This window comes from Tamandua tetradactyla, chromosome 14 (genome assembly GCF_023851605.1).
Source record: "Tamandua tetradactyla isolate mTamTet1 chromosome 14, mTamTet1.pri, whole genome shotgun sequence".
In the NCBI taxonomy this organism is placed as follows: Eukaryota; Metazoa; Chordata; class Mammalia; order Pilosa; family Myrmecophagidae; genus Tamandua; species Tamandua tetradactyla.
In genome coordinates this window covers 51629841-51774019 of record NC_135340.1, presented here as the reverse complement: position 1 = coordinate 51774019, position 144179 = coordinate 51629841, and the positions used below count along the sequence as shown (strand labels likewise).

Sequence of the window (144179 nt, the reverse complement as noted above, 5' to 3'; positions counted from 1 at the left end):
TAGTGAAAAGGAAGAGCAGAAAGGACAACTACAGGCTTAGACCATCTTAAAGGGAATCCCAGTCAAGAGACTGTTGTAAGCAACATACTTCAGGGTGAAAAACTAGAAGAGTTCCCTCTTGAGTCAGTAGTAAGACAAGTGTCACCATAATCACAACTTCTATTCATTGTAAATCAGGGGCCCCAGTCAGGATTATAAAACAAGGAAAAGATATAAGAAGTACATGAATTTGAATGAAAAGAACAAATTTTACCTGATTTGCCAAAGATATAAGTTCCTAAATAGAAAATCTAAGAGAATCTTTAGACAAAAATATTAACTTGAATATAGAGCAAATTTGCAAGGTAAGACTCATTATACAAAGAAAAAAATATTAGTAGCATGCCTCTATCTCTGCAACACAAATTACAAAGTGTACTCTTAGAGAAAGACTCTATTCACAATAGCAATAAGAACTGTAAGGTTGCCAGGAAAATATGGAACAAAAGACAGGTAAATTTTTTATGGAAAATGTTATAAAACATTTTGAAATATAAGAAAGAAGATCTAAGTAGTAGAAATAGTATCAATAGATAGTAGGGAAAATTTAACATCACTATAATAACAATTTTGCTCAAACTAAACTATAAATTCAATATCATTCTAAAAATTATCTTTTTTTTTATTAATTAAAAAAATTAACTAACACAACAATAGAAATCAATCCATTCTACATATGCAATCAGTAATTCTTAATATCATCACATAGGTGTATGGTCATCATTTCTCAGTACATATGCATCGATTTAGAGAAAGAAATAGCACTACAACAGAAAAAGAAATAAAGTGATAACACAGAGAGAAAACACAAATAAAAATAAAAAGTACAAAAATATATAAGAGAAAAAAAAAACAAAACAAACAAAAAAAAAAACTATAGATCAGATGCAGCTTCATTCAGCGTTCCAAGATAATTACATTACAATTAGGCAGTATTGTGCTGACCATTTTTTTTTTTTTTAGATGTCATACCATTCTACATATGCATTCAGTAATTCTTAACATCATCACATAGATGCATGATCATCGTTTCTTAGTACATTTGCATCGGTTTAGAAGAACTAGCATTATAACAGAAAAAGATATAGAATGTTAATATAGAGAAAAAAATAAAAGTAATAATAATAAGAACAAAACAAACAAAACAAAACAAAACAAAAACCTATAGCTCGGATGCAGCTTCGTTCAGTATTTTAACATGATTACTTTACAATTAGGTATTATTGTACTGTCCATTTTTGAGTTTTTGTATCTAGTCCTATTGCACCGTCTGTATTCCATCAGCTCCGATTACCCATTATCTTACCCTGTTTCTAACTCCTGCTGAACTCTGTTACCAATGACATATTCCAAGTTTATTCTCGAGTGTCGATTCACATCATTGGGACCATACAGTATTTGTCTTTTAGCTTTTGGCTAGACTCACTCAGCATAATGTTTTCTAGGTCCATCCATGTTATTACATGCTTCATAAGTTTATCCTGTCTTAACGCTGCATAATATTCCATCGTACGTATATACCAGTTTGTTTAGCCACTCGTCTGTTGATGGACATTTTGGCTGTTTCCATCTCTTTGCAATTGTAAATAACGCTGCTATAAACATTGGTGTGCAAATGTCTGTTTGAGTTTTTGCCCTTAATTCCTTTGAGTAGATTCCCAGCAATGGTATTGCTGGATCGTATGGCAATTCTATATTCAGCTTTTTGAGGAACCGCCAAACTGCTTTCCACAGTGGTTGCACCATTTGACATTCCCACCAACAGTGGATAAGTGTGCCTCTTTCTCCGCATCCTCTCCAGCACTTGTCATTTTCTGTTTTGTTGATAATGGCCATTCTGGTGGGTGTGAGATGATATCTCATTGTGGTTTGATTTGCATTTCTCTAATGGCCAGGGACATTGAGCATCTCTTCATGTGTCTTTTGGCCATTTGTATTTCCTCCTCTGAGAGGTGTCTATTCAAGTCTTTTTCCCATTTTGTAATTGGGTTGGCTATCTTTTTGTTGTTGAGTTGAACAATCTCATTATAAATTCTGGATACTAGACCTTTATCTGATATGTCGTTTCCAAATATTGATTCCCATTGTGTAGGCTGTCTTTCTACTTTCTTGATGAAGTTCTTTGATGCACAAAAGTGTTTAATTTTGAGGAGTTCCCATTTATTTATTTCCTTCTTCAGTGCTCTTGCTTTAGGTGTAAGGTCCATAAAACCGCCTCCAATTGTAAGATTCATAAGATATCTCCCTACATTTTCCTCTAACTGTTCTATGGTCTTAGACCTAATGTTTAGATCTTTGATCCATTTTGAGTTAACTTTTGTATAGGGTGTGAGATATGGGTCTTCTTTCATTCTTTTGCATATGGATATCCAGTTCTCTAGGCACCATTTATTGAAGAGACTGTTCTGTCCCAGGTGAGTTGGCTTGACTCCCTTATCAAAGATCAAATGACCATAGATGAGAGGGTCTATATCTGAGCACTCTATTCGATTCCATTGGTCGATATATCTATCTTTATGCCAATACCATGCTGTTTTGACCACTGTGGCTTCATAATATGCCTTAAAGTCTGGCAGCGCAAGACCTCCAGCTTCGTTTTTTTTTCCTCAAGATGTTTTTAGCAATTCGGGGCACCCTGCCTTTCCAGATAAATTTGCTTATTGGTTTTTCTATTTCTGAAAAATAAGTTGTTGGGATTTTGATTGGTATTGCATTGAATCTGTAAATCAATTTAGGTAGGATTGACATCTTAACTATATTTAGTCTTCCAATCCATGAACACGGTATGCCCTTCCATCTGTTTAGGTCTTCTGTGATTTCTTTTAGCAGTTTTTTGTAGTTTTCTTTGTATAGGTCTTTTGTCTCATTAGTTAAATTTATTCCTAGGTATTTTATTCTTTTAGTTGCAATTGTAAATGGGATTCGTTTCTTGATTTCCCCCTCAGCTTGTTCATTGCTAGTGTATAGAAATGCTACAGATTTTTGAATGTTGATCTTGTAACCTGCTACTTTGCTGTACTCATTTATTAGTTCTAGTAGTTTTGTTGTGGATTTTTCCGGGTTTTCAACGTATAGTATCATATCGTCTGCAAACAGTGATAGTTTTACTTCTTCCTTTCCAATTTTGATGCCTTGTATTTCTTTTTCTTGTCTAATTGCTCTGGCTAGAACCTCCAACACAATGTTGAATAATAGTGGTGATAGTGGACATCCTTGTCTTGTTCCTGATCTTAGGGGGAAAGTTTTCCATTTTTCCCCATTAAGGATGATATTAGCTGTGGGTTTTTCATATATTCCCTCTATCATTTTAAGGAAGTTCCCTTGTATTCCTATCCTTTGAAGTGTTTTCAACAGGAAAGGATGTTGAATCTTGTCAAATGCCTTCTCTGCATCAATTGAGATGATCATGTGATTTTTCTGCTTTGATTTGTTGATATGGTGTATTACATTAATTGATTTTCTTATGTTGAACCATCCTTGCATACCTGGGATGAATCCTACTTGGTCATGATGAATAATTCTTTTAATGTGTTGTTGGATACGATTTGCTAGAATTTTATTGAGGATTTTTGCATCAATATTCATTAGAGAGATCGGCCTGTAGTTTTCTTTTCTTGTAATATCTTTGCCTGGTTTTGGTATGAGGGTAATGTTGGCTTCATAGAATGAGTTAGGTAGTTTTCCCTCCAGTTCGATTTTTTTGAAGAGTTTGAGGAGAGTTGGTACTAATTCTTTCTGGAATGTTTGATAGAATTCACATGTGAAGCCGTCTGGTCCTGGACTTTTCTTTTTAGGAAGCTTTTGAATGACTGCTTCGATTTCTTTACTTGTGATTGGTTTGTTGAGATCATCTATCTCTTCTTGAGTCAAAGTTGGTTGTTCATGTCTTTCCAGGAACCCGTCCATTTCCTCTAAATTGTTGTATTTATTAGCGTAAAGTTGTTCATAGTATCCTGTTATTACCTCCTTTATTTCTGTGAGGTCAGTAGTTATGTCTCCTCTTCCATTTCTGATCTTATTTATTTGCATCCTCTCTCTTCTTCTTTTTGTCAATCTTGCTAAGGGCCCATCAATCTTATTGATTTTCTCATAGAACCAACTTCTGGCCTTATTGATTTTCTCTATTGTTTTCATGTTTTCAATTTCATTTATTTCTGCTCTAATCTTTGTTATTTCTTTCCTTTTGCTTGCTTTGGGGTTAGCTTGCTGTTCTTTCTCCAGTTCTTCCAAATGGATAGTTAATTCCTGAATTTTTGCCTTTTCTTCTTTTCTGATATAGGCATTTAGAGCAATAAATTTCCCTCTTAGCACTGCCTTTGCTGCGTCCCATAAGTTTTGATATGTTGTGTTTTCATTTTCATTCGCCTCGAGGTATTTGCTAATTTCTCTAGCAATTTCTTCTTTGACCCACTCGTTGTTTAGGAGTGTGTTGTTGAGCCTCCACGTATCTGTGAATTTTCTGGCACTCTGCCTATTATTGATTTCCAACATCATTCCTTTATGGTCCGAGAAAGTGTTGTGTAAGATTTCAATCTTTTTAAATTTGTTAAGACTTGCTTTGTGACCCAGCATATGGTCTATTTTTGAGAATGATCCATGAGCACTTGAGAAAAAGGTGTATCCTGCTGTTGTGGGATGTAATGTCCTATAAATGTCTATTAAGTCTAGTTCATTTATAGTAATATTCAGATTCTCTATTTCTTTGTTGATCTTCTGTCTAGATGTTCTGTCCCTTGATGAGAGTGGTGAGTTGAAGTCTCCAACTATTATAGTATATGAGTCTATTTCCCTTTTCAGTGTTTGCAGTGTATTCCTCACGTATTTTGGGGCATTCTGGTTCGGTGCGTAAATATTTATGATTGTTATGTCTTCTTGTTTAATTGTTCCTTTTATTAGTATATAGTGTCCTTCTTTGTCTCTTTTAACTGCTTTACATTTGAAGTCTAATTTGTTGGATATTAGTATAGCCACTCCTGCTCTTTTCTGGTTGTTATTTGCATGAAATATCTTTTCCCAACCTTTCACTTTCAACCTATGTTTATCTTTCGGTCTAAGATGTGTTTCCTGTAGACAGCATATAGAAGGATCCTGTTTTTTAATCCATTCTGCCAATCTATGTCTTTTGATTGGGGAATTCAGTCCATTGACATTTAGTGTTATTACTGTTTGGATAATATTTTCCTCTAACATTTTGCCTTTTGTGTTATATATATCATATCTGATTTTCCTTCTTTCTACACTCTTTTCCATATCTCTCTCTTCTGTCTTTTTGTATCTGACTCTAATGCTCCCTTTAGTATTTCTTGCAGAGCTGGTCTCTTGGTCACGAATTCGTTCAGTGACTTTTTGTCTGAGAATGTTTTAATTTCTCCCTCATTTTTGAAGGATAATTTTGCTGGATATAGGAGTCTTGGTTGGCAGTTTTTCTCTTTTAGTATTTTAAATATATCATCCCACTGTCTTCTAGCTTCCATGGTTTCTGCTGAGAAATCTACACATAGTCTTATTGGGTTTCCCTTGTATGTGATGGATTGTTTTTCTCTTGCTGCTTTCAAGATCCTCTCTTTCTCATTGACCTCTGACATTCTAACTAGTAAGTGTCTTGGAGAACGCCTATTTGGGTCTAATCTCTTTGGGGTGCGCTGCACTTCTTGGATCTGTAATTTTAGGTCTTTCATAAGAGTTGGGAAATTTTCAGTGAAAATTTCTTCCATTAGTTTTTCTCCTCCTTTTCCCTTCTCTTCTCCTTCTGGGACACCCACAACACGTATATTTGTGCGGTTCATATTGTCCTTGAGTTCCCTGATACCCTGTTCAAATTTCTCCATTCTTTTCCCTATAGTTTCTGTTTCTTTTTGGAATTCAGATGTTCCATCCTCCAAATCACTAATTCTATCTTCTGTCTCTTTAAATCTATCATTGTAACTATCCATTATTTTTTCTATGTTTGCTACTTTATCCTTCACTTCCATAAGTTCTGCGATTTGTTTTTTCAGTTTTTCTATTTCTTCTTTATGTTCAGCCCATGTCCTCTTCATGTCCTCCCTCAATTTATCAATTTCATTTTTGAAGAGGTTTTCCATTTCTGTTCGTATATTCAGGATTAGTTGTCTCAGCTCTTGTGTCTCATTTGAGCTATTGGTTTGTTCCTTTGACTGGGCCATATTCTCAATCTTTTGAGCGTGGACAGTTATCTTCTGCTGCTGGCGTCTGGGCATTTATTCAGATTTCTCTGGGTGTTGGACCCAGCAAGGTTGTAAGATTTTTCTGTGAAATCTCTGGGATCTATTTTTCTTATCTTGCCCAGTACGTGGCGCACGTGGCACATGTTTGTCTCAAGTGTTTGGAATGGGTCTCCCCCAGTCACCGATCTCCGTGGCCTGGGGCTTTCGGATCCAAATCTCTCCGTTGGTTCAGGGGCCGCGCGTGGTGGGGGCGTCAGCTGCCGCGGCTTGAGGGGACCCTGTGGCTGGTTGTGGGCCGCAGCGGGCCTGGGCGATTCCCCACCGGACCAGGAAGCCTCCCGTGGGGGGGGGCTTCCGCGGCTTGGATAGCCCTCCTATTTGAGACTCGTATCCGCGGACTCGAAGCAGAGACTCGAAGCCGCCCGCAAAAGAGGGGTGCCACCTGCCTCGGCTTGGGAAACTTGCTTCTCCAATACTCTCAGCCGGCCCGGAAAGGGGGGAGGGAGTAGCTCGGACCACCGCAGCTGCCGCTGATCGGGAGATCGCACGCCGCTCGGGGGTCTCACTGCAGCCGAGTCTCGCAGTCAGTCTAGCCAGCCCAGACTTTGGATAGCCCTCTGATCCGGGACTCGTAGCCGCGGACTTAAAGCCGAGACTCGAAGCCGCCCGCAAAAGAAGGGCGCCGCCTGCCTCGGCTTGGGGAACTTACTTCTCCGATACTCTCAGCCGGCCCGGGAAGGAGGGAGGGATTAGCTCGGACCGCCGCAGCTGCGGCCGCTCGGGGGTCTCGCCGCAGCCAAGTCTCGCAATCAGACTTGCCAGCCCAGACTTTGGATAGCCCTCTGATCCGAGACTTGTAGTCGCGGACTCGAAGCCGCCCGCAAAAGTGTGGCGCCGGCCGCCTTGGCTGGGAAGCTTGTCTCTCCGAGTCTCTCAGCCAGCCCCGGAAGGAGGGAGGGGTTAGCTCGGACCGCCGCAGCTGCGGCCGCTCGGGGGTCTCGCCGCAGCCAAGACTCGGAATCAGACTTGCCAGCCCAGACTTTGGATAGCCCTCTGATCCGAGACTTGTAGTCGCGGACTCGAAGCCGCCCGCAAAAGTGTGGCGCCGGCCGCCTTGGCTGGGAAGCTTGTCTCTCCGAGTCTCTCAGCCAGCCCCGGAAGGAGGGAGGGATTAGCTCGGACCGCCGCAGCTGCGGCTACTCGGGAAATCGCCCACCGCTCGGGGATCTCACTCACCGCAGCTGAGTTTCGCAGTCAGACTAGCCAGCCCAGACTTGGTTACGCTGTGTGTCCATTCCCTGCTGTAGCCCCGGGAGTTGTTTTGTACTGTTTCTGTTCACCTATTAGTTGATTTGGAGTCGGAGGAACTAAGACGCATGTACCTTACTAAGACGCCATCTTGGATCCTCCCTCTAAAAATTATCTTGACACTCTTTTGGTGGAACTTTTAAAACTGACTGTAAAATGTATGTATGTGAATGAGTGAAGCTTCATAAATAGTCAAAACAATTTTAAGAAAAGGAATAAAAAACAACTGTCACTGCACTAGTTGTCAATAATTGTTCTAAAGCTATAATTAAACAGGGTTAGCATAGCATGTTAATGGAGTAGACCCATGATATATATAGAAATTTTGTAAAGGACAGAGGTGGCAATACCAGTCAATAGAGAAATGATAAGCTGTTTAATAAATTATGCCAATACGATTGACAAACATAGCAAAGCAGCAACATCTGATAAATAAGGATGGTAGATGCATGAATATGTGCCTCCTCATTCTGGGAAAATAATGCAAAAGAAATAGAGACAATCTTCCATCATTGCTCTGTGGTCTTTGGTTCAGCTGTCACTGAAGGCACAGTGTCTAGGGAGTGAGTCAGACAAGAATGACAATACTGTCCAGGCTTGAGAGCCTATGCCCATGGGGGTGGCAGCAGAGGGACTGTCCATCCAGCCTTATGGTGATTTTACATTTCTAAGGGCTATCTTGCTCACCACTATTTCCCCAGTATATAATAAAGGATCTGACACATTTAGTAAATAGTTATTAAATAAATCAAACTGACAGAATGATGTGACCTAAAAGAAAGGAACATGCTGGTACTGCTGAAAGTTAAGGAAGGGTGGCAATCTCCAAAAACATTTGTGTGTTCATATGAGTCTGTGTTTGTAGGAATTGAGGCTGAACCCTGAGTGGTCTTTCTGATCCATCCAAAAGGAGAGTATCAGTAGCCATTTCTGAGATTTTCCTTGGTGGAATTTAAGTCTAGCATTTACTGGGAAAGGCCAATTAAGTCTCTGTTCAGAATATCAACTGTTTGACCATTATGTTATATCGTGGCCCATGACACCTTGAGAATTTCAGTGGGCCCCATGACACTTTTGCCTTTCAACCCCAATGAGTTGTTCTTAAAAGTCACATGGACCTATTACAACAAATATTAAAAGTCAGGTTTTAGAATGAGCCAGGAGCAAGTGATAGCTGCATGCATATCCCTGACTTGATTGATACTTAAGCCTTCTTTGCCATACCCAGAACTTTTATAGTTTGTTTATTTGTGCTTTATAGAGAGTTTATGCCTCAAGAACTCCCAAGGATTTCCTGAGACCCTCTTTTACACAAATGTCTTTGACACTCACAGAAGGCATGTATCCTAAAGCTGGCTAGTGATCTCAGCAGCCAGGTCCCTCAGGAAATTCCAGGTTACCCACAAGCATTTCAGGAGTCCTGGAAATTCTCTAATAGACTAACACAAACATGCAAGGGCATGGTTTTAACAGGGCCAAATTGGCCTAAAGGGTGCAGAGGTATTTGCTCTGTTGGGTCCCTGTGTTGGCTAAGGGACCACAGGGGACACAGTCTGGCATCCTTTCTCTGGTGTCAGCAACTCTCTCTGAGGAAGAGCTGTGTTTGTTTGGTGTTCTCACACACTTCCAGAGGCTCCAACAAGCCCTTCTGATATGCATCAGAAACACAGCAGGCACCAAGAATCAACAAGAGCGTCTTGGATCATCTTCTCACCACATGTCCTCTCCACCCCCAGCCCAAACTCATACCTGGAGAAGAGCGTGTCTGGAGGGGAGGAGAAAAAGACAAGCTTCTCTCCCTGTTGGCTTCACCTTTAACCACAAAAAATTTTTTCCACCGTTTCTATTATTTCTGGCATGGAGCCATGCTGTAGGAAGACAGACTTTCTGTTCAGGGAAGAGGAGAGATGGAGTCTGGTGAGGGAGCAAGTGAGGTAGGATGGAGTGAAGCAAAGTGGAAGAGCAAGAAGAGAGAAATGAAGGCAAGCAGAGAGAAAAGTAATAAATGCTGCCTGCTAACCTGCAGGACCAAACTGTCTTGGGCAGGCCTGTGAACAGCAAAGCCTGTATGGTGGAGATTGGTTTGTCTATCAAATTATGAATCTTGTTCAGGTAATACATACTGACTTAAAGACTATAGCTGAGCTTCCTTTTAAATCTATGTCACTCAAAGTGATTGTAACATTCATGAAGGTAAAGGGTTGTGGACCTTAAATTTGCTTAATTCATTATTAACTAAAATCCGGTGGTTTTTCCAAATAGTTCCATAATGCAGTTCATACTTTCTACCTCCTAAAAATAATAAATAAACACACATTGTCTTACAGGTACCCAGATAAACTGTCGGATATGTTCATTTCTGGATTCACTGATGCAACTTCACAGTTTTCTCTCCTACTGCAGATAGCATTGGAATGTGAAAGAGTGAGGGTGACTGATTTATAAGGCTAATTTTCAATCCTTTCCGATTTTTTTTTATTTTTCAAAAGTAGCCATTTATACAGTTCAGTGTTGAAATTAATAATTGAAAATTATTTGCAAATTTAGTCACAGCACTGTGACTTGAGATCTGCAGCATCCGGAACTGATCTTTCCAGACGCTCCAAGAATAAATGTTACTAGGGCTAGACATGGAAAGCACAGTGAGATACTTTCTGCTACTCCTAACAGGTAATACAAAATAAAAGAGTAATACCACCCTTGATTTAAAATAAAATCACAGTGAATCAAAGCAGATGTAAGCAACATTCTGGGGCATGTTGTTCCCTGAAAAGAAAAGTGAGAAGAGGATAGAGAGAAATACAGGTGAAGGGTAGAGGGAGATGACAGTGTACCAGACATTTCCAGACAACCAGGGAAGATAATAGGGAGATAAAATTACAGAGGAAAGACAAGAAGGAAAACTTGGCAAAGCAAATTAGAATATGGAGAATAACTCTCTCCTGCCCTTAATGAAAATAAAATTTTCTTCCAATCATGAGTCACTGCAGTCTTTCGAAGGGTGAACTTCTATGGGTGTTTTCAATATACATCCTACCTACAGAGTTCCGGACAGTCCGAAAGAACACCCTCACTTTTGACATGAAATGCAACTTCAGAGGTTCCCAAAACTAACCTCAGTTTCAATAACTCACTGGAAGAACCCTCAGAACTCATTGAAAGTTGTTAACCTCATGGTTATGGTTTATTCCAGCAAAAGGATCCAAATTAAAATCAGTTAAGAGAAGACATTCATGGGGCAAAGTCTAAGAGAGTTTCACGTGAAAAGCTTCCAGTTCATCTCCCAGTGAAATTGTGGACAGTGCTAGATTCTATTGGAAATTATGTGTGACAGTACACACAAAGTATTGTCAACCAGGGAAGCTTACCCAAACCGCAGTGTGCTGGGCTTTTACTGGGGCTTGGTCACATCAATGTGGCTGACCACCTATGCAGCTAATCTCAGCCTTCAGCTACTCCAGGGATTGAGTTTAAACCACGTGTCCCGAAGGCCCCACTGTAAATCGCATTGTTACTATCCAGCATGACTCAGAGCCCCTCAGGTAAACAAAGGTACCCTCATCAGGGACTTTCCAAGGACTTAGAGAAGACTTAGCAAGGGCAAAAGCCAGACCCCTTTCTTGACAGGGTCAACTCAACCACACAGGCCACCCTCTAGCCATTGGCCAGTGCACTTTTACAACAAAACAATCATATCTGTCTGAACATCTACATTTAGTAAAGCATTTATATAAGAGAAATAAGAATAGTATCAGTATGAGCATACCTAATAGATAGAAAACCCAATATCGGGTGGAACAGTTTAAAAAAAATAAATAAACCATTCTATAAAGCAGTGACATGCATTTTCATAATTTTATAATAATTTGATTACTCACTTCCCTTCTTAATCTACTCTTATTTGTACCTTATGATAATCTTGTAGAGAACTATTTAGCATAGAAATTAGCTGATGGTAGGCTAAATCCAGGCCAGTCACTTTCCACTGGGATCATATCCTGCAGAGACTTTCGCTCAATCTTCTAATACATTTGGCTGTCAATAATAGTATTATAGTCTTACAAACAATTCCACTGTTATATCTTATGACAGGATGGTGCTAGATGTAATGTGAAAAACAAGGGTCAAAAGATACTGGCATATTACTAGAGTCCCATTCCGTCAATAACAATTAGTGAAGTTCATCATCATGTCATATGACCAAAATATCTCCCAGAGCAATGTCACTCAGGTTTGCAGGCTTCCGTTTGACCTTGTCAGTTTCAAAAAGGAGAAATGGTCTTAGTAGCCAGTGGCTTCATCTTTTCAGGCATCTAGTATAACTGAGCTAAGAGACAATACCATCCCTTGCTCTGAGATTCTCTTAAGACACCAATGTAATATTGGCTTTCCCTCATTGCATAACCCACTTATGCATCCCTTTACCCTCAGATACTATTTCTCTCCATTTATCATTTATTTTTACCCAAACTTTTCCATCTTTAAAAGGGATACTATGGACTTCCAGGAAGATGGAGGCATAGGATAGGCTGAGTTCACGTCTGCTCCAAGGAACAACCAGACAAGTGTCAGGGTACAAGTGACCTGAGAGGGTCTCCTACCCTACATAGGGAGGTCCTGGATAAAAAAGCTGAGGAACTGAAACACAGAGAATGGGGTGAGTGGATTCAGTTGTGATTCCACCGACCTAGCTTGGGAGATCAGCCCCCTCAGCTCTGCAACCTAGAGCTCCTCTGGGGAACCTGGAAGCCAGTAAAATTGCTTTCCCTGCTCATAGAAACCATCCAGCTAGTACACAGAGCTTACTATTCCCCTTTCCATAGAGAGGCCCAGAACCCTCAGGAGTGCACAGATGATGAGGCAGGGACAAAGTAGCAAGCCATGCAGTGATCCATGTGCCCCAACCCCCACCCAGTACCCCCATACCCCTGCATACCACACCCCACACCCCCCCATGTCCCTCACCCTCATGCCTTGCATCTCACTCTGCACCCCACCTGCACTGCTGGCCCTGTACCCCTCACACCATGCCCCACACCCCTGAACCCCCACAGTCCAGCACCCATGTTCCCGTGCCACACCACGCACCCCCATGCCATGGCCCACCCCATGTCCCATGGCCCCCACCCCATTTATACCCCATGTCCCCGTACCTGTACCATCCCTGCACCACACTCCACACCCCATGCCCCACTCTGCACCCTGCCTGACACCTCACACCCCTGCATCATGTCCCACGCCCCATGTCCCACACCCCTGCAACACACCCCATGCCACACCATGCCTAGCTGGCAGGCATTGTCGGGAGCAGCTGATATACCCAGTCCCACAGCCCAAGGTCATTCCAAGTGGGAGTCTGAGGGCCGTGAGACCATCAGGCCCATAAGCAGAATCTCCTCTGAGGTGCACACTGCCCACCCTCCAGACCTAGGGTTGGTAGCATTCAGCACACACCTGGACCAGCAGACCTGGCTGGAATTGCACTGGGTCTCCATCTGGCTCAGCTGACTGCCTCGGTCAGGGAGAGGCAGGCCCAGGGGGAAGAGGAGGCCCAAGACCACCATCTGCTGGGAAGAAACAGAAAGTGCAACCTAGCAACTTGCCCATGTGTCTTTACCTTTAAACAAATCCTCAAGTAGAGTTGCATCCTCTACATGAGGTGTGGGCCTTTGTTTGGAGGGGAATTACTGATGAACCAAGTGCAAAAGGAGACCTTCAATGCAAACCCAGGCAAATATAAAACCCTAGGTGACTGAGGAGATCAACTTTCAAAATAACCCTAGCAAGATAATCAAATGCCTCAAAGCCAACAGAAACATCACAAACCACATGAAGATGCAGGCAGCTATGGCCCAGCCAAATGACCCAATTAAGACACCAAAGGAAACAAAAACTTTGGAACAACTACTCGAAAATGTTCATACAAATCTCCTAAATAAATTCAATGGGTTGGCTAATGACATAAAGGATATCAAAAAAGAGAGACTAGAACAGCATAAACAGGAATTTGAAAGAATAAGTAGAAAAACAGCAGACATTACAGAGATGAAAGATATTGTAGAGCAACTTAACAATATACTAGAGACACACAACAGCAGATTTGAAGAGGTAGAAGAAAGATAAGCAAACCAGAGGACAGGACAATTGAATTTAAATGCACAAAAGAATGAATGGCAAAAAAAAAAAGATGGAAATTTTTTTATTGGAAATCAGGGAAATGATGGACAAAGCAAAACACACAAATATAAGAAGCATCAGAGGCAGTGCAATGGGGGCTCTGTGGCAGAATTCTTGCCTGCCATGCCGAAGACCCAGGTTCAATTCCCAGAGCCTGCCCATGCCAAAAAAAAAAAGAAAGAAAGAAAAGAACCATTGGTATCCCAGAAGGAGATGAGAAGAGTAAAGAGCTAGGGAGAGTAGTTGAGGAGATAGTGGTGGAAAACTTCCCAAACCTTACAAAAGGCATAAATATACAAATCAAAGAATCTCAACAAACCCCAAACAGAGTAGATCCAAATACACCTTCTCCAGCACTCATACTAATCATTCTGTCAAATCTTGAAGAGAAGCAAAAAGTCCTGAAAAGCAAAGTGACTAGGCTAGCTCGAAACTGTCATGTACCCCAGAAAAAACATGTTCTTTAATCCTCATTCAATATTGCTGGGTGGGACCATTTTTATTGTTTCCATGGAGATGTGACCCACCCAATTATGGGTGGTAACTTTTGATTAGGTGGTTTACGTGGTGCTCCACCCATTCAAAGTGTGATTGCTTACTGGAATCCTTTAAGAGGGAACCATTTCAGAAAAAGCATTAGTGCCCACAGAACCCACACAGCCATGGAACTTTGAAGATGCAGAGAGAATACACCCCGGGGGGAATTCTTACGAAATGAGGAGAGAAAGCTAGCAGAGGTCACTGCATGCCTTCCAGCTGAGAAAGGAGTCCAGAAACCAGAGACCCCAGGAAACACTAGCCACATAACTTACCAGCTGACAGAATTGTTCCAGAGAGTACCAACCCTATTTGAATGAAGGTAACCTCTTGCTGGTGCCTTAATTTAGTCATTTTCATGTCATAGAGCTGTAAACTTGCAATTTAATAAATTTCCATTTTAAAAACCACTCCATTTCTGATATATTGCATTCTAGCAGCATTAACAAATTAAAACAGTGACTCACCACACACAAGGAAAACCAAATAAGAGTGAGTTCAGCTGCCATGTACCCCAGAAAAACCTTGCTTTTTAATCCTTATTCAATTTTATTGGGTGGAGTGATTTTTATTGTTTCCATAGAAATGTGACCCACCCAATTGCGGGTAGTAATTTCTGATTAAGTTTCCATGGAGATGTGTCTCCACTCATTCAAGATGGGCTTACTTACTGGAGCCCTTTAAGAGGAAACCATTTTGGAAAAATTTGAGTGCTGACAGAGCCAGAGACCTTTGGAGATGCTGAAGGAAAATGCCCCCAGGGAAGCTTTATGAAATGAAGAGAGAAAGCTAGCTAGCAGATGTCACCATGTGCCCTTTCAGCTGAGAGAGAAACCCCAAACTTTATCAGCCTTTTTTTTTTTTTGGAGTTAAGGTATCTTCCTCCGGATGCCTTAATTTGGACATTTTCACATCCTTAGAACTGTAAACCTGCAACTTAATAAATTCTCTTTTAAAAGCCAAAAAAAAAACAAAAACACAAAAGAGAGAGCGTGAGTTTGGACAGCTCAACAGGCACCATGGAGGGAAGAAGACAGTGGTATGATATATTTAAGATCCTGAAAGAGAAAGACTTCCAACCAAGAATTCTTTATGCAGCCAAACTGTCCTTCAAAAGTGAGGGGGAGATTAAAATTTTCGCAGACAGACAAAGCCTGCGAGAACTTGTCAACAAGAGACTGGCCCTACAAGAAGTTCTGTCTGCTGAAAAAAAAAGTCAGGGATTTCTGGAGGAGGGCACAGAATTAAAGAGTATTAGTAAGGATGACTTAAAGGATAAAAAGCGAAATAGGGAAAAAAAATACGTAGATCTGACAAATAAAAACCAAAGGATAAGATAGTAGATTCAAGAATGCCTTTACAGTAGTGACTTTGAATGTTAACAAACTCACCAATTAAAAGAGACAGATTAGCAGAATGGCTTAAGAAAATGATCCATCTATAAGCTGCTTATAAGAGACTCATCTTAGATCAAAAGATACAAATAGATTTAAAGTGATGGAAAAAGATGTTCCATGCAAGCTGTAACCAAAAGAAAGCAGAGCTAGTTATACTAATGTCAGATAAGACAGACTTTAAACGTAAAAATGTCATAAGAGACAAGGAAGGACACTGCATATTGAAAAAGGGGACAATTCACCAAGAGAAAATACAATCATAAATGCAATCAAGGAGCTCCAAAACATATGAGGCAAATATTGGCGAAACTGAAGGTAGCACATTTCAGCAATAGTAGTGGAAGATTTCAATATACCAATCTCCTCTACAGATAGCACAGAGAATTAACAAGGAAATAGAGAACTTAAACAACTTGATAAATGAATTAGACCTAACAGACATATATAGATCATTATACCCCCTCAAAAAACAAGATATACATTCTTCTCTAGTGCTCATGGAACATCCTTCAGGATAGATCATATGCTGGGGAACAAAACAGGTCTTCATAAATTTTAAAATATTGATATTATTCAAAGCAATTTCTCTGATCACAACGGAATAAAGTTGGAAATCAATAACTACCAAAGAACTAGAATTTTCACAAATATATGAAGATTAAGTAACACAATCTTAAACAATCATGGATCAAACAATGAATTGCTAGAGAAGTTAGTAAATGTTTGGAGACGAAGAAAATGAGAATATAGCATATCAGAACTATGGAATGTGGCAAAGGTGGTGCTGAAAGAAAAATTTATTGCCCTAAATGCCAATATTAAAAAAGAAGAAAGAGCAAAACTCAAGAACTTAACTGCTCACATGGAGGAACTAAAGAAAGAACAGCAAACTAACCCCAAAGCAAAGAGAAGAAGAGGAAAAAACAAAGATGAAAGCAGAAATAAATGAATTGTGCAACAACAACAACAAAAAAAAACAATATAAAGAGTCAACAAAAGTTGGTTCTTCAAGAAAATCAATAAAATCAATGGACCCCTAGTTAGGCTGACAAAGGAAAAAAGAGAGAGGATACAAATAAACAAAACCAGAAATGACAGGGCAGTCATTACTCTGGACCCTGAAAAACAAAAAAGAGGCTACCAAGAACAACTATATGCCAACAAACTAAACAACTTAGATAAAATGGATAAATTTCTAGAAACACACGAGCAACCTACCCTGACTTGAGAAGAAAAAAGACGTCAACAACCCAAACACAAGTAAAGATATTCAATCAGTCATCAAAAAATCCTTCTACAAATAAAAGTTCAGGCCCAGATTGCTTCACAGGGGAATTTTATCAAACATTCCAAAAGAACTAACACCAATCCTGCTCAGACTCTTCCAAAAAATTAAAGAAAAGGGAACACCACCTAATTCATTTTATGAAGTTAACTTCACTATAATATCTAAGCCAGGTAAAGATGTTACAAGAAAGGAAAACTACTAGGTGCAATCTCCCTAATGAATATGGGAGATTTTTGCAAAAATCCTCAACAAAACACTAGAATCTAATCCAATGACACATTAAAAGAATTATACACCACGACCAAGTGAAGTTTATACCAGTAATGCAAGGGTGGTTGAACACAAGAAAATCAATCAATGTAATACAGCATGTTAACAAATCAAAAGGGAAAAATCACACGATTGATGCTGAAAAACCTTTCCACAAAATTCAGCATACTTTTGTCATAAAAACACTTCAAAAGGTAGAAATTGAAGGAAACTTCCTCAATATGATAAAGGGCATATATGAAAAAACCCATATTCAGTATTGCACTCAATGGTGAGAGACTGAAAGTCTTCCCCCTAAGATTGGGAATAAAATAAGAATGTCCTCTGTCACCACTAACATTCAACATTGTACTAGAAATTCTAGCTAGAGAAATCAGGCAGGAAAAAGAAAAGGCATCCAAATCAAAAAGGAAGAAATAAAACATTCATTATTTGCAGATGACATGGTACCTTACTTGAAAAATCATGAGCAATGTATAACAAAGTTTCTTGAGCTAATAAACAAATCCACCAAAGTGGTGGGATATGAGATTACTGGGCAAAAATAAGTAATATTTTTATATACACACACCAAAAAATGACCTAATTGAGGAGACAATTAAGGAAAAACTTTCATTCAAAAAAGCAATTAAAAGAATCACATATCTAGGACTTAACCAGAGATGTAAAGGACCTGTACACAGAAAACTATAAAACATTGCAGATAGAAATCAAACAAGATCTAAATAAGTGTAAAGACATTCCCAGCTCATACATAGGAAGGTTAAGTGTGGTGAAGATGTCAATTCTACCCAAATTGATCTAGAGATTCGGTGCAAAACCAGTCAAAATTCTAACAACATTCTTTGAGGACTTGGAAAAGCTAGTTATCAAATTCATTTGGAAGAAAAAGAGACCTCAAATAGCTAAAAATATCCTTTAAAAGAAGAACAAAGTGGGAAGACTAACACTTCCTGATTTTAAAGCTTATTACAAAGCCACAGTGGTCAAAACAGCACAGTACTGGCACAAAGATGGAGGTATTGACCAATGGAATCAAATTGAGAGTGTGGAGACAGACCACCAAATCCACGGTCAATTGATCTTCAACAATGTTCCCAGATCCACTGAACTGGGACAAAATAGTATTTAAAAAATGGGCATGGGAGAACTGAGTATCAACAGCCAAAAGAATGAAAGGGGACCCTTAACTTAGACCCTATACAAGCATTAACTCAAAGTGGATCAAAGGCCTAAATGTAAGAGCCAGCACCATAAACCTTCTAGAAGAAAATATAGGGAGATAGATGTCTTTTCAAGACCTAGTAATAAAAAAAAAAAAAGACCTAGTAATCAGAGGTATCTTCCTAAACTTTATACCCAAAGCACAAACAACAAAAGAAAAAACAGATGAATGGAAACTCCTCAAAATCAAACATTTCTATGCTTCCAAAGACTTTGTCAAAAAGGTAATGAGACAGCCAACTCCACGGGAGAAAATATTTGGAAATCACTTATTGGATAAAGGTTTGATATCCTGAATGCATAAATACATCATACAACTCAACAACAAAAGAACAAACAACCCAATTATAAAATGGGCTAAAGTGGTTCAGTGGTAGAATGCTCGTCTTTCATGCGGGAGACCCAGGTTCGATTCCTAGACCATGCACCCCCCCCCAAAAAAAAATTTTTATTAAAAGGCTGAAGATATCTAAACCGATGCAAATGTACTAAGAAACGATGATCATGCATCTATGTGATGATGTTAAGAATTACTGATTGCATATGTAGAATGGTATGATTTCTAAAAAAAAAAATACTGCCTAATTGTAATGTAATTATGTTGGAACGCTGAATGAAGCAGCATCTGAGCTATTTTTTTTTCTTATATATTTTTGTACTTTTTATTTTTATTTTTGTTTTCTCTCTGTGTTATCATTTTATTTCTTTTTCTGTTGTCTTGCTATTTCTTTCTCTAAATCGATGCATATGTACTGAGAAATGATGACCATACACCTATGTGATGATATTAAGAATTACTGATTGCATATGTAGAATGGAATGATTTCTAAATGTTGTGTTAGTTAATTTTTTTTTAATTAATAAAAAAAAAATCCAAAAAAAAAAAAAAGTGAGGGGTAAGGGGTATGGTATGTATAATCTTTTTTTTTCTATTATTGTTTTACTTCTTTTTCTGTTGTCTTTTTATTTCTTTTTCTGAATTGATGAAAATGTTCTAAGAAATGATGAATATGCAACTATGTGATGATATTGAGAATTGCTGATTATATATGTAGAACAGAATGATATATTAATGTTTGTTCTTAATTTTTTAATGAATAAATAAATTTAAAAAAAAAAGGCTGAAGATATGAATAGACATTTTTCCAAAGAGCAAATACAGATGATCAAAAAGTACATGAAGAGATGCTCATTCTCATTAGCTATAAGGGAAATGCAAATCAATGGCTGCTATTAAACAAACAGGAAACTACAAATGTTGGAGAGGATGTGGAGAAATTGGGACCCTTATGTACTGCTGGTGGGAATGTATAATGGCACAGCCACTATGGAAAACAGTTCAGCAGTTTCTTAGGAAACTAAATATCGAGTTGCCCTACAACCCGGCAGTACCACTACTCGGTGTATACCCAGAAGAGCTGAAAGCAGTGACACAGACGTTTGCACACCACAATGTCCATAGCAACATTATTCACAATTGCCAAAAGATGGAAACGATCCAAGTGCCCATCAACAGATGAATGGGTAAACAAACCATATATGTATGTGATGGAATATTACACAGCAGTAGGACCAAAAGAAGTCCTGCAACATATGACAATATGGATGAAACTTGAGGACATAATGCTGTGTGTAATAAGCCAGACGCAAAAGGATAGATGCTATTTGATTTCGCTATTATGACCTTGATAAAGGTAAACTCAGAGGCTTATAGTATAGAATATAGGGAACCTAGAGATTCACAGTAGCTAGAGATGGGTGAACAGTTAGCTAATGAGGGTGAACTTAAATGTAAGGGAATGGATGATGTGATGGCAGTTCATTAGTGTTTCTATAGCAATATTGCCATATTGAAGGTGAACGTGATTGAAAGGGGTTGTATAAGACCCATGTATCCCATCAATTAACATAACAAATATAAATAAGTGCTTGCGTGAACTACTTCAAAGGTATGAATCTTGTACAAATTGTAAATACTATCAGGTTATAGAGGGAAAGGCACTATTGCATGCTGTGGGCTATGTTTGACAAGAAGACATCAACAGTACCACAGCAATACCAGGAGTAAATAATGGGGGAGGTGAGGATAAGACTTAAGGGGAGTTTGGGATTTTCTGTTGGTGAGGTTATGTCTATTGTTTGTTTGTTTGTTTTTCTCTTGGGAGCAATGAAAATTGTCTAAAATTGAGAGTGTTAATAATTATACAACTAAGTGAGAATAACGTGAGACATGGACTGTTGACTTTGGACATTATACATGATGCCTAACAGATGGAGGCGGCTAAAGGATGCAGTGACTGAGAAGTAGAATGCTGTACTGCGGTGTATACATGCAATCAAATATTAGGCAGTAGAGAAAGGAGTGAAGTCGTGAGGCATGCAATGAGGTAATAAACCTGAGGGACAATGTGATGCAAAATAAACCAGAAACAAAAGAGCAAATACTGTATGGTCTCTTACAAAATATTTATAAGACACTTGGGGCCTAGATTGTAAACTTTTATAGCAGTCACACTTGGTCCAGAGCTGTAACTATTATTTCCAGATTTTGAAAGTCTGTGCTATATATATTTCACCAGTATTTCCCCAGAACTTTGGGTACCTGTGTGACCTAAGACTCAGAGTTGGAGTTCTGCAGATCTGAAAGTCAGCATTGCTACATACAACAACTGTTAAAACTGAAAGAAAGATTAGGCTTCAATTAGAGGTAAGAACAAAGCCGATCGGTCAGGACGAAGGTAAATCAGAATACAAGGGTAAGGAGTATATTATCTGTATTTGAGAACTTCACCTACTCTATGAGACCAAAGTAAGAGATGTATGTTTTGTCCAAAACCTAAATTTTCTGTATACATAATCTACCACAACCTGTCTGGACAGATCGTTTAAACAACCCAAACACATGGAGTACAGAATTGGAGTGAGGACTTGTAACTCTGCGTAGCTTAATGTAATGCCCAATACATACCAGAGTATGTTGATCAGATAATTTAAAAGTATTGGGAAAACCCCTTGAGGGATGGAAGAAAAAATATGGAACTATTAAGCTTTATCACTGGGGAAACCCCTGACACTGTCTCAGACATCAGGGACTTTCAAGTCAATAGGCCAAGACTTTGATCTTGAGGCTTACTCTTTTTTCCCCCTTCACTTTTTTTTATTGCGAAATATGACATATATACAAAAAAGCAATAAATTTTAAGAGGTAGTTATAGAACAGATTTCAAAGTTTGGCATGGGTTACAGATCTACAATTTTTTCATTTTTTCTTCTAGCTACTCCCAAACACTGGAAACGAAAAAAATATCAATATAATGATTGAGCAGTCATACTCATTTGTTAAATCCTATCTTCTCTGTTATACTCTTCCTTCTCTTTTTTTTCTTTTTTTTTGTGAAAAATAACATATATACAAAAAAGCAATAAGTTTCAAAGTGCATCACAACAATTAGTTGTAAGGCAGACTTCAGAGTTTGGTATGGGTTACAATTCCACAATTTTATGCTTTTACTTTTAGCTGCTCTAAGATACTGGAGACTAAAAGGAATATCAATATAGTGATTCAGCAATCACACTCATTTGTTAAACGAGTGGCCTCTGTATAACGCCACTACCACCTTTGATCTTTCTTCCACTCTTTAGGGGTATTTGGGTTATGGCCATTCTAAATTTCTCATGTTGGAAGGGGCTGTTGATGATATGAGATAGGGGGGTGGAACTATTTGATGTTCTGGAGAGGTTGGCCCTTCTGCATTTCAGGGTTTATCTGGTCCAGGGAACCATTTGGACGTTGTAGGTTTCTGAAAAGTTACCCTCATGCATGGAACCTTTGTAGAAGCTTACATATTGTCCTTTATTGGTATTCTCTAAGCTGGAATGGTTTTGGTTGGAGTTTGCAAGTTATGATAGGTAGCAATGTCTAACTGAAGCTTGTGTAAGAGTGATCTCCAGAGCAGCCTCTCGACTCTACTTGAACTCTCTCAGCCACTGATACCTTATTTGTTACACTTCTTTTTCCCCTTTTGGTCAGAATGGAATTGTTGATCCCACAGTGTCAGGGCCAGGCTCATTCCTGTTGAGTCCTCTCCCATGCCGCAAAGGAGACTTTCACCCCTGGATGTCATGTCCCACATAGGGGGGAGAGCAATGGTTTCATTTGATGTTGAGGCTTAGTCTTGTGAAGCTTGTTTATGAAGTGGAGAAGCTAAGCCTACCTACAGTTATGCCTAAGTGTTACTTCCCAAGGACCTCTTTTGTTGCTCAGATGTGGCCTCTATCTCTCTAACCCCAACTCTGCAAGTAAAAGCATTACCCTCTCCCTGACATGGGGCATGACATCCAAGAATAAAAGTCTCCCTAGCAACGTGGGATATGACCCCCAAGGATGAGCCTGGCCACCCTGGGATGGACAATGCCTTCCTGACCAAAACGGGAAATGAATTATAACAAAATAAAGTATCAGTGGCTGAGAGAGCTCAAGTAGAGTCGAGAGGCTATTCTGGAGGCTACTCTAATGCAAGCTTCAGCTAGATAATGTTATTTACCAAAGTTTTCCAAATCCAACCAAAACCATTTCTGCCAATTCTGAAGAATACCTAGGTCTATATCTGAGAGTCTATAAAAGTTCCATGCACTTTGATTGCTTCCCAGAAACCTACAACCTCCGAATGGGTCCCTGGACCAGATAAGCCCGAAAATGCAAAGCAGCCAGCCTCTTAAGAACATCAACTAGTTCCATCCCCCTATCCCCTATTATCAACAGCCCCTTTCAACATGAAACAGTTGGAATGGACATAGTCCAAAAACCCCTAAAGATTTTGAGAAACATCAAAGGAGAAGGATGAGTTATCACAGAGAAGATAAGATTTAACAAATAAGTATGACTACTGAATCATTATACTGATACATTTTTTTGTCTCCAGTGTCTTGGAGCAGCTAGCAGGAAAACCCTAAATTTGTGGAACTGTAACCCATACCAAACTCTGAAATCTGTTGTATAATGGCTTGTTATACTATACTCTGAAATTTATTATTTTTTGCATATATGTTATATTTTTAATAAGAACATGTTTTAAAAAAAAGAAAGAAGAAGAAGAAGGGATACTATGTTCAGCCACTGTGGCGGTCCAGATTGCTGGCACCAATACTAGTCTAGAACCAATATTAGTCTAGAACCAATATTAGTCTAGAACATGTCCTCTCTGATTCATACAGGGCAGGGTTACATAGTTACAGAATTACTGGGCTGTCTCAACCACTAGGCAACATATACACATTCACACTACACTCCAATTTTGCCAAAATGAGTGAAGGTCTATCCACCCCATCAGGCCCTTAGAAATTCCAACAAAAAGAGTTAAAAATTCAGTTACAGTTTCTTGCTTAAGGATCGTCCCTGCTTCTGGCACCCAAAGCTGCATCCTTGGTCCTAGGACTTATGCATCAGGTAGGAAAAAGGGAAGTTGAGCTGATATGAAGAACTGTGTCATACCAGCATCCTCCTCACCCTCTCTTCCACAGATTGCCCAGAGAAATGGAGGAATTTATCCAATGGGGACTCTTCCTTGCCCTGAGCCCGACATCGGGTATAAGCCAGCCCTTCATTCCTTTACCTCCCCATTTTAGACAAGAAATATTTCCATTGCCTGTTTCATTCCTCTATCAAACCATTACTCTGAAGATGGCATACAACATGATATGTCCCCTTGATGTGATGTCTTTGCCCATTGCTGGACACTCTGGACTGTCCAGCGTGTTCCTTGGTCTGAAGAAATGTAACTTGGTGATCCAAATTGATAAAGTACCTTCTCTTCCAGTCCTTTGATGGTATTTGGAATATCTGCTTCTATCGCTGGTATGCAAGTCCATCCCAGAGGGTGTGTCTATTACCGCCAGGGATCATTCATTGCCTCCCAGAACCACCAGCATCAGTCTGCTTTGCCTTTCCGCTGGGGAAGCTGCCCCATAGCCATCTTCAGCCTCTGACTGTTGGCAGACAGAACAGCTCTTATTAGCATTTTGTGTCTCAGAGGGTGGAAGTGGAATGTGTCCAGATTCAGCCCACCTCTGCATTGCTGCAGCACTCCCAAGTCTACTCATTCGGTGGACCCAAGTGGCCACCTCAGATGACAGGTTTCTGGAAAAGAGCGTTAAGAACTTCTGCAGTCATTTAAGGCTATTTCTCTAGGTTATTTTAGGTGTAGATTTACTTTTTTCCATTAGTCTTTTTGTTATTGCTGTTCTGTGTAGATTTACTTTTAGCAATTGATCTTTTACCTTTAATATCAATATTGTGATTGTTTCTGTAATTTTTTAGAAATCATAAATCTAATAAAATAATTAATGTAATTGTATAAAAATAAAGTATTAAATAAGGCTTTGAAAATGTAAATTGATGCTAGCATCAGTACTCATTATCATTCAATAAGATTTTTTCATTTAACTTCAGAGAGCTATTCCTTTTGGTACTTAATCAGCAGTTTGTGGGGTGTTCTCAGGTCTGTCCGTTTTATACTTTTCAGTCCTTTTAAGATCTCATTGGTCAGAATTTCCTGATCTACCCAAAGCCAGTCTAAGTTGTATTAAAACCAGGGAGTAAAAAAAAAGAGAAAGGGTTTAACATTCAATGCCATCTTACTGAGCAAGTGCCATGAAGAATCCCAGCAAATTAAACCAACCAAAGGTGCCGGTGCTGGCTCAGTGGGCCAAGGGAATGTTTTCAATATAATTGGAACCTGCCACCTTTTATCTTGGGTCAGTGAACACATTCACCCCATGGACAGCCAGTTTAATCATTCACTCTATTCACTTGAATGTCAGCAAATTTCCTGGTGGGGGTGACTTCAACAAGTTGACCTAAATCAAAAGGAATGAGAGGGAAAATTGTTTAAAAACTCTCAGGATAACTTATTTAAAACTCAAAACCTGATCACAATTTAGCAATGCTCCCCCCACCTTCGGGTCCTCAGGCTGTGTTCTCAGCTCTCTGCCATGGGTTCTGCATGCACTGCCCGAGCAAGGTCACACACCAGCACCACAGCTGCTGAAGCCTTCAGGAGCCAGAACTATGAGACTTGCCTCTCCCTTAGGCCTGTTCCTCAGCAGGAAACACCAGGTTGAAAGCTCCAGGAAGTCACAGTCCAAGCATATCTGTCTTGCTTCTCAATGAATCCCCAGCATCTAGCACAGTAGCACTAGCAAATGGTAGACATTCAATAAATAGACGCTGAATGAATGAGTGAGTATTTCCAGTCACCTGTGACCAAGTCCGTTCACCGTACATTTCTAGATTCAAACTGAAAAACTCCCTCTTTGCCCCTCAAATCAACTGCCCCTCTTGACACTGTTCTACAACCCATCAAATATGGAACGTGCAGTCAACTTATGCTCCTTGTATCTGGGCCCTATATTAGATCTTACCAAGTTCTCCTCCAATGGATCTGAGCTACGATACTCACCTCAAGCTTTTGCCATCGTAATAGATCTCCTTCTGATTTTCTGTTTTCTCTCTATTCAATACACCCAGCAAATTGGGACCATATCTAAAATATTGGGTTTGTGACAGAGCTTCTTCACTTCCTAGCCTACGATGGCTTCATGTCCCTGCTCAAGCCAAGCACAGAGGCAGGAATGTAAAGTCAGCAAAGGCTGAAGGACTCTCTTGCCACTGAAAGCCCCTTGAGAGCCTAGGAAAGTTGCTTCACCACTCTGACTCACTACTGTCTCCTCTATAAAGTGTGAAGCTTGGAAAAGATATTTCCCATGGATGTGTCCTCACTGACTCCCCACCAACTCTACAAAATCTTCCCTTAATTTCACATTCCTGGTCCTTTCAAGCTGTGTCCCCCACACCCCACACAGGCAAGTGAGCTCCTGCACCAATCTGACTTCCATCCCATACCCAACAGACTGGACTGCAGCATGCAGTCTTGGCTGGTCCTCCCTTTTCTTCCACATGATGTGCTCTACCCTACTCCTTAGTCCAAATTATGTACTTCCTCCAAGGTCCAACATCAAGTGCAACCTCTATGAATCCTTCCCTAATTTTCCTGCCTACAGTGACATCCCCTTTATCTAAGTCCCTTAACAAAGTGCCACATTGTCTTTCCAGCAGCACCTCTAGAGAAGAAAACTTTCACAGGGAAATAATAATCAAGTTCCAAAAGAAGGGAGAAGCAGTAGATACTAAGCCTTTAAAATTTTCTAACCAGATTAAGCATTTAAACCAGTTATTTATCTAAGTTCTGCTCTAAGATTAAATGTATAAATGATATGGCGAAAAATTTATGGCAATTAACGTGGAAGAATTCCCCTCCACAACACTAGTTCATGGATTGCAAGGGACACTTTGCTAAGCCACTTACATGGAGGATAATATTGTAAATGAAAGGACTCCCCAGAGAACATGTTCCAGTAATAATAGATGGATCCCCAAATGCCCCATAAGGAAGGTAATTCCTACTATTTACTGGACTTGAATTTTGCTGAGCACTAAGATAAGCAGAGAATTCAACTGTGACAGGAAACTGAATGGGAATTTTCCTGTTTTTTAGAATTTTTTACATAGTTCCAGCTGAGAACAATAAAGAATAAGTAGCCTCACACGCCAAGGAGAGATGTTAAATACATAAACCCAGAACTTATTGAAAAACAGCAAAAGGGCCCTGTGACTCTCACCCCCATTATAATACTAGAGTCCATAAGAGAAATTTAGAGGCAGATGTGAACATAGAAATTGGGCCTACTTCCCATGCGCAGAATTTCAAGTATGTCTTTCCTGTCTGGGGGGGAGAAAAAGGAATCAGATTGAAAGAGGCTGCCGCTGAAAAGCAATCGGCTAAATAGAATAGGATGTTGTGTGAGAACACGGCGTTGGAATCGTGTGTACTGAGTTCAACTTACGACTGTGCAATCTACTGGATAGGGAATCTCAGGGAAGCTACTTCACCTTTGTGAGCTTATTTGTACATCCTTCAAATGCAAATAATAACAGGACCTAGTTCACCAGGTTATTGCAAGGATTTAAAAAGTGGTGCTTATAATGTATTTAGCACAGAACTTGTCTCTTGGTCAATGAATGAGAGCTATTATTATGTATCAGACACTCAGCCAGCCAATAGCAAAAACGCAACCCAGGAAGACACTTTCATCTAGAACACAAATATTTACCCTTACATGAAAAATCCCTTTCCTGTTTCATATGAGATTTTGCTTCCCAAGTAAACAGCTAGAAATCTCAAATACACATCTGGATCCCAATGGCTAACAGAGAGTCTAGTAGAAAGCATGCAAGAATGATGAAAAACCTTTTTTTGCACAATTCTCCTAAAAAATTCACAGCTGGTGGGAGTTCTCCCGGCAGGAAATTCACACATTGTGCCCTGGTTCTGCCAGCAAGCGTTCCAATTCTTCATAATTATTGTCTGTGATGGTCAAAAACTTAAGAGACGCAGGTAGCCATGTAAAGACTAACAAAAGTAAAACCCTGCATAGGGGAATCATAGGTCCATACAGCAGCATTCTTAGAAAGGTGGTTGACCTCTATGGACAGAAACGAAACAGCTTTGCCATTGTTGACGGCATCCTCGAGTGCCCTCTCTGTTAAGCATCCAAGGGTAGTAGGCCATGCACATTGTATTTCCCGGTTACGAATAACTCCCCTTAGCCTGGGCGAGAGCACATTCCTCTGGGCGCCTGGGATACACAGGCTCTTTCTTTTCTAACTTGACTCATCTTGCCACAGAGTTACTGTGACCTTGGATGTCTTTGAGCCACGCTCAAACCAACGGAGCCAATTGGCTTTAGGCATGATGCAGCCCCTTCACCCCCTCCACGGGTATAACAACCCCCTATTTCTAAAACAGCCTGTGGGAAATTTACACGGTCACGGTCACGGTATTTACATGCAAATAGGAAAAGAAAATCCGTTCCAGCAGGCCACATTCTAACGACTAAAACCAGAAAGGTTATAAATACACAAGAGGAAAACCAAACGGTCTGTTAGCATTATCTCAGGATGCCTAGGAAAGGGAGCCAATTGCATCAGCAGTTACAAAAGGCTTGAGCAAAACCCTATGGCCCTCGGCATCAGATGTTTTCCTGAAGCTAATTTTATAAATAGCAAATTTTATCTAACATTTTCTTGCTTAAACCTGGAACAGCTTCCAAAATAAATGTATGGATATGCATTTTTAATCAATCTACATTTTAATCTCTTCTCTGTGCTGCCTTCCGGGCGACAGGAAGCCCCCGCAGGCTTCCTCAAAAGCCTTCTCGGACCTCTTTACAGGAAGTTACCAGTAAACACTCAACCCACCACCTCTTTCAAGTTCAATTGCAGGGTGAACTCAGTTTCAATGACTTTAGATCAGGGCCCAAAATCTCTCCATCATCATAGTTCATCCCTACTTAAGTGTTAGTTTTTAAATTTTAAGCATTTTATTTAACTTGCAGATTTGTGCAGTTTATTGGCCTCAACAGGAAAGAAAGAAAAGCTTTATTTCTTGACATTTCTCTGAAAACCAATTGCATGGCGGAATGTTGGGGGGAAAAGTTGGCCCACAGCGCCATCTCCTGTTTCTATTGGGATACTGCACTGAGAAACTCAAAAGTACCAGGGAACACAACACTTAGAGCCACACCCAGTCATTAAGGTATGCCGATGTCAGTGAACTATCCCTAAAAAGCCAAAGTGTGCATGTGGCCTTCCCAGTAACCCTAGGTACACTGATTTATGCCAAGTATTAAAATCAACCAGTGTTGTGCAAACCCAGGAACACAGAAAGCAGGCAAAAATATGGAAGCATTAAAAGGGAAAAAACAAAACAAAAAACTTCTGTAACCATGTAAGAAAACTTACAGTAGAACACTAATAGGAAGATAACGGTAGAGGATTAATTATGATAAGTATACAAAAAGAACTGGAAGGAAATATGGACACGTGAAAACAGATATAAAGGCAGCAACCAAGGTGGCTGATTTCTTGTTCTAATGTCACTTGATATAACCTCTGGTTTATATATAATAGAAAGTGACACATAGGCTATCAATAATTATTGCTTGCATGAAATGCTGATAGACCTACAAAAGGTATTCCTCCAAATCTCCCTGCATGATGGTGTATCATGCCTACAGAAAATATTCTTCCAAGGTGAGACAAGCTAAGTGAACTAACTGACATGGTGACCACTATCAAAGCTGCCCAACAAGCTATTCTTTTTCTCCCCTAGATCAGCCGTGAATCACTGGGGCAAGGGCACCCCTGAAACTGAGGTCATGTAAGAGTTCTCACGTCCTCATCGTCAACCTCCAGGAGGCTTTCCTGCCAATCACAGTCCCCACAACCGTGGCCTCCACACCTGGCTGGCCCGGTACCCCTTGGAGAACTTTCTGAAAGCAGATTCCCAGGCCCTTTTCCCAAATTGACTGCCATAGAATCTCCAGGGCAGGAACCCCGTAAATTGCAGGTTGGAGATGCTCCACGTGTTGCTCAATAGAGCCAGGCTGCGAACTCACGATGGGGACGCACTGGGCGATCACAGCTGCATCCCACTGAAACAGGGACCCCGGCTCAACAGGGTTCTTGTCGGGCCTGCACTGCCGGGGAGAGATGTGGCCTCAGCTCCAACTCATCGAAGGCAAACACTCTTCACTACTAAAGTTTGCCTACCTTTGGGTATGTCATCCTGAAATGAGGAAATAACCCTCGTCATACAGTGCCACAGGTCACTTTTCACCAAATGAATAGGAGACTCGGGGTCATTTTAATCTTGACCAGAGTCTGGAACCAGGGAAAAAACGGTCCTAGGTAAGGGGAGTGGCGTGCATACCGTCACCCAGAGGAGAAACCCCTTCCAGGCTGAGCGCACTCGGTGTCTCCAGAACACGAATTGTGGTGGTGGGGTGGGGGGTGGGGGGTAGAGGGCTGAGCAAGACTGGAGGCAGGATGTTCATTAAATGCAATTCCAGCAAATCTGTAGTGAATTATAAATTCCAAAATTAAGGTAGGAACTGAAAGGAGGCATATTTTCTTCAAGGTGATGCATGAATCCCACTTTCAAGAAAGAGCCCCCCTAAAAGCCCAGAGTCGCAGTTAATCTATCCTCTCCCTCCACCCCTCGCTGTTTTCGCTGCCTCTCATGGGAATGCCCACATCCCTTATTAGCACCGACTGTGTGAGCGGATCCCAACGCCCTGACCCACAGCTTCCCATACCCGGGACAGCGGCTCGGCACCTTCACCTTGGCACCTCCTAAGGCACCCAGAATAGGGTTTTGCCAAGAACGGAAGCTCACAAATGTCTGTTAAATTCTTGCAAGAAGTTCAGTGACTTTTTGGTGAAGGGGCAAGAATGTACTGTTACTAAAGGTGATTAAAACCAGCACATTGTTTTAAACAGCAGGAAATGCAATCCTAATGATAGAGATGCCAGGCAAGATGACAGATGGCCTTGGCCAAGCTGCTTTCAGTGCTTTCATGAATCCTTTTGGCCCTAAATCCTGAGCCATAACTGATGGAGTGATTGTTTATACATATATCTATATAATATACCGCCTCTCCCCAGAAAAAAACCTTCTCCCCTGGGCAAAAGGCGTGGCAGTGAATACGGGACTCAAGGAAACCTGTGGATTTCTCACCATCTGTTTGAAATCCTCACAAGTCAACCTTCTGATAACCCAAAAGGAAGTGTGTACCTAGGAGATAGGAGCCCTGTGGGTTGCCAAAGAGGCAAAATGTGAGCAGAGACCTAGAAACGGAGAGCGGAAATCACGGCCTCTTGAAAGCCAAATTGTTCTGTCAACCACAGAGCTCGGCGGGGTCTGTGGGCTGATATGCTAACACTTTCTATGATTCTGCTTTTCTTTCTGCAGTAAGGGAGGTCAAGAGAGGAAAAGGAAGACAGCTACAAGGAACTTTAGAAGAGGGCAAAATGGAAGACCTTTGATAGTAAGAAATACTACTGTTGTTTTCCTGACAATGAAAATGTTTGAGTAACTTAACATTTGCACCACTAGTCAATTTCACAGAACACTATTTTCATTTATTTTATAGCTTTTCTTCCTAGAACCTCTGCAAAGCTGTAAAATATGTACTGTAGTCCTATTAAGCATCCAATAAGCTGCTACTTTGAGCACCTACTGTCTTAGCATTCAGGCAAAGAACCACAGCTCTATGAAAGAGGATGAGTTGATTCCCCTACAACTAATGAAACAGATTTATGAAGCTATCAGTGAGTAAACAGCATCATACAGACTTACTCTGCGATGCAGTCAAAATGGGGCAATATAAAATCAGGTATGCGTTTGAAGTTCTTACCTTTAAAAGGTAACCTTTGTTCAATACTTTCAGAATGGTCTCATTTTTTATAAATGTATATAATAGATGGCCCCTTCCCTTGTCAAGCAAACCTAGGCATATAAAGATTTAGATTTATACCAGCGATAAATTAGGCAGCGGTAGCTCTATTTAAAAACCCAACCTTTACTTTAAAAGATGATTTGTCACAGATCCTTTGAAATTGTGAGCTCATCGTATGAATGATTTGAAAGCAAGATTTCCTGATTAAGAGCCCGCTCCAGAGTCCAGCCGCAGGTGTAGTTAAAGTTCTTGGCACCCTGCCTTGGCACCCTGCCACCACTGCAGAAAGTAAGGAGGGCACCATCCGGCCAAGGGAATCGGAAGTTTTCCGGACTAGGTAGAAAATCCCGTACTTGATAGAAATGGGTTTCCTCCAGAGAGATCATAATATGAATGTTTGTATATCTATTTTGGAAAGCAAACAGAAATTATCCTTTTAGGAGGTATGGGGAGAAATTAGAAGTGCTGCTATTTAGATACATGGTTTCCCCTTTTATCTCGATCTTATAACAGAGGTACTTTCTGACATCGGATTGGTGAAAGCATCTTCCCGCTCACTTCAGTTGTAACCAGCCAGAGAGACACGGACATTTCCAGAGCAGGGAAGTGATGGAGATCTCAGAGGCTGGGCTTCTTCCCACGAGGGATGAAGATGACACATGGATAGGTAGGTAGGTAGGTAGGTAGTAGATGATAGATAGATAGATAGATAGATAGATAGATAGATAGATAGATAAACTGCCCCTCAAACAATTGAAGTCAAATGATAATTATGTCTACCCTGTGTTAATAGAAATGCTGCGCCTTCTGAATTTTTACATATTATCAGTAAATATATGGTCGTAAAAAGTAATGAGCATCATGATAATCATTCTTATTGTTGAAATTAGAACAAGTTTAAACCAAATGTTAAAGAATGAATTTAGCAAAAATTCAAATCAAATTAAATAAATACCACTTCAGAGGATATTCTTATGTTGTGATTTTGTCTGGGCCTAACCAAGTGAAACAAAAAATGATAGAAATAATACCAGCTGTTTTCTTACAAATAATAGTGAGTAAAGTCCAAAATAAATATTTTCACAGATTTCCTAAATACTGGTTTAAACTCCATGAATCTGGGTTTTTCTTTTAGGCCGTGGTGCTTTGTACCTTTTCTTTGGTGAATCCTATCCCAGCTAAGTTGTCCTTGAAAATGGGTAGAAGCCATGTCTCCTATCACTTTAAACTTTTCTATTCAAATATAATGAAAATGTACAGCTGAATGAATTTCCAAAAACTGAACACAACACCAGACCAAGAAATGGAGATTACCAGCATGTCAAAAGCCCACTTCAAACCTCCTTCAAAATCATTACTCACCTCCCAAGGGGAACCTCTCTCCTGACGTTATCTATAGTGTATCTATTGGCTATTGCTGCATAACAAACAACCACCGAACACCAGTGGCATACAAAGTCAAGAGTTTATGATGCACTCATGTGCTGTGGTTGAGTAGGCAACCTGGCTTATCTTGGCTGGGTCTGCTCACATGGCTAGAGATGGATGGCCGTTCTCCTCCAGCAGGCTAGCCAGGGCATAGCCATGGTGATGGCAGAGGATAAGAGAGCACACAAAAACACCCAAGACCTTCTGTCCATGAAAGAGAGGGTTCAACAGACCCAGATTAGGGTGACGCTAGTAAAGCAAGTAGTGCAAGCACAGGCTCGAATCCTGTCTCTCTTGCATTTTTTGAAACTTCGTTCACTGTGGATTGGTTGGTGTTCATTTTTACTTTTTAAACATTTCATTAAAATCTTATTTATCCTGATTGCTGAGATTTTTTATGTCCGCTTACATTTTGGGCACAAGGCAAATGAAGCACTAGTCCTGGCCCCAAGGGGGAAATGCTCTCCATCTCTTTAGTGAGAGAAACTGTAGTCACATGGCAAAGACATGCTTGTGAGGAGAGATAAAGAATAGAAGCTATTGATGCAGTCAACCCACCACAGCTTTGGTCATTTTGTTCCTTATATAGATGGAATCATCGGTATGTATTCCTTAAGTCTGGCCCTTTCCTTCAATATTGCATTGTGAAATGCATCCATATTGTTATGTGTAATTGCGAAACATTCCTTCTAATTGCTATGTAGAATCCCATTGTGCAAAGAGAAGACAGCGTTGATGGGTATTTGGACAGTCCCTGTTTAAAGATATTATGAATAGGACTAATTTGAACAATCTAGTATAAATTCTGGTGAATATTTTGTTGGACATATATCTAGGAGTGCATTTGCTGGATCAGAGGGCATTCATATATTCCGTTTTAGTAGATGCTGGCAGTTTTCCAATATTAATTCCTTTAGTTCTATTGAACATCTTGCTATCTGGAAGTATAAGTCATCCATCTTTGCTCTTTTCTCAAGATTATCTTGGCTAATCTTGGCACTTGGCATTTCTAAATGAACTTTAGAAGAAGCTTACTAATTTCCACAATTAAAAAAAAAGCCTACTAGGATTTTTATTGTGGTAACTTTGAGCCTACAGACTAATTTGGAAGAATCCACATCTTCACAACATCTCTTCATATCATCTTGAATTTTTCTCAGTGCCTCGTAACTTTTTCTATCTACTTTGCATAAAGTAAGTGATCAATAAATGCATAAAATAGGTAGTCAATGCATGCATTATTATTACAAAGTTTTAGACTGACTTCTATTTTTCTGCCATACTAAACCTTCTCACAAACACAAAGCTCCTCTCTCTCTTCCACTCTTCTGAGTCCTTGCATACGTTTTTCCTTCAGCCAGGAGGAATTCCTTTGCTACCTTCTATCCTTCCCTCGGGATAAATTCTAATCTCCCTTGAGGACCCAACTCAAATTTTCTTGTGGACTTCCCACTGCCTTCCCTTTCACTTGATTTGAAATCACCGCATCCTATTGTGGTATTGTGCTCCCTGTCTGCGTTTTCCATTGAAGTAAGGAAGGACCAGAGCTCCCCAATACTCTGCAGATATTTGTTGGATAAATGCGAAACAATCATTCCATTTTGGGGGGGCGGGGGTGGGTATTTAGATTAGGTGGCTTATTGGTTGGTTTGACAGTTTTGTTTTTTGAGGGGACTTTCTTGATTTACTTTCAGTAAAAGGAAAAAAAAATAGTGTTGTAAATTTTGGCAAACCGATGCATGCCAATCCTGTTTTTATTTCACTATTCGGTTTTACTTTAAAATATTCTTTTACACTAAGTATCTTTCCAATAAGGATTTGAAACAGGTGCATTGTGCGACCCGACTTGAGTCACAGTTTCTAAGTTAGTTAAAAAGAAAGCTATTGCTCCAAAATGTTTTCAGTTCTCAGAAAGAGCTCATGAAGAGTCAATTTCACCTCATAACCACTAGGTGGCAGTTTCACTCTCACTATGATTAGTGTGGCAACGGCGGGCGCTGTCATTCAAAGACCTGGGGTAGGCAAGATGGACGTGTAGATTGAAACTTAACTAAGCCTGTTGGCAGAAAAATGAAGACCAACAATCAGCCCTGAGGAAAACGGAGTTATGGGGAGAGCAGCACAAGGAAAATGGAAAGGGATACCATTAAACATTATTTCACTGAGAGGTTAGCAAAAAACTAAATTAACCACATCCTCAAAATCAATGAAAAAAGACGAGCAGGACTGGAGATTGGTCGGCCGTGCAGAAGGGGAAAGCAGTCTCCCGTCAGCCTTTGCACCTGCAGCTGGAGCCCAGCCCGTTGGTAAGAGCATGCCATCTGTCGCTGCTAGGAGAACCAAGCTCCTGGCAATGCTCATGAATTCTCCCTTGAGGAAGGATGCTTTGAGGCAATGTCGGATGGGGCTCCACCCAAGTGTTTCTAGTTGAAACTGCTATCAAGCCAAAATTATAATAGGATCTTGCCAAAGCTGTGCTCTGTGTCTCAGGGAATGGGGCAGAGGACATTTATTAACTGCCCATTCTGTGTAAGGAACTTAATGGATTTCATTACATTAAATAAAATTAGGTAATGGTATTCCCATCTTACAGATAAGAAACCTGAGGCTCAGAGTGATTATTTATGTCACCCAAGACCATGAAATAAGAGATTGGAGGTCAAAACCAAACCACTCAGATTGTTGCCATGATCCCAAAATGATTCTCAAGGAATCCTACCTTCCTTCCCTAAGAATAATGACAGCCTCTCCCTCCTAGGGATGATATGGAATGAAAGGCAATGATGCTCCTGGAGAACCTAGCAGTGTCTGGCACAGTCAGCTCTTAGCAGATGGGAAAGCTCGTTTTCGGTGATGCAAGACCCTTTCTCGCCAAGGTCCTCCTCCATGGAAACCCTAGCCCTTTATTTTAGATCCTCAGAAAAGACACAGACACCTGAGGACAGGCCCATGGTTGCCTAAAGGTAACCTCCCCATCACCTGAAGGAGAACCTCTTAGAGGTCCTGGTAAAGAGGAACCAACTATAACCCATCCCCCATTGAGTTCCAAAATAACCCCTCCCCCACTGCTAATACCTTGCATTAGTGTGATAACTTTGCTGCAATTGATGAACCATGATATTATAATTGTACTATTAACCGTAGTCCATAGTTTCATTAGAATTCACTGTCTGTGTTGTACAGTCCTTTGGGTTTGTTTTTCTAGTAACAAAATATACACCCTAAACTTTCAAATTCAAATATATGACTCAGTGCTGTTCAATAGATTCACAATCTTGTGCTGCCATCACCGCTGTCCATCACCAAAACTTTTCCACTTCCCAAATAGTTCTGTACCAATTAAGCATTAACTCCCCATTCCCGACCCCCACCGTAGACCCTGGAAGCCTGCATTCTAATTTTTGACTCGATAAGTTTGTTTTGTATAATTCTTTTATATCAGTGAGGTCATATAATATTTGTCCTTTTGAGTCTTGCTTATTTCTCTCAACATGATGCCTTCAAGGTTCATCCATGCTGTAGTCTGCATCAGAACTTCATATTCCATTGTGTGTAGACATGTATTTGTTTATCCATTCATCTTTTGAGAGACACTGAAGTTGCTTCTATCTTTTGGCAATTGGGAATTATGCCACTATGAACATTGGTGTGCATACATTTGTTTGAGTTCCTGTTTTCAATTATTTTGTATATATGCCTAGAAGTGACATTGCCAAGTCATGTGGCAATTCTATACTTAACTTTCTGAGGCAACCCAAACTGTTTCTCACAGTGGCTGCATCATTTTACTTTCCTACCATAAAGATCAAGTGTTCCTGTGTCTCCACACTCTCTCCAGCACTTGCTATTTTTCATTTTGTTAATAGCAGCCGCTCTAGTGGATGTGAAATGGTATCTCACTGTAGCTTTGAGTTGCATTTCCCTAAAGGCTAATGATATTAAGCATCACTTACAGAATGTGTTTTTTCACTATTTGTATACCTTCTTTGGATATATATCTATTTAAGATTTTGCTCATTTTAAAAATAGTTTGTAGGGTTTTTTACTGGATTTTTTTAATGCCACAAACCCTTTTAATGCCACAAATTCCCTTCCTTTCTTAGAATAGAGATAGTGGGGCCCAGAGGAAGCAAAGGGCAAAGAAAATCCAACCTGTGTGACTAAGGAGAGCTTGGAGCCCTTGGATGTACTTAGGAAACAGAAGCCCTTATCCTGCCAATGTCCTGGTTGTTAAAACACAATGTCCTTTCACTGGCTTCTGGTAGTGTTTCAATTTCTGTACACAAAAACTGCAGTACTCAAATTACCTGTTCTTTTCTTCATTTTCTACTACCAATCCCACAAAGACTGCTGAGAAAAAGAAACGCGAATCTAGGCTGAGCTGCCAGGTTCAGAGGACACCGGGAGAGAATAGCCACCAGGACCACAGCACATGGCAACAGAAAAGCCCCCGTGCCGCTGCTGGAGAGGGAAGTGTAAAGCAAACTAAAGAAGAACTAGGAGAGCAAAAGAGGAGCCTGCAGTTTCTCCTCTGCCATCCATCCTCGGGTCTGGTCCTGAGTCAGGTAGGAGGGGTGGAAAGGAAGGAAATAAGAGTGGGACTCGTCACAGAGGACCAGCAGAGGAGGCACCGGCGTGCTCCTCCCCAGCCGCAGTTTCACACGGCAGCCACCTCTGGGTCCTGGGGCGAAAAGGTGTCGCGAGCCCTCAAGGCGGAGTCAGGTGGGAGGGCCAGAAGCGGCTTCTGGCCGGTGGCTGAGAGACCAGTGTTGTGACGCAGGAGATCCGCGAGTTTCCTTGGCCCCAGCGGGGCCTTAAGACGTTAACTGGAACGTGCGGCTACTTAAGAGCCCGGGAGGACGCTTGGAGGAGTGGAGGGGAGCGTCAGAGGGGCGGCCACCGGCCGGGGAGCGGGCCCGGGGCCTGGTCCCTGGGGCGCCCTCGTGCTTCCTGAAGAGGCGCCCTGGGGCAGCACGTCCCGCGACCGGGCTGCCCACGGCAGAGGGGTCAGCGCACGTGGGTCCCCAAGCACGCGGGGACGGAGGGAAGCACAGTCCCCACCCTCAGCGCACAGCCCCTCAGGAGGGAGGGCTCACCGCTGGCGGCTGCTGCGGGAAGTGGAAGGTCCAGACGCAAGAAAGTGATGTTCAGTTATAAAATATATTCCTTCGTCGTAGCCATTTGTGTTAGTTTTCGACTATTGCTGTAACAGGTCACCACGACTTTAGCTTAGAACACAAATGTATTGTTTTACGGGAAGAGGTGTGCCAGGGGACTCACCGGCCTCTAGGCCGTGTGGGCAGGGTTGCCCTGCAGTGCCTTTGGTGGAGTCTCCAGGGGACAGTCCATTTCTTTGCTGGTTCAGGTTTGGCAGGTTCAGTTCCTTTTGACTGTAGGACTGAGGTCTCCACTTCCTTGCTGGCTGTCATCAGGAGCCACCCTGAGCTCCGGGAGACCTCTCTCCTGTCCCTGCCTCATGCAGAGGCCCCCTCTGGCTGCTGTCTCTCCTACCTTTCTTCTGCTGAGAAAGGTTGTCCACTTTTAAGGTTTCACGTTCAGAGTGGGCCCATCTGGATTATAGGATAATCTCCTTCTCTCAAATTTCAGAGGCTTGCCAGGCACGGTGCTAGGTGCTGATTTAGGGCACCAGGGTAAGTAGCGTCCAGCTGCGAGTGGGACCAGGGGTGCAGCAGACAGAGAATCTGACTTAGGATAATGCTCCAGGAGGTGCTGCCTATACAAAATGCATGGTCGACTGCACCCTCCCCTTCCTCTCCCCACCTCTGAATTGTACAGGCAGCAGCCCTGCTCTCATTGCTGCTAGACGTCTCTGAAGAAGGTCGATCCAGTTCTCTGAGAAACAAGAGCTCAGCTCCCCAAAGGACTGAGACTGGGAACCTGCTGGACCCAGATTTAGCCCAGCAGAAAGACCACCAGGAGCATCCCAGAGAGGCCCCCGGCTGTAAATGCTGCTCCTGGCTTCATCTTGTTTGCTGCTGTGGTTTCACCATCCCCCAGGGGACTAGAGACGGGAAATGCCCAGGGTCCTCCTCAGCTCCCTGTAACTCTACATCATAAAGGAGATGTGGGAGGAGGGTAGAAAAGTTTATAACTGAAACCCCTTCCGGCTCAGGCTCCCTGGCCTTTATTTTGCAGCCCCAGGGCTGATGGGAGCCACGAGCTTGCTGGTTTTTTCTCAGCCACAGTCATGATGAGTCAGTGCAGTGGTGAGCTCTCAGCTGGGAGACCGCAGCCCCCAGTAGAGCCCCAGTCCCCGTGGTCCCGTCCTGTGGTCCTTGCAGTGCTGGTACCTTGATTGCACACCCCAGCAGCTAGTCACATAGCTGAGTGCAGAGCTTCTGAAGACCTTGGCATGAGAGGCGAAGGTGACAGAAAAACCAGGAAAGAAGTCATCGGCCCCAATCTGACAAGCACAGGCTAGCATTTCTCCATCTCAGGCGTCTCAAGCTCTTTGCTCCAGGCCAAACTTGAGGTGTGAAAGAGTTGGTAGGACAATGTCTTCCCCTTCCTGGACACCCCATATCTGAAAGCCAGGCCCCATGAACCGGTGTTCAGGTACAGTCCATATCACAGCACAGCGTCCTGGCAAACCAGACTTCTAAGAGGCAGGAACAGCTACCAGGAAGGGGTGTTCAGTACCCACCCAATTAAGAGGCTCTTTACTCTTCACACCTTGAAACCCAAAATGCTAGCTCTGTTTGTCATTTCTGCCTCTACCACTTAAAATTTGCTGGCAGAAGAAACCTTTAGAGGGTGCTGCCCTCACAGACTTAGCATTTCTCTTGTTATCTTTCCTGTACCCATCTTCAATGTTAAGTCACTGACAATAGCCCCAAGTGACACAAAATGAATTGATGGCAAGGAGGGTAACTGGACCCCTGGGGAAAAACCTTTGAATGAGCAAGACTCTGGCTGAAAGGGTGGGACCAGGCAGCTGAGCTCTGACGTCATATGGAACGGCTGTTTGAGGTTAAGAATAAGGCTGCATTATTTCACTCCCAGCCCATCCACTCCCACCCCAGGGAAGAAGAGTGCTGAGGTGTGAATGTTAAAGGTCCTCCAAGCCTATAATGGAAACCTCTTAGGAATATCTTATTCAGGAGACCTTCTATAAAGACCTCCAGGTACAAAGCCGTCAGATGCTGGACTTCTACACACACAAAGAACACTTCTGAAGAGTGAGAAGTAACTATTAAGGAGTGTGGTCTGAGTGAATGAGAAAATCTGATTTCTCTCCCCCTGCTGACTAAAGCTGGCTAGAAAGGAGGAGGATAGAAAGAGCTTTAGGAGAACAATGAAGAGTCATGGACAACTTTGCCCCCTGCCACCACCTACCTCTGAAGATTTGTACTGAGTTGGGGACAGGGGAGCCCCAGGAATGGAAGGAAAAACAGAATGGTGTCTCTGTAAGGTTTGGGGATCTGAGAAATAGGTAAGATTGGAATTCTTCCCTTCTGCTCCATCTCAGCTTTCTGAGCTGCATTCCCTGCAGGCATGTCCAACAAGACACTTATTGTGATTCTCATTTCCAGGCAAAATCTTGAAAACTCACAGACTGATTGATTTATGGCAGATAATGTGTTTGTTCGCCTGCCAAATAGCCAACCCAACTCTACCTTCTCCCTGGATCAGAATGCTGATTTCTAGCCATATCAGGTGATCAGTACTCAGGGGCAGCTGAGCTTTTTCTTTCTCATGTTCAGACAAGGGAATCTTGATCAGACCAAGCCAGTGGTCTCAATCCTGGCTGCATATTAGAACATGCCAGTGTAATTAAATTAGCATCTCTGGAGGTGAGCCTAGACCATGACAGTTTTGCAGAGCTCTTTAGATGATTCTCATGTGCAGCCAGGGATGGGGATGACTAATCATGGTCATTTCCATTCTCACCAGCATGGAGGAAGAGTGTTCTGGGGTGGGGGGTGGGGGGGAGCCTTTTGGAAAAGCAAGGGTTCCTTAAAAATAGGCTTATTGGGCGGGCCATGGTGGCTCAGCGGCAAGAACACTTGCCTGCCATGCCAGAGGACCCGGGTTCGATTCCCGGTGCCTGCCCATGTGGAAAAAAAACAAAAAAATAGGCTTATCTGTATTGATGTAACAGACTTTCTTCCCTGGATGTGATGCTAGGACTACGGACACCATCTTGAGAGCAAAAGCCAGGGTGCTAAGGCTGGCAGATGAGAAAGAGGGAAAGAGCCTGGAGAGCTGAGATGTCACTGAGCAAATGAATCATCCAACCCTTGAACTTTCCTCCCTCTGGGCTTTCAGTTAAGTGAGTTAATAAAGGTGAATTCCACTTGGGTTTTTCAGTCTTTGAAGCTGAAAACATCCTAAGTGATATGGTCACACACTCCTGGCAGAGGTGAAAGTCAAGCCAGGTCTGATTCTGAGGCAGCCAACAGAAGTTAAAAGTGTTAAAAGGCCATGGACAAGTGAGAGGTAATTTGAATCACATGACCAGATTTCTAGACAGTTTTCAATTAAGAAGAGGTGGGTTTGTTAAGGTTAAGATCTTTATAAGGTTAAGGTCTTGGTCTTTTGCCTTCCTTTTTTCTTACTCATCAAAATCCCAACTTGAAAATGAAGGACATTATTTAGATAGCTACTTACCAGCTGTTGGTTTAAAAGAGAAAAGTTGGCAGGGGAAGGCCAGATTCAAAGTTTGGAAGGTTATTGAAACTAAATAGCTGAAATGAGAAATCTGAACTGCTTTGAATTTCAGTAAAGCATCTGTAATGAATTGATTGTATACCCAAGTTTGAACATGTTCTTGGTCATTGTAAATGGGATCTCTTCAAGATTTTACTTCAGTTGAAATGGGGCCCAAGATGTAAACCAAATATCCCTAAAGAGTGGGAGAAGGATCACAGGAGAAGGAGGAGTTATAACAGAGAAGTTAGGATTTAACCAATGAGTATGACTGCTGAATCATTACACTGATATTACTTTTTAGTCTCCAGTGTTTTGGAGCAGCTAGAAGGAAAACTCGGAATTGTGGAACTGTAACCCATATCGAACGTTGAAATCTCTTCTATAACGAATTGTTAAAATGTACTTTGAAATTTCTTGCTTTTTTGTATATATGTTACATTTCACGATAAAAAATGTTAAAAAAGAAAGTGGAGCCCCTGTGAATCAGGTTGGATTTTAATCTGGATTGGTGGAGTCCTTTATAAGTACAGTGACAGTCAGACATAGAGAAAGCCACAGGAAGTCAACAAAGCAAGCAAAAGGAAAAGATACTGCTGTATGCATTGCCATGTGACAGAAAAGCCAAGGAACCTCAGATATTGCCAATCAGCCAGAAGATACCCTGCGAGGAAGCATATTTCCTAGCTTCTGAAAGGATGAGCCAATAAATTCCTGATGTTAAGCCATCCTGTTATATAGTGTTTGTTTTAGCAGCCGGGAAACTAAAAGAGCATCTGAAAAATATATTCATTTAGCCCATAAACACAATGACTAATGAGTCAAACCAGTTGTTTCAACGGAATTGAGTCTTCAAGCCAGTTAACTTTCCATGTGGAGTCCCCAAGTGAAGCATTAGAAAGGTGCCTTTACTAATTTATTATAAATAATCAAATCTGACCCAGGGAAATCTGATCAAATGCCCAGACACCAGCAGAAAATAATGGATGACGCTCGGAAAATTGAAGATATGGCCCAGTCAAAGGAACAAACCAATAGTTCAAATGAGATACAGGAGCTGAGACAACTAATGCTGAATATACGAACAGAAATGGAAAACCTCTTCAAAAACCAAATCAATAAATTGAGGGAGGACATGAAGAAGACATGCGCTGAACAAAAAGAAGAAATAGAAAATCTGAAAAAACAAATCACAGAACTTATGGGAGTGAAGGACAAAGAAGAAAAAATGGAAAAAACAATGGATACCTACAATGGTAGATCTAAAGAGACAGAAGCTACAATTAGTGAACTGGAGGATGGAACATCTGAATTCCAAAAAGAAACAGAAACTATAGGGAAAAGAATGGAAAAACTTGAGCAGGGAATCAGGGAACTGAATGACAATATGAAGCGCACAAATATACGTGTTGTGGGTGTCCCAGAAGGAGAAGAGAAGGGAAAAGGAGGAGAAAAACTAATGGAAGAAATTATCACTGAAAATTTCCCAACTCTTATGAAAGACCTAAAATTACAGATCCAAGAAGTGCAGCGCACCCCAAAGAGAATAGACCCAAATAGGCGTTCTCCAAGACATTTACTAGTTAGAATGTCAGAGGTCAAAGAGAAAGAGGGGATCTTGGAAGCAGCAAGAGAAAAACAATCTGTCACATACAAGGGAAACCCAATAAGACTATGTGTAGATTTCTCAGCAGAAACCATGGAAGCTAGAAGACAGTGGGATGATATATTTAAATTACTAAAAGAGAAAAACTGCCAACCAAGACTCCTATATCCAGCAAAATTGTCCCTCAAAAATGAAGGAGAAATTAAAACATTTATAGACAAAGTCACTGAGAGAATTTGTGACCAAGAGACCAGCTCTGCAAGAAATACTAAAGGGAGCACTAGAGTCAGATACGAAAAGACAGAAGAGAGAGGTATGGAGTAAAGTGTAGAAAGAAGGAAAATCAGATATGATATATATAATACAAAAGGCAAAATGGTAGAGGAAAATATTATCCTAACAGTAATAACACTAAAAGTTAATGGACTGAATTTCCCAATCAAAAGACATAGAATGGCAGAATGGATTACGACCCAGCAATACCACTGCTAGGTATCTACTCAAAGGACTTAAGGGCAAAGACACAGACGGACATTTGCACACCAGTGTTTATAGCAGCATTATCTACAATTGCAAAGAGATGGAAACAGCCAAAATGTCCATCAACAGACGAGTGGCTAAACAAACTGTGGCGTATACCTACAATGGAATATTATGCAGCTTTAAGACAGACTAAACTTATGAAGCATGTAACAACATGGATGGACCTAGAGAACATTATGCTGAGTGAGTCTAGCCCAAAACTAAAGGACAAATACTGTATGGTCCCACTGATGTGAACCGACATTCGAGAATCAGCTTGGAATATATCATTGGTAACAGAGACCAGCAGGAGTTAGAAACAGGGTAAGATAATGGGTAATTGGAGCTGAAGGGATACAGACTGTGCAACAGGACTAGATACAAAAACTCAAAAATGGACAGCACAATAATACCTAAGTGTAATGTAACTAGGTTGGAACACTGAATGAAGCTGCACCTGAAATATGGTTTTTTGTTTGTTTGTGTGTTTGTATCTTTTGTTTTTATTTTTTTTCTTTTTCCTTTTTATATATATATTTTTATTAGTATTATTATTTTAATTCTCTTCTCTGTATTAACATTCTATATCTTTTTCTGTTGTCTTGCTATTTCTTTTCCTAAATCGATGCAAATGTACTAAGAAATGATGATCATACATCTATGTGATGATACTAAGAATGACTGAGTGCATGTGTAGAATGGAATGATTTCTAAATGTTGTGTTAATTTCTTTCCTTTTTTTTGATTAATAAAAAAATTAAAAAAAAAAAAAAAGAAATAATCAAATCTCCAGTGAAAGTACTTCCTAGAAGATTCTTATACTTGTGCCATATTCCTATCAGCCACTCAAGGAGAGGCTGTGGTACCTTTCCCTTCAGGCATGAAGTTGAAACACTAGATATCTCAGCAACAGTACTAGGAGCTGCCTGAAGATGGCGCCTGAGCGTGAAACTAATAGAGCATCTGATTCGGCAGTTTCTGCATCTGCAAAGAAAAAAGTCAAGTCCAGTCTTTCTTTTCTTCGTGATAAAGTTAATTGCCTTAAGTTAGCTCACAGCATAAAACTTCGTGGCACAAAAATAATAGCAAAATTATAAAAGGTATAATTTGGAGGCTTTGTCAAGAGCTATGATGATCACACTCTAATAGGTATAAATGCTTTGAAGCACTAATGGTTCTGTGACGAGAGTCTGAAGGAGGAACAACGCCTGCATTAGTGTTCAGACGGAAGAGGAAAGCTTTTGGGTCTGCAATTACTTGTCTGCTATTCTTTACTTTAGAGCACATCTACTTGATGCTTGCTAGTTTTTTTCAGGCACACTTTTCCCTTCTAGTTTCACGTGTACATTCACATGAGTAAAATATGCTCTTCACACTTTGCTGGGTACTGAAGCCACTGACACTTGGAGAGTCCTGGATCGCCTCACAGTGGCTTTTCTTAACACTGGGTTTGTGAAGCTCCAAACAGTGAAATAGTCTTAGGTAGACAATACTGGCAAGGTCACCAAGTTTGCCCCTCTCTGTCCTACTTCCCAAACCTTCATCCTCATGTGTGTCCCATTTAACCTCAGAGGACTGTCCCACTCGTGATCTTCTCTTTGAAATCCTATAAAAGTGTGTCCTTGCTTCCCTGGAGGGTAAGCTGCTTTTAGAATAGGAAGTGCTAACACTTTCCCTTCTATTGCCTTACCAGTACCACGCTGCCTACCTCCCTTTTTGGTTCCATACTACCACAACTCCATGCCCCAGTGTTTTCCTATTTTGGGATGAGACCAACTGGGAACGGCTCTCCCGTGGTGTGTCCCCCTGCTTTTAGAAAGTCCCAGGCATTGAATGAAGATTGCACTCCTTCTTGTCTCATTCCCTTGAAGATCAGGTCAAATCCGACTGAGGAGAACTCTTTTGAGGAAGAACTTTGAATTTACCTTACATACAGAGAGCACCCCATCCCAGATCTGACAAGAAAATTGCTTTCTGCTCCTTTATACCTTTAGAGGCCTGAACTGGCCCGGATTGCAAACACAGAAAGGTGGCCAAGAGGGAGAGGGAGAGAAATGGATTGCCAGTGAGTATGGATCTAGCCTCACACATTCCATGGCTTCTAAAGCTAAAGCTTCCTGCAAGAAGAAGGAAAATCTTCCCTTTATCTTCTTTCCACCTCTACAGCTTGGCCTGACTTTCTCCCACTTGCTGCCCTTGAGTCTCTTTCTTTCAGAGTCAGCGATCCCCTCAGGGTTACACCCAAAGGGAAATAGTTCTGAAAGAGGGAAATCAAAAAGCAGACTTGTGATGAGCCACAAAGGGGGCCTGAGAAATCAGTGGTCCTGGTGGAGGAGCTCCCCACTGCCCACCCCCAGCCCTCTCCCTTAATCCACGGGTATGTTTGGAGTAAGATGGGCATCAGCGCGGTCCCCAAGGTCTCTTCTTTCTGACTAATACTTGTTGTCAAGGCTAACTTCCAGTTATTGAAGGGGTTCAATTGGATACAGTGGTCTACATCTTTAATTTGTTTGGATGTCCTTTGGAAAAGACCAGTCCGCAGTCTCCCATTCATGATCGATTTCTCAGCAAGAGGGAAGGCAAGCACAACCTCACACCTGCTGCTAGAACAAGTAACATGAGATATATTTTTCATTATTTTTGTTTTGGCAACCTCCTGTTTCTCCCAGAAACCTCCCAGTTAAACCAGCAGGTAAGCAAGGTACAGAAGACCCACAACCAAAAGGACCCATGCAGCTGTACCCTAAATCAGCAATTCGGTAGACACCCAAGAATGAGCAGCAGCAATCATTAGCCACAGTTCTTCAGATTTTCACTAGAGGGAGACTTAATGCATTTGTTCTTTCCAAATGCATTTAATTTACTTAATGTTTATTAAGCCCAATCTCTCAAAAGGTGTTGCTTGACTCCCTCACAACAAATCACTCTTAATAGCCAATACCTTTGGAGTGTCTACTGCTCAGAGAGCTTTATATATTCAAGCAGCTAATCTTGGCAACACCACCAGAGATTGGAACTATTGCTAATTCCATTTTAAAGATGAGGTTACTGAGGTGCAAGGGGGGCAAGCAACTTCCCAAGTAAATAAGTGACATCGTAAGAAGTTATGCATAAATTGCCATGAGAACACTGATGAGAGAACAATTTAATTTAAAAATAGCAGTAGTTAATGTTCATAGAGCTCTACGTATCAAGCACTGCGCCAAACGCTGCATGACTTTTCTCTCCTTTAATCTTCAAATCAGCTTGATGTGGAAATCATATCAGAAGTAGGGGCAGGTTCTAACATAAGAGAGTGCGTACATTTAAAAGGCCCTAACTTTTGACCACCCCCTCTATTGTCTTCTGCTCTGACCACAGAATATGCATATGAAGCAGACTCAGCTTCCCCACAGTTTCCTCTAACTTCCTTCCATCAATAATAGTCTTAATGATTGTCCTTTTACAGCTGTTCTCCCTCTTTCTTCCCCTCTACCCCTCCCTCTCTCTTCCTCCCTACCCCCAAAACCACCAGCTCTGCCTCTGAGAAGTATTTTTATTCCCAATTTAGAGATGAGGAAACTGAAGATCAGGAAAGCTAAATAACTTGTGCAAATTCATTCAACTTATAAGGGAAGAAGTCTGGGGTGGGGAGAGGGGGTATAAACCCCACGTTGGGCTCCAGAACAAACCAGGAAGATTAGGGACGCCAGGCAAAGCAAGCAGCGCTGACCAAGGGGGGCTGACCGAGAACTCCGCATAGATGCATGCGGCGTGAGTATAGGGCATATGGTGGGCAGCGGAGGGACATGAACTTGCTGCCAGGTCATGGGGGCGGCGCCTGTATGCCATGCTAAAATAGGGCACTTTATCCTATGAGCCAAAATTGTGTAATCAAAGTTTTGATGTGACCAAATCTACTTATACTTAAAGCCCCTTGCTCAGAATATTTCCTAATCATTTGCTCCTTTTGATTCATTGATTCAATTAACAAAACCCATAAGAAACAGGTAACAGTGACCATCACCCCATTGTATGGATAAGGAAACTGAGGCAGAGATGTGCTTAGGATCATCGACACTTAGTGACAAAGCAGAAACTTGAGCCCTATCTTCCAACTCTTGTCCCTACAGCCATCCTAACAGTTTGACTTAACCAGCCAGGGCACACTTATCCTGTGCGAAAACACAAAAAGACCTCTGAGCATCACCCACCTCACCCTTATCACATCCAGGGTCTTCTGGAGCTGCATTGCCTCTGAGCACACGCTTCCACAATTCAGTAGTGAAGCTTCTGCCATGCTAAGTCTTTTCTGTGTTTGCAGGTGCAGCTATTTATTTCCATGGCAAGAAAGAAAATTCAGAACCCAAATGACGTTTGCATTCTAGAGTCCTCTGCATTTCTTCCTCTGCTCTCCCTCTTCAATCCAGAGTGAAAAATAATCTTCAGCAAACCGAGTATCTGAGTCTCAAAAAATTTAAGGCATTGCCCTGACAAGGATACTCTTTAATTTGGTGTTTGAGCTCCTCAGAGATACCCTCTAAGTCTGAAAAGCTAGTAAATCTTTGGAAGAATTCTAGGAACTTTCTCACAGGAGCCTCTGTCTGTTCTCTGTGGGCTCTTTCGGCCTCAGGGGTTTTCATGTCTGAATCGAGGATGAGACGGTCGATAATCAAGTGACAGAAGAACCAGTCACGTAAAACCTTGGGTAGCCAAAGATGCCACTTATGGGGACAGTGGTCTCTCCATTGTACCTGTCCACATCTCCAGCCCCCAGCACCGGGGCCAATAAATACATTTTGATGGTGTTGATCATAACTTAAACACATCACTAACTAGGCAAAAGAGAAGCGGGGGAGGAAGCAATGAGAGCCAGAATGAATCACTAGGAACATGGGTGAGGCTAGGATCTAGGAAGCAGGATGCAGGGTGCAGGAAAGAGCACAGCAGCAGCCACAGAAAGCTGTTGTGACTCTGGAGACAGCAGGCCTAGGATGGCTTGGTTCCACCCTTCCTAGCTTTATGACCTTGGGCAAGTTACAGAACCTTCTCGGTAAATGAGGATCACGGCAATACATACCACGGCTAAGAACTGAGGGATAAGCTATTTAGAAGCACTTCGTCAGGTGCCTGGCACCTACTGAATGCCCAATAAATGTTAGTTCTTATTAACTAAAAATTCAAGATTATCCTCCCTCATTCCAAAAAGTTTGTCACCTCAATGAACGATCTCTCACAGTTTTTCTTTATTATTCCTAGAAATATATAATGCAAAGTATATAAATATACACCCACACATGTATATATTTATAATTCTTTATTTACTACCAAACAAACCAAAACCTTTTCCACAATTAGCTCATCCGTTCCTCATAAACAAACCAAACTTCTCAAACTTCTTTAAAATGGAAAGTCAGCATGACCTCCTCTTGCTTTTTTTCACTTTGCTTAAGTTTTGTTTTGTTTCTTTTCTTCTGGGAAATGTTTGCCTCGGGTACCTTTTCCCCAGGCCGGCGGCTGAGCCCCAGGGTTTCCATCTTACTAAGCACATGATGGGGCATCCTGAGGAGCTGATGGATTCCGGACAGCAAGGGACAGCTTCCACAGAGGAGCTAGCAGTCTCCGGGTACAGGCTGATGGTGCACAAACCTCACTAATGCACTCTCTCCAATTCTGTTTGTTCCGTTTTTCCTGCCTCCCACTATTACCTTGAATTAAGCTTTGCTCTTTAAAACACTTTGTCTGTCCCAGGGGTTATCGGCTCTCTTTTAGTACAGTGGTCAGTAGCCAAGGCTGAACCTGGCACTTAGAAATCTCAAGGTTTGGGGCCAGATCATTTTTTACACACCTCCTTAACATGTTCTTTACCTCAGATGCTTTCAACCTTGCCAAAACCCACTGAAACACGATACCTAAAAAAGCGCTGTCTTGTTAAAAATAATAATAATAAATAAATAAATGGTCCCTAGTTTTTTTCTGTTCCCTGGTAGTGGGGAAGGGAGGGAGTTAGTTGTTTTCCTGGAGGAAGTTGTGGTAAATCAGTAAACCAGTTTATTCTCCAGGCGGCATTGCAGCTGCGGATAGAGCTTTGCATTTTATTTGGTATGCCATTTTAACTCATTTTGTCTCGTAACACTGAAAACCCAGACTACTTCTATAGGTTTTTCGCCAGCCAAATTAGGGAGGAGGTGAAACGGAGGCGGGACCAGAAAAGAAAGGACGGTGAAGATATCCAGAGATTCTCACTCTTTGAGCGCTGATCTACTGAGGTTTTGAAATCTCTTCCATTTCTAACACCCTATCCCACTTCTCCATACCCCCAGCCTGTGCCTTCCAGCCCAAAAAGCGCTGAAGCCTGAGTCTTCAGTCTACGTAATCTAAAAGTAACTGCTCCTGTAATATATATATATATGCTGCCACCAGATGGCATCGAAGGTCACAGTTCTCTTGGTGTACTGTGTGCAGACACTTTGAGAGGTATTAAAAATCCAGTGGTGAACAAAAGACAAGGTCTCGATCCTCCAAAGCTTCTAATCTAGCTGGAAAAACAGATATTTAACAGAAAGTTTAATGACATTGCTGGGAGGGGAAAGTTGTCAGAGACTAATGTTGGAAACGGGCAGAGACAGCAGCACTTGCGACAGGTTTTCTGGGCAAACCCACATTCTCCCTGCACCTTGCGGTTAGGTGGGGCCTGGTACCGCAAGCCCCACTCTCGTTCCTCAGAAGGACGGCCTGACCCCGTGCTTCAAAGAAAAAACATGTCTCTCAGTGTGAAGGGGATTTATTGCAAGTGAACTTTGCAAGGAAGTGGAGGGATTGTCCCCAAACCAGTTCAAAGTGGGAGACATGAGTTAGGGATTTTAATAGGTAAAGGAAAGGAGATAAGGGTCAAAAAGTAAGTAATGTCCACATGATTCATTTTTGTCAGGTCACTGATGAGGTTGGAGCTTTGTGAGGAGGACACAAGCGATGTCTCCGTCCTGTGTTGTCTCAAGCTCGTCTTTGTCCGGCTTCAGTGATCAGCTGTAGATATTGATGTGCAATCTCTTGCGTTCAGGGTCTTCATACCTCTTTTCAAACTTTTGTCTTTTGAGGAGAGGGTCACTGATTCACTGGGCAGCAAGGTGTTTTGATGGTGTTCTGTTATCTTATTCCTGTAAGCAGAACGGAGGTTTGGTTAATGTCTTGGGGCCTAAGTACAAAGAGTACACTGCTAAGACCAGCTCTGGGAAGCACATTCTCCAGTCATCAGGCCTTGTGACTAGTTCTGCCCAATGGAACTGAGTGAAAGCCTTATGTGATGCTTTAGAGCCAAAGCAGAGCAAAGTGACTTTAAGGTTCCATTCTTCTCTCCCAATCCCAGTAGCCGGCCATATGAGAGATGAAAGAGACTCAGCCTAGATTCAGAGCAAGTTTGTGGAGCCTTTGCCTCACCCCCACACTACCTGACCCTCAAACCTCCACTCCTCACATGGGATAGGCAGCAGAAATCTCCATTGAATTAAGCTATAGAGAATTGGGGATTCGTTTGTTTCTGCAGCATAACCCAGTGAGTATGTTAGTCTGACAAAGGACTAACCTTCTAGTTGTGGAGATGGAACTAAGAGTGGGGTCTTTCTCCTCTGAGTGAACCTCTGTCCAAGAATTCCTAAGGGATGAGGAAAGCAAATGCAAGCAATATTGCTCCCTCCAACCCTCCTGAGGCTAGTAGGAAGTAAGAGGAGACTCCCTAACCAACGAGGTCACTGAAGGTTAGCTTCTTACCATTCCCAGCAGGATATACTAGCACACAATAAAAGAGAGTGTGGTTCTAACCAAAGGAGGGACAGATTCTAGGCAGCTGGTGTCAGCAGGGGCAGGAGTAGCTCATAGACTGTTGACTCAGGCTGCTCATAGAGATGACCATGGGGCTTCCCTATACAGCAGTCATAAACATCATGAAATAGAATAGTCAGGGAGTATTTAGTGGCTGGGTTGGCCTGGCAAAGTAACCTACCAATGGCTTTTTAATTTTTTTTTTTGGAAACATCTTATTTTGATATAATTTCAAACTTAACCAAAAAATGTTAGAAGACTAAAAAGAATGCCCATATACCTTCACTATGTGGTATATATTCCTAGACTTTGGGATCTAGTCCACTTAAAAAGAATCACTAAAAGCAAGTTGCTAGGTTGTGCAATGGTGGCTCAGTGGCAGATTTCTCACCTGCCATGCCAGAGTCCTGGGTTTGATTCCCGGAGCCTGCCCATGCAAAAAAAGAAAAAAGCCAATTGTTCTCTTTCATATCAAACACAGCTCTAATGTTTAATTCAATATTAAATTTAAGTGTCACATGCTAGCTTTGTATTTAAGACTTGCAAAATAAGACAAAAAGCAATCTCATGCATAAGCGGTTATTTCAAATCCATAAAGAAAAGGTAGCACTCCATAGAAAAATAAACTACATGTAGCCAGTTGACGAAAGAATTGGGATGGGCAAATAAAGATATGGAAAAATGTAACCTTTCCAACAATCAAAGAAATATAAATTAAAACTTCATTTTCACCTAGCACATGGACAAGGATTTAAATGAATATTACTTATGTTGGAGATAGTAAGAGGAAAGAGACATTCCAAAACTCTCATTCAGTACTGATGGTTCTGCAAATTGATGCAATGTTCTGGATGGTTTAACTGAAATAAATAATGAAAGACTTTTAAATGCACTTGCCTTTTAACATAGCAGTTTTAAACCTAGGAATTTTTTCTGAGCAAAACAGGCAAATAAGTGTTCCTGACCCTTCCCCAAGAGAAAGGATATTCATCACAACATTGTTTATGAGAGAAAATGTCTTAAAATAGGGGGTAGTAAAATGATGTTTCCATATGAAGAACTAAAAGCACTTATATAGCATTTACTGGATGCCAGACTCTGTCCCTAATGCTTTGCATGTATTAGCTCATCTCACCTTCACAACAGATAAGTTCTAGAGTTACCATCTGCATTTATAGATGATGAAACTGAGGTAAAGGGCTCATTAACTCTCCCAGGTCATAAAGCGAGTAAACGCCAGAGCTGGGATCTACCCCCAGGCAGTCTTGCTCCAGACTCTGTTCCCTTAGACATCATTGTACAACTTCCCATGTAGTGTGGAAGCCTCTCTACGCAGCCATGAAAATGCTAAAGTAGATGTCTAATTGTTGTCTTGGAAAAAGCTCATAATACATGAAAGAGAAAAGTAGATTATGAAGCAATATATACAGTGTGAAATCCTTTTTTAAAAAGAAACTATATATTTATATGAATATGTATAAAAATATTTCTTAAAAGATTAGTAGTATTGGGTTTGTGGGGGATTTTTACCTCATTTTCTAAGTTTTCTACATTTATTGTGCAACTATAATAATATAAAGAAGTGTAAATGACTTCTCCCACTCCCCAATCCTGCATTCTCCCTTTCCCTGTCGTGGATGTTGACCCCAAGGGCACTCCCTAATAAACATCTTGGGCCCTCAACTTCATCTCACAGTCTGCTTCCCAGAGAGCCCAGGCTGTGACCCTTGGTATCAGAGAATTGGTCCAAGAAAACAGGTGATAAGATTGTCTCTCAGTGCTGAGTCACTCATCACACAGCCTTCAGTGAGCACCGCATCACCGGTGGCAGGTGAGGAACAGATAGTCCCCTGGTTCCAAAGTTAAAACCTTCCCGGTGAAGAATTAGGATATTCTAATTCCTAATTAGCAGGTAAAAGGGAGAACTATGGTTGGTGCCGTATATCTGGCGTTAGGAAAGTTTGGAGAAAATCGTAACTGTAAGGACCATGAGATAGGATGCCTATTGCTAAACTCGACTGAAACCCTACAAAAGAAGGCTTAGGGGCGGGCCATGGTGGCTTGGCAGGCAGAGTTCTCACCTGCCGTGCTGGAGACCTGGGTTCGATTCCCTCTGCCCGCCCATGAAAAGAAAGATAAAGAAGGCTTATGTGAGCAGTTAACAAGCAATTGAAAGCCAAGTGATAAAGCCAAAGGGCTTTCACGAAGGCAAATTTATAGGCATTTCTTTCCTGAAAAGGAAGAGCAGAGAAAGACTAAACCCAGGCCTTAATAATATGTGCAGTCCAAGGTCAAATGAAAGTTAAAATTTCCAATTAAAGCAGATCTGTTCTGCCTACAACAGGGATTTAGCTGTGGAAAAATGAATATTGACCCATAAAATGGGAATATCTGGGATGATTTCCCCCTAACTATTTTTTTTTTTTCATGGGCAGGCACTGAACCCGGGTCCTCGGGCATGGCAGGCAAGCATTGTTACCTGCTGAGCCACCATGGCCCGCCCAAAATCCCCCTAACTCTTGAATTCTCAGTTTCCTTTAAACTCTCTCAGCGTTAAGAATGATCTAATCCCTTCTGTTAAAAGCTAGGACGACCCCCTTGCTTGAAGACAATGCAAAGCTCTCCCTCTCCCCTCCTGGCCAGTTAAGCTGCAGAAGAGCCAACCTTTTAGGGCAGAAAAGGCACTATATCCCCAAAGGAGCTACAGGACCTACTTCCATGTACACAGTGGGACTAGATTCTAAGGGTACCTAAGCAAGGAAGCCAGAACATGACACTGCATTTGGAAAAATTTATTGATTTGGGAGCACTCCCTTAAAATACCGATGTTAGCATTCCAGGAAATGGTGTATACTCACTACCAGGCTGGTGCCTAGATGTATGGAAAATTGTTGGCCCCCACTATGTGAGGCTGAAATGCAGAATTACCACAGCAGACTCTGGAGGAAAGGATCAATGTGGGCATGCTGGAGCATATATATTGATAAGCCAATATATACACCAAATGATTATGTAAAATGTGCACTGACGACAAGAGGGACATCAGCATCACTAAGGATTTGATGGTGGCTCTCTTTTGTAAGTCAGATGTGATGGTAAGAAAGATCATTACAGATGTCAAAAGACAAATCAGAGTCAAGCTTTCAGATTATAGCACTTTATTGGGAACACCACTAAAGCGGGAACACCACTTAACATCAGCTCCTGATGGTAAACTGAAGAGTACACTCGTTGGCTGTCCATATATTTTGCAAGTGCTCAACAAGAAAGCCAGATCACTTGCAAAAATGGAAGAAGATTCCAGTTTTAGGAATGATAAGTGATTTTTACAGACATAAGAAGGGAGTTAACTTGACTTCTAATGATTGGATAAAGTTTTGTCCATCTTATAGAGAAAAGTTAGGACAGGTGAACTTTATTTTGCATTGAGTTAAACACAATGAACTTTGGGTTAGCTTGGCTATCTGGGTCGGTCACTTTGGTGAGGATTTCAAATTTCAAAAGATGTGTCAAGAGGAAACCCAAGAGGGAGTTCAAAGAGGAATTAGGACACAAGTTTTTGGCTCTGAGGGGACTCCAGGGCTTTCTCTGTATAATTTTATCACAGAACTAGGCTGATAGCAACAGGGATGAAAGGATACCCCTGCCCCCCTACCAAATTGAGGCCAAATGTTGGTGTCTAACTGTCCAAAATCAGATGAGCATCTAGGTTGGAGCTGAGCCTAGAGTGCCAGACCCTCAGAGAATTGTGGAAATTATTAATAAGAACACAGCTTCCCTCAGGGCAAAACATATGAACAGCCAACGAGTGTACTCTTCAGTTTACCATCAGGCGCTGAGAGCAGTCGTCCCAATAAAAACTCCTATCCTTTACCTAGTTATTGCACCTAATCCAGGTTTCAGACCTGGATCGAAATGATGGAAGGAGAGGCTGAGTCCCCAGAAGGAAGAACTTTGCAAAATAAATTTTTTTTTAATGCAAATGACCGATTAGCACATGAAAAGCTGCTAACATCATTAGTCATCAGGAAAATGCAAATTAAAACCATGATGAGATGTCACTTGATACCAGTTTAAATGGCTAGTATCAAAATGACTGGCATTACCAAATAGTGAAATGCAGAGTATTTGATTTGGGATCAAAATTCCACTGCATAATCATGGGGTGGAAGACCTAGTTAAAGTGTGTACTCAGGGACTCAGACTGACTGCCCTCCTCAAGAGCCAAAGAAGGATACAGATTATAGGCATTTGCTTCTATGGCTGATTTGTTTGCTTGTTGAAAAAACTTTTATTCCTACCACAAAAATATATAACCTGTGGTAGATTAAATTATGTTCACCAACAAAGATATGCCCTTAACTTTTATTTGCATTTCTTTGAGTGTGAACTCATTTGTAAATGGGACTCCTTGGAGATGTATTATCACTTAAGATGTGGATTTATTCGTGAAAAAGATCCTCTAAAATCCTATTCAATGAGGACAGTTTTTAATCCATATAACCTTATTAAGAGAAGAAATTCAGATGCAGCCAGAGGAACCAGAAGCCAGAAGTCAGTGGAAAGAGGAAAGACAGACACAAGAGAGAGAGAGATTTCCATGTGACGAGATGCAGAGATGCAAGCCAAGGAACCCTAACTATTGCCACAAGTCAGCATCAGGCTGTAACAGACTCTGGGGAGAAGGCATGCCTTGAGTTTGGGCCTGATGCCTTGAGTTTGGGTCTCTAGCCTCCAAAACTGAGAGACAATAAATTCTGTTTTTTAAGTCAACCAGTGTATGGTATTTGTCTTAACAGCCCTGGAGAACTAAAACATAACCTCTGTAAACATTTTGATGTATAACTTTCTAAAAGACTTTTTCTATGTTAGGTGAGCTGTTTAGCAGCCACATTTGTTTTTAACTTAATTTTGGATTTACAGAAATATTGATAGTAAGAGTGTCCCCACATACCCTGAATCCAGTTTCCACTGTTATTAACATCTTAGCTTAATATGGTACATTTGTGTGGCAAGCCAGGGTCAGGATTCCCTCTTTTAGGGAAGAAAAATGAATGAAGACTTAAGCACATAGCAGACTGCATGACCAAAGCACAGACATTAAAGGTCCTCTCCCCTAATCACTGTTAGTAATCAACTCTTGCAAGACTCTGCTGAAATTCCATTGTAAACAAATCTTGTGAGACTCTGTTAAACTGTATAGACTCTGTTAAACTGTATAAGCTTCCCCCTTGACACTCCTCATCCTTTTGGTTCTGGGCAGAATGCTGACTTTCATTTCCCAATCAGCCACCATAGGGAAGATTCTTCTATTAGTAAGTCCCAAACTAAAACTCATGGGTAGTTTTCTGCCTGCTGTATTCTTTGGTTTTGGGATTGGGTTGGGTTGGAACATTTGGCAAGCCAGCCAGGAGACCAAAAAACCATTGGCCATAAAAGGTATGAGTACTGGGAAGGGAGACTCTGTGGGGGTCATCCCAGGGTGGCCTGCTTCCTTGATGTGGGGAGGAATCACCCACTTGCTTGACTGGACTGCAGTTGGTTGGTCATTGGGTGCAGTATAGCTAACCATGGCAGACTGTCTCAAGGAAGACAGAGAAATCTGCAAGTCCACAGGGGCAATCCCAGGGTGGCCTGCTTCCTTGATGAGGGGAAGGGCCACCTACTTGCTTGACTGTGCTGCAGTTGGTTGGGCGTTGTTGTGTGCATTATGGCCAGCTACAACATGCTGTCTCAGAAAGACAGACAAATCAGTAGATTTAAAGGATACATTGGATGAGAGGCCACACACTATGTAGACAGGAGTTTAGGAATATTAGCATGCCGGTATGCTAGAGTAAGAGAGTATAGACTGGCCAGTGGGCAAGTGATGTGATCCTGACTTCCCCTGACTGGGACCCAAAGGCTTGAAATGCAATAGATTCTTATCTGATGATGAAGAGGAGAAAAAAAAGAAGCTTGGGAAGCAGAAAATAAAATAATGCCATCTTTGTATGCAATGGTTCCAAAGGTTGCCTCTTTACTACAAGGAATTAACATGCAGTTAACCAGTAACTCTTTTCCAGAACTAAAAGAAGCTTCAGGTTCTCTACTATTCCATCTTAACATTCAGGGATGGTCAATTAGTAGCTATAAACTGCAATGCCTTGACTTTCATGTCAAATTCTCAGGTATTGTATGGTTGGGAAAGGCAAAATTTATTTCTTTTATAGTAATTGATAAGGAACAATGTTTTCCTATGCCACATACCAAAACAACCAAAGGCTTTCTTGGGATTGTTGGGGTATTGGAAACCATTCATTCCTCACCTGTGGTGTTTCGATTAGGAAAAGCCATTCCTGGGAATACTGCTCTTGAAAAAGCTAAATGGGCTATAGTTAAGGCATTATGGGGGGTGTACTCAGACGTGCCTTGTGAATTAGATATGGCCAGTACCACTACTGGCTTTAGGTGGGGCTTGTGGTAAAGGAAAAAGGTAAAGCAAGTTCCCATCAGCTTTTGGTGTTGGCTCTGGAAAGGAGTCAAACTGCTGTACAGTTCCTTAGAAAAACAACTGTGTCCTACCTATAATATCTTACTGCTGTTGAAGGACTAACTCAGACATGCTCTATGAAATTAAGAACAGCCATCCCCATACAGGAGGGGTTACATGACACTGCCACTAAGCCTCACTCTGACAGTGCACAGTTAAGCACATTATTGAAATGGAAAGCTTATCTACTACAGGGCAGCATTTCCAACAACAGTCCCTTTAGTGCATAAATGCATGATACCCTGAGACTAGTTTCCTGTGCAGAAGAACAATGCTTGCCCCTCCCTGTTGATCCCCCCAAAGTGGCTGTCTCTGTGCCCACCATTGACATATGTGGCTATATACCTAAGACTGCCTGGTATACTGATGGATTAGCACACAGGCCACCAGCCACTCAGATGTCAGTAGAACAGTTTAATTCCCTTTCTTGGCCATGGCAGCATTGCCTTATTAGGTTGTTATCTCTGTATGAGGGATTCCTAATGTTCTCCTAGTGGAATATGGATGCAGTGTCTGTCCTGTGGTTAATACCAACTGCTGCATTGGGGGTGGGCTGTGGCTACCCAAGGGTCAGAGCCTCCTCCCTTCAGGAAAAAGAATGAATGAAGCCTTAAGCCTATAGCAGCCTGTGTGACCAAAGCAAGGACATCAAAGGTCGCCTCCCTATCACTGTTGGTGACCAGCACTTGCAAGACTCTGCTGAACCAAATCTTGCTAAAATCTGCTGAAACCCCATTGTAACCAAATCTTATGGATCTCTTCAACTTTATAAGAGATCTGGCATGTTTCTGCCTGGCATGTTTTTTGGTCTTAGGTTGAGTTGGGTTGGAACAATTTGTTACAATTAATGACTAAAATTGATACCTTAATGACTATGTATTTCCCCCCAAAATCGATGCATCATTATTAAAGTCCATAATTTATTCAGTTTCCTTAGTTTTTAACTAATGCCCTTTTTCTGTTTCAGGATCTCTTCCAGGATATCCTATTACATCTACCTTAGGCTCCTCTTGGCTATGGCAGTTTCTCAGACTTTCCTTGTTTTTGATGACTTTAACTATTTTGAAGGGTCCTGGTCAGCCATTTCATAGGTTGCTCCTCTATTGGACTTTATCTGCTGTTTTTCTCATAATAAAACTGGGGTAATGGAGTGTCTTTGGCTTTTTTTTTTATTCTGTTTTGGATCATTTGGAGAATAAACTTTGAAAGTGATCCCAAATCCTGACCAAAGTGAGAGTTCTTTCTGAAAACTAGAAACCCTCAGCCTCTTGGCTGGTTAGTGGGTTAAGCTAATGTTCAAATTCTGACAGTCAGAAAATAGCGTAGAAAAACTTTGGAAACTTTAAATTACAGACCTATCTTCACACTGCAGAAACTATGGAGAAGCCTAGCCATTATCATTTGCTTTTATTTAATTAACATTTGTTTGAGAGGTAATGCTTCCCCTATTGATACTGATCAAAGAACAGGTATTCTGCCTGATGAATGCAATGACCAATCCTGTGACACTGGGGTTTCAACGAGAGGAAGAGCTTTATTGCAAAGCATAAAGCAAAGAGAACAGGAGGCTTATGGACCTCAGATCTCTTCCCAAACTGCAGTAACTCAAAGAGATTTTTGGGGTTTTTTGCATAGGTAGGCTCTGGGTATCCAACCTGGGTCCCTGGTATGGCAGGAGAGAATTCTGCCACTGAGCCACCACTGCCCGCCTCGAAAAGTTTTATAATCTTCAAACAAAGACACACAGGTTTAATATAATGAGTATATGGCTCGAGATGATGAAGTTAGAGATAATCTAATCATGAGTGTGTGCAGATTAATTACATGTTGAGTCACAGAGCATATATAAGAAAATGGTGAGCTTAACATGATGGGTATGATTTTTAGTATTATAATGAGTATATAATGAGTACTATAATGAGTATATATAATACTTATAGTATTATAAGTTCACTTATAGGTTAAGGTTTAAGCTGCTACACATGTCAAGAGGGCGAATTCTTGTTAAAACTAACTTTTTAGTAAGATAGGCTGAGAATTGAGAAGGTTAGTTCTGAGCTGACACAAGTTCCTTCATTAATAAACATTAAGGGACTATCTACATGATCACAAGACTTCAAAGTTGTGAAGTAAATAAGGGGGTCCAGTCATGAATTATCATGAGGTTTTACATTTACAAGGTAAAGATTGTATAGTTACATTATAAGGCATCATAAATATCAAAAGTGATCTGGTTGATAGTTCTGTGAGTTTCAGTAGTTTCAGGTATTAACTTTTGGCTACTCTCCAATATGCTAGACAGTAAAAAAGCATCTATGTAATGATTCAGTAGCTGTAATTATTTGTTAACTCTTAACTCTCAGTTATATCATTCTGAGGACACTTAAGTCCTGTTTTGGCTCAATAAAACTATTTTTCTAATCATATTATAATTGTTGTATTTTAATAAAATACCAAGGAGCAATTACTTTTTTTGAAAGTGACTGGCACTAAAATATTACTTGTGGTTGAGACTTTTGCATGTGTGTTCAACAGAAAGTAGAATCATATGATGGGGAGGGCAAATTTGTGTAAGCTTAATTGACTAATAATAGAAAAACTGGCAGCTGCTCTTCTTGATACATTGCCGGTACTTTTGTTGTCTTATAAATACCTCAAGTAGGAGAAATGAAAAGAAAATTTGAGAAAAAAAGTGGTTTACTGTATGAAAAATATTTGTTTTCTTTATATTAAGGTATAACTTGTATACACTAAAGTCACACAGATCAGTGATGGGCTTGATGAATTTTGACAACTGTATAGCCATGTATCCATGACCCCCAAACAAATCACGAAATATTTGCATCATCCCAGAAAGTTCCTTTGTACCCCATTTCCAATCAATTCCTCCTCTCCCCAGAAGAATCTTTTTTATTTCCATAACCAGGGATTCATTTTGCATATTCTTCAACTTCATATAAATGGAGCCATAATATTTGTAATCTTTTGTGTCTAGCCTTTCTCATTTAACATAATATTTTGGGATTAATCAGCTGTAATAGAAGTTCAATGCCCAGATCAAGGGTGCACAGAGACCCACTGATCTCTATTCTGGGCAGGCCCATCTGTGATATTTTATTCATTCCTGTACAATTCTTTTCAAGTGGGACACTGACCATCTGGAGGCCTTCCAGGAGAAGGGTCTAGGAACCATTTAAGATTGAATAGCTAAGAGAATGCGAGCCTAGAAATTGCTTTTATGAGAAAGAATAGAGAAGAAAAAGAAGGGCAAGAAAATGGTCATTCAATACCAGGAAGGCTGCCATCTGAAAAAGGAAATAGACTTTTTGTGCGTAGTTTCAGAATTAGAAACCACGGGTGGAAATTACTGGGAGACAGTTTTCAGCTCTATATAAAGAGGAAAGTCTTTCAACAGTAGGCCCTCGGTTACCTTGAGTAGTAGTTTCTCTTCATAGGAATTGTTTCAGAAGAGGCTAATAATTATTTGTCATGGAAGTTGTAAAAGGAAATCACCATTAGGTGGGAGACAGCACCTTCCTATGACTTGGGGCTTTTATTTATGCAGAGCTGGGCTTTACCTCACTCCATACTAGTTGATCAGTGTGGTTTGCTATTTTATATAGTTCGCACTGGCAAGAAAGTCAAATCATTTTCACTCCTACTCTCTTGCAACCAGCTGCTGCCATGAAAATTTACTAAGCACAAGAATTGTAGCCTAGAAGTTAGAATTTAAGGGATGATTATGATTACTGAGCTATTATGTAGCTATTCCTTTTTACTTTCTGGTATATTAGAGTAGACAGAGGGAAATATCTGAAATCTCCAAAATGTAATCCAGCTGTCTTGATGTCTGATATTGATTAGGTAGGCTTTATCCTGTGATTGTAAAAATCTTGGACTAACCTTCACATTTAATCTTGTTTTTTTTTTGACTACTTGTCTTATCTCATATTCACAAAAGACAGCCCCTAAGGTTTATTAATGAAGGGTCTTGTGTCAGCCCAGAACTGACCCTCCCCAAGTCCAAAGTTATTTTAATAACTAAAACTGGATCCAACCAAAATGGGCCTGCCTGACATGTGCCATAGCTTAGATTTTAAGCTGTAAGTCACTTAAACCTCATTATAATACTAAAAATCATGCCCATCATCATATTAAGGCTGCCATTTTATTGCACACATTCTGTGACTAAGCATGTCATCAATTCACACATGCTCAATAATTAGATCACCTGTAATTACCTCATAAGGGGCTATTGTGCTCCTTATCTTAAAACCTGCCCATCTTTTAATACTATAAAACTATCAGAATGATTGCAGTTTGGGGAGACAGATTTTTGGGCTGATAGGCCATCTGATCTGCTACTTCACACCTAATGTTAAACTCTCTTTGAAACCCCAGTGACTGGCGAATGGTCACTTGGGCGCATCAGGAAAAAGAATCCACTGCCTTTGTCCAATAACAGGATTCAGCACCTAGGGTGGATTTCTTATTCTTATTTTCAAAGCATTTTCTACCAGAAAGAGTCTCTCGTGATTTGTTCCTCAAGGACCCTGTTGGATAGTGGTTGGGGATATACAATTAAAAAGAAGATCTTCTCCTGACCCGGAAATCCTCTCCACAAAGGTAGAAGAGAAAGAAAAGCACTTTTATTACTAGATAAGCATTAAGCCAGAATGTGGTACATCACAGGCAATCTGCCAAAGAGATTGCAAAGACAGGAAGAAAGTTCATCCCTTTTATGTAGCTAAGCAGATACAGCCATTACATACACGTTCTCAAGATATCTCACCTATCTTTATGATCAAATGTAGGTCTGCAATTTAGAATTGGGTGATTACTGAATTAGGACCATCTCCCCCAGGAAATTGGGAGATAGAGCAGAGCCATATCTTCCTAGGTGCTTTCATTTCCAATAGTTGGATCTCTGGTTCTTGCAGAAACATTCCTGAACTGGGAATTTGGCTAGGGGCTTCGGTAGCATTTGACCTTACCATAGCCACAGGCAGAGGGAGGTCCTCATCCTTCGTAAACATAAACAATGCATAAACAAGAGCAAAGCCTACTGAAGAGTTTCCTTCATCTCCTTTCAAGCTTCAGTTCACGATTAAAATTTAAAAATCAGAACTCTGAAAAGGTTTTTGTAAGTTGCTCTCTGTGAGCAAGATAAATACAGAAGAGAAAGTAACGAGAAGACAGGAAATGTTTACGAGAGAAGTTGGCTGTCCTTCAGGTAGCTGAAAGTTCTCTTTAATTTGCAACAGACACCTCCCCTCACTCCCCATCTGCTAAGCCCAGTGCCAGTTAGGCAAGGTGCAGCCACCTGCTTTAGGTATCTGTATGTAATAGCCACCCAAAGTAATCCTCAGAAGGAAAGAAGGCAGAGGAAATCATTTGATCAACATTCAGCAGACCCCAAGTTTGACTTCTTATCACTTTTTACAAATCCTAATTACAAAAAAAATCTTCATTTTCCTTATAGGTCATCCTTAGCATTTACCCTCCCCAGCTGCTTTTTAATTACAATCAATCAGAAAAAAATATTTTAAACATCTATACCACACTGTTCCTCCTCTTTTTTCAAAACCACATTCTCTAAGAAACCTGCCAGTGAACCTCACCTACTTGCTTCACTCTGCGACTCCACCTCTGACAGCTTGTCAAACGGCCAGGATAAGCCAGTGTGACCTCATTTGTACGTTGCCTTATAAGCACAGCAAAGTCATTTTTAGGCATATGTGTGATGTTTCATAACACCAACTCAATGAAAAATTATTTTTCAACCTGCAAGCATTTGGCAGTATGATCTTCAGGGAGAAAGCAAGAGCCTCCTGATTGCAGCCCCAAGTTGTCTGATAAGAGAATGTACTCTGGTTCCAAAGGGATATGGCACAGAGGGTTGGAAGATGGTGGCTCTCCCAGTCCAAGAGAGCTCTGATGAGGCTCCTCTAACCCTTGACATTTGCAAGAGACTCTACCCTATCCCACATCCCTGCAGAAGGGCTAAAGGGCAGGATGGAGATCAATAATCATATTAATGGGCATGAAAAGTAATTAAAGGAACCTCAAGTTTTCAGAGGTGAAATCCAGCCAAAAGAAGCCTTTTCAATGCTTTCCTATGGGTAAAGTGCTGCGTTGGAGCAAGAATCTAACATTTCCTCATTTACCTTATGCAAGGAAATGAATCCAGATTTTTACAAAACTTTTTTTAAAAGATTATTGTATGAGCGGAAACCGGGTATAATACACAAATAACTCATCAGTTACCACCTATTTGCAATTAATTCTCTGAACCCCACATTTCTCACCTATAAAACAGGCTATTAATACCTACTTTATAGTCTTGTAGAGGATTAAAAAAAAATCTGATGCATGCAAATTACCAGCCACTGATTGACATCCCTGCATAAATGTTTCTTTCTTTTGTTTTAATTTAGCCAGTCTCTGGGATTCATTTCAGATTTAATGTCTCCCCCAAACATGCCATAAATTGCCTCAAATATTTAAAATGTGATGCTTAGGTCTATGTGCAACACGAAAATTCTATTATTTTATAGTGAATTTCTTTTCAGTTACTTTTCTAGATTGTCTGGGCTACAGTCAAAAAGAAAAAAAAAAAAAGAGGAAATTTTTAAAAAGTGTTTTGTGGTTCCTAACTGCTGTTTGAAACATCTGGGGCTTGTTTTTCATCTTTGAAGAAGATACTGCCCCTGAATTTTGCCTCTTCTAAAACATCAAATAATACATTGGCTAAAAGTAACTTACATGAAAAAACAAAAATCTGATTGAATAATATCTGGTTGGAAAGTTCCCTCCCTGAAAAACTCTTATTTTAATTTTTAAACATACTTTTAATGGTATAGTCTTTGCCAGTGTTAAGACAGGGAGAGGGAAAGGAAATTGTTTGTAGAGAGAGAGACGAAGGGAGATTGTGCATTGTTTGTAGGAGGTGGGAAATAGTGGGAGTCAGAGAGAACTACAGTCATCCTTTGGGTGGGGTGAATGGGCCCAGAGCCTAGCTTTTGGCTTTGGGGCATTTCCACTGCTTCCCTGGCTGAGTAGGGACTCAAAGAGGCAGGAGGTTTGGAGGAGGTAAGGCCATAGGGTAACAATCTAATTCACGTAAAGCAAGGTCAAATCAGTGGGCCTGCGCTCTCCCGCCTCCCTTCTCCAATAAGCACACAACACATAAACGCCCCCCAACTGCAGCCTGTCCTTTTGTGACTTCCCCTTTAAAGCTGCCTTGGTATGCTTCGTAACCTGATTTCGCTTCTAAAAAACATGTTGTGGGGGAGGAAACACCCAGAGGAATCTGCCCCAGCTCTGTATCACAGCCCTTCCCCACTCCAGATGGTTCTTCGTTACAAAAGTTTACATTTTTGGCTTTCAAATATGTTTATATTCTGCCCTTGAAAGTATACTTCGTTCTACAACCCTTCTTTCTCTAGTCCTTCAAAAATACCCTCACTGTCTACTAAGAGGGCCATAGGGCTATTTTTTCTGTCTTGACATGCATACATTATCACTTTTTAATCCTGAGCCTAAGAAGCACATACTGTTATGTCAATTTTAGGGAAAGAAAACAGAGATTTTTAGGGAGAAGTTTCTGTTCTCAGTATAGAAACAGGATTCTGACCATACTTGTCTCTATCAGATCAATTCTATAATAATTGCTCCATAAATGGAATTTTCAATTCAAAGGAATTTTTATTTTCTATCTTAGGAAAATAAATTGCCACCATGATTTGTTTTTAAAGCAATGCATTGACATTCTTGGTTGCTTATCCAAAATCTACCACCACCTTCTTTTTTCCTAATATTACCTCAATTTTGTTTTTAGTGTATATAGCCCATGTCTCAGGGAATGCTCATCCCACCCTCAGATCCAGGATGGACTAGATTGATACAAAATAGCTCCAATCCTCTTGTCACTGATTGGTTCAGAAATGGGCATGTACCCATATCTGGCCAATAAGATATGAAGAAAGATTGGATGGCATCCTCTGGAAGCTTCTTTCTTGCTCTTAAGAGAGAACCACAAACAGTTTGTCTCTTGTCCGCCAATTTGTCCCTTGCCCACCAAAAGTGAACAAGGGATCAAACAGCCACAACTAATACTGGCACTCTTCCTACCATGCCAAAAATTGCTTAGGATAAAGTCAATCCTGGGAACATCACAGAAGAAAGGAGGGAATAATGAGAGGTCCTAAAGACCTCACTGAGGCATTGGATCAATAGACCCTGAAGGCAAACCTCCACCTCTGGACTCCTGCCTTTCGAGCAAATAAATTTTCATATTATTTTAGCAGATTTAAGTAAGACTTTCTGTTTTATACAGCTGAACACATCTTTAACTGATGCTGGGGTTTGTCACACCTGCATCTGCAGAACTACACAACCATTCTCCCCATGTTGAAAGATAGTGTGGAGGCACCACACAACTCTCAATCAACAAGCGATAGTCAGGTTGTGGATCTGATAAATTTTGTGTGGTGTATTAAATATGGCCACAAATTACTTGCCATTGGGAGACCATTGAAAGGTAGAATAAATTTCCCCTTCCCTTGAATGTGACTGGAACATGCAACCTATTTTAACCAATCAACGTAGTGAGTGACACCTGGGAACCTTCAAGCCTGGGCCATAAGAGATTTACAACATCCATCATGGGGGTTGGGTACAGTCCTTCTTGGAAACCGGCGTTCTAGTTTGAAAGCTACCAGAATACAATATACCAGAAATGCAATGGCTTTTGAAAACTGTAAATTACAGTTCTAAGGACATGAAAATGTCCCAATAAAGCAAGTCTATTAAAATGTCCAAATTAAGGCACCAACAAGAGGTTGCCTTCACTGAAGAAAGGCCGATTAAGTTCAGAGTTTCTCTCTCAACTGGAAAGGCACATGGCAAACTTGGAAACATCCACTAGCTTTCTCTCCAGGTTTCTTGTTTCATGAAGGTCCCCCAGGGGCGTTTTCCTTCTTAATCTCCAAAGGGCTCTCCTCATTCTAAAGGGACTCTCTCCAAAATGTTTCCTCTTTTAAAGGATTCCAGTAAACTAATCAAGACCACCTGGAATGGGCGGGCCACGGCTTCCTGGAGATAATCTAATCAAGTTTCCAGCATACAGTTCAAATGGGGATTGAAAGGAAAGGCTTCCTTGCGGGTGCCTGCCCATGTTAAAAAGAAAAGAAAAGAAAAGGCTTCCTTCACAAATGGATCGGGATTAAAACATGGCTTTTCTAGGGTACATGATCCTTTCAAGCCAGCACACCCAGCAATTTTGTAAGACATCCAACCACTTAGAGGCTATCATGCCATGAAGAAGCCCAAGCTAGCCAAGGTGAGAGAGACAGTGATATCCTGCAGAGTAGCACGGAGATGCCAGATATGTGATAAAGCGTTCGTGAATATAGTCAAGTACATTCAAGCAGATGCCATATGGAGACATACTGAGGTAAAGAACTGCCCAGCTGAACTCTGCCCAAATTCATCAATCAAAACTATTTGGTATCATGAATTTAAACAATGGTAGCTGCTTTAAGCTATTGTGTTTTGTTGTAGTTTGTTATACAGCAATAAATAACTGAAATGAGAGGAAAATATGGGCATTTCTTTACAAAATTTCAATAACAGAAACAAAAAGCTTTCTGCTGAACATCTGTCTAGCTAAAAACTTCAGTCAGTATGAACTCTATTCCCGAAGTGCCTCAACTGATTCTGGTTTTAAGAATCTGTAACCATGTAATAAGATATATATATAAATGTGAGTGTCTGTAAGTAAGGATAATGTTGCTCTGTCCCATTCCTTCTCATTCTTCCCCACCTCAATCAAATATTGGGGCCTTATCAAAGTTTTCAAGAGACTACCGAAATGCATTGATGTTCATAGCGGCATTATTCATAATTGCCAAAAATGGAGGCAGTCCAAGTGTCCATCAATAGATAAGTGGGTCAACAAAATATGGTATATACTCGGCCATAAAAAAGAATGAAGTTCTGATACATGTGATGACATCCATGAACTTTGAAGTTATCATGTTGACTGAAATAAGCCAGACACAAAAGGACAAATGTTTTATATGAGCTCACTGATATGAAATAATTAGAATAAGCAAATTTGTGGAGTTAGAAACTATAATATAGATTACCAGGGGCAGGGGTAGGGTATAGGGAAAAGCGAGACAATGCTAAATTGACGATAGAAAAGTTTTAGTAATGGACGGTGACGATGGTGGCACAGCATTGTAAATGTAATTAACACCACTGAACTGTATATTTAAATATGGTTAAAAGGGGGAATTTTAGGTTGTTTATATGTTACTGGAATAAAAATTGAAAAAAAGAAATTAAGACTATACAGCACAGAATGAACCCTAATGTAAACTATGGACTATAGTAAATAGCACAGTTGCAATATTTCTTCATCAATTGTAATAAAGTTTGCCCCATTGCAAGGTGTTAATAAAAAGGAGGGGGGGGCTGCATTAGCTAGGGTTCTCTAGAGAAACAGAATCAGTAAGAGATATCTATAAATATAAAATTTATAAAAGTATCTCATGCAACCGTGGGAATGTGAGAATCCAGGGTCTGTAGGGCAGGCAACGAATTGGCAGCTCCAAAGAAGGTCCTCAGCGAACTCTCAGGAGAGGCTGGCTGGCTGAAACAGGAGTGACTGTCATTGCAGAAGACACTCCCAAAAGGTGCAGCCTAAGGTGGTAATGATTTAAGCCCATGAACTGTCCTCATAGCATCAGACAGGCCAGCACTTACCTGACCAGACAACTGGGCACCACTTGGCCATGTTGACACATGAACCTGACCATCACAAGGGGGAATCTCAATACATTGCTGCAGATATGGGAACTGTATTTTCTGCATGGTTTTTCTAAACCTACAACTTCTTTAATATTAAAGAAAACTCATAAAGAAAAGCATAAGGGAAAAAAGACGACAGTTTATGGGTGAGTATTATACGACCAACAGGAGACCACTTTTCTTTTCATCAACATTCTTATTTCCCATCTACATACATACACACATACATACATACACATCCCCTAAATGGGAGTTTCTATTAGTTCCTAGTCTCACTGTGCTTGGCTTGGCAGGACTGCAGCAATTGCATGAAACATTTGTCCCATAAAAGAAAAAATCAACAGACTTTGAATTAACAGCTAGTTGCATTTAATCTGAGATGACATTTCAAGCTAAATTTATTTTAACTAGGGATTTATGACAGGAAAGGAATAGTTCTAATTAAATAAGTATTAGCCTCAAACAGTGTGAATAATGGCCACTTGGAAGTTTCCCAGTCCCCTAATAGCTAATTAACAGCTCATAACTAGGTTCCCTTTGTGTCCCAAGGCAAGTGTGAAAAGAAGGTCTTGACTGATTAATGAGATTGGCTCCAACCGGATTTTAAAATGAAAATTGACTTTATGGACACCAGACCTGCAAATCCACGCCACACTAGAAGAAGCGATTATTTTTAAGGCAACCTGGGCAATCACAGCGAAACCAGGGAGAGCAGAGCCCAGGGCCCTGATCAGTTAGCGCCCTCCAGATGATACCTTTCACAGAGCCTGGGCTGCAGACAAGGCAGAGAACTGTGAGGAAATGGTTCTTTTGGCCTCAGTAGTATGAGATATTTAAGGCTTTGAGATAGAAAGCCAAATAGCGTTTTAAAGACTTTCTCTTCCTTTGGCATGCTTGTATTTCAGATAAATATTAAGATAGACAGATGGCCAACAAGAAGTCAAAAAATACCCTTGTTATTAGGGAGATGTACTCAGGTTTCCTAAGGCAATAGTAAGTCTGTACCTCTCTACCGCCCACCTGATGCTTTCTCTGGCACTTACCAGAAAATGTTTTCAAATAGGCAGTTTCAGACTCGACAAATGCTGCATGTATTTTCAGAAGTCCCTATCTGCCAACCATAACCACATCCCTTTATGTAGCTGGTGGCTGTGGCTGTGGTCAGGCTGGGTTTTTACCACCCTGGAAACTTCAAGGCTGATATTTATACATAAAGCTAATATATATGTGCCCAGTAGAATTCTGTTCAGTGCATGGGAATTGCTTTTAGCTTTGGTGGGGAAGTGGGGGAGTGATGGAGGGCAGGGGCTTTTATATTACCATGAAATTTGAATTCCTCCTCACAGCAACCAGTCCACATTACTCCCATTTGAACTGAGAGCATATTCTAAGGGCTGGCTGCAGCAAGGCCCCAATTTCAGGAGAACTGAGTTGGGGTCACTGTAGAACGGCTGTGAACCATCATCATATGGCTGACCTGGAAGCAGCCAATTCAGTGTAGAGGATGGAGAAGGAGTAACTTCCTTTCTGAACTGATAAATAAGATTTATGCTCTGCCATATTCAATAGGAAGTGGGAGGTTTTCTCTTAACCAAATAGATTGCCACTTTTCAAGAATTGCATTGAGTTTAATTTAATCTTTATTTGATGATTTTAAAGATGACATTTCAGACTCTGTAGGCTTTCAGTTCTTTGTAATTAACTTTACCAAAGAGTGCATGAGAGGTAATTAGTTGAGAGATCAAAAAAATGGGGAAACTGATTTTGCCACCTGAGTATGCTATGTCTACTCTGCATCCCAGGAGAGGATTCCTAACCTTCCAATATCTTTAAGTGGCTCCTTAACATATCAGAGCAAGGACAGAACCACAGTAAGATTCCACCATCAATTGATTTCCTTCTCCCTCCAGAATCCTTTCCAGTCTATGCTCCTTACTTTTTTCTATCTGGATCAAAAATAGGATCAGAAATAAAGTACCATCAAACCTTAATTGAACAACACAAAAAACAAATCCACATCCGAAAAATGTCTGGAAAACACCTGGCCCTTATCTAATCCTCATAAGGGTGAATGCCAACTGATTGGTTTACTGCCAAGATAAGTGTTAACTCTCAAGGGATGGTGGAGACACACTAGACATCCATTAATTAACACTTCCTCAAGGTGAACAGAAGTGCTCTTGGAGGTTGGAAAGAATTTCATTTACTTTCTAAACCATGACTTGAGACTGACACTTCAAAATTATCAACAGTAGTTTGGGGATGGGAACATATCTCTTTACTCTTTCTAATTTATTAGCAACACGTACTTAAGTACTCTTTAGTGCAGAACTCTCTCTGTACTAGCTTTCTTTGGAAGGTAAAAAAATAACGAGAGTGTCTGCCTTCTAAAAGTTTATCAGGTTAGGTAGGAAGGACCAGAACAGATTGCACTGTAAAGGATACAGATAAGCACATGAAAATTAAGGTTGCATTAGTACTGTTCATGCATGGAGTAAGAATGATTAAAGAGATGGCCACCATTTAAATTTTAGTTAAAGTCTTCAAGGATAAGGACATCTTCATATAGTGTGTTGGAGGAAGTGGTGGACAGACATGGAAAAACAGCAGAGAGGGGAGAGCAAGTGAATCTTGTGTAGGGCTTGGTTGGAAAATTTGATAGTATGACCACTTCAGAGGTCCATGGTTTCATAGATCAAGAAAAAGAGACAAAATTCTAACAATTGATGTTATAAGAGTAATGAAGAGATGAACAAAAGTCAATAGTTTTAGGGTGGTGCAACAGTGGCTCAGTGGCAGAATTCTTGCCTGCCAAGCCAGAGACCTGGGTTGGATTCCTGGTGCCTGCCTGTATTAGTTAGGGTTCTCTAGAGAAACAGAATCAACAGGGAACACTCACAAATATAGAATTTTTAGAAGTGTCTCACATGACCACGGAAATGCAGAGTGCAAAATCCGCAGGGCAGGCTGTGGAGCCGATGATTCCAATGGAGGGTCTGGATGAACTCCAGAGGAGAGGCTCGCCAGCCAAAGCAGAAAGAAGAGCCTGTCTCTTCTGAATCCTCCTTAAAAGGCTTCCAGTGATTAGACTGAGCATCATTCATTGCAGAAGACACTCCCCTTGGCTGATTACGAATGGAATCAGGTGTGGATGCAGCTGATGTGATCATGATCTAACTCTATGAAATGTCCTCATTGCAACAGACAGGCCGGCACTTGCCCAATCAGACAAACAGGTACCACCACTTGGCCAAGCTGACAAATAAAGCTGGCCATGACAGCCCACCCCTTGTCGACTTGGCAGCTATATATATCACCTTAAACCATACCTAATTTCTAAATGAAAAACATTAAAGCACACATTTTTTCCTTTCACCTAACAATACTCAACTGTTCTGCATATAACTGGAAACACAGTAACTCTATCCAGAATAGGGTGTAAGTCCTTGGGTAATATTCATTCTTAAAGTTGATATCTTACAACTTAAATAGTATAATAGGAACAAAACAACATCACAGTCCTCGTTTCTGTAACTAATCACATGGTCGTAGTTCATTTTTATCACTACCTTCTTCCACTACCCATTCCATGTTCCCTTTACCCTCAGCAAGCACTTCAGCTGGCCATGGTTCTTTGCTTGGTGGGGTGACCCAAACCTTCATTCCTTAAGTTTCAGACCCATTGGTAGTCCTGCCTGGATTGGGCTGTTGCAGTTTTCCATTAATTTTAATCACAGGGCATGGTAGTACTAAAAGACACCCTAGGGGATCTCCTATATTCCAAGAAAACTCTTCTTTACCTCCATTGTATAGTGGCAGTCTTATTTCCCCCTGATAGTCAGGGTCAATCACCCCAGACAATAATGCAATCCCCTTCTTGGCTTGTTGATCCAGGGGCATGAGTAGCCCAAAGTGACCAGGCGGCAGTCTTAGATTCCAGTTCGATGGAATCAGTGTTGTTTCTCCTGATGGAAGCACAACCCCTTTTGGAACTTAAAACCTGTAGACCAGCAGAGCTCAGGGTCACAGGAACAGGAAGCAGAATTTTCCTAGTGGACCACTAGGTGTAATAGTGAATGGTGCCACTACCATTTCCACCCCTTGGTTCCTGGACCCATGGATCCTGGCTATGGGAGATACAGCACCATACAGTGGACACTGAACCCATGGATCCTGGCTGTGGGAGATACAACACCATACAGTGGACACTGATTCAGAGCATATACAGCTTCCTGGAGAACATTACCCCAGCCTTTCAAGGTGTTGCCACCTAGTTGGCACTGTAACTGAGTTTTCAAAAGGCCATTCCACTGTTCTATCAATCCAGCTGCTTCTGGATGATGGGGAACATGGTAAGACCAGAGAATTCCATGAGCATGTGCCCATTCTTGCGCTTCATTTGCTGTGAAGTGTGTTCCCTGATCAGAAGCAATGCTGTGTAGAATAGCATGACAATGGATAAGGCATTCTATAAGCCCACAGATGGTAGTTTTGGCAGAAGCATTGTGTACAGGGAAAGCAAACCCATATCCAGAGTATGTGTCTATTCCAGTTAGAACAAATCACTGCCCCTTCCATGAAGGGAGTGGTCCAATGTAATCAACCTGCCACCATGTAGCTGGCTGGTCACCTCGGGGAATGGTGCCATATCGGGGGCTGAGTGTAGGTCTCTGCTGCTGGCAGATTGGCATTCAGCAGCGGCTGTAGCCAAGTCAGCCTTGTTGAGAGGAAGTCCATGTTACTGATCCCAGGCATAACCTCCATCTCTACCACCATGACCACTTTGTTCATGAGCCTGTTGGACAATGACAGGAGTTGCTAGGGAAAGAGGCTGACTGGTATCACAGAATGGGTCATCTTATCCATTTGATCATTAAAATAAAAAACATTATCCCCCAGAGCCTGGCTTTTTACAAGCAAAGCATTAGTAGAATTGAATGGTGATATTTTGACTATCTCTTCTGCCAACTTACTCCATGGATTGGGAGTGTCATTCTGATTATGGGAATTAGAGTCCTTAGTGCCTTTGAGTCCAGTCAGAGTAGAAAGCCATTCATAAAAACCCATTTTTAAGATTCTGTTTCTTAAGAACCACTCCTGTTATCAAGATGTATTAGTTAGGGTTCTCTAGAGAAACAGAATCAGCAGGGAACACTTGCAAATATAAAATTTATAAAAGTGTCTCATGTGACCATGGGAACACAGAGTCCAAAATCCACAGGGCAGGCTGTGAAGCTAACGATTCCGATGGAGGGTCTGGATGAACTCCAGAGGAGAGGCTCACCAGCCGAAGCAGGAAGAAGAGCTTGTCTCTTCTGAATCCTCCTTAAAAGGCTTCCAGTGATTAGATTGAGCGTCACTCATTGCAGAAGACACTTGGTTGATTACAAATGAAATCAGCTGTGGATGCAGCTGATGTGATCATGATCTAATTCTATGAAATGTCCTCATTGCAACAGACAGGCCAGCACTTGCCCAAACAGATAAACAGGTACCACCACTTGGCCAAGTTGACACATGAAGCTGACCATGACACTGCCCATGCCAAAAAAAAAGAAAAAATGTCAATAGCTGTGTTACCAAAAATTGGAAAAGGGTTGGAGAGTAGGAAGCTAGTGAGAACGATCTAAATCCTCATCACTCAGAGAAGAAGATAAGTGAAGAAATCAGTATCAGCACGTAATTTAGCTCATGGATAGTGACAACTCCTGATCATCCGACTGCCAATAAAACACTGCATGTTTTACCAACTCTATGATGACCTCTTAGGTATGGATGAGGGGAAAAGAACCTCCTTCAAAATCCACTACTTAGAGAAAGAGACGCTTCAGGTGTTATTTATGCGTTATCCCACTCTCTAGTGCCACATGATTTATAGTACATTTGGATGCCTTCACTCTTTTTTTTTTTTATGGTAAGACATGGTTTGTTTATTTTGGACGTTACCCATGATACCAAAAAGATGGAGAGAGGTGAAGGATATGTATGATTGAGAAGCACAGTGGCAAATGATGCCACATTTACATGATGGAAGTTGGTGTGGCTGCAAAATGGAGGACGTTGAAAGGCACACAATGAATCTGATAAACCTTGGGCTGTGCAGAATGAGCCAGAAACAAAAGAATAAATATGCTAAGGTTTCTCTCAGGAAGTACTTATTTAAAAAATGAGGGCCTGGATTGTGGGCCCTTACAGCAGACACATTTGGGCCTTCACTCTTCTTATTTCATTTTAAGAGCTACTAGTTGTGACCAGATAATAAAATTGGGTACTTTCATTTAACAAAAAATAGCGGCAGAATTTGGAAATATTAGCAGTCTAAAATCTTTTATCCCAATTATTAAAACACTGAATCCAAAGTGAACCAGAACTTTTCACTTTCAAGATCCACAAAAAGTTGGTTTCTAGCCCTTTTCTTAGCTCCCTCCCCTAAGAGACCTAGAGGTCATCTGCTGTCTATCATTCTAAAGATAAGTGAACTGAAACCTCTGGTTTGCTTTCCACTTGCGCTAGTACATGAATGAATTAGTGAACCTGCCACCTAGTGCTCTGTCCAGAGCTTTGGAATCCTTTATTTTTCTTCCCTCCTCCCCCAACAAAATCCTAAGAAGAAAGTTTTTCAGCAGAGTAAAAAATTAGCTTTGCCACAATAAAGAGGTGAGTCACATACTAAAATTTCTCTCCTACCCATCACATCTTATGCACTTCACCTTAAAGTATCATTTTTGTTCTTTGAAGGAAAAACAACCTTTAAGGGTTGGATGTGCTTAATTCAGTCAATGTGGAAAGGGGGAGGTGAAAAGGGAGATCTCCAAGGCTAATATCACAATGAGAACAAAAGCTTATCCACATTATGCAATATATTATAATTATGCTATAAAATTGCTCTTCAGTACAATTTTTAAATAGTTCTGTTCTTGATGGGAATTCACAAACAATCGAGGTGGTTGTGTGTGTGCATGCAGATGTGGGTTATAAGCATGGAGTTATAAGCATTCATCCAGAGTTTTGGAATCCTTTCTCCAACAGTAAAAAAATAAGAAGCAGCAAAAGAATTCTAGAGATGTACATGCAGGCCTTGCCCTTATGGTGGGATCCTTGAAGAAAAGAACTGTGGCTCTGAATTCAGCACATCTGAAGATGTCCAGGGCTGCCCAAAGCTGTCCAGTTGGAATGCATGTGCCTTAAGTGGTCTGTCCACCTGCAAATGAGACTGACTGTGAAGAACAAGCAGTTGAATATTTTCCAAAAGTGAATGGAAAAGAATCCTAGAAACAGAGAGACCAAAATATGATAAGGCTCAAAGTCCTGATGTTACCTAAGTAGCTGCTTCTCTGCATACAGCACTGTGTAGGACATTTTTGGCAGAACAAAGAAAGCAAAAACAGTTATTAGGAATGGATTGGGGAAATCAATGGTTTTAGCTAATGGCTTTTGCTCTGCCTATAATAAGAGGGTCATGATTTATGAAGATAAGTTTTTAAGGGTTTTTCTATATTTTGAATTTCTACTTTAATAGATCCCAGTTTTCTCTTCCTTGCCTTAAACTTTGATCAAATCAACTATTTTGTATTAATATTTCTGTTTCTTTATCTCAGTGGTTCCCAAACTGGCCTCTGGCCTTACATTAGAATCCCTTGGGCATCTTTAAGACAAAACAAAACAAAACAGAAATATTTTAAAAATTAATGCTCTAGCCTGATATATCTCGTGATAGACATAATGTGTAACTTCCAGAGCCCAGCTTTTCAAACTAGATTGGCAATGTTTTGCTATCAGGAAGGAGGGCATCAGCTCATGTGATAGTAATCACTGTTTCCAGTAGCATTTCTCTATCTTGACTCTTCTGAGTACGAACCGAGTACAGCATGGGAGAGCCTGAGATTAAATGGGGACAGAGCAAGGAGGGTCGTGTTGATGGCTCAGGGAAACAGTGTGGAAGGGCGACGTGGGTGGCTCCTGTGTGTGACTGGCCATGGAAACCTAGACTTTAAATGTTTGTATTTGAATCATTCTTTGGAAAGAAATCTTTCTTTTGCTCATATATATGTGTATACTTCTTTAAATAGATGTATTTCTTCAGATATATATAATTTCTTGGAAGGTTCAAAGTTGTTGGTCTCACTCAACAGAAACTAATGCTGGCTAACCTAAAGAAATAATTTTGGGAAGGATATTGGGTATGATAGAGAATTGACAGGGAAGGTGTGACCAAGCTCAAAAAATACAAGCAAGGTAGTGTTATGTAGGATACTTTGCTGATGCTGCCTCTTCTGGACAATTTCTGTTACCACCGCTGGCCCCACTGTCACTGGACATTCACCATTACTATTGATTTTGGACTCTGAAATCCACCACCACTGTGAATAAGTGTAACTGTGCCAAAAATTATAGGTGCTTTTGCTGAATGCAAGTAAGAGTTGGGCGTATCAGTAAAGCATAGACAGTAGATTGCAAGTTCCTTGAGCTCAAGGAACATGCCATGCTCATTTCTCCACCATTAAGACACTCCCTTGCATAAGATAGAGCTCTATAAATATTGCTGATAGAAAAAAATGAAAATAAATGAATTAACATGACATGGCATGATATGGAATGACAGAGCATGAAATTCAGGCTACAAATGATAGGTAAAATGTTATCACAGAATAATTTCTGTGCTAAGAATTCTACTTCTTAATAATTTTACTGAAACTTCAGTATACTTAGGAGTTTCAGACAATGGATAATCATTTATTACATCAATACCTCAGCTCCTCCATGATAAAATAAGCAGGCAAAATAAATGCTCCTGTCATAAAGTTGTTTGAGACTAGAATAAATGTTTTGAAATTAGAAGTACCATATTTTATAAGATATAATTCTAAGGGTTATAAGCAATTTCCCACTATGAAATATAAATCAGAGATTCTCAAGCAATTCTCTCACCCCCATCCCCTTATGCCATAGACCCAATCTAGGGAGGATTGACCTATTAGTCCACATGCTGATTACCTCTTAATTTCGTGATGCAATGGGGTTTTCTTGGGGAAAGTTCCTAGCTAATTGATGTGGCACCAAGAAAATAGCAGAATGAGTGAGAGCTGGAACGATTTAAAAGAGGCTTGCTTTCCAGGGTATCCAAAAAAACTGAACTCCTTCATGCACTGTACAATCCAAACCTCAACTAGGACACATAGCCAGATAACTTGATTTTTGTAAGAGTCTATCTAGCCTTTAGGGGGAAAGCAGTTTAGTATATTTATTCAATTATTAGGAACTGCAAAAATCGTGAACCGGAGCTCCTTAATAAGGACAGGAAATGTGTCTTGTGGATATTTTTCTCCCCAGTGCCCTCAATAATTCCTAACACATGATAAATGTTTAATAAATGCTGCTGAATTAACTGATGAATAAAGAATTAACCACATGGATATACATGGTTAATTACCACACTGCCAATATACAGTGCTAGTAAGCATAAGAAAACTGCTAAAGAATAGGTTACTAGATGATGACAAATAAAAAGAAAAAGAAAACAAAAATGTAGGGGGCTATGCTTTCCCCCCACCCCCACCAGTTTCAATCTAGTCTCAAATGCCACTCTGAGCTATCAATGGTTTTCCCATGCATTAAATCACTCTATAAGCACAGATTTAAAAAGGAACAATTCCCCGATTCATGTCCCCTCTTCCTGGAGAAAAACTTAAGTACTGTCTATAGCCCAGGTCTAACAGAGAAGAATGGAAGAATCTTTGCAAAAGATAAGACATTCATTATGACATCCTGAATTGGAATTATACCTTATACTTTTTCAAAGTAGGCTTACCCCACCACTTCTTAACAATACTCAAAAGAAACCTATAAAGTGGGTAGATTTTTATCTACATTGAAATATATAGACCAGTGGAGGGACTTGTCCACGTTTCTATATCATTACGGGTAGAAGGAACCAGCACAAGAGCCCACGTCACCATGAGAAGGGGCCTTCCAATTGTTGTCGGTCATTACCGGTGACTTGAAAAGTGACCATATTTCACTTCTGCACCCACCAAAGGGCACAGGTGGGTTCATCTCGAATTATCATACCAAATGTTGCTAGGGGCTGATGCTGACACCCAGGCCAAGAGATGGCATTTTCAAATAGACTGAACAGAAAGTGCTATGTCTAAATAGATATCTTGGGGAGGGGATACTAAACCAAACGTATTTTCCCAGCTTTATTTTTTTGGTCACTGTCACAGGTGAGACATTCAGTACTGCAGGAGGAGCTGGGGTGGGGGTAAGGGGTGAGGAAGAGAGGAAGAGGGGAGACTGACAGCATACAAGAATAGAACATTCTAATTAAATCTAGTAAGTGAGAAATCTGTAGTGCTTTTAAGGGGGAGTAAGGTTAACTTGAAAAGAGATGTAAATTGGAAAAATTCAAAGAGGAACAATAAGAGGTGTTTGTGCCAAGACTCATGTTTTGTTCACACACATCAAATATAGAAATACTGGACACTCAAATAAACTTTGGACCCTAGTTTCCCCTAACTCAAACCACATGAAAGTAAGGTCATGCATAAAGAAGAAAGGGCTAAAGTATGTTAGCAATTCATCAGCAGAAACAAACTACATGGTCATCTCTGCTTCCAAAGAATTTTTAATAAATGTGGGAAAATAAGAGAGGCACAGATGAAATAGAACAATTCAAGGTAATGGGTAATCCAGTGCTCTGGGATAAAGACAGGGACCAAGGGTTTTCAATAGGGGGTGCATATACCTCGAAGGGGGAGGGAGGAGTGTCTCTGGTATCTCTTCCTAGGCCAGATGTCAGACAGTGATGTATGTGTCCCAAGGGAAGAGTGAAATTTGCACAAGGAAGAAAAGATGTACAGTGGCTGCTTTACTTTCTAATAATTGTGTTAAATCGGTTTATCTGTCTCTCCTTAAGTGAAGGTAACAATTAGTTAATAAAAACTAGATGTTATAAATTCCACAAAATGGACAAACCTCATGAAAGGTTTTTGTTGGAAAAGGTCCATGGATTGCAAATAATATTCATAAAATAAGCACAGATTAAAACAAGAAAATGACAGGGCTGACATTTCTGCTAATATCAGTTCAAGGTCTTCATCAGCTTCAAATCAAGGCAAACACAAGGATGATCTTTTCAGATCTGATGGCGTGTCAACAAATTTTTGAAATTATATATAAAAAAAGAAAATTTGAAATATGGATTTATAGCCAATATCATTAGTAATGAAATACGTCCCTAAGTGAATATTGTTCCTTGAGCTATAAACCAATAATAGCCTTAAGACATCATAATTAGTATGTTATTTTAAAATATAATGAATTTCATTTTTATCTCTCATTTAACTTTTTCTATTCAAACAAAATGTTTTAGAGCAATTGTATATATAATTTTTTAAAAAAATCATTAGGAGATATGCTCAAAAATGCTTTACTGATAGAAATATGCAATCAAAAAAGCAGAGATCACTGGTTTAATAGTGAAGCAGCAGTAACTCAAGAGATAGTGAAATAATTAGGAGCAGAAGTCAAGAAGTTTCATAGAATTTGGATTTGAAAGAGTGGTACAGGAGAAGGTGAGTCCAGATGAAAGCAAAAACATGTCACAAAGGTATAAAGAAAAGACTGTTAGGTAGCAGATCTGACTGGCATTGGGGAGGTATAAAGGAAGAACAGTTCAGTTTGGGACACACCTGCCTTCTAAATAGAAGAAGTCTTCTAGGTTCTTCTCCCAATCTCACCCTACCCTCTCATCCTTGACACTGTCTTCCCACAATCTCAGCTATCTCCTCTGATGATGAGCTCCACAGCCACTTCTTATTTCTTGGCCCACTTGCTCAGGTGTCTGCTGGATATCTCTTCCATCTCTCCCTGACCTCTCAAATTTCACAAATTGATAAAGAAAACCTGTCAACTTGCAAGAACATTTTCCATTTTCCCACTTTGTATTTGAATCAAGTAAAGGGATCAGTTCAAGTGATTCCTATTTATTACTCCCAACACTACTTTTTTAAAAACACATTTTTAATAAGCTAAGAGCAATTATTCATTCAAAAGATATTTATTGAGCACCTACTATGTATCAGGCACTGGTAAAAGTGCTCAGAGCACATTATGATAAAAGCACACAAAGATCCCTGCCATAGAGGAGCAAAGTCAGTTAAGTTTATAAAATAAATAAATAAACCTGCAGGTAAAATGAAATGCCAACCACCTACCTGATCTGAGACTCATCTGAGATATTTCACAGTGATATCCATCACTTAACAGGAGCATTATGGTATGTTTTTTGGAAATCAAATGGTTCTGGGTTCAAATCTCAGCTCCATCACTCTTAGGCAAATTACCTGAAGCCGGTTCCTCATCTGCAAAGTGGACATAAAAATACAAAATTGGACTGTTGTAGATTTCTGTGACATAAAATATATAAGAGCCTTACACATCGTTAGTGCTCAATAAATGTTAGCTGCTTTGGCCTTTAAAAAAAATTGGCCCATTTCTTCACTAAGAAATATGTGTGTGGAGATAACATAAGCATCAATCAAACTGAAAGAACAGGAGGTTGGGGTAGTTGAGGGAAGAAACCTACCCAGCCCTGCTCCCTCCTTGGAAGCTTCTCAACTTCCCATCCAAAATGTACTTTTCCTAGACTCACGGTATTGTTTATAGGCCACAGCGATTTTTACTGGAATGATTTTTGCTCCTTCTCTATGATCGTTGAGGATAATGTCTTGCTCCTGCATCCCTTTCAGCACTCAGCTCAGTACCAACCACATCTATAGGCCTCATTGAAATCAAGTAGCAATTGAGCATAATCAGTGAAATATCCTACCTATTTTGTCCCAGAAGGACATATTTATATGATTAGAAGAGAGAATTATGGGATCACTAGATTCATTTTCATCTAGAAAGGGAATAAGAAGAGAGAAAGAAACATTTGTGCTCCCTGATCTCATGAAGCTTTCAGGCTGCTGCTCTATCAAGCCTTGAACACAGAGCTACAAGTGAAGAGTAAGGCAGGAAATAATGAAGAGGCCCTGATTCCATCAGTATGCAAATTGTTTCATTGGGATGGAAAAAAACACTAATTAGGGAATTAGAAGGCCAGACCTAAATGTCAACCAAGTCACAGATTTACAGTAGTCTCTGGTAGTGCATTTTAACCTTTCTTACTTAAATTTCTATTCTGTAAAATGAGGTTAGACCTCCTGCTGCAAAAATGATGATTCTCTGATTCAAAAATAAGCAAGGCAATTATTTTCCAGTTTCAATAATCTCCTTTCCCTCTAATGTTGTCATCCTTACTGCCTTTGAAAATACATTTGTTTTTGACTATTTTTACATTGCTTAATGCTTGGAATGGGTCTGTTCCCCAGACCCAGGTAACCCATTTGTGTTGACATTCTCTCTTTTATAATGTTTGGTAATCTGAGTAGAAATTCTTACTTTTGTCCCAGACCAGTTCAGAAGGTGCATCTTTAATTTCATGCCAGAGGGAGAAATAAAATACTGTTCCCTGTGTCAGCTATTTGAATCTCATCTACCTGAAAATTTGTCTTTCTGGGCCTTCTTACAAAAGTACAAGTTCATAGGTAGCATTTCCATAACATGCCTTCTCCAAAGAGGGCATGACCCACCTTCTTTAATGAAGCTCAAAATGATACTCCATTCTGGCCCCTGAATGTAATTTAACTGCACAACAACCAACCAAGGTCAAAAGGCAATGAAATAATCACTAGTCCTCTTCACCAAATTATCTACCTCTCTGCCTGTCTTTTGGGTTCATTGTAAGATTGTTCCTCCTGGTCACCTCGAAATTGCATGTGACCATGAGTTAGTTCTAGCCAATAAAGGGAAAAAACTCATGTCTCTTCTGGGCCCATCATTTAATTGTGAGACCATTTAATCATGAGCACTCTTTACTTCTGTCTTGCTGACCAGCCATATTTCAGATAATAGCTGCTCTGTCAGATCAGGTCATGGAGTGAGGATGAAGAACAGAGTATCCCCCATACCCACGAATACTCCCCATCACCAGCATGAGTGAAAAATAAACTTCTGTTGAGTAAAACCACCAGCATTTTGGGATTGTTTGTTACTGAAGCAAAACCTAGTTTATCTTGCCTGATGAAGACAGCAACCATGGGCTCTGACACTTTTTCACGTTCTTATAATCTCCCAAAGGATGTGCAAGGTACCTGACTGAACGCATATATTCATATAACTCAGTTAGCTTGAACCAAATTTGAAGTATGAAAAAGTTTTCATTGTTTAGAGTTCTTGTTCCAGACCCGTACAGTCCAATATTGTAGCCACTAGTCACATGTGGCTTTTGAGCACTTGAAATGTAAATCATGAAACCTAGGAATTAAACTGCAAATTTCATCTCGTGGTAATTACTTCAATATTAAATTTAATATAAGACATCATTCATAATTCTTATATCAATTATGTGTCCGAGTGATAAGATTTGGGAGACATTGGGTTAAAAATCTTTATAAAATGAATTTTACCTGTTACTTCAAATTTTAAAGTGGTTACTGGAAAATGTATATTTACATTTGTGGTTCACATTATTATTCTATTGAACAGCCCCAGTCTAGAACCTAATCCTCAGTTACAATTTTTTATTCAAATCCTGCTTCCATCTTCCAGTCCCATGTAGAAATACACTTCAGTTTCTATAAGTTTTTTTCTTATTTGGCCTTAGAAATCCCCAACTAGTAAAGGTTGAAAGGAGTGTTTGCCCTGCTTCACTAAGTTTTGAAGAACTCTTCCCTAGGAATTCTAACCATGTGGTTCTCCTCTCTAAGGCTGGTTCTTTCAGTCTTGCCACGGGTCCTACCCTAGTTCTTCCTCTTAGTGTGTTGCATCCTGAATTCCAGTTTCCCCATGTCCCTGCCCTTTTTCGAAGCCACCACCTGGATTATTCTACCTGGCCTTTCCCTACAGTGGCCTGTTGACACTATCATCATCTTCTCTGAGATGTCTGTATAACCTTCTCCTTAAACAGATAAATTATTACACACTATATATTCACTCATCCTTTGTTCTTGGCTTCTGGTGCAATGTAGAGAGAAGAGTGTCTATTAGCTGGTCATTGAGTTTTAGGGTATAAGAACCTTTATTTTCACCTACTTATGAAAAGAGTTGACTTAACCTGTTGCTTCCTTCAGATGATTCTCTGAAAATAGGCTTCTCTTGGACACGATTTCCCCTGTTAAAACGGTGCCTTTGTTTGCCAAGACTGCTATAACAAATACCACAAACCAATTGACGTAAACAACAGGAATTTATCGTCCCGTAGTTTTGGAGGCTAGAAGTCTGAAATCAAAGTGTTGCCAGGATCATGCTCTTTCTGAAGTCTGTAGTCTTCTGGTGGTGGCTTGCTGGCAATCTCTAACCCGATCTCTGGCTCTGTCACAGATCTGCTTCTCTCCTTGTATGTCTCCTACAACCGTGTCCAAGTTTCCTCTGCTTTTAAGGGTTCCAGTCATACTGGATTAAGGCCCATACTGATTCAGCTTGACCTCATCTTAACTAATAACATCTTCAAAGACCTTGCAAATGAGTTCCAGCCACAGGACCAGGGATTAGGACTTGAACATGTCTTTCTGGGGGATGTGATTCAATCCATAACAAATCACTAGTTAGAGAGTAAAAGATTTCTTTCTGTTGGACCACCTTAACAACGACCACTCCAGAGTCTGTCCTCAGATTTCTCCAGAAGTTCCTACAGCCTCTTGTTCTTCCCTGTGAGGGTTTAAAAGATTCTGGTTGGTTTAAGGATCTGCCAGAGCCAAGGGAGGCATTTGCATGATAAAGCCTGGGTTCCTTTTATTACATTTATTTTCATCTGATGTCAGTCTGGACTTTGGTGCTTGGTTCCCTTGTCAGGGACTGTCCCTCTGAATGTCAGTTAGCTAACCCAGTCTCATAATCTTAAAAGGCAGGTAAAATGTCCCCACATTGTGGCCTATAGCCTACCAAAAGCCCTCTGACGGTGCAGCAAGATATCATTTTAGGAGTCTGCAAAGATCAAACAATTCTTCTACAGTAGCTCAGATGCAATAGAAAACTCCACCCACCTCCCCAAGCTAACTTCCTGACCCCAAAACCCAGAGTCTAATCGCTGAAACAGTAACTTTAAGTTTGTGGGTTTCGACAACTAAAGAAAGCCAAGCTGCAGCTAAGTGGCTTCCAGGCAAGGTTAGAGGAGGGTACATGAAAGGTTCTACAGTCTTACTTTTAATCTGTTGGGTTCTTCTAAACTGCATGTTGCTTTGCATACATTTACAGCTTGAGTGCCTTCAAACTCCAACCCTTGAAGTCAGTACCAAAGATTAAAGTCAGGGCATTGTTTATTTTATGAACTAATCAACAAGGCAGGGTCTGGGTACACCTTGCATAGTCTCTGTCCCAACCTGTGGGTCCCAGAATACGGAGGTAGACCTACAGCAGAGATACAGACCTACATAGGTAGCTCTGGTTTGGGCCAAATCAAATGTTGAATGTAAATAAGAAAGTGAACTAAATGGATGGATAGTTTTATATTGGGAGATGTCACCAAGCTTCTAACCTAAGCTCATGGTCTGACTTCATACTATTTCAAACTAAAGGTCTTCTGCTTTTAAACTTCCATGCTTGGAGGATAGAGCTATCCCAGAATACAGTGGATTGATGGGCTAGACTTCTTGGGTCTTGATGGTTGCAAATAAGTCAAGTTTCACTCAAACTAAAGGTCTTCTGCTTTTCTACAGAATATAAGGAACACAGGTTATTTTTTTGTAAATCCAATTTTATTAAGATATACTCATATACCATGCAAACCATCTGAAGTATAGTAATATACAAACCATCTGAAGTAACCAATGGCCCACAGTATCATCACATAGTTATACATACATCCCCATAATCAAATTTGAAACATTTTCATTACTCCACAAAAGAAATAAAGAGAAAAAAGAAAACCCAAATCCTCCCATATCCCTTATTCCCCCTTCTCCCATTATTGACCCATAGTATTAATGTGGTACATTTGTTACTGTCAATGAAAGAATATTAAAACATTACTATTGACTATAGTCCATAGTTTGCAGTAGGTACATTTTCCCCGTATATCCCTCTATTATTATCTGCTTGTAATGGTGTCATACATTTGCTCTAGTTCATGAAAGAGCTTTTTTGTTCTTTGTACAGTTAATTTCGGACATTGCCCCCCCCAAAATTCACTGTATTATACATTCCCATGTCTTAACCTCCAATTTTCTTTCTAGTGACATACATGACCCTAAACTTCCAGTTTCCATCATATTCAGACACCATTCAGTACTGTTAACTATTCTGACAATGACATGATGCCATCACCTCTATCCATTTCCATATGTTTAAGTTCAACCTCGTTAAACAGGAGCACAGGATATTTGACAGTGAAAGCATGTTTTATGTGTGTGGAGGAGAGGAGAGGGCCGTGCTTTAGTGTATAACAGTAGGTGGCCACTCATACGGTATGATTTTAGAATCCAGAGCATAGCCTCTGCCTATCCTGCCTCCTATCCATAAATCCCTAATACCTGAAATGACCCTCTACTGTTACAGTGATTCTACTTAAGAATAAGAACATCCCTGGAAGGGATAATGCACATTAAGGCTTAGTAGTTATCTACAGCACAGATAATAGTAGAATATATTCCATCCATGGTATAAATGCATTTTATCAAACTCTGAGAACTGTTTTGAGAAAAGAACAGAGGCTTAAGATACCTTAATAGGTATTTTAAAGAGAGGAAAGGGTGCAGAGTTCTCTTCAGATTTCTGCACTGGGTCAGCTCTGGGTAGAGATGCAAATTTGAGAGGCAGGGAGAAGGGAGCAGGGGAATATGGCATGTGTGGATAACTCCGAGTTGTGCATTTAGTTCCCTGTCCCGTTGCCCTGCACTTCGGCCAGCTTTTGGTCTAGTGGAGAGGGCAGACCTGTTATGTTTATCTGTCACCTGCAGGAAAAGGAGGTGTGGTTTTATTTTAACTTGAGCTTCCTTTGCCACTTGGGTGTAACTCTTACAAGTGTTAACTTGCTCTGCTTGTTGGAGCTGAGTAGCTGCTACCTGAGCTCAAGAAGTTCAGCAAAGAGAAAAAAAAATCGCTTTGAAGAGAAGGTGGGTGAAAGAGAAAGCCACATCAAAAAACCAGCCAGTGTTAAATTTGTAAGAGGTTTAAAAATATTCTGGGTCCTTTTCTGCTTTTGGACTTTTTTATTTAGCAGCCTGCCCCCATTTCCAAGCAGCCCCATGTAAAGGCACTTCCTTTGGCTGCTCTTATACCAGCTGAGCTTTCAAACCAGTTCTCTGATGGGTTCAGGGGCTCTAAACTTTCTGTGAGATGCTTGAAGACTCTGCCCCTAGCAAGGAAGAAGACCTGAATCCAAGCATGACGAACAATAGAGAAGAACTATTCATCCTGCCCCACCCACCTCAACACACGCCCCAGTCAAACAAACCTAAACCCACACTCTAGGGTTATGTCCCCTCTGAGCTACTTACTCAAAGTTGACTTAGCTGTTGTTATGTGAGGGTTATGGAGTGTACTTGATGGACGTGGGGGGTAAGGGTAAAAACTGTCAGAAAAGTGTCTTGATTTGTCTCAAGACAAATCATGTTTTTCAGAGCTTTAAAAAAAACAGTCAAAGGCCACTCATTTTGTTCTTCGTGGAAAATAAAATCCTTTAGTGTCTGCTGTAGTTCGCAAGCTATCGTAATGCAATATACCAAAAACGGAATGGCTTTTAATTAGGGGAATTTATTAAGTTGCAAGTTTACAGTTCTAAGGCTGTGACAATGTTCAAATTAAGTTACCAACGAGAGGTTACCTTCACTCAAAAAAGGCGATGAAGTTTGAGGTTCCTCTCTCAGCTGGAAGGGTACATGGTGACCTCTGCTAGCTTTCTCTCCTGGCTTCTTGTTCCATGAAGCTCCTCCGGGGGCATTTTCCTTCTTCATCTCCAAAGGTCTCTGGCTGTGTGGGCTCTGAAGCTTTTTTCAAAAATGGTTCCCTCTTAAAGGGCTCTAGTAAGCAACCCAACGTTGAATGCATGAAGACACATGTCCACGGAAACCATCTAATCAAAAGTTACACCCACATTTGGGTAGGTTGCACCTTCATGGACACAATAACCACCACCAACCCCCTAGCAATATTGAGTGGGGATTAAAGAATGTGGCTTTTCTGGGGTACACAACAGATTCAAACTGGCACAATGTCCTATATATGAATGAATTTTGAAATACTGTGATCAAAATGCAAAAAAAAAAAAAAGAGGAAAGAGCATCAGTAAAGAGCAGTTTAAATATAATGCAGAGTAAACAGAAATGGAAAACTGAACAGTTGCAAAAAAAAAAAAATGAGGAAGCTCCCTGGGCACTGATATGGAACAATCACGGAGAGATATTAAGTGATAAAAAGCAAGAGGCAGAGCAACGTAGGTAGTTTGCTACTACTGTACATACATATCTCCTCCTTTTACACAACAAATTATGTAGGATCCACGAGAAAGGATGTGTTCTATCCTATCTCTCAGAGCCCTAGTTTATTTGAGCCCCAGGTTCCTTCAGGGGTGACTTCCTCAGTGATGACCTTCGTTGGCTTCTTCCTCTTTCCTTTCCTGTGCCCTTACTCATTCTCCTATGTGTTGGTTGCCTCTAGGGAGGGAAATTGGGAAAAGGGATGGGAAAGAAACATTCCACTGGATACCTTTTTTATAAAATTTGCATTTTAAAATATAAAATTCATCATCTATTGAGAAAAGTGTTAGTAATATAATCGAAATTTACAAAAGTATTGAGGTCAAAAGCATAACGGAGTAGCAAGACTCAGTCTACCTCTCATGGTGCAGCTGTCTTCCATGGCAAGTCTGGCTAGTGTCCAGAAGCCATGCAAAAGATGGCCCCAAAGCTTATAAAGGCAGCAGGTCCAACCTGCAGCTTATACTCAGAGAGAGTATGGCAGTCTCTGAACACTCTCCTCTCTAAGCCTAAACCTTTCAATTATCACACCAGACCAAATAACTTTCAGATCCTTTAGCACAAATCCTACACATAAAGGAGTTTGCTTTCACAGCTTCTCAATTGGTATAAAATCCCTCAACTGGAGGGGATTTTAATCAAAGAGCTATTAAGGTCTGCTCAATGCAGAAAACTTTTAAACACACACAGAAATAGAAGGGTTGGGGTGGGGGAACATATAATCACACTACCTAAAGCACACACACTCACTGGTTGTCTCTCCTTCAGTGATAAGAGCAGCCATTGATGCTACCTAGATCCATTATTTCAATTAGGAGTTGTAAAATAGTGTCATCCCTTCATTTATTACCTGGAATACTCCTTTAGAAAGAAAATTTTTCTCATTTAACTATTTTGTTATTCTGAGATAAAGTTCATATATGAAAGGAAATATACATAGTTAATCCTTTCCCTATACTTACGAGTATTCAGGATAATGAATTGGTTCTTTAACATCCTCCAAAGATGACCTTTTCAGTATCATTTTGAATTCATGGATATTAACATACCTGAAATACTTCAATTCATTATAATTTTTAGTCTTTCCAATGTCAAATTGATCTGCCTTTTGCTATGGGGAGACTCTTCAATGTGTTTCCAGAGAAATTTTTTTTTTCATTTTTTAAAAAAATTTACCAAACTAAAACATTAACATATATAATCAGTAATTCACAATATCATCACTTAGTTGCATATTCGTCATTTCTCAGAACATTTGCATCAACCCAGAAAAAGAAACAAAAAGACAACAGAAAAAGAAATAAAACGAAAACAGAAAAAAAAAGATTATACATACCATTATATATCATACCCCCTACCCCTCGCCTCCATCAGCATTTCAAACTAAACTTATTTCAACATTTGTTCCCCCTATTATTTATTTTTATTCCACATATTCTACTCGTCTGTTGACAAGGTAGATAAAAGGAGCATCAGACACAAGGTTTTCACAATCACACAGTCACATTGTGAAAACTATATCATTATTCAATCATCCTCAAGAAACATGGCTACTGGAACACAGCTCTACATTTTCAGGCAGTTCCCTCCAGCCTCTCCATTACATCTTGGATAGCAAGGTGATATCTACTTAATACGTAAGAATAACCTCCAGGATAACCTCTCAACTCTGTTTGGAATCTCTCAGCCATTGCCACTTTGTCTCATTTCACTCTTCCCCCTTTTGGTCAAGAAAGTTTTCTCAATCCCTTGATGCTGAGTCTCAGCTCATTCTAGGATTTCTGTCCCACGTTGCCAGGAAGGTCCACACCCCTGGAAGTCATGTCCCACACAGACAGGGGAAGGGTGGTGAGATTGCTTGTTGCATTGGCTGGAGAGAGAGGCCACATCTGAGCAACAAAAGAGGTTCTCTTGGGGGTGACTCTTAGGCCTAAATTTTAAGTAGACTTGACCTATCCTTTGTGGGGTTAAGTTTCATATGAACGAACCCCAAGACTGAGGGCTCAGCCTATAGCTTTGGTTGTCCACATTTCCAGAGAAATTTTGACATGAGCTCCATAATCCACAATAACATCCTCGCCTTCTGGTCTGACGAGATATGCAGGCTCCTCTTGCACATTGTATGCTTCAAACTTGCCATGTCTATTTTTCAAAAAATCTCTGGTTCCTTTAATTAAAAAATGTTATTTAGAGGCCCCAAACTGGGCACTAGGGGTGCTTATTGCTAAGGTGTTGACATTTTTATAGACAGATCCAGGAAAGAAGTATTTTTTAAAAATACTAAATTCATACTACTTTAACTTCAGATTTAGAGTTTTGCTTCTATGATTTTGTATACTTTTTCCTCTTATATGGAGAATCTTGATTTCTAATCTTGTTAATAAAATTACTTATTTGCTTTATACTACAATATATATGTAACCATTTCAGGTAACAATATAAACAATACCATCAGAAAAATAATTACTAAAAACGTGTTTGTTTGTTGTTATTTGTTGTTGTTGCTTTAGTTTCTTGAAGTTGTTTTTTTTTTTTATCTTTACAGTTTAGCTCACTAGGGATGTATAGTCCCATAATGTGTTTTAAGTAATTTGTTTTTTGATTTTTAGTAATTGCTTCTTTAATTGTGATTTAAAATTTTTTATAATGTAAGACATTTCCATGGTACCAAAGTTAGATCTACAAAACAAGATATATTCAGAAATGTCTAACTTCCAGGCATATCCTCTCTATTGTCCTCCTTCTTACTCCTTTAGGTAATCATTTTATTTATTTTAAAATTTCTTAAAAATCAGCAAATATACACACTCATATTATCCTTCCCTAGATAAATGCTAGCATACTATATACACTTTTCTATTTTTTAACTTTTTTTTTAACTAAACATTTTATTAAGCTGATCACTCCATGGAAGAATGTAGAGATATTCCTTTCCTATTATTGCTGTGTAGCATTCCCTTTGGTTGATTTAGCATAGTTTATCCAACCAGTTTCCAAACTTTTGCTATTATAAACAACACTGCAATGTATAAAAGTCTTTTCTGTACTTTTACAACAAATGTTTAGAATACATTCCTAGAAGTCAGATTACTGCATCAAAGGGTGAATGCATATATAATTTTACAAGATGTCAAATTCCCATCCATGGGTTTTTTTTTCTTTTTTTGCACAGGTAGGCACCAGGAATCGAATCCGGGTCTCGGGCATGGCAGGCAAAAACTCTGCCTGTTGAGCCACCATGGCCCGCCCTGTCCACGGGGTTTTATACCATTTTGAAATCCCACTAAGAATCTATGTGCGTTCCATACATACTCCTCACAAACCAAATATGTTGTCATCCTTTTAGATTTTTTATTAATTTGGTAAGTGATAAGTGGTATCTCTGTGAAGTTTTAATTGTATTTCTGTTATTATAAGTGAGGCTAAGAGGCGTTTCATATGTTTAATGACTGTTTTCCTTTCTTGTGAACTGTCTGCTCATATTTTCAGCCCATTTTTCATAGGTGTGCTGGCCTTTTTCTTCTATGTTTTTAGAAGTTCTTTATAAATCAAAGTATCAACTTTTTATGATATAACTTGCAAATATTTTCCCAGTTCCTGTAACCTTTTAAAATATATATTTTGATATCTTCAGATGAGGAAACTAAAGAACAAAAGGCTGGAGGAAGTTTCCAAAGGCCCCGAAAATACAAAGTTAATTGATAACAAAGGTCAAATAAAGAAGTTTTAATCACAAGAGTTGTATTGCCAGACTCTGGTTCTCCATGTCAAATTTTGGACAGCAGCACTTTTAGGCCCACAGTGCTAGATTCTAAGTTTGCCTAGATCATCTCAGCTATGTCACCTCAATGATTGTGGCCTGTGGTTTTCATTTCTGAAAAACTCCTAGCAGAGCATACAGTTTCTATTTCTAACAAATTCATTTATTCCACAATCATTTCTTGATACCTTCTATCTAGAGAATGGAGATCAGGCAAGGTCTCTCTGAGAAAGTGATATTTAAAATAAAATCTAAAAAAAAGGAGACATAGCCAGCTGTTGTGAAAACCTAGGGAAGAGATTTGTAGCGAAGGGGTATTAAATGCTAAGTCCCTCAGAGAGAAAAAGTTTGAGGAACCCCAGGAATATTAGCATAGATGGAGCACCATGAATAGAGAAGCAAGCGGTGGTGGATAAGGGTGGCAGCTGGGGCCAGATTATACGGTTTTGCTAGGCTAGGGTTTGAACTCGTGCCTCAGCTTGAGCTCAATTTTTTTTTTGTCTTTTTGTTTGCCCCATGAGTGAATTATTTTCATTCCCCAAGGGCCATCTCTCTACCTTCTCAGCTTTTACAACATCATCACTAGCACTCCCCTACCATTCACGGACTGTACTTTATCTCCACCTTAGGGTTTGGAGCACTGTTCTTCTCCTGGGACCTTGCAGCACTTCCTCCTGCAGGAGAAAAGCAGCATAGATGTTACCAGTTAGCATACACAAGCAGAAGAGGCAGCCTAGTCTCTACACAGAAAGGAAATGCAAGTCCACAGTTGTTGACACATGCTTTCCCCAACACCTTTCGATAATAGTTAATTGTGCTGTGTGCCTTTGCAGGTTGTTTCTTAAGCAAAGTTTATCCAAGTATTTGTACATTCCTTGTAGGAGGTTTTATTTCTCTTTTGAACCTCCCATAAGTTCTGAGAACATTATCATATACTTAGCAAACATTAGTGCCTTATTTATAAGTTAACTTTACTTGGAGCTCTGTAATTAAGAAGCCCTATTTCAGATATAATGCCTCTGAGAAAGTAGTGGCAAAAAATAGGGAAGACAAGAAAACTATTTAAAAACACATATTTCCCATGCTTTAGCACCCATCGCCACCCCCATCCCCATCCCACATGCTACCTTAGGAAAACCTGCCGAACCTGGAGAGGGCAGTGAAGAGCTAAATGAATAATTTTAAATGAATTATACAGCTTGCCAGGAGCACAAGAGACCTAGGACAGGATTTCAAATGCTGATTCTTTTTTAATGGGATGGTTGTTTAATTTGAGATATTACATAATACATTAGAAATGTATTCCCTAACCTTCCTTTACCTTTGGCTATAAATGATATTTCTCTTCTTCTTGTTGACCATCTCTAATTTAGTAACTTAATTTTTATTCCAAAAGTTCCCTATTTTCACAAACAACAGAAGAAGTACTTAAAAAGAAATCTAAGATATAGAAGCTTTCCTCAGATTCAGTTAATATTTAATGAGTGTCTAATAGATGACTGGCACTTTCACAAACTTATTTAATATTCTCCTAGAGTCGTTTAGTTTTTTTCAGTACTTATATTAAGCACTTATATGCCAGCATCATGCCAGATGCTGGGGCCATGTAACAGTCAGGATGGACCTGCTTATATTGTAGTAATAAACAAACCCCTATTATAGTGATGTAATACAAAAAATGTTTATTGCATACTCACACTAAATGGGTACCACGGAGCAGCTGGGTGTTCTGCTCACCATCTTCATCATCCTCACTCTGGGTACCAAGATGACAAATATCCCTGCTTGCATATTGCCAGCCGGCAGAGAAAACAGCCAGATGGTCTGGAGGGCCCTCCACAGGAAATTAAATTCTCTGACCTAGGACCAACACAAGTCATTTCCATGCATAACTTATTGGCTAGAACTGGTCACGTGGCTTCAGGGTGGGGGTGGGGGGTCAGGAAATGCAATCCTACCAGGCACCCAGAAGCAGAGAGCCAAAAATCATCAGTAAAGCAGCATTAAGGATGCAATAGGATAGAAAGTTTGAGTAACATGGTCTCACCTTTGTTGGAAGAAACAATCTAGTGGGGGAAACAGACACATAAACAGAAATTTTCAAATACTGTGCTCTAAGTGCCCAAACTGAACTCTGCAAAGGTGGCTGTTAGACCACAGAGAAAGGGTGATGAACCCAAATGGGAGGTGTAGAGAGCAGCAAAGGCTACCCCAAGAAGGTAACAGCTGAGTGAACCGAAGAATATGTAGGATCTGACAAGTGAAAGGGCTGGCAATGGATGGGTTAGCTTTCCAGGTAGCTGGAGCCAAGGCAGGGGCAAGAGAAAGCACAGTGTGTGTGGAACAAGAAGCAGTGAGTGAGTTCAACATTGTTGAATGTAAAATGCTAAGTGAGAAAGGCCAGGAGATAAGACTGGAGATATAGCAGGAAACAGATCACCTGATGGTAGGGAGGAAGTTTGGGTCTTAATCCCAGGTGAAAGGGGCTATTGAAGTGTTTTAAGCAACAGAGTATTTTGGTCACTGTGTCAGTTCTTGGGGCATACTGTCCAACGTCCCCCCCTTAAAGTCTTTGGAAATAAAAGAACAAGACTACTCAGTGCTGAAGTATTGTAAGAAAATGGCAGAAAGCTCCAGGAGTCAGTCCTTCCACCAAACTCACTATTGAACTGTCAAGAACTGTCAGTTTTTAATTCAAAATCAATTATTTTGAAATTCTGAATTCTAGTGGAATACTGGCAACATCTAGGGAGGTGTGGAAGGAAGAGATGGTAAACTGTGATAAATACTGGTGAGTTCACCAGTGGCTACCATCCCCTTCCCCCACCCTCTTGACAGGCAGCAGTGGGGACTGGAACTTCGGATCCTGGTGCAGCTTGTAGTGCCAGGATGGGACATAAAGACCTAATCCTCCAAACTCTGGGAGTATATGATCTGATCACTGATGACTGCTTTTGACCAACTACTTCAGTTCTCTGGAGGCAGGCTCTGAGAACAACTTTGCCCCAAGCCCCTCGGGGGTGGTGGTGTTTAAGGCAGTATCCTTCCTTAAAACTGTGGAAAACAGTTAAAAAGTGCATTACCTGGACAAGTGCTGAATCCTGAAAACATAGCTTCAAAAGCCATTGAAGAAGCTACTGAAGCCCTTGCTGGCTCCTCCCCCACCCCCTTACAACACAGGGTAGAGCCAGCTTGCTCTACCCTGTGTTGCCTTGGGCCCTTGGGCCCTTGGGAGTCTTGGGCCCTATTCCAGAGGGTCCCCTCTGTGCATACTGGGGTACATGTGTGTCAATGCCAATCTATTGGGTGGAAATCTGAGAGACTGATCCAGGGACCGTGTTTCAGACTCCCTCTCCCAGAGTTTGTCCTTCGGAAAGAGAAGTAGTTTGTAGACGCCAGAGATGACATGAGAAACAATTAAGTTGAAGTGGCCTAGGGCAAGGGACTACCTGTCTTAAATCACTCAAGAGAGCACTCAGGATGGGGAGGAAGTCTATTTCAAAGATTCGATGAAAAAAGAAAATTCAGACCAATATCTCCTATGAATATAAATACAAAAATACTCAACAAAGTATTACCAAACTGAATCCAATAGCACATTATAATAACTATATACCACATTCAAGTGGGACTTATCCCATATATGTAAGGATAGTTCAATGTAAGAAAATCAGTTAATTTAACATCCACATTAACAGAACCAAGGGGGAAAAATACATGATCATGTCAGTTGTTACAAAATAGGCATTTGAGAAAATCCAACAATGCTTCCTATTAAAAACACTCAGAAAATTAGGGATAGAAGGAAACTTCTTCAGTGTGGTAAAGGACATACATGAAAAACTTACAGCTAACATCTTACCCAATGGTGAGACATTGAAATCTTTTCCTCTAAGACAGAAACAAAATACGAATGCCTACTGTTACCACTGGTATTCAACTCTGTACTGGAAACTATAACTATAGCAACTAGGCAGGACAAATAAATAAAAGGCATCTGAATTGGAAATGAAAAGTGTAACTTTCCCTGTTTGCAGATGATATGATCCTGTGTGCAGAAAATCATGAAAAATCCACAACAAAGCTACTAGAACCAATAAGAGAATTCAGCAAAGTGGTGGGGGTACAAGATCAACAAACAAAAGTCAGTAGTGTTCTTATACACTAGTGATGAAAAATCTGAAGAAGAAATCCAGAAAAAAAAATCCATTTACATTAGTAATTAAAAGAATCAAATATCTAGGAGTAAATCTAACCAAGGATGTAAAGGTCGTATACAGAACATTACAAAACATTGCTAAAAGAAATTAAAGAAGACCCAAATAAATGGAAGGCAATTCCATGTTCATGGATTGGAAGACTAAATATCATTAAATGTCAATTCTACCCAAAGCAATCTACAAAATCAACACCATCCCAATAAAAATTTCAACAACCTTCTTTGCAGAAATGGAAAAGCCAGCTATCAAATTTACAAGGAAGAGTAAGAGAACCCAAATAGCCAAACCCATCTTGAAAAAGTAGAATGAAGTTGGAGGACTCACACTTACCAATTTTAAAACTTATTACAAAATCAAAGTAATCAAAACAGCATGGTACTGGAAAAGGGATAGACATATAAACCAATGACATTGAATTGAGAGTTCAGAAATCAAGCCTCACATTTATGGCCAACTGATTTTTGACAAGGAAACCAAGTCCATTCATTGGGAAAAGAATTGTCCCTTCAACAAATGATGCTGGAAAAACTAAATACCAATATGCAAAAGAATGAAGATGGACCCTACCACACATCATATAACAAAATCAACTCAAAATGGATCAAAGACTTAAAAATAAGAACCAGAATGATAAAACTCCTAGAAAAGAACATAGAGAAGCATCTTCACCTTGTTTTAGGCAATGGTTTCTTAGATTTTACACGCAAAGCACATGCAGAAAAAAGAAAAATAAATAATTGAGACTTCATCAAAATTTAAAACTTTTGTGCATCATAGGATATTATCATGAAAATAAAAAGACATTCTAGGGCGGTGCAATGGTGGCTCAGTGGCAGAATTCTCACCTGCCATATCGGAGACCCAGGTTCAATTCCTGGTGCCTACTCATGTTTTTTTTTTTTTTTTTTAAAAAGGCATTCGACACAACGGGAGAAAATATCTGCAAAGCATATACCTGATAAGGGTATATCCAGAAAATATAAGGAAGTCATACAATTCAATAACAAAAAGACAAACTAGAGCAATTAAAAAATGAGCAAAAGACATGATAGACATTTTTCCAGAGAAGAAATACAAATCACCAAAAAAGCACAGGAAAGATGCTCAATTTCATTAGTTATTAAGGGAGTTCAAACCAAAAGCACAATGAGATACCATTTCACACCCATTAGAATGGCTGCTATTGAAAAATGGAAGATTGCAGGTGTTACAGAGGAGTAGAGCAATAGAAACACTGTTGGCAGGAATGTAAAATTTTGTAGTCACTGTGGAAGACAGTTTGGGGCTTTCTTAGAAAGTTGAGTAGAGAATTACCATATGATCCAGCATTCCCACTTCTAGGTATATACCCAAAAGAACTGAAAGCGGGGTCTGGAACAAACATTTGTACACCGATGTTCATAGCAGCATTATTCACAATTGTCTAAAGTTGGTGACAAACCAATGAATGAATGGATAAATAAAATATTCTGTATATATATATATATATACAGAATGGAATTTTATTCGGGCATAAAAAGAAGTAAAGTTTCAATACATAAGTCAACGTGGGTGAAACTTGAAGACTCATGTTGAGTGAAATAAACCAGATGTAAAAGGACAAATATAACATCATTCCATTGAAATAATGAGAATAAAAAAATCCATAGAGTCAGAAACTAGAATATAGGTTACAGGGGATGGGGGGCGGGGTTAGGCAATGGAGAGTTAATGCTTAAATTGTTCAAAATATCTATTTGGGGTGATGGAGAAGTTTTGATAACAGAAGGTCGTGATGGTAACACAACATTGTGAACATAATTAACAGCAGTGAATTATATATTTGAATGTGACTAAACGGGGACATTTTAGGTTATAAGTTACTAGAATAAAAAAAAAATAGTACCGTATGACACAAGAGTGAACTCTAATGTAAACTATGGACTATAATTAACAGCACAAGTATAAAAATGTCCTTTCATCAATTGTAACAAATGGATCACAGCAATGCAAGGTGTTATTAATGGGATGGTGTGCTGGTTTTGAAGCTGTTATGCATCTCATAAAAGGCCACATTCTCTTAATCCATCATGGTGGGGACAGACCTGTTGTTGGAGCGGCAACATTTAATTGTGTTGTTTTCATGGAGGTGTGACCTGGCCCATTCAAGGTGGGTCTAAATCCCCTTGCGGGAGTCCTCTATGGGAAGATAAAAGACAGATGAAACTCAGAGAGCTTAGAGAAGCTAAGAGAAGCCGAGAGAGAAATGCCCAGAGACATTTGGAGAGAGCCACTGAAACCAGAACTAGGAGAGAAGGGCCAGAAGACATTTCCATGTGCCTTCCCACATGACAGAGGAACCCCAGATGCCAGTAGCCATTCCTCAGAGAAGGTATCCCCTTGTTGCTGCATTAATTTGGACATTTTCAAGGCTTTAGAATGCAACTTAATATATCCCCACTGTTAAAAGCCAACTCATTTAAAAAAAAAGCCAACCCATTTTCTAATATATTGCGTGCTGGCAGCTTTAGCAAACCAAAACAGTTGATATATGGGAAACTGTATTTTATGCATGCTTTTTCTGTAAATCCACAACTTCTCTAAAATAAAAAAAAGTTTGTATTTAGAGAGAAATTATGAACTCAGCCTCAATAAGTGTGAAATGGAAAGTTAACACACAGAGAGAGAATGCCTCTTGAATCATTCTGACTGTAATCTGTATCAACTAATCTAAAGATATTTGGGAGTAGAGTAGATGGGAAGGTATTATTCAATCTTGAAAGCCTAAAAAATATTAATATTCACAAAGTCTAACATAGACTATGCTCATCCAACTCTTTCCAGAGGAGAGAAAAACTTAGTAAATGGACTTGTAGAGTTTGCAATCACTTTGGCACAGCCAATTCAATTATGAGATGGCTGCCCCAGGTGTTGTCAGAGCCTGATGTTTGAACAATTCCACTTAGTCTAATTTGGTGCTCAATCAGCAAACTTCTTCTAAGGATTTCTCTCCTAACTTTGAATGAGCCTGAGAATGTATCAATCAAGCAGAAATATTTAGCTCCCTGGACTAGTCTTATTTCTTACTGTGAATTGATGGGCTGACAAATCAGAATTTTAAACTTGATTCTACCCTGGATTATGGTAGAATCACCAAGATGTCACTCTGTGAAATCTTTTTAAGAAAAAGCCAGTTACGCCTCCTTCCCTGGTCAACAGACACACTGTCTGCATTACCCAGTGGACAGTGACACCTAATTCATCTAGAAATTAACCTTCAATCCATTTTTTAAAATATGAAATGTTCAATTATACACAAAGGTACAAAATCAGAATAACAGTTTGAATAACAATCGTATTTTCTATTTCTATACTTTGAGGTTTGTCCTTAAATTCTGCCCACAGTATTAATAAACAAAATCTAAATTAAACCAATATTTCTAACTTCCTTGCAAATAGAGCATATGAAAATGTTTTAAATTCAGTAAATTCTCTCCTATCTTACATATTATTTTCTTCTATTTTAATTCTACCTCAGTGTTATATCCCCCAAACTGGTCATTATTATGGAGGTGCTGTTATTGTATTATTTATATCACTGCTTATTTAGATTTATCTACATTGCCTTAGTTTCCCAGAGCAACTAGGACAAACTGCATGGCTCAACAACAGGAATTTTTGTCTTATGTTTATGAAGGCTAGATGTCCAAAGTCAAGATATTTGGTAAGGCTACCATGCTTCTTCTAAAGTCTGTCCTTTTACATTTTAAATTTTATTATGAATTATTTTTAGAAGGACTTGTATTTTTCTATGGGAATCCCCTATGTCCTAGATGGTGAATATGTTGCTCTAGAATAATTTTGTTTGCTTTCTTCAGGCACCCTACTAGTATCATTGGCTTAGGGCCAAGTTTTAATAATTTATAATGCATTTGGGATTCCTGGACTGTGTAAGCAATATAAATTTGTAATTAAAACCTATATAAGGTATAAATATGTGGTTTCATTTTCTCCAGTCAGACTTCTTTTCCCCTCACCAAAATCCATGTAGAAACAGAGAAGTTTCTTTCTTGTGCTTTGGCCACTGTGTAGATATTTTTATCCTTTCACTGAGTGTACAGCCTCAGCTTCTCAATGTCTTCACTCATGCAGAAATTTCAGGTTCAGTTCTCACTCATGCAAGTTCTAGCTCCTCCTTTAACATTCTATTGTCATTAAAGTCTAAACCCCAGGTTGCAAAGACCCATAATTCCCACACTAAGGGAAGCCACATTGTCAGTTCATAAGCTTACTGATCTGGTTTTCAGTTCCCTCTTCATTTCTGGGACCTAGGGGTTTCCCTTTTTTCTATCAGGCTCAGTGAAACATTTCACAGAATTTTTGAACATATTATTTGTATTTTCTCAGAATTTGTAGTGGGAGAGTTTCAGTTTATCCTAGTCAGAAGCCACAGATTTTCCAGGTATTGTATAAATTATTTAACAACTCCCACAATCTCATAAGGCCAAACATCTATTAGAAAGTCCTTAATATAAGATATTATATGATATGACCATACAGAGTCAATTGTAGCAGTTTCTACTTCTCTGATTGAACTGCAACTAAAACAGAATTTAGCACTGGGAGTTGTTGGGTTGTTTGCTTCTAAATGTCCTGGAGAACTTTGAGAAAGAAAATGATGCTTTAAATTCCCAAATCAGGGGCGGGCCGCGGTGGCTCAGCGGGCAAAGTGCTTGCCTGCTATGCCGGAGGACCTCGGTTGATTCCCGGCCCCAGTCCATGTAACAAAAACAAAGAAACGGAATACAATAAAACAAGAAAATGTTTAAAGATGTTTCCCTTTCTTCCTTCCTTCCTTCCTTCTATCCTTCCTTCCTTCTCTCTGTCTTTCCTTTAAAAAAAAAAAAAAAAAAAAATTCCCAAATCAGCATAAAGGGCCTTAATTATTTGACTGACTTAACATAAACCTTTATCTCCTATAGCTTTAAGGCCAAGATTTCCAAAAACCTCATCCAAAAGTTAATTCTTCAGGTGGAAAAATTTCAATGCAAATTGAATTTCCTACTTCATAGGTCTCTCATGTTAATAACAGTGAGGGGATTAAATGGCAAAGAGTGGGGCTTTAAACATTGGAATGGGGACATACAGGTAAATTCCAATGAAGCTGGACAACTTGAACTCATAAAATTTCAGAAGCCTCTTTTGCCAATAGAAGCAGCCTCTCTTTCCCTGTCTGAGGTTAATTTCTTCTTACCTAAAGACTCTGTTATTACCACACCTGAGAAATTTTGCCTTGCAAAAGATCACTAATCATCCTAGGGGCCTAATCCCATCCCTGCTAACTTCTTCTATAACTATACTCAAGTTCTATTAGAACCAAGAAGGTAAGGGAAAAGTGTGACACCAAAGGAATTGAATGATTTTGCCGGCTTATATCGCAGAAGTTTAAGTAACACATGTAGAAATGGACCATATGGGTGTGGGATCAGAACCCTAAAGTTTAGGCCAAATTTATTGAGTTGGGCCCATTAAGCAGAGATTCCAGGGCTGAGATTGGCTCTAACAATTTGCTAGGTTGGTTGACTGAAATCTGAATCCAACAGAGGCCTACAGAAAGTGAAGCTAACTTAGAGAACTTCCTCAGTATACTGTCAAAGAAAGTGTTTTACTTTGCAAAGCTGCTGGAATGCAATATACCAGAAATGAAACCGCTTTTAGAAGGAGAATTTGTTAGGTTGCAAACTGACAGTTTGAAGGCTGTGAAAATATCCAAATTAAGGCAAGTTTATAAAAATGTCCAAACTAGGCAGCCACAGAAAAAGATACTTTGGTTCAGGAAGGCTGATGACGTTCGGGGTTACTCTCTCAGGCCTGGCTTCTCAGGGGACATTTTCCTTCATGCTTCTCCAAAGATCTCTGGTTGTGTGGGCTCAGTCGGTTCTAAGTTTCTTCTGAATGGTTCCCTCTTAAAGGGCTCCAGTAAGCAACCCCACCTTGAAAAGGTGGAGACACATCTCCACGGAACTCATCTAATCAAGTTACCACCAGGGATGCAAAAGTAGTTCAGTGGTAGAATTCTTGCTTGCCATGCAGGAGACCCAGGTTCGATTTCCAGCCCATGCACTTCCGAAAAAACAAACAAACAAACACAAATTCAACAAATGGTAATGCAATAACAGGATACTCACATGGAAAATAATGAAATGCAACCCTGTCATACAGCACACAAAAGAAAAAAGTTACCACCACAACTGGGTGGGTCACATCTCCATGGAAACAATAAAAAAGATCCACCCAGCAATACTGACTGAGGATTAAACGACACAGCTTTTCTGGGATACACAATAGGTTCAAACCAGACAGAAGGTATCTAAAGCCTTAGGGAGACTGGAATGCTAGAGTAGATTTATTGTCCAGGGGGAGAGTTGTCCACAAGACCTACTCATGCACCCTTCACTGCGTCTCACAGGAGAATGATCTGGAATACTCTTTTATCAAGAGTATGAGAAATAGATGCTTGAGGAGGAATCCCAGCCTCCTTGAATAGCTCTAAAGGGAACTACTACCATCAAACTAGGCTCCCCAAATTCAATGGCAATGCTGGGGTCTCAGAGTGACAGGGCCAAATGGTGGCACTCAATCTCCAAAATAAGGTAGGCGTAGCTACCAAACTGGGCAGTAGAGCCAAAGCAGTGATCCTGATGGTCTGACAGGCTGAGATCTTTGGTGTTGGTTAGTTGATCATGATGTGCCTAGAAGTGAAATAAATGAATAGATTGCAAAATCTTGATTTAAAAAAGCAGAAAAGATCTAAGTTTGATGAAAAGAAGTCTGACTTAAATCACCAAGATCACTCAACCAATTCAGAGTCTTGAACTAATTCACAGACTCAGAACCCCTTGAATGAAGTTGGGTCACCTTAAGTAAAGACTCTGCTACACAGACAAAAACTTATAGTGTAAATATTCTGCCTTATTTTCCTTAAAGGGACCTGTGGCTATTTAGGGAAGGAAAAATAAGCAGGCTTCTCAGAGATTACTGGACACTGTCTCTGAACTGTCACTGATTCCTGGAGATCCAAATTGCTACTATGGTCTGTATGAGAAAAACTTTATGGAGGTTAGATGAGGAATGGAGTTTTGGCTGAAGCCTGTCTGACAGTGATCCCAGTGCGTTACCTACCCTGCAAAAATCATCCTTGTATACCACGGAGGTTTTATAGTTATTGTTATGCAATACATACCGTGGCAATAGATAATTGATACAATAGATCTAGTGGAGTTTATATTCAAAAGATTTTGTTTTTTTATTTAATAGATGATATTAGCCCTGTTTAACAGATCAGGACACTGAGGGGCTAAGGGAAGGACAATTTATTTGTCCAAAGTCATAAAGATGATATTAGAAAGTGTCTTGCAGTTATTCTCTTGATATAATGACATATAATTACACTGTAAAAAAAAAGGTTTTCCTGCCCCATATAACTGGTAGACATTTGCAAAGTAAGTGATTAGATATTGGAAATTATGCTCTAACATTCTTCATATTTTGCTTTGGTCAATTGCCATTTACTCATAATGTTAGTAGATGTCCTTCTCTAAATCTACCTTCTCTGCTTAGTATCTCTCATAAAGGATTATAACTATAATACTACTTAATTTACTTTATATCAAAGTCACCTTTTTCCTTAAAATAAATTAGTGGGGGGTGGGCCGCAGCAACTCAGCAGGCAGAGTTCTTGCCTGCCATGCCAGAGACCTGGGTTTGATTCCCAGTGCCTGCCCATGCAGGGAAAAAAAAAAAAAAAAAAAAAAAGTGAATTAGTGGGTTCCAAATCATTTCTATGCATAGGCAGAGGAAAAAGCCAAATATAATGTGTGATTTTCAAGAGCACAATAAAATCAATTTGTGCCAAATGAACCCCTCAATGGACCCCTTAACTACCTGCTTTCTCTCATTAATCAAACCTTGGGTCTTTACATTAAAAGCAATTAATAAAATCCAAACTTTCCTTGAGAAGGATAATATAAAATAGAGGTATGTGAAAGATTTTATGCTGCTAGAGTGAGGTTGGGCAAAAGGAAAGGTATGGAGGAGAAAAGTTAGGTCAAGGGAGGCCTGTGGAAGAGAGGCTGAAGTAGACAAGGAATCCCAGAAGCTTCTGGGGAAGGATAAAGGAGGCTGAGAGATTTACCTACTTCATTTGAAGGGGGCAGAGTGGCTTCTTCCTCGGAGTCAGAGTAGGATAAGATTAATGTCAAGGAGTCAAGAAGAACAAAAGTGGTAAAACAGTGGAAATAAACAACAGATAGGGAGTTAGAAGGCCTGGGGCTGGGCTCTAACTTGACCACAAATTAGTGTATGACTTTGGGCAGTCACTCCACCTCTCTGGCCTCATTCTCTCTCCTCCCAAAGGAGGACTTTTTTTGCTTTAACATGCTGTGAAATGTCCCCTGGCAGAGTTCCTGGATCTAGCAAGAAATGTAACAGAAAAATATTTCTAAATTTCAACAAATTCCAATGTCTAACTGTGGTTTATGAGTGTAATTGTTGTGTTTATCTCTCAGAGCACCCACATCCAGCAATTAACAGAACCTGATTCCTTATCACAAAGACAAATATGCAGATACAGAAGGGTTTGTGTCATCACTAGCATTGCCAGCCCTTGTTGACTGAACAGCACTGTTTCCAGAAGAGTTGACTGCCGAGCCATCTTTGCTGTGGGGTTCAAGGCAGTAGGTGGTTGTGGTTTCAGAATGGGTCTTTGTACTCAATATCTTGCTTATTCAAACTTCTCTTCAAGTCATATCTGTCTCCTGGATGACAAAAGTCTTGAGTCTTACCACTAGTTGTAAGACCCACCAATTGACACCATACCCAAAATATTGTTCCTAATCTCTTCAGACCCAGGCTTTAGAGTTCATTCACCAAAAAGGCCTACAGCTAACATACTCCCAGAATGTGGAAGAAACAGCAGTTCCCATGTCTTTCAGCTTCTGTCCACATTTTAAAGAGTTTTGTAAACTGTTTTCAAATGCTAATTCTTTCAATAAACTGGTTGGGGAACTTCTTTAGGAAACAGTTTTTCCATATGACAAAACAGACACAGACAGAGCTATCATTTACCACATCACAATTTGGCTTGAGCCTAGATCACAAGACACCAAAGTGACACAATATTCTCCAGTGGCCCAAGTCTCTCACATTTATAAACCCTAATTCATTTACAAGTTTCCCTAACTCCATCTTCACTTCTAATTATTTCAGTCAGATGTTGACTAGCCAGTCTCACTCCATGAATATTTCATTTCAACAAGTGTTTAATAGGCTTTCTTTAGGAACTCCCATTTTCCTGAAACATGCATATCTGTACCAACATGTAGGAATGATAATCGCAATCAGTTTTCTGCATCTCCCACCCATACACAATAATACAAGACTCCTCCCAAATTACATGTGAAGGTGTAGAAAATACCAGATGTATCCAAATTTTTCTAGCTAAACTTGTGACTTCAGAATGAGGAAGAAAGTCTCCAAAATATGTTCTGCCTGGAATAATGATCTTAATTCAGATCTGACATAGAAACTGAAAGATTTCTCAGAAAGGCTTTGGCTCTACTCTGACCAAGTTTCCTCTGGGCAATCCTGTGAACTCAGCTAAGAATTCATTTACCAAAGTCACACACAGACAGCCCATAGTCCCTTACTTTGAAGAAAATGACTGGAATAGGGTCAAGGAGAAGAAGGGAGGATATATGCATACATGCAAAGAAAGTGTTCGCTCCGAAGAAGGGTAGACCCTTGAACACCAACCTTAGGCTCAGATGTCCCTTGATACCAACATGTAAGCTCGGGTGTACTTTAGAAGACCTTTGAGCACTGGGCTTGATCTGCAGCTTGTAGAGTAACTTCTTCCATGGATTCCAGAGGGGTGAATATTGAGAATTGCTTGAAATATTGATCAAGTTAGTTCAATCCTTCCAACCAGTAGATTTGCTCATTTAATGCAGGCACAGGCATAAGTTTGCAGTGGGAGACTTTCTTTCCCCACACAACCCTTTGCTGAACAGGACAAGTTACTTCAAGAGATTGTCTCAAGGTCAAATCCATCCTCCCCTTTTATTGTCACTACCTTGGCCTAATTCAGTCCCTTGTCATGTCTCATATGGACTCTTACAAAATTGTCTTACTTGGCTTCTGACTCTAGCCTTGTCCTTTGTGGTAGACTGAATTATGTATCCCAACACAAGGCATGTTCTTAATCTTAATCTGCACTCTGTGGATGTGAGCCTATTTGTAAATAGGAGTCCTTGAAGATGTATTATCAGTTAAGGTGTGAACCAAACTGAATCAGGGAGAGTCTTAATCCATTTTACTAGAAGCCTCATAAAGAGTACTCAGAGAAAATCACAATAAGAAAGGAGAAGCTGGAAGAGAATAGAAATCAGAAGAGCCAATATTAGGAGAAAGGATCACCATGTGACAGGAGGCAGAAATGTAAGCCAAGGAACCCCAAGGAATGTGGCAAGCCAGCACCAGACAGCTACAGACTTTAGGGAATAAGCATGACCTTGCTGATGCCCTAATTTGGGGCTTCTAGCCTTTAAAATGGTGAAATAATCAGTTCCCATTTTTCAAGCAATCCCATTGTGTAGTATTTGTCATAGCAGCCCTGGAAAACTAAAACATCGTTTAAATTCATTCTCTTTACTGCCACCAAAGTGTTGTTCCTAAAATGAATCACCAAGGCCGGTCTACAGAATGAAATCTGAATAATGCAGCTTGGTACTCAAGGCCCTTCAAATGAATTTCTAATATCACTGGCCACATCTTCATGTCTCCTTTGTCCTGACATGTCTAAGGGGACAGTGTCAATCATGTATTGCCACATTAATCTGCCTAATAATTACTCTAAACAGTGGTCTGAAACAACAATAATTTATCCTCAGGCTCCAGGTCTCCAGTTTGACTGGAGTGGCTTTGCTAATGTGTGCTCTCTAGGGGGCCCTGGTTGAAGGGGCAGCTGCTACCAGGGGAGGCTCCTCCATGGAAGAGTACGGAAACTGCCAGAAAGGTGAGCAGAAACACAGGCTGCATCCTGAGGCCTAGATGGCTAGGAACTGGCATACTGTCATTGTTTCCCACATCCTGTTCACTGGCCAAGCACGTAACATGGCTAAGCACAACATCAGTGGGGCAGGGAAATTTGTTCTGTCCCTGGTAGGAGAAATCATAATATCATGTAGCAAAGAGCATTGATGCAGAAAGAGGTGGGAACAAATATCTATTTCTGCATAACAAATTACCCCAAAACTTAGCTTAAAAGTAACAAGTATTTGTTATCCCACAGGTTCTATAGGCCAGGAATCCAAGAGCAGCTTAGCTAGGTGGTTCTGGCTCAGGGTCACTCATGAGGCTGTGATCAAGTTGTCAACCAGAGCTGCAGGCCTTAGAGGCTTGGTGGTTGAAGGATGTGCTTCTAGGCTCATTCCTACGGTTGTTGGCAAGCCTCAGTCCCTCACTGCATGGGCCTCTTCAAGGGCTACCTGAGTGTCCTGACGACTTGGCAGCCAGCTTTCCCTATAGCAAATGACAGAGAGAGACAGTGAGAAAAAGAGACAGAAACAGAGAGAAAGACCACCAGCCCAAGACAGAAGCCACACACACTGTTTTAAAACATTTTTTATTTGAAATATAACAAATATACAAAAAAAGCAATAAATTTCAAAGTACATTGTAGCAAGTAGTTATTAGAACACATTTCAGAGTTTGGTATGGGTTACTGTTCCACAATTTTAGGTTTTTACTTCTAGCTGCTCCAAAAAACTGGAGACTAAAAAAAATATCCATATAATGATTCAGCAGTCATACTCATTTGTTAAATCCTACCATTTCGCCACAAACTTTTTAAAAAAATAATTTTACTTAAAAATTTCCAAAGATCTCCAAACATTTTTACCCTCCAAGCATCAACCTCACCTTCCCCCTCCCTTTATCCCCTGGTGACCTCAAATCTACTTTCTGTCCCTACAAAATCTGCTATTTCTAGATATTTCATATAAGGGAAATCCTACAGTATTTGTCCTTATGGGACTAGCTTATTTCACTAAGCATACTGTTTTCAAGGTCCTTCCATATTGCATCATATCTCAGAACTTCAATTCTTCTTACAGCCAAATAATATTCTATCATGTGTATGTACCACATTTGTTTATCCATTCCTCTGTCAGTAGACATTTGGGCTATTTCCACCTTTTGGCTATGGTGCATAATGATGTTATAGGCATTGGTGTACAAAGTATCTGTTTTGGTCCTTGTTTTCATTTCCCTTGGGTATATACAAGAGTGGGATTGTCAAGTCATATGGTAATTCTATTTTTACTTTTTTGAGGAACTGCCAAACTGCTTTTCACAGTGGTACTGCCATTTTACACTTCCACAAAGGACCCTATTTCCTTGCATCTCTACCAACACTAACTTTCCAATTTTTAAATAATTGACATTCTTGTGGATTGAAGTGCTATCTCATTGTGGTTTTGATTTGCATTTCCCTAATAGCTTACCATATGGAGCATCTTTTCATGTGCTTATTGACCATTTGTATATTCTCTTGGGAAAAATGTCTATCCAGTTCCTTTGTTGATTTTTTAATTGGGTTATTTGCCTCTTTGTTGCTGAGTTGGAAGAGTTCTTTATACATTCTACATATCAATTCCTTATCAATTATATGATTTGCAACTTGTGTCAGTTTGAAACAGTTGTGTACCCAAGAAAAGCTATGTTATTTCAATCCTAATCCACATTTGTGGGAGCAGACCAGTTGTTGGGTGAGATCTTTTTGTTTAAGTTGTTTCCATAGAGATGTAACACAATTGCGTGGAACTCTTTGAATTGGTGGTTTCCATGGAGATGTGTCTCTGCCCATTCAAGGTAGGTCTTAATCCATTTACTGGAGCCCTTTATGAGGGAACCATTTGGAAAAAGTTTTAGTGCCTATAGAGACAGAGATGCAGGAAGATGCAGTTTGGAGATGCAGGAGGAAAATGTCCCTGGGAAAGTTGTTTGAAACCAGAAGTCTAAGGATCAGCAGACTCCAGCCACCTGCCTGCCCAGATCGGCCTTTCTTGAATCAAGGTATCTTTCTCAGGATGCCTTAGTTTGGACATGTTTATGGCCTTAGAACTGTAAGCCTGTAACTTAAATTGCCTTTATAAAAGCCAACCCATTTCCAAGATATTGCATTTCTGGCAGCATAAGCAAACTAAAACACAACTATTTTCTCCCATTCTGTAGGTTTTCTTTTCACTTTCATGATAATATCCTTTGGTGCACAAAAGTTTTTAACTTCAATTAAACTGAGTTTATCTATTGTTACTTTTGTGGCTCATGCTTTTGGTGTCATATTAAAGAATAAGTTGCCAAATCCAATGTCATGAAGATTTGCTTTTACGTTATCTTCTTAGATTTTATAGTTTTAGTTCTTATATTTAAGTCTGTGATTTGTTCTGAGTCAATTTCTGTATATGATGTGATGTAGGGGTCTACCTTCATTCTTTTGCATGTGGACACGCAGTTTTCCCAGCACTATTTGGTGAAGAGACTGTTCTTTCCCCATAAAAGCACTTGGCACTCTTGTTGAGAAGCAGTCGGTCATAGATGTATGGATTTATTTCTGAACTTTAAAAAATTTTATTAATTGGTCTATATGTCTAACCTTATATCATTCCACCCTGTTTTGATTAGGTTTGTTGTAAGTTTCAAAATCTGGGAATGTGAGTCCTCCAACTTTGTTAGAAGCACAGGCTTTTATAACTTCAGCTTGGAGATGATGTACCATCACATCTTTTTTATTCTATTGATCACACAGACCAATTCTGGTACATTGCAGGACATGAATACCAGGAGACAGGAATCATTAGGGCCATCTTGGAGGTTGGCTATCACAATTCTGATTTAAAATATCCTTTTTAGTTATTCCAAAACTGCTGAAATATTTTCAAATTGCAGTATTACTGAATCAAAAACATTATAGCTAACACAGGACAACAGCATTCACACAAAATCGATCATCAAATCATATATTTTAATTTTTGTACAAAAAAAATTAGCCCTAAATATCAGTGGTTTCTCCTAGGGCTCTATCTGAGATCCTATAAAAGTTGCATGCACTAAGTTTACTTTTCAGAAACCTAAAAGTTTCAGATGGTTCCTAGGCCAGATAAGTCCTGAAACCCAGAGATGACAGTCTCTCCAAGAATATCAACCAGTTCCACCCCAAATCCCATGTTGTTGACATTCCTTTTCAATATGAAAATGTTAGAATGGGCATAACTTAAATATCCCTAAAGATTGGAAGAAGAATCAAAGGAGGAAGAGGAGTTATAACAGAGAAATTGGGATTTAACAAATGGGTATGACTGATCAGTCATTGTATTGATATTTCTTTTAGTCTCCAGTGTCTTGGAGTAGCTAGAAGGAAAAACCTGAAATTGTGGAACTGTAGCCCATACCAAACTTTGAATTTGTTCTATAACTACTTCTTAAAATGTACTTTGAAATGATTGCTTTTTTGTATATATTATATTTTACAATTAAAAAAAATCAGTGGTAGGGTGAAAGGGTAGTTCAGTGGTAGAATTCTCACCTGCCATGTGGGAGACCCAGGTTCGACTCCTGGCCCATGCACTTCCAAAAACATAGAAACAAACAAACAAAAACACAACAAATGATGCAGCAATAGCAGGATACTCACATGGAAAAAGAATGAAATGCAACCTTCGCCATACCGCAAACAAAAAAATCAGTGGATTTTCATCTTTTGGCTTTTTCTTTGTGCCCCTTATCTTTTATTTTACACGATGTACAAAATAAATTTATACATTTATTTTACACCAGCATATGCCCATTATGACTGATCCTTCATCCCTCAAACAACCACCACTAGCAAATTACTATTTTGTTTGCTAAGCCTTTCCTGGCTACTGTACATCTGAGAGGTCATTCTTCTAAGTGCTCCCTCAACACTTTGCAAATGCTTCCATTTAATGCCTTTAACCCACCATAGAGTATTTGTTTACTTCTCAATCTCCTTTATTAGACTATATGATTTCCAGGGGATAATTGTTAAGTACAATAGTGACCCAATAAATGTTCAAAAAAGGACAAGAGAGTGCAAAGGAGAAATGGAGAAAAACCATAGGGCTAAATCCTGACAGGTTTTCAATCCATTGGTCCCCTACCACTTGCGAATTAAGCCTCTTTAGGTGCCAAGCACTGTGTTAGATGTTTTTATAGTCATCATCTTATTTAATTGTTGCAATAATCTAGTAAATAAGAATTATTTCCTGAAATTGGGGAGGATTCAATTTTCAAACTCAGAAAGGTTAAATAAATAACTGTCCTGACATTACACAGTCAGCAAGTGGTAAAACCAGGATTTCACCTTTGACTATTGCATTCTAATGCCATGATTTTATACTCCTTCACAACCTTTGTAGGGGGAGTCACCTCACTTTTGCTGTACTGGATAGTGTATCTTTGCTACTTATAGAATTAATTCTCTCACTTTGTGATCTCATCATGTCAGTCCCTGAAAGTTATTTGTTAGGGTATTCCTTGACTGTTCTCTTTCCACTTGAGCCTTGATTAGGGTTCCAGAACCCACAGCCAAGTAAAGGCTTGAAACAGGACCTTTCATCTAGGGGGAAAATTGTGTCTGGAAGGTTAGGTAAGTTACAATGGAGCTCCCAGAAACCCAGAGTCTTGCAGGTAGGAAGAACCCTGCAGTAAAGCTTAGTTTCCTGAATGTTCTTCCTGAAAAAAACAAAAGGGGCTACTCCAAGGAATCTCACTCCAGATGTCCCTTACTGAAGCAGGTAGAGAGCCCTCTGATTTTTGACGGTTAAAGTTCATATCTCTCAGGGAAGTTGTGAGGATGAAAAGAATGATAAACATGAAAGCATTAAGAATTCTTTTAAAGAAAACTGTTGCATAAATTCAAGGTAGCATTAGCATATTTTCAGTCGACTGTTATTGATGCTAATTTTGTTTTTTTCCCAGCCAGTTAACTCGACACATATATATATATTCGCACACATAAAAAAAAACCACATAAATAAATAAAATAAATAAATTTAAAAAAGTTTATACATTGAATCATGGGGATTGGAGTCTACTGTAGTCTTTTCTTTTTTTCTCTTTTGTTTACCTCCTTCTCCCCATCTCTTACCCCTACAGTGCAAAAAACCTAGTAGGTATCTTTTTGCATTTTCTTCTCCACGCCCACATGCACAGTTAAATATATATTAAGGGAAGATCATTGCTTATTTGACAATAATGGAAACCATACAAACTTTTCATCATTACGTATTTCTCACTCAACAATATCTCATAGAAATTCTCCACATCAATTTGTTTAGTTCTAAATCGTTTTTTTCTTTTAAAGCTACACAACATGGTATGATGTGCAGGGACCATAATTTTTTATGCATTCGCTTTTTAATGGGCACCAACTTGTCTCCGGAATTTTTAGTGCTACAAACATAGCTATAATACGGTCTAAACATAGAGCTCCACATTTTGGTGTTTTGTTTCTGTGGGGTACATGACCAGGAAAGTGATTGCTGGCTCAAAGGGAATATATATTTTGGTTCATAGAAATTGTTCCCACTTTGATGAGACTAAAGGGATAACTTATTGTAGTTTAATGTGCATTTCTGTGACTCATAGTGAGAGTATGTATTTTTCAGGTATTTGTTACCAGTTTGAATTTTTGCTAGTTGCTTGCTTTTCCATATCTTTTGCCTTATTTGGGGGGAATGGTTTGTCTTTTTCTTATTGATTTGTGAGAGCTTTGCAAATATTACAGAAAAAATTTTGGTGTATCTTTTACATTGAAGGTATGTTTTTCCATATTTATCATTTGTTTCTTTGTATTATTTATGGTCTCTCTTTGTTTGTTTGTTTGTTGTTTTTTCGCATATGGGCAGGCTCCAGGAATTGAACCCGGGTCTCCAGCATGGAAGACAGGAATTCTGTCACTGAGCCACCACTGCTCTATGGTCTTTAATATCTACATAGATATATACTTATAGATATTTTTTGTAGCCTCTAGTTTTCTTCTCTTAGTTAAAAAAGCGTCCTCTATGTCTAGATTGTTCACAAAGTCTCCTGGAATTTTATTTTTTCTGTATTTTTGCTGTATTACTTCTTGCATTCAAATCTTTAATCCTTCTGAAATTTATTTTACTTTTGTAGATGGTATAAGAGAGGGTCCAGTTTTACCCTCCATATGAGGAAGCAGTTGTGCCAGCACCATTTTTTGAAAAGTCCATCATTTTCTCTTGAATCAACTTTGTAGAATAATAAATTCTCACATATATTCATATTGTTTTGTAACTTCTCTTTTTTGTTATGCTGGTCTATTTCTCTATACTGATGACACAAACAGGTTTGTCTGATTACAAATTGTTCTGATATCTGGTAAAACAAACTCAATTCATGATAACTCCCCTTCTTCCTTGCTATTACCACTTTTCTAAGTATTCCTGGGCATTTGTTCTTCTGTATGATATGAAAGATTATTTTATCCAGTTCCACGTGAATAAAATGAGATTCTCATTAAAATTTCATTAAACTTTTACATCAGTTTTGGGAAATGTTACATAAAATGCTAAGACATCCTGTCTAGGAACAAAGTATGTTTTTGTAAGTCTTTTTAAAATTTGTATTATTACTGGGAATGGAATATTTCCTCTATGTTCATTTATGGCAAGTACAGGAAAAAAAACAAAATTTTTGTGTATCTATCTTACAGACGGCCATTTAATAATTCTTTGTTCATTACAGTTTTTGGTTTTCTGTTTGTTTTTGTTTTTGTTTTTGTTTTCTGCGCTACGAGGTGTGTTTTTTTTTAAGTATAAAATTGCAGGTCCAGCAAACAGAAATCATTTTATCGCCTCTTTTCCAAAATTCATGCAAGATATTTCGTTTTAAAAAATATCATTATTATCATTGGAATCCCTAAGAAAATATTAAATAATAATATTGAAAACAGGCAATCCATCTAGTTTCTGATTTTAACTGAAATGCTTTTAGCAAGATTGTTAAGTTTTGGAAAAGGATTTAATCTCTAAGACCTCATTTCCCAATACTCTCCACTAGCTGAGAGCTGCTCAGGGATTTCCCTGGGAAGAGCATGTAGCTGCTTTCCTGTAAGTCTGCACGGAACGGAGGCTAGAAAGAATAAAGGCTCAGAGGGAGTACCAGGAATGATGGAAATCTTCCTCCACCCACAACAGAGACAGTGCTTTAGGGAAAACCACACCTTGAGCAAAAGTGAGGCCGAAGCCAGGTACATGGAGACATTTGTACACTAGTATAAAATGTCCCACCTCTACCAAGCTATCAGGTCCTCCTTTCACCCCACTTCACTCACGATCACTCTTCAGTTCATCCCAAAAAGAACTTCTCATCCCACAAATCTGGGCATGGAAAGTACAGTTCTACTCCTGCTTACCTCAGGCTTTTTCTTCCATTGACCTAAAGATTCCTGAAATCCCTTCTCCTCCTCAAAGTGAGACTCATCTGATTATGCTTTTCACAGGTCTCACTATTTATTACCTGCCAATAGCAAGCTCCTGCAGAAACACAGGTCCTTTACTGTGAATTCTTGTGTAATATCGCCCAGTCACCCAGGCACCGCCCAGGTAGATCATTAGCCATCATTAAAGAGCTAAATTCCTAGGGCCAGGTTTCTCAACCTTGACCTTATTTGACATTTTGGGCCATATGATTCTTTGTTGTAGAGGATTGTCCTGTGCATTGTTGGATGTTTAGCAGCATTCCTGACCTCTACTCCCTAGAAGCCAGTAGCAGACTTCCCCTCACCCTTAGTTGGGACAACCAAAAATGTCTTCAGATTTTGCCACATGTCTCCTGGCAGTGGGGGTGGGGTGCAAAATCATGCCAGTTGAGGACTGCTGACCTGGGACTCTACACCCTAAAGCACCATGCTAACTAGAGTTACCTAAGTATAAAACAGCTTATTTGCAAATCATTGCCTGTAAATTGAAGCATCTGCCCTTGTCACTTTCAATTTGGAACTTATTTGAATCTATTGCTTCTTTCCTCTGTCCAAAAGAGTCTTCATACATATGGCTCAACTCTCTTGATTGGCAGCCACTCAGGCCTCTTATGAAGGATGATGGCTCAGAGATCCAGAAAGTTAATTTCGTGTATGCCACATTGGGATGAGTTCACACCAATGTTATTTATTTTTAGTTGCAAGGGTAGGATCATTTTTATTTAGCTTGCTGGTATATCACTCAGCATGAAGCTCCATTGACATTAGTTCCTATTGGTGATAGAGATAAAATATGTGCAGCTTTCAGAATTGCAATTTTCAAGAGGAAATTAGCTTTCCCCTGAGCAGCCTGACACTGCAATTTGGCTGATGACATCCCAGTAAACAATCTACAAACAAACTCTTGATTCTAGAAATAAGTAGAAGCTATTTATAGGCAAGCAATGACTGCAAGTGGGTAGGTCAAGAGGAAAAACAAGTTGAAAAAAGTCAGCAAGGAAACTCCCATACCACCAGGTACCTTCAAGTGAAGACTGCAGGGCCATTAATCAAAATGGAAAGTCTGTGTCACTATTACTAATGGAGGAATGCTATTTTGGTGAATTTTTAGTTTGTTGAAAATGTGAACCCATTTTGCATGACACAACCACAGCTTCAATTTAAAAGATAAAACCTGAAGGCATATCCTTAAGACCAAGGAGACAAAGAGATTTCAACCAGGAACATTGAAACATCAATCAGATGGCATGTTTCCCAGCAACAGGGATGCTGGTGGTAAAAGACCATCTGCTGAGAATGAGAAATTTCCCATTCTGATGGCTTTTGAGATAGGTGTTCTTGTGCATGTGAATGTAGAGGCCCTTTAAGACTTCTGAAAAGGTGTCATATCATTGCCATTCTCTTTATTGTCAAGGAACATCAGAAAACTGAATTGTCCCTGGACGAAGTCCAATCCAGGACAGGAGCGTGGGCTGCAAGCCACTCTGAAGGCAAGGAGGCAGAATCCTGAAAGGGGCAATTCTGGGGGGCTCTACAAAGGTAGAGAAAGGTTCTGGAGGAAGTCTTGATGTGTTTGGTCCTTGACCAGGGACCCATGCCTCCAGACCCTTATGCCTCTGGCTTCACTCTGATTTAGAACAAAGTTCAAGGCAAAGAGCAGCAACTGGTTGATAGGAAAAGTAGAGCTTGGATCTGAGAAGACCAAGACAAACCTTGCTCTTTTTTAAAATGGCAATGATTTGAGCTTCTAAGACCTAAATGTAGAATACGCTAGCTCTTATACAAGATAATTTAACTGGCTAGTCTTGAGCAGGGATCAGCAAACTTTTTCTGTAAAGAGCCAGATAGAAGATAATTTAGGTTTTGGGGGACATAGGTCTCTGTCGCAACTACTCCACTCTGCCATTGTAACATGTATATGTTAATATGATAATATGTGAAAGAATAGGTGTGGCTGTGTTTCAATTAAAAATTTATTAAAAAAAAAAAAAATAGAAGGTGGGTCAGATTCGACCCATGATCCTTAATTTGCAGACTCCACATTTTGATGAATGACATCAACCACAGCGAATTGCTCCATTTTACAAGGCCACTCCTTCAAATCTGCCTGGCCCTGCCCTAGCTCAGGTTGTCATCTTCTCTTCTCTCATAGTGCCTCTTCCTGACCCCAGTCCTTTCCTTCTCTAACAAATATTATCCATTGCCGACAATATTAACCTCTTAGAAGAGAAAATAATCCTATCACTTCCAACCTCCAAAACCTTTGGTAGTTCCCCAATGCTTAGAGTCAAAATCTAAAGTCCTCAATATAGCTTTCAAATCCCTCTGTAGTCCACCGTGTCCCCATTACACAGTGATGGGCCATGGTGGCCAAGACACCACTCCTCAAACACACCAGGCAGTGACCCGCCTCCAAGCCTTGTCTAGACATGTTCTCTGCCTTTCATGACTATCTACACAGTCGCTTCCATAAGTCATTCTCATTTCTAAACAGTCACTTCAAATTCACATTCCCAGGGAAACCTTTCCTTTCTGCCTACTAAAAATGATTTGTTCCTTCTCCAGGCTCCCATTGAATTTATTTTACTCCTCTTTTAAAATATAATATGCTTTGAAATACAGTTATTTCTGTTTGCTGCTCCCTTCAATAAACCATATGTTTCTTGGACTGGCAATCTTTATATATCCCTCAATATGTTCAGTTCAATTATTTGTTCATTTACGCACAAAAAAGATGTGTTGGCAGTACCTACTCTATGTTGGGTAATGTTCTAGGTGCAGGGAAACAGCACAATGTCCCTGCACTTGTGCTGTTTACATTTTATAGGAGAGATAGATAAATAAAGAAATTAAAATATCAAATCATTTTAGATAGAGATAACCACCTCTAGAAAGCAAAACAGGGTAATTTGTTAGGAAGTGTGAGGATGTGGGTAGGGGTAAAACTACTTTCGCTGGGAGAAATAGAGAAGGTCTCTCTGACAAGGGATATTGCAACTGATACCAGAATGTTAAGAAGATTTATGCAAGCATCTGGAATGAGAAAGTACTTTTAAGTGTCTTTTGAATGAATAGTAAATGAAAATACTCCTATAATTAAATAAGTTTTGATACAGCTGTTAAAAAGATCTAGGTATATATAGCTATATGTGCATATATGTAAGGATAATTAAGATAAACTGTTAAGTGAAATTAAGAGCAAATGGCAGAACAGTGTGTAAAATATGCTTTCAGTTTTAAAAATAAAAAAAATCATATGTATACAAATGTTAGCCCATCCAAGAACTTTCTGGAAGGATTATAAGCAACAACTTCTAGGGGTAATGATGAGGGGTTGGGATACTTTTGCTTTCCATTTTACACCTTTCTGCACAGTTTGAAATGTTTACAGCAAACATACATCTCTTCTATAATAATAAAATTCAATTTCTCATGAAGAAAAAGTTCCTTTATGAAGTCTTCTTGAATTTTTTTTTCATTCTGTAACTTATGGGTGAATTTGACATGTTGGCAATATTCTCCTCCATTCTCTTAACTATTATGGAAACATCTCTCCCTGTTTCCTTACCCTCAATGGTAAGCATCTCAATATTCAACACCCCTCCAGGGCGCGCGCGCACACACACACACACACACACACACACACACACAGAACCAGTCACTTTCACAATGCACCACGGGCATCGTTTGATATGCAATGCTGTCCTGAGGTGCAGGTTGGGATGCTCTGTTCTAAACAGGCTACGGTTGCTGGATGAAATACAGGGTGAACTGTTAAATTTGGGTTTCAAGTAAACAGTGAATAATTTTTAACATAAGTATGTGTGCCGGTTTGAAACTATTATGTACACCAGAAAAGCCATGTTGTAATCCTGATCCAATCTTGTGCGCCCAGACCTATTGTTTAGGGTGGAAACCTTTGATTAGATTTTTTCCATGGAAACTGACTCATTCAACTGTGGGTGTGACCTTTGGGTTAGATTACTTCCATGGAGATGTGACCCACCCCATTGTGGGTGTGGTCTTTTGATTAGATGGAGATGTGACTCCACCCAGTTAAGGTGGGTCTCAATGAATTTGCTGGAATCTTTGAAAGGGGAAACATTTTGAAGAAACCTCAAAAGTGACAGAGCTGACAGAGCCAATGTAAGACCCAGACATTTGGAGATGAAGAAAATAAATGCCCCTGGGGAAGCTGTTTGAAACCAGAAGCCAAAGACCCCAGCAGACACCAGCCACATGCCTTCCCAGCTGACAGAGGTGTTCTAGACACAACGGCCTTTCTTGAGTCAAGGTATCTCTCTCTGGATGCCTTAGTTTGGACATTATTATGGCCTTAGAACTGTAAACTTGCAATTTATTAAATTCCCTTTTAAAAGCCATTCCATTTCTGATATATTGCATTCTGGCAGATTTAGCAAACCAAAACAGTATGTTTCAAATATTGTATGGGAAATACTTAACACTAAAAAGTATTCTTTTTTCATTTAAAATTCAAATTTTACTGAGTATTTATTTGCTATTTGTGGCAAGCCTAAAACGTGCCCATATCTTGAATAAAAGATGCTATCAACTTGGAAGATGGGCACTACATCCACACTATAAACATTTCCTCCACTGAGCTGGAAGAATAACGATGCATTTTTTTCAACCCTGACTCTGTTCCCATAGCTTCCTTTCCATTGTCTTTCCCCCAAAATAAATATTCTGGTTTGAACTTCTAAGTTCTTCTACTGGTCACTTTGTGACCTAGGGTAAGTTATTTTATCTCCACTCATTGTTTGGTTCCACAGGTATCATCCATATAAGAATACAAATGGACATTTAGGTGAGATTATATGTAAAGTGTTTAGTTGGCAGAGTGCCTGGCACATTAGTAAGACTGAATCTTAGCTGCTATTTTTTTTATCAACTTGCTTATATCTCTAATTTAAATAGAAATACTAACTTTGGGAAGCTGAGTATTTAAGTTTGGCACGAAGACCCAAAGTAATATATGAACAAATTCTTGAACTTGACCCTTACACTTAATGTGGTAACATAAGTAAATATCTTTGTTCTTAGTAAAATACAAGGAAGCATTAAGTGTTCAAGGAGTATTATGTATACAACCTACTTTCAAATGTTTAGGAGACAGAGAGAGAGAGAGAGAGACAGACAGACAGACAGATAGACTGATACAGCAAATGTGACAAAATGTTAAGAGTTGGTCTAGATGTCTTAGTGAGGAGTACACTGGAGTTCTCTGGATGGTTTTTGTATTATTTTCACAACCGTTCTGTAAGTTTGAAAACATTTCCAAATAAAAAGTTAATTTAAAAAGACCAAGTCTCTGGGCTGGCTTTTGGTTCTAGCCTGTTGAAGAACAGCAATTTTGCCCTCAAAGAAATATAATAACTATGCCATATCTGCACACATTAAAAAAACATGTTAGAATAGAGACAAAGTCCAGCAAGTTTTCTCTCACTTCAGAGAAAGAGAAGTTTGTCTCGTGACCACAGCTACTTCCTTTTAAAGCTAAGGAAGAGAGACTAAGGACAGCTTGAGTTACCCTGGCAACCTTCTCTAGGAGTGAAGACTTACTGTGTGATGCTATTAGTGGGGTCTACAAATGGCAGGGGAGAGGAGCCAGTGAAAAGTGCTATAGGTTTTTAATATGGATGAGAAGCTGCCTGCTTTATCTTGAGCAGATGAGGAACTGGAAGGTGCAAGGAATTCAGACCTATTTACAGGTAGTCCCTGGACTAAAGGGGCCAATGGTAGAGGTGATATCGTGCAGAGCTTTGTCTCGGTGTGGAATCTACCAGTGTTGAGTCTAGTTGCAGGGAGACAATTTCTGACTTGTTTCAGTAAAGAGATGATAAAAATGTAAAAATAACAGATAACCCTTGAAATGCCAGTGCAGCACCGAAGAACAGCTTCCAGAGATGAGGAGTGGGTGGACTTCCAGAGACACAAATTCAGATTTCTAACTTTAGCCTGAACTTTCCGAAGTTTCTCAGCAGTACCAGGAGAAAGATTTGGTGTGAAGGAGGCTAAGAATAGCAGCTCAAATCAGACTTTTGAATTAGATGAGTTTCAACCAGCCATGTGACCCCCAATTTCTTCCTCTCTTCCCCAGCCTCAGTGGGCTAAGAACATCCATAATCCTGGAGGGTTGAAGCTATAAAAGACCCACCTCAGACTCAGAAAAATTGCTATGACAGCTGATACAGAGTGGTTGGGACTTGCAGATCTTTAATAAATAAGGATATTCATTCTTACCGATGTCAAGAAACTAAGCTTAGAGGCTAGGTAAGTGTTGGTGCTAGAAAAAGGGGGAATGAAGTGCTGGGAAAAGGGAAGAAAAATTAGAAGAATTAGAAGATCAAGGAGCTTGACAAGGAAGGGAGAACTTCAAGTACAGAAATGGATCAACAATGAGTGATACGGGGCTAGTCTCCAGCTCTATGAGAAATGAATGGAGATTTCTTAAATTGCAGCAAGGAGTAGGAGCTTAGGTTAGATTTTTAGGGGGGAAAACTTTCAGATTGTAAAACTGTGTGATAGAAGAATTCATTATTGAGGAACATTGAGATACCTGCTCAACTGTTTAAAAATAAAAACAACAGGGTGGTTCTCTGCTTCTCCAGGTGGTGGGCTCCACAGCACATTCGTGCCTCCAGGTGTTAATAGGTGTAACTGGATGCACTTAGAAAGCATTGTGCTAAATAGTGTTAAATGGGCTTCTTTACTGGAGGAGTACTTACAACTATTAGCTAGTATACACTTTGAATCCCCTGTAGTAGAATAAAAAAGGTGATGCTTCTCAACCTTATTTTACTGGAACCCTTTTCTCAAATTGGTTTTTCCTTGTATATTCCTAGGGAAAGCCTGGGTTTTTCTAAGATGGTTCAAAATGGATCTTCCTGGAGGCTGAGAAGTGTTCTTGTTACTCAAAGTAATGCCCATGGATCAGTAGCATTGGCATTAGCTGGGAGCTTATGAAAAAAGCAGAATCTCAACACCATCCCACACCCATTGAATCAGACCTGCCTTTTAACAGTATATCCTGATGATTTATTTTCAGATTAAGATTTAAGCTTAAAATTTCTTTAAACCTCAGGATTGGATTATGCAAAATTCAATACGAATTTAACATTAGCTTTCTCATGCACAACAAACTACCAACAAATGTAGTGTGTCTTAAACTCCAATGAGTTATTTCTCATGACTCTATAGGTTGACTTGGCAAAGTCAGTAGGTTTTTTCACTTCATGTGACATGGGTTAGGGTCACTAAATAGGCTAAATCCATGGACTGGACTGGAAGGTCCAAGGATTTGTTCATGTATCTGGTGCTTTGATGCTCCCCTATGGGGTTTCTCTACATGGATCGCTTGGGCTACCTCAAAGCATAGTGTTCTCAGGGTATGGTACTTCTTACATGGCAGTTGGCTTCCAAGAGGGAGAAAACAGATGCTCCCAGTTCTTTTAAGGCCTGGCTTAGAATCCCCAGAACATCACTTCTGCCATATTCTGTTTATTGGTTACAGTAAATTACAAGACCAATTAGATCCAAAAAGTGGAGAAACAGTTTCTACCTCCTGGTGAATGAAACAGTATGTGTGTACAGGAAGGGAAAGAATTGGTAGGTGGTGGCATCTACCAATTCTACCCTAGTACCTCTCATGGGTGATATTAGGTGAGCCTTTCCTAAGATATAAGTGCCTGAAAAGTCTTCTAATATGAGTCCGGGACTGGCTCTTCCTCAGAAGTAAACAGGCTCTTCGACCCACTTTACAAAGAAAGGATACGTACCATTCATAGAGTATATCACTGCTGGAAAGGAGGGAAGCATGGGTAAAGCCTCATCATTCGATGATACCAACCAAAAGTACTTATTCTGGACCTTTTATGTACCAGATACCTCTGGGTATATAACACTGTACAATATAGGACCTACTATCTAGTTCTGTACAAAGTAGCACTAAAATATAGCACACAGTTGAGGATAAGCCTGCTTTCTGGGGCGCACATTTTAGGAGAAGGAAAGAAACAACAAACTATGAACCATTAGATAAACATAATTTTAGAAAGTGATACGGCCACGATGTGATTGTGAAGGGCTGGAGTATGGATTTGCTAATTTAATTTAGATTAGGCATCAGAGAAAGCCTCATAGAAGAGGTGCGGTTTTGAGCGTGATGCTTTAGTCAATTAAGAACTAATGAATGTCCTTTGTTCATCATAAGCTAATTTCTTTCTATCTGTCGGGGAGAAGCTGTAACAAACAAAAATATTCCCAAATCTAGGCAAACCACATGACAGGGAGAGATGCTAGGAGTTCAGAAGTATCTACCAACACACAACTTATTTCTGCCCTCATACATGTCCCAAAAACCTTATTTAAAGTCTTCAACCCCAACTGAGGAGTTGGAACCTCAGTCCTAATGGCCACTTGTTCACTGATCAGTAAGAGGAAAGGGAGATCTCTCCAAGAGGTCATCCATGAAGAAAAGCAATGGTTTTCTTCTCCTCACTCCTTTGGGAGCTTGGAATCCAGAAGTTGTTACTTGCAAACTAAGATTGGTGTTGACCAATCCTGTGACATCAGGGTTCCAAAGGAGAAATAGCTTTTTTAAAAATATAAAGCAAGGAGAACAGGAGACATATGGGTCTCAGATCTATCTCCCTGAATTGCAGTAACTCTAAGAATTTTTATAGTATTTAAACAAAGACAGACAGGTTTAGGATAATGAGTATAATGGCTCAAGATGATGTTAGAGATGGTTTAATTATTGAACATGTGCAGATTGATCACATGCTTAGTCACAGAGGGTATGTAAGAAAATGGCAGCCTTAACATATTGATGGATGTGATTTCTTCTATTATGAGTATACCTACGGGTTAAGGATTAAGCTACTGCGCATGTCGGGTGAACCAATTCTAGTCAGGACTAGCTGTCTCCTGCAAGATTTTAGCTCTAAGCTGACTCAAGTTCCTTCATTAATAAACATTAAGGGGCTGTCTAAGAAATCACAAGATTTCAAAGATGTAAAACAAGATAAGTGGTGCAAGTGGGGTCAGTCATGAGTTATCAAGAGTCTTTACATTTAAGGTAAAGATTATATACTTACACAATAAAGCATTATCAAAAAATATCAAGGCCACCAGGTTACAGTTTAGTGAGTAACAATAGTTTACAGTTATTTGGTTCTGGCTACATCAAAAGGTTAATTTGGACTGCAGATCAGTGAGTTTCAGTAGTTCTAGGTTTTACTTTTAGCTATTCTACAATATGCTATAAAATAAGAAAGAATCTATACAATGATTCGGTAACTATAATTATTTGTTAACTCAACTCTTGGTTACAGCTGGGTTGATGATAAATCGGACTGATTAGGGAAAAAAAAAGAGACAGAAGGAGGGAGAAGAAAGGAGGCATGGGGGAAGGGTGAGGGGAGGAGAGAGTAGATGGCTGACTAAAAAGGAAAATACCAAACAAACAGTGATGATAGCATGTTAGAAAGGATGTGATGAGGTCAGGGTCACAGAATTCCCAAACAGCAAGGACACACGCATGTTTTCCAACTCTCTGTTAAAACATGAAGAGACTGAGGCAAAGTGATTTGCCCAACTTCCCCTCAAGAGTGGGTGTTAGAGGTGGGATTAGAGCCGCTCTTCTGATTCAATCGAGACTTTGTTTTGTTTCACATTTACTTTATTACATAGTGATTTGGGGGCTAGGAACTCTGTCTCCATGTATAACTAAGTATAACACAGCCCCTTGCACTGCATGCAACTCTGTAAATATTTAACACTCATCTAGACAGCTGAGGGCAAGAGCAGGAATATCAGTGTTAGCACAAAGCTTCCCTCCGGTCGCCAAATAATCTTAAATAAGGAAAAATCAATAACAAGGGCTACAAATCTTTAATTTGGAACTCTTCTCAGTTTAAGAGTTCTTTTTCAATGTGGTTTTCTCGCTGATTGCTGTTGTGGGGGAGGCAGGTGATTGTTGGGAGGGGAGGAAAAGTTCTATCAGCAAATGAAAGAATGACTTTCAGCCACACATGATTAATAGTGTGACCACCATATAGCCAGTGGCAGCTCTTTGCCGAGGAATGGGGGGCGGGGGTGCAAAAGGGCAGAAGCAAGGAACATGGAAAAAGGGACTCATTATAGAACTGCCCAGAGTATTCAAAAGAGGAAGGTTTCTGGAAAATGCTCAACACTGTGCCTGGCATAAGGTTATTTTATGAAATTGTGATGAGTAAGTAAATGACCTGCTTCCTACTCTATCTATGGCTCACAACATAGTACTGTGCACAGAGAAAAGGACATTCTCATACAGAATGAGAAGAACTTTAAAAAGAGTGAAAAAAAAATATCATGCCAGTCCCTCTATTGCCTATAAGTCCAGCTTAAAGGAGAGCTATTTAAAAGCTAGGAGAGTCCCTTCTGAAACTTATTTGAATACCCAAGTACTGACCTTGGGCAACCGAAGATGGGATCAATATGGAATGTCCTGTGCACATGTCAAGTAACATTAATACTTAGTCATTAAACAGTAAGTAAAACCAAAGACAAACAGAAATAAGAGCCTCTTGGCATCTCCTGAGTCAAAGGGATTTGAGGTTGGTAGCATGCTATTTGCATCTAGAGATTTCAAAATTCCTGGCCTTGGTGGAGAAGAGGAGGAGAAGGCCAGTAAAGTTGTTACTTAATTTCAAGGTGGAGATGGGAGCAAAGCAAACCTCTGCCAGCCACCATGTCTGCACTTCAGCCCAAAACTGACCCAAATATGTGTAACCCTGGGCAGTCTGATACTTTAATTCACACTTAGGAAGTAGAGTGGAGAAGTAAGGTTTAAATAAGGGGAAAAAGCAGTGAGTCATAAATTGTTTTTTTACACAGAGAGGGAAATTAAAGTAAATAGTAAGACTGGGAACCCAACTTTCACTACCAAGAGATATCCAAAAACTCATTCCTGACCCTTTTATCACCAGTGGGTTTCATCCAATAGGAAACATTACAAAGGTGGGGATTTAGCTCTAACTTCTTAGCATTTACATCTAAAAGATAACATGTTCTCATATTCCTCATGGTTATTTATGAGTGGCAGCATGCTTGGAGGGCAGAACGCACGTCCATTTCACTTGCATATCTTTCAGCGTGGAGCATGGAGGTACTCTGTTTATTCATGGACTTATGGCAGAGAAAGGCTATCATCATAGGCTTTCTAAGTTGTCTCTCATCTTTTGCACTCAAGCCATCCTTTATTCCAGAGTCAGATTGACCTTTACAATGCACAATCCTGGATATGTCATATCTGTACACGGATCTATCCATGATTCTCTAGTATGTACAGCTTTGTCAAATCCTGTGTCACTGGTGGCCTTTTATACCCAATTGAGCACGCTGGCCTTGTCTCACACCTCTCCCCATCAAACACTCTCTGCTTTCTATCCTGAACTGGCACCATTTCCTAATTCCCAAACATTGTGCATGTTTCTCCAATTCTGTGTCTTTACGCATGACTTCCCTCTCCTGGGATAACAGCAGTGAGAAGAAAAGCAAATGAGGACTCTGGACACGGGTTTACCTCCACCTCTATTAGCTCATTAGCGGTATAACCTATGATATTTTTTGATACTTTTTTCCTCTAACTGAATCTCAATTTTTCTCATTTTTAAAATTAGAGATCATAACATCCACCTCACAGAATTGTTCTAGGCATCAGCAAGAAATGGGAGAGCCCTGTGGGGAACAGCCAAAGCTGGCCCCAGCACCCTGGTCAGAGTGCACCCCGGGCATCCTCCCACCGTGGAGGACTGCATTCAATGCCGCCACCAGCTGCAGCCAGGGCCGGGAGCAGGCGGAGAGCTGCTCACGTGGAGGGAGGGTGGGCCAGGGCCCCTTCCTCACCCCCGGGACACACACACACAGTTTGTGAAAGCAGGAAGCACAGTAGGTGCTCAACAAATATCTGTCCCTTCCTTTTGTTTGTTTGTTTGTCTTTGTTTTGTTGTTTTTTTAAACTTTTTTACTGTATGGTATAACATATATAGAGAGCAAACAAATAAAAAAGCAATAGTTTTCAAAGCACTCTTCAACAAGTAGTTACAGAACAGATCCCAGAGTTTGTCATGGGCTACCATACCATCATCTCAGATTTTTCCTTCTACCTGTTCCAGAATATAGGACTCTAGAAGGAATAAATAGTTTCTTTTGTCATCACAATTGAGTTTTTAAAATTTTTTTGTAAAAAATTACATATATACAAAAAAGCAATAAATTTCAAAGCCCAGCACAACAATTAGTTGTAGAACAGATTTCAGAGTTTGGTATGGGTTACAATTACATAATTTTAGGTTTTTACTTCTAGCTGTTCTAAGATACTGAAAATTAAAAGAAATATTAACAATAATGATTCAGCAATCATACTCATTTGTTAAAATCCTACCTTCTTTGTATAACTCCACCATCACCTTTGATCCTTCTGTCCCACTCCCTCCTTAGGGGTATTTGGGCTCTGCCCATTCTAACTTTTTCATGTTGGAAGGGGCTGTCCATAATAAGGGGTAGGGGGGTGGAACTAGCTGATGTTCTGGAGAGACTGGCCCCTCTGTATTTCAAGACTTAACTGGTCCAGGGACCCATTTGGAGGCTGTAGGTTTCTGGAAAGTTACCCTAGTTCATGGAACCTTTGCAGAATCTTATATAATGCCCTAAGTATTCTTTAGGATTGGCAGGAATGGTTTGTTTGGGGGTTGGCAAGTTATGATAGGTAGCAATGTCTAACTGAAGCTTGCATAACAGTGGCCTCCAGGGTAGCCGCTTTGAACTCTCTCTTCCACTGATACCTTATTTGTTACACTTCTTTCCCCCATCTTGGACAGGATGGAATTGTTGATCCCACGGTGCCAGGGCCAGGATCATCCCTGGGAGTCATCTCCCAAGCCACCAAGGAGACTTTCACCCCCCTGGATTTTATGTCCCACTGAAGGGGGGAGGGCAATGGTTTCACTTGCAGAATTGGGCTTAGAGAGAGAGAGGGGTCACATCTGAGCAACAAAAGAGGTCCTCTGGATGTGGTTCTCAGGCCTGCCTATAGGTCACCTAAGCTTCTCCGCTATATACATAAGCTTCACAAGAGCAAGCCTCAAGATAAGGGCTTGGCCTATTGTGCATATACCACATTTTATTTATCCATTCATCTGTTGATGAACACTAGGTTTCTACTACCTTTTGGCAACACCAAAATAATAGCACCTCTATGAACATTAGCATGCAATTATCTGCCTACCTCCCTGCTGTGCTGGTTTGAAGCTGTTATGACCCCAGAGAAGGCCATGTTCTCTTAAGCCATTCTTGATGGTACAGACCTAATATGAGTGGGATCTCTTGATTAGGTTGTTTCAATTGAAATGTGACCCACCCAATTCAAGGTGATTCTTACCGGAGTCCTTTCTGAGAGGATAAAAATCAGAAAACACCGAGAGAACTTAGAGGGACTCACCCATCGAGAGCTTAGAGAGAAGAGTAGCTGAAAGCAACAAAACCCTGAAGCAAGGACCAGCAGATGCTGGCCAGGTGCCTTGCTATCTGACAAAGGAAACTCAAGGCCAGCAACCTTCCTTCAGATAAGGTATTGTCTTCTTGATGCCTTAATTTGGACATTTCCATGCCCTTAGAACTGTAAATTTGTAAACTAATGAATCCCATTGTAAAAGCCAACCCATTTCTGCTATATTGCATTCTGGCAGCTTTAGCAAAATGAAACACCTGCTTTCAATTCTTTAGGGTTTGCTAGGTCATGGTAATTCTACACTTAACTTTCTGAGGACCCACTATACTGTTTTCCACAGTAATTGCACTCTTTTACATTCTCACCAACAACATACTAGTTTTCTTACTTCTCCACATCCTCTCCAATACTTGTTATTTTCTGTTTTTTTGTTTCAATAATAGCCATTCTAGTGGGTGTGAAATGGTATCTCATTGTGGTTTTCATTTGCATTTCTCTAATGGCTGATCATGTTTAGCACCTTTTCATGTGCATTTTAGACATTTGTGTATCTTTGGAGAAATGTCTACACAAGTCTTTTGTAGAACAGGCATATATTTTAGCCCAATGCCAATTACCTAGTATCACCCCTATCTTATTTGTTCCACACTGACGACATCCAAGGGCTCCTTATCTATTCTTCTTAATTGCTGGGATTAAGGTCAGCCTAGATAAAAGAAACCAGAACCTCAGACAAGAATGGTTACATCCAGAAAAAAGAAAAAGGCAAGTGGGAAAGTTCTTAAGTGAGAAATAAGTGGGTAACCTCTAGGAAGAAACCTATTTTTGTTCAGTGGGTCAGTTGGATCCTCTGAAAAATGGATACCAAGATGGAGTTAAAAAAATGCAAAAGATTTTTTAGAGGTAAGGCCTGTGTAAAGCCAGTAGGTACAGCAAGTTCTATAGAGGCTCTGGTGCAAAGATTTCCCATAAAGAAGTCACATAGTGGCTAGAAAAGACTAGCCCTTGTAGTCTGCTCAGCTCATTCATTGCTTAAGACTGCCTGGGAAGTCCATGGTTTCAGCTCAAAAGTTGAGCTAGCTCTTAAAGACACCTGCAGCAGACAGCACTCCTATGGTGAGTTATCTTTTAAAGGGAGATCTAAGCAGCATATCTCCATGGCTGCTGCACACACATCACCATCCTTCAGTAAAGGAATTAGAGGGGGAGCAGAGTTATTGTGCTGGTAGGTAGTAGAAACTTGTTCTAGGTGTGAGAGCCATGAACTCTGAGCTTAAGATAACATTAATTGAAAGCTCTATTTGTTAATTAAGTATTGGTATTCTTGGTAGGAAAAATTTCAACCACTAGTGTTTATGACTGGCCTGGATTGGAGGGTAAAGCTTTGCTCCTCGAGTTCTTAGCTGTCTATGAATCAAAGTCCTCACTCTCTCAGGAACCCAATTGCCTGGTCATGAAATGAAAAGACTTGTAAGTCAAAGTTCTAAGCCAGAGAGAGAGAGAGAAGGGGGAGGAAAGAGTAATGTTCCACTGGAGCTTGAGCATCATGACTGTAGGGATCCCATTAGTCTTTTCCCCAATGAGTCAATGAATCACTAGCTGTTTCCAGTGTCTGATGAATGAGATGAACGAGTAAACAGATGAACAGATGTCTATTCTCTCTAACACTTATCCCTCCCTATATTTAGCTTCTCAGACATATTAATTTTTATTTTGTTTTCTATATTTCCTTTCCATACAATGCTGTATCTTAGCGGGGTTCAGTGGCAGAGAACAGAATCCTCTTTTACTAGTTTGGGTGGGAAGGGATTTATTTCCTGGTGTTAAAAGGCTTGTAGAATCAATTGGAAGGCTGATGAAACAAATGCTAGGTTAAGCTGTCAGGAAAGACTCTGAAGATAAGGAAGCTGCCATGATCGGACTCCTCTACTGCTGCCACTCCTACTGTGATATGAATGAATGCCCCACATCCTGTGTCTCACCACCCATAAAGGAAACAAATAGACTCTGAAACCTCTGGCGGTGCTGCCACAGAAAAGTCCAATGCCTCCACACCCATGTTAGCCCACAGAAGCAGCAGAAGCAAAGGCCTGTCTCATTCCTGCCTCCCAAATCTTATGTAAGTGCCCCTGATTCGTCAAATATAAATCACATCAGGGAGCCTAGCTGCCAGGGAGTCCAGAAAATGTAGTTTTTAGACGTCCAGCCTCTGTAAGATAGAAGAAAGCACTCTACAAGGAGGGCAGAATGAGTTGAATGAGCCATTTCACAGTATTTCCTTTCTGAGGACAGTTCAGAGAAGGGCCTCTTCTACCAGTTTCAAAGTAGGAAACTTTAGTCCCACTGTGAAGTAGGGTAGTATCCTCCCTTTTCAAGGGTTTAAATGACGTTTGTGCTTTTTCTATGCAGATGGAAAACAAAACAAAAACAAATAAACAGGAGTCATTGGTCTTTAGTGTTTTCCACATGCAATCATCATCTAAAGGCTCCAGCTGCCTGGATAGTCTCCCCAGTTCAGAACGACATGGAGTTGCTGATGTCAAGTCACAAACAATTTTGTGAGGTTAAATAGTTAATAGTTTTTAAACAGTTCATGGCAGCCCACAAACCACAACTTCTAGGTTTGTCTTTTGGTGCCCTTGTGACTTCTGAGTCTCCTTGGAGGGAGTTCTGGTGCAATCATTGTAATGATGTTTGATATTAGCCAGTAGAAAGACATTTATTGAGCCTCAGTGCATGCAAAGCACTGTCTGTGTATACTATAGGTGTGCTGAATAAGTATGATTTGTGATGTATTCAGAATTGTTTTGTCTTACCTTGTCCCTTTAAAGTTTATTCAGTGGCAGTAAACTTCCCTCGCCCTGGATTCAAATTCTGGCAGGTCTCTTGGCCTTTCTGCTTCCTTTTAGGTAATAGAACAATGTTGGCGTCACCGTAAGCCATGAATATATTCTTAACTCATAAATAATAATGTCCAGTCCCATGTAATACTCAAGAGGCTGAACTCAGCTTAGCATTGAATCCTCTGGAAAGGTGGTCACACTCCTTTCGGTAGCCTGATAACCGGGGTGATGGTAGCTCAGTCAAAACAGAGGTAGGAATGATCTCATTGTACACATACTTTCTAATGCCCTTTTCATATAGATTTGCCTGGCCCCTCCCTTTAGGTAGAAATCATGCTTGCATTGTTCATCTCTCCTGTCACTATCCATCCCTTCACATTCTTCAATATCTGGTTTATCTCCCACCCTTTGATGAAGCATGAAATCTTTCTGGGTAACTCAAACTTATAGGCAGATTTGACTGGTTGATCTTTCACGTTCCCTTCAAGTAGGTCTCCTCTGTAAAGCCTTGACCTACCTGCATCCTGCATGCTCCCCAACACAATTAGCTCCCTCCTAGGGTTCTCCCAGCACTTTTACGTTATCTATTACTAGGTTTTGTGTTGTTGTTTTTTGTTTTTTCCCATTTTCCTTAGCTTGAGGACTCTTCGAGGGTAGAGTCCATGTCTTAGTCAACTTATAAGTCTAGCCCGGCGTCATATTTAGTTCATAGAAGGCAATTTATTCCCTTATCCAACAAATATTTATTGAGCAGCTGCTATTCAACCAGCACTCAGCATACCATGGTGAACAAGACAACCCAGGCTTTCCTCCTCTTACCCTCATGGAACTTGAATGAATAAAATGCATTTGTGAGACCTCATGGAATCCTCAACTGTGCTAGGCCCATGCAGGTGCAGCCCAATGAACAGGCACAGTGAGATTCTCAACTACTTAACACAGAAGCCAGAGGACACCTCCCCCCCCACTTTTTACAGTATCTAGAACACTTACAAAATGCTTCCACAGACACTTCTGAATAACTCTGATTTAACTGATTCACCTACACATACAGTGACAGTTTATTCAAAAGAACGTTGTGCAGGTGTCCTGAAAGTCTAACATTGGAGGCTATTTCATGCTTTGTGAGAAAGGTGATGCTCTCCCAGAGGGGTGTGTGCTTCCCCATGAGTCATTTGAGAACACACCCAGCTCAAGCTCCCAGCAATGATGCCAGGTATGTGCATACAGAGAGGGAGGTAATGCTCATATAGAAAATTATCTCATTTTCACTTCTAATAGGAGAGCATGGCTCACTGGGCTTTTGGGTTATGGGGCTACTGCTTTGTTGCACTCTCTGTGAGGAGGGGAAGAACAGTAACAATAAGGAAAATCATAATCAAAGATGGATAACATCTGAGTCTGAGTGTCTCAATATGTTGGATCACTAGCTGATAGCTGATAGTAGTCTCCTCATTGAGGTTGACCTGAGCACAATAAGGAATGGAAAAAGCCCTTTTTCCCTGACCCTCCCCCCAAAGAAAACGACAACCCTTCTCCCTCAGTCTATACCACGAAGCAAGAAGTTCTCACCATGGAACTCTGTCTAAGGTAGGATGCCTCTAGAAGCTCTATGTTTATATGACTCTGAAGGGCAATGAGCATAGGAAACTCCAACACTAGTTGTTAAAAATATAGATTCCTGGGCCCTAAAGATTTTGGCTCAGGGAGCAATCAGAGCCCAAAACACTGATATAGTGTTTACTCTGCTTAGATTCAATTTGTCAGACTCCTAGCTTGATCTCAAAGACATAGGATAGGTGAGATCTGACAAGGGAAAAGTTGATGGACCATGCCCAGACTTTGGACTGAAACAGGAACAGCTCACCCAGAGAGACAAATCTTGTGCAAGCTGGGGCAAAAACGGGTGTCTCAGAAAAGATGAACTCCACATCAGATTAATATGTAGGCTCCCTGTTCCTTGGAAGAAGGGAGGCAGGAGTCCTGTGTTCAATATGAAGTTGCATATGACATAGATACATGGCAAAATTTTCTGTTAAGATTTTTATACTTTCTTAGAAGCCTTTCTAAGCTAAAACTCCTCTGTCCTCCATAAACCTTTCCTGGAAAAAAGGGTGTTGGTACCACAAAACCAAGGTGTGACTCAGCTGAGCTACAACTTCCTGGAAGCTCTTACTGAGCCTGAGTCTGGGCCTACATTGGATTGAACCGGCTTTTCCAAGTGTCTTAACTGACCCAGAAAGTGCCTGCAAATACAACATCTCCCTTCCAAAAACACCACCTGTCTCTCCTCTCATTTGGAGTTGGTTTTACTTTATGATGCTGACAATGGAGAACAGGAGTAGAAATAGGACATTCTTGAAGCTAACTAGAGGCTACAAAGCTTACCATCAGGACCAGTAGAAGCATTATAACCACTTGCCTTACAGAAAGACTCCTGCAAATATAGGCCAAGATGATGCTGAATATGCAAATATAATTGCAAAATTTAAGCATGACGTTATGTGCCAATGGCTCTCCTTTTTGGACCTGCTGACCCTGTTTTGCAGGTCTCCTTAAAAATCCACCATCCCATACCCACTCCAACAGATGCCATGCAGAGTCCAAATTCCCTGTGTTTGCTCCCCCAGCTTGGAATGTTTCCTCCTTTCATGTCTCTATCTCCCCACCCTCTAAGATCCAGTTCTAATTTTCAACCTTCTATCATGTCATATGTCACAACTTAGATCCCCAGAAGTCCTAACTGCATTTGTAATCTATAGTGGTTGTTCCCAAATCTGGTTGCAAAACAAAACTCCCTGAGGATCTTTTAAAATATTTACCATCCTCCCTCCTTGATGTTTTGGGGGAGTGGCAAGGAAATCTGTCTGTTGCTTCTTTTTTTTTTCAAGTGACCCTACTAATCTGCACTTAAGAACCACTGGTGCATAAAGAACCATGTAGTATATGACAAATACTGTCATACTTCTTTTCAGCTATCTTGAGTTTGCTACTTTTGTTTTTCTTCCCGAACCGTCAGCTTCTCTGGCCAGGAGCAGGACATCCCATTCATTTTAATCCCCTCCCACATACACGTGCACACATACACACAAGTCCAGCACTGTGAAAATATGATAAATCATTGATGCTAGGTTGCCACATCTGATGAGGAAAGAAGGAAATGGAACGATGGGAGAGTGAATTATTTAAATTATTTTCCACCTGTTTTGATTCCATGCAGAACAAATCCTATACATGATCCAGAGCATACTCCAAAGAGTTAGTCTTAAAAAGAAAGGGTTGGTTATCATTGTTCCTTATGACAACTCATATTTTCCCATCAAGACTCACTGAATGAAAGGAGGTTTTTACAAGGAGCCAAAGATGATGGACTCTCAGAAAAGGAAACTAAGTAAAGTCAGGCCTTATGAGAATTTAAGAGCCATCATAAATATTAATAATGATGGTAATAACTATTATCTCATGAGTGCTTATTATGTGCCAGACACTGTGCTAAGCAACTCATCCAATAGAGATATCATCATTCCTTCTTCGAAGACAAGGAAATTGTGTCCTGGAGAAGTTAGATAAATTCAGAAAGAGACCAGATTTTAGGAGACCCATCAGACCCAAAGCCTGAGTCTTTAACCATGCTTTTCACTTCTTAGGATCATACGATACTTTCTTTTCTCTGCCTCTGTCAGTAGAAGAGCTCCATCTACTTTCTCATCTACTTGCATATGACCCAAAATGGCTGCCTCAGGCCTAGAGATTTTATGGAGACTTGTTTCCATGGCTCTTAATTCAAAGTCTTGAGAGAATCTGACTAGCCAATGAATTGGCTGGCATTGAGTCAAATGTCCATTCAGGATCAAATCAGCCTTAGTGAGAAGCATTACTCAAGGACTATGTGTAGTACAAGAAAATTGTCCATCATAGCAGGGCATAATTTACCATTCCTGAAACCAGAACGCAGGAGTAGGCAACATAAACTTGCTGCTTTTCTCACAAAGAATCAGGCTAACAAGGGTATACCCCACAGTTGTATTATGAGATTTAAAGGATATCATCTATGTGGAGTGCATAGAACAGTGCCTCACCCTTAATAATCACTATGAATGACTTTATTATTCAAGTTTTACTGCAACCACTTTTGCTATGGTTTGCCAGTACACTAGGACCTTGATTTACTCTTTTTTTGTTTGCTTTGACCCACCCCTTTCAAGAACCTGTGCCTAAACAATTGTCAAACTTGTAAGTCTCTGAAAACACATCCTTTACCAGTGCAGATTTGATAACACCCTTAGTTAAGCAAAAGTAAATGAATCCCAGTCTGAAAATGTAAAGGGTATTCTAAAATGACTCCAAGTAATGCTACTCTTTGGGAAAGTAGTTATCAAAACCAGGTGTGATGGTTAATTTCATGTGTCAACTTGGCTAGGTTATAGTGTCCACTTGTTTGGCCAAGCAAGTACCGGCTTGATTGTTACTCCAGGTGTATTTCATGGATTGATTTAATTCATTTTTCAGTTAATTGCACATATGGCTGATTATATATACAATCAACAAAGAGTCTCTTCATCCACTCAGTTGAAGGCCTTAAGGGAAGAACTGAGAATTTCAGCAATCTAGAAAGAATTTCTATATCTACTTTAGTCTGCCCACATCTCCTGGACAATTCAATATTACTTTTACTGGAGTTTTCAACTTTCAGCCTGCCCTACAGAATTCTGACTTGCTAATTCCCATGGTCATTGAAATATATATATATATATTTACCATATAATTGAAATTGGTTCTGTTTCTCTAGAGAACCCTGGCTAATATAACATACCAGGTCTTAAGAGAAGAAAGTTGAGTTCACAGAAGTGGCAGGCAGAAATGCTCTGCAGCAAACTGTGCTCCTCAAGTCACATGTTTTGCTCCATACAATATGGAAATGATTCATTAATGGCTATGAATAATAGGTAAAAATGACTATCTGACTGAGCTTATTCAGACAACCCAAGTAAGTTATGTATTTGTGTAAGATCCCAAAATAATATCACCACACAATATCTGAGGAATTGAAATATATTCAAGAGGATTGCTATGAATCTCAGGGTACTTTTTCTAGAACCAACTTCATTAGTGTCTTATACAAAGTAGACATTGAAACTTTTGTTGATTTGATAAAGAGTAATAGTACAGTGACAGCTCTGCCTTGAAGCATCATCCAAATAAACAAGATAAGGTATTCTCATTGAATATATCATTAACTCTCACCACCAACTTAAAATCGTGTTATCTCAATTTTCTGATTTGGTATTTTCAATGACTACTCTGCATGCAGAGTGGGAACACTATTATCCAATTATAAAGATGATACAATTGAGTCTCTAGCATAGTAGGCTTCTTTGGGAAGTCCAGCACATTGCTTATCTCCTTCTTGCTCAATGCGAAAGCAGAATGAACTTTCTAGACATTACAGAGTGAGAGATTCTTTCTTGAGGAATTGATCCACTGGGGCAGAAAAAGTACCTTCCTCAAGTAGAAGCTAATTCCTCAAGTAGAAGCAAGCTCCAGCAGCTTGCTACTACTTGCCATTGATGATAAGAATGTAGGACTAGAACCCAGGTCTCCTGACTCGTGTCCTTTCACTGCCCCAAGATATCTCTCCATGGTATGTACCTGGCACAAATCGTGAAAGGGAGTGCCCAAATATGAAATCAGCTGTTTGAGAAATAATCAGCGTCTCTTAAAGTATGCTCTTAAGTCACTATTTTATCATGATACTCCATGAGTATGCTTGGGAAATATTGTTAAACATATAGTCTGTCTTGAAGATTTCTAATCCACATGAATTTATTAAAGACTCTGAGCAATCTACCACAGTGAAATCTATATAACTTACATTGATCCTGTATCCCTCAAACTTATTTAGCCACAAAACTCCTTTCATGTATATTAATATTGGAAGAAGTGTATTTTTTGGAAAATATTGTAGAATATATTAGAAACATGATTCAGTGACACAGTACATTAATTAAAAACTTATGCCTAATTTTACCTTGCCTGATTCTCAGTTTCTTAGACCTAAACTAATTTCTAGAAGTAATATCAATTCTAAGTCAGATCTGCAGGCACGCAGCATGCTGTTGGGAAGCATATGAGGAGAGAGAAACCTCTAAAGAATTGAAGCAGACTTGAAGGAGTTAGATACATAGAAATAGAATTTCTATCTCCAGCCTCCCAGTGGCCTACAGAAACTCATCATTTGCTTCCCCTAGCCACATAACTTTTCAGTTGTCTATGGCTATGACATTGGCTTGAGGAGTAAGCTATTCCCCTTTCAAACCTCATCTTATGCCTTTCCCAACAAAGGAGAGCTTTCTCTTCTCCTTTGGAGAAACCTTTGGCTTTTTAGAGATCAAAACCTTATACAGGGCAGACCACAGTGGCTCAGCAGGTAGAGTTCTCGCCTGCCATGTCGGAGGCCCAGGTTCAATTCCCGGTGCCTGCTCGTGCCAAAAAAAAAAAAAAAACTTACACAAAAAGTGGAAAGATGACTTGTAGTTATAAGGAATAATGACTGGCAACCTTAAGGGAAAAGGGAGTATAACTTCTGCATCTTTTAAAAACCTTTATCAAATGTTGATTAGCCAAGTAGCTGAAATCCACTGCACAGAGCAAGCTTTTTCATTGTCAAACCACTGTCTCATACCCTCTTATCGGTGGCCATAGCTCTCAGTAACTTCTAAAGCACCATCCCCTGAAATAATTAATTTTGATTCCATAACTTTATATCAATAATAAAGGCATTGGACCAAGTTGCCGGTTCACTGCCCATACTTCCCACTTGGAAATCTTCCTTGCCTATGGCCATTCCCAAAGCAGTAGTGTTTATGATACTTGTTCCTGGTCACTGGCCTCACCATGGGTTGAGAGAGCTCTGGAGACTGGCAGCTCTCTGCAGGCTGTGACTTCTTAAGTGACCCATATTGACCTGGGCCTCCCAGGGGCTTTTTTTGCCACTCAAGTTCTCATTTCTAAGGTTTCTTCTTTACTACCAGAGAATTTCTTCCAGAAAATAGTCTCAAAGTTAAAGCAACATGCCCCAGAGGGAATAGCTCAACCCCTCCTCTGGCCTACAGGCCACAGACATCTGACTTCCTTAGTGGCCCAAGCTTCTCCCCACCACCACGCAATGGGTTTATACTAGGAGGGTTTCTTGAGAATGGGGATGAGGTGGCGCCTTTCTGAGGACAGCTAGGAGATGATAAGGCACCCGCAGCTACCACTTCCACCTTCCCTGTCCCCACTATCTCCAACACCCCCAAAGCAGATGTTTTACAAAGAAATAGTGCACTCCTTAGCAACTCCTGTTGGGGAAACTGCTGCCTGAGAACAGAGACAACCCTACTTCATTGGTCAACATCCAGCATTTTTGAGTCACTTCTTTGGGAAGTCCAGCACATTGCCATCTATCTTATCTCCCTCTTGCTCAATGCGAAAGCAGAATTAACTTTCTAGACATTACAGAGTGAGAGATTCTTTCTTGAGGAATTGATCCACTGGGGCAGAAAAAGTACCTTCCTCAAGTAGAAGCTAATTTCCCCTTATCAGCTGCATGTAATGTCCTTTGTACCATTTATGCCATAATGGTTAAAAATTGATGCTTTTCTTAAAAGTAAAGAATAATACTTTTAAATAATAAATTTAAAATATTATTATTTAAGTAATAACAATAACAGACACATGTAAGATGCATAAAAGTGCTTTGTAATATTAATTTGTTTTATTATCACTATTGTTTATATGTATTAATTCATATTTATAAGCATTATGAAGTCACATGACAACACTGTAAGATAGGCGCTATTATTATCTCAATTTTACAGGCCAGGAAACTGAGGAAGAGAAAGAGAAAGCAAATTCACTATATAGTTAGTACTCAAGTTTTAGTGGGAAGGACTCCTTGTCCCAGCATCCCCCATACTGAAAGAACTGGAAAGATCCACTACACACACACACACACACACACACACACACACACACACACACACCAGGTTTATCTTCTAGCAGTCTCCCTAACATTATTCCTTTTCTAAGAAATTGGGGCAAGTTAGTGATTAGAAAACTTGAGTTCTAAACTCTGCTCCTTGTTTTCCCTTTTTCCTTGAGTCCTAGGACATATAAACCCCTGAGCAGGTCCTCTCCTTTGCTTCTGGGAAAAAAACAAAACTGCAATTTTCTAGACTCTCCATCTCTGTGCTGGGTCTTGGTGGCCCCAATGAAGCAGAGGGTCCAGAAGAGGCAGGAAGCAGGAAAGTCAAAGCAAGAGTGTTGCCCCCGTGCAGGCTTTAAGCTAAAGGCTGCCTCAGGAAAATTGAGTCTACCTCTCCCCATGAGCTGTTTTGGCTTCTCATCTTTGATCATTCCTTCATCTGGGAAGAAACAGTGCTCATTTTAACTGGTTTCCCAATTAGAAGGGAAAGTAATGCTATCCAGTTTCTGCCTGCCGTGATTTTAGACCATGGATGTTCAGAACCCTCGCACGTTTAAGTACACAGTGGGGTTAGGAAAAATAGTGAAAAATTTTAAATGGGCAAAAAATATTTTATTGGTGCAACCAAGAAATTAGGATTTAAGGGATGATTATGTTTGCTGAGTCATTATATAAATATTCCTTTTTGCTTTCTGGTATACTGGAGTAGACAGAGGGAAATACCTGAAATTTCTTAACAGTAATCCAGCTGCCTTTATCTCTGATGATGATTGTATGGCCTTTATCCCATGCCCTTGTGATTGTAAAAACCTTGTGACTAACCTTCACGTGTACCCATTTTATCAGGTTTTTCAACATTAGAGTGATTAGTGTGATCACTAAAGACAGCCCTTAATGTTTACTAATGAACGGCCTTGGGTCAGTCCAGAACCAGCCCACCCTAAGTCCAAAGTTATCTTGATAACCAAAGCTGGATCTAACCAAAGTGGGCCTAACTGACATGTACAGTAGCTTAGAGTTTTAACCTATAAAGTCGCTATACCTCATTATAATACTAAAAATCACACCCAACATCATATTAGGGTTGCCATTTTCTTACATAAATTCTGCAGCTAAGCCTGTAATCCATCTGTGCATGCTCAATAATTAGCTCACCTCTAATTATATCATCTGGGGCCATTGAGCACATCATCCTAAAACCTGCCCATCTCTTGATACTATAAAACTATCAGAATTACCACAGTTCAGGGAGACAGATTTTGGGGCTGATAAGCCATCTGCTCTCTTGCTTCACACCTAGCAATAAACTGTTTCTCTGTGTGAAACCCCAGAGTCTCAGGAATTGGTCATTGATAGATAGAATATCACCTTTGTCCAGTAACATTGGGGTCCTCTCAGTGGAATACCGGACATTGTCTGTAGGACACTTACAGCATTATCTGATTATTTAAAGGTCTGTGCCTTTCACTGTCTTCAACTATTTTGCAACTCTTAGAGATAGATGTGAACTTGTTGAGATCTGATGGTGATGCAAATTATTTCTATCCATAAAACAGCAAATGAATTTTGTGCTGTGAAATTACAATTGATTTCCACCCTGTGGTAGAGGCCATTTTTTCATCTAATAGTGAATTAATTCCAGCCATTGCAATTGCCCACATAAATGACTGTTCTTTGGATTCCCCTTTGAACTGGTTGTAACAGCTCATTAGTACTCTCCATATTAGTGGGTTAAAAGACATAGTATGGGGCAGGCCATGGTGGCTCTGCAGGCAGAGTTCTCACCTGCCATGCTGGAGAGCCGGGTTTGATTCCCAGTGCCTGCCCATGCAAAAAAATTTTTAAAAAAAGATAGAAGACATGATATTCATTCTATGTTTGTATAAGTCATGACTTTATTTTTATTTTCTTGGACAGTAGAAATTCCACAATTTGATAGCTAACAATAAAAATTTTGTCTCAGGCCTCTGCTCCCAGCCTTGACACTAAAATTAGACCAGATGCCAGAGGCTGCCAGCTCTCAAAGACAGGCTGATTTAAAAGGAAATAAATAAAATTCTAAGAGACTTTCAGCAAAAAGCAAAAGGATTTCATAAACCATCTCTAACTAATTGGTACTACTACCTGGAGCACAAAAACTTCACCTGAGCCTAAAGGAAAAGGTAAGAGCAAAAGCTATCCAAAGCAAGGATGTGAGGGGTTTGTATGCAAGAATGCCACGTGTGCACTAGACCTAAAGGAAGAGAGGTTGGACAAAATCTCCTTAAAAAGAGGAGTGGGGAAAACTGAAAAGAAGAGAAGCAGAGATAGTTCTGACTTAAGCTACTTAAGCTATTTAAGCATTGGGGTTTCTTTAGATTGCAACTTTTCTCTGCAATGTTATTAACTCAAACATAGATACAATGATCAGGGACAGAAACCGACATTACCTGGACAGTGACCCCAATCCATGCCTCTTACATCTGGTCTCCTTTAATTGTTCTTATGTAACCGGTGCCCGGCTGGCAGTGATGCCAGCTGTGCCCCGATCCAGGTTCGTTAGTTTCAAAACTAAAAGATGAGAGGGCCTGTAGGAATAAGTAGTAAAGTTTGCTAAAAGAAAAAAAAAAAAAAAGAAGTTTAGTAAAAGAGAGTACCTGTTATAGAGGTTAACAGGGATGTGCCTAGGGGAAGTACAAGCCCTGGAGCTGGGGAGTGGAGTTGGCTAGCTTGATTCATGGGAAAGTTCTGTTGGTAGCAGGTTTTCATAGTGACCTTTGAGCACCAGGTGTCTTCGTTGTGCAGGTTCCCAAAGCCTCCTTCTTTATTTTAGGAGGAGAAAGCTAGCAGGGGAGATCGATAGCGCTTTCTTTGTTTTAAGAGGAGATAGCTAGCTCCTGGTTTGCTGTCATATACCTAAAATTTGTCACTGGGCAAATGGCTAACAATCTTTATGACCCTGGGCTTCCCATCATTAACTAAGAGTTTGCTTTGGGCCCAGAATTTTATGGTTTGGGAGGTTTTAGGGCTTTAGGAAAATTTTTGTCCCAGGCAGTTTTTTAGCTGAAGTTTGCAACTCTTTATTAATTTCTTTGGAGAAACAAGAGATTTGCAGATGTCTGTTAACTCTTTCAGAGCTGAATAGAAGACCAGGGATCCCAGCCTTGATGCCCTATTCTATCCTGCCTCACTTACTTTATATGAGAAAACAAGGTTGGGGCCAGTGAGTGGCAAGTGGCCTGTTGTCACACAGCTGCCTGACTCTACACACCTTGCTTTGCCCTCTCACTACCCCTGCTGCTTCCCTGCAGACAAAATCAGACCAGAAACACCGCCTCAAAGGCAAGTAGCCCGATGTTATTAAACTAGAAGCTGAAAGGAGACCCAATGATCAGCTAGTTTCCAAGCAGGGTTCAAAGAATCACCTAGTTAACGTGTTAAACTTATCTGCAGATTTCTGTTCCCCACTCCTAAAGATTCTGATTCTGTTGGTGAACCTTAAATACTCTTAAGTTAGTAAGTCACAAAATTTTGGTCCAAATATAAAAAACAGGGGAGCATGTGGTTTATCCCCTAAGGTCCTCAAAAAGTACTCAGAGTACAGCCAGGCCTGGGCTACCGGTATCCCAACATTTGGGATCATCCCTTGGTACCCTGCTGCCTCTCAGGTATAGTTAAAAAGTGAAACTAGCTTGATAAAAGTGTTTTGCTCCTAACCATCTGTCTGCCGTTTTCAAACCATCTGTTTCTTCTCATTCACAGTATAGGATGGTGATTAAAGCTGGGATTCTGGGTCCAAATTATCAGGATTTAAATCCTGACTCTGTCACTTGCTAGCTGTGAAATCCTAAATTACTGACTCTCTCTGTACCTCAATTTCTCCTCTATAATAATAATTCCTGCTATTGCTGTGACGGTTATACTAGTTTATGCAAGTGGTTTAACTAACACCAGCTGTGAGGATTCAACTCACAATGCATAAAGTTTAAACCCGAGCCTGGTTTGTGATAAGTACCTAGTAGGTGTCAGCTGTCACCCTCATTGTCATTAGCTTCTCTCCTCTGATTGTTCCTTAGGATGGGGGAGGGTTTAACAATTAATTTGACTGTCAAAGGTAAAACAGGGAGGGGCAATTGCACAGTTATAGTCTTGGCTCGTTGATCCATTACTCCCTCCCTTGGCCATATTAGTGAAGGTCGCTGCCCCTGAAATTCTGCCCGCGTGGAGGTTCAGTGAGGACTGAGCTTGGCTAGTGCAGTATTGTGTGAGGCAGAACCCAATCACAGTCCTATAACTATGCAGTATGGCATTGTAAGTTATTTTTCCCAACAATGTTCTGATTAGTTTTCAGTAGAATTAAATTCCTTCCCCTGACAAGAATCAGAGAGATATCTACTGAAACATGGCACGGACTTCGCAAGAAAAAAAAGCTGAGACACACACACACACACACACACACACACACACACACACACACCTCAAGTAAATACAATCCTGTTCTCATTCCCCGACCCCAAACTTTCCTCCCAGATTCTCAGTTGGGTCGGTCTCCCAGAGTGCAGATAAGTGCTGAAATCAATTCAGCACATTTTGCTGCAGAAAAGATGTTAACCATTTATAGCATGAATCTTTCTTGTCTGTTTATAAAGAGATGACATTAAGAAGTGG

The 144179-nt window shown here is 40.1% G+C and overlaps 2 long non-coding RNA genes across 3 annotated transcripts; both read right to left on the bottom strand.

Annotated features, from left to right (window-relative positions):
* Nucleotides 1-50804: 50804 nt before the first annotated feature.
* On the bottom strand, nt 50805-90199 carry LOC143655107 (uncharacterized). Of its 2 annotated transcripts, none has more exons than XR_013162052.1 (3): nt 88017-90199; nt 81370-81516; nt 50805-51143 (listed from the first exon to the last, which is right to left on the bottom strand). It is a non-coding gene; the product is annotated as an uncharacterized LOC143655107 (long non-coding RNA). The 2 variants fall into 2 exon arrangements; XR_013162051.1 differs by lacking the exon at nt 50805-51143 and adding an exon at nt 76389-76422.
* Nucleotides 90200-90321: 122 nt separating this feature from the next.
* Nucleotides 90322-142209, bottom strand: LOC143655106 (uncharacterized). Its single transcript, XR_013162050.1, has 3 exons — nt 142169-142209; nt 94126-94288; nt 90322-93102 (listed from the first exon to the last, which is right to left on the bottom strand). It is a non-coding gene; the product is annotated as an uncharacterized LOC143655106 (long non-coding RNA).
* Nucleotides 142210-144179: the final 1970 nt, after the last annotated feature.